General features: G+C 48.1%; 5 protein-coding genes and 1 pseudogene across 14 annotated transcripts; 1 reads left to right on the top strand and 5 right to left on the bottom strand.

The window, feature by feature from the left end:
- Window positions 1-39311: 39311 nt before the first annotated feature.
- On the bottom strand, window positions 39312-58949 carry ZBTB9 (zinc finger and BTB domain containing 9). 3 transcript variants are annotated; one of them, XR_016394650.1, is made up of 3 exons: window positions 58689-58947; window positions 55768-58450; window positions 39312-53002 (listed from the first exon to the last, which is right to left on the bottom strand). XR_016394650.1 is itself a non-coding variant. In XM_022581620.3 (2 exons), the coding sequence occupies exon 2, from the start codon at window positions 58442-58444 to the stop codon at window positions 57038-57040; it is 1407 nt and encodes a 468-aa protein (XP_022437328.1). In that variant the 5' UTR covers window positions 58445-58450; window positions 58706-58949; the 3' UTR covers window positions 39312-57037. The 3 variants fall into 3 exon arrangements, 2 of the variants coding, with proteins under 2 accessions (XP_022437328.1, XP_089775000.1); XM_022581620.3 differs by having other exon boundaries at window positions 39312-58450; window positions 58706-58949; XM_089918874.1 differs by having other exon boundaries at window positions 39312-58450.
- A 141-nt stretch (window positions 58950-59090) lies between these two features.
- On the bottom strand, window positions 59091-60242 carry LOC111178688 (GTP-binding nuclear protein Ran-like; annotated as a pseudogene).
- A 172-nt stretch (window positions 60243-60414) lies between these two features.
- SYNGAP1 (synaptic Ras GTPase activating protein 1) lies at window positions 60415-95110 on the bottom strand. Its single transcript, XM_089918877.1, has 19 exons — window positions 94180-95110; window positions 88844-88965; window positions 86632-86737; window positions 80273-80364; window positions 79721-79842; window positions 77150-77303; window positions 76826-76924; window positions 74813-75439; window positions 74538-74682; window positions 74176-74320; window positions 72402-72638; window positions 72070-72271; window positions 71677-71855; window positions 70983-71024; window positions 69556-70630; window positions 68949-69122; window positions 67612-67823; window positions 66389-66479; window positions 60415-62686 (listed from the first exon to the last, which is right to left on the bottom strand). Exons 1-19 carry the CDS (start codon window positions 94235-94237, stop codon window positions 62540-62542), a joined length of 4029 nt encoding a protein of 1342 aa, XP_089775003.1. The 5' UTR covers window positions 94238-95110; the 3' UTR covers window positions 60415-62539.
- CUTA (cutA divalent cation tolerance homolog) lies at window positions 94460-96080 on the top strand. Of its 3 annotated transcripts, XM_089918875.1 has the most exons (7): window positions 94461-94584; window positions 94671-94719; window positions 94986-95194; window positions 95354-95413; window positions 95523-95568; window positions 95692-95741; window positions 95859-96080. In XM_089918875.1, the coding sequence occupies exons 2-7, from the start codon at window positions 94678-94680 to the stop codon at window positions 95983-95985; spliced, it is 534 nt and encodes a 177-aa protein (XP_089775001.1). In that variant the 5' UTR covers window positions 94461-94584; window positions 94671-94677; the 3' UTR covers window positions 95986-96080. The 3 variants fall into 3 exon arrangements, with proteins under 3 accessions (XP_022437318.1, XP_089775001.1, XP_022437317.1); XM_022581610.3 differs by lacking the exon at window positions 94671-94719 and having other exon boundaries at window positions 94460-94584; XM_022581609.3 differs by lacking the exon at window positions 94461-94584 and having other exon boundaries at window positions 94690-94804.
- Window positions 96081-96193: 113 nt separating this feature from the next.
- Window positions 96194-101378, bottom strand: PHF1 (PHD finger protein 1). 2 transcript variants are annotated; one of them, XM_022581606.3, is made up of 15 exons: window positions 101122-101378; window positions 100214-100392; window positions 100041-100122; window positions 99845-99940; window positions 99306-99406; window positions 99062-99210; window positions 98783-98878; window positions 98532-98600; window positions 98264-98387; window positions 98086-98153; window positions 97814-97918; window positions 97517-97706; window positions 97338-97432; window positions 96985-97065; window positions 96194-96816 (listed from the first exon to the last, which is right to left on the bottom strand). In XM_022581606.3, exons 2-15 carry the CDS (start codon window positions 100370-100372, stop codon window positions 96528-96530), a joined length of 1704 nt encoding a protein of 567 aa, XP_022437314.1. In that variant the 5' UTR covers window positions 100373-100392; window positions 101122-101378; the 3' UTR covers window positions 96194-96527. The 2 variants fall into 2 exon arrangements, with proteins under 2 accessions (XP_022437314.1, XP_022437315.1); XM_022581607.3 differs by lacking the exon at window positions 96985-97065.
- A 459-nt stretch (window positions 101379-101837) lies between these two features.
- On the bottom strand, window positions 101838-117051 carry KIFC1 (kinesin family member C1). Of its 5 annotated transcripts, none has more exons than XM_022581601.3 (11): window positions 116868-117035; window positions 110497-110634; window positions 110286-110379; window positions 109716-109769; window positions 109553-109603; window positions 108945-109345; window positions 107490-108269; window positions 106399-106689; window positions 106224-106297; window positions 106021-106096; window positions 101839-102650 (listed from the first exon to the last, which is right to left on the bottom strand). In XM_022581601.3, the coding sequence occupies exons 1-11, from the start codon at window positions 116877-116879 to the stop codon at window positions 102606-102608; spliced, it is 2016 nt and encodes a 671-aa protein (XP_022437309.2). In that variant the 5' UTR covers window positions 116880-117035; the 3' UTR covers window positions 101839-102605. The 5 variants fall into 5 exon arrangements, 3 of the variants coding, with proteins under 3 accessions (XP_089774998.1, XP_022437309.2, XP_089774999.1); XM_089918873.1 differs by lacking the exon at window positions 116868-117035 and having other exon boundaries at window positions 101839-102217; window positions 102587-102650; window positions 110497-115259; XR_016394649.1 differs by having other exon boundaries at window positions 102576-102650; window positions 104816-106096; window positions 110497-110637; window positions 116868-117051.
- Between the last annotated feature and the right edge of the window lie 24517 nt (window positions 117052-141568).

Consider the following 141568-nt stretch of genomic DNA (forward strand, 5'->3'; position numbering starts at 1 on the left):
ATTACTACAAAGGCCAAAGCAAGTCACATGGCTAAATTCAGATTCTTTAGGAGGGTGAGAAATTAGACTCTGCTTCTGTTATGGAAGGAACTGAAAATTCACAGGACAAAGGGTGTGAATATAGGGAAGGGTGAAGAATTGGAGCCATCAATTAAATCAACCTACCAATCTGTCCTCTGGCCACAATTATTTCTGTTCTCTCTCCATGCAAAATATGCTCATCACCATTTCAGGACCCCCAAAAGACGCATCCATTCACGACATTAGGCTCAAAGTCCAGGATCTTGTGATCTACATCAGGTCTGAATGTGGCTCTTGAATGCAATACCTATGATCTAAAAAGACAAGTTATTTATCCCCCACACACCCAAAATACAATGGTGAGTCAGGGACAGAATAACAATAGACACTCCCCTGAAAAAGAATAAGGAAGAGTAGTTGGCATATGGAAGTCACTGGTCCAGAACACTTCTGAAATCAGCTGGGCAAATCCAGCCAGGTCCCCCTACTCTGGGGATGGGGAATATTCTCTGATGAGACCTCGTTCTCTTCCTTCAGAATGGCTCCCCAATCCACTATTCTCCATGGCTTTTGGCTCACCCAACTCTGAGGGAATCTTTCCTTTCCCATCATGCTCCTTTGATAGAGGTAGAATACGATAGTTATACAGGTAGTTGTAGAAGTCCCAGTAGGCGGCTACAGATAGAGAGGGAAACCTAGGAAACTTTGGGAGACCACTGTACGTTAATGATTGCTCAAGAAAGCTATTGGAACGTTGTGGAACAAAGCAGGCTGGCTTAACTATAAAGCCATAAATAAAAGCACGAGATATGCCCCAGGCCATTAGGTGGAAGAAAAATGTCACCACCCTTCTCTGATTTGAATAAACGCTATGATAATCCTAGTTTGACCTCTGCCACTCTCCTGCCTGATACGAAGCAAGGAGGAACTAGTGATGTAAGCCTCATTCGAAGGAGGTGGTCTTTCCCCCTCCCCCTTTCCTTTGACTATAAAATTGTAGCCCACTTAATCCTCAGGGCAGAGCTCCCTCACCTGCCTGCTTGCATCTCTTACAAGCATCCTATATTAATAAATCTACTTCTTGCCTATCATTTTGCCTCTTGCTGAATTCCTTCTGTGCTGAGACACAAAGAACATGAGCCTCAGTAAGTCCAGATACCATGTGAGTGATTCTAATTAAAAGACTGTGGGTTCAAATCCCAAGCAGGGTTTTGGCCAGGTTCGAGTCCCGAAATGAGTCCCAATCTGAGGTGCACGGTTTCACCTTGGCTTCAACGGAAGAAACAACCACTGATGGTAGCTGAGAAATTTTCTCAGCTTGTTTTCTCCCAGCAGACAGTAGGAAGCCTAGAGGCCTTTGTACAAGTTGAAGAGTCAGTTCTTTGCACAGAGCCTAGACTAGCAGTGATTTTGGGGGTATAAGACCCTTAAAAACTTTGGAGTTTTTCTATGTATCTGATTGACTTTACTTCATTCACCAAGAGCCACACCCAAAATTCTCTTGGGACATGCTTCTCTGTTGACTAAGTCTCCATTGACAAAAGTCTCTGGGCTGTATCAGGATGCTGTGGGAGTAATGCCTTAAAATTCCTAGAAGCCCTTTTGTCCAGCTGAGACTGGACTAGGCATTGCCTTGATTTTTTCAGAGGACTTAACAGTATTCAGCCACACCTTTGAGGCCATTTCTTAACTTTGATCATTTTTTACTGACCTAAGAGGCTGGGAATGAGAAATAACTTTATTTTCCAACCCAGAAAATTCTGCCCCCGCTTCACATTTCCTCCAAATTCTGCTTATAAGTTGACCAGTTCTTCCTTTAGCTCATCTCTTTCTTATAAAATTTTATCAAACACAGTTTAAGAAGGTAGGGTGGGCTTCCCTGGCGGCGCAGTGGTTGAGAATCCACCTGCCAATGCAGGGGACACGGGTTCGAGCCCTGGTCTGGGAAGATCCCACATGCCTTGGATCAACTGGGCCCGTGAGCCACAACTACTGAGCCTGCGCGTCTGGAGCCTGTGCTCCGCAACAAGAGAGGCCACGACAGTGAGACGCCCGCGCACCGCAATGAAGAGTGGCTCCCCCGCTCGCCACAACTAGAGAAAGCCCTCGCACAGAAACGAAGACCCAACACAGCCAAAAATAAATAAATTAATTAATTAAAAAAAAAAAAAAAAGAAGGTAGGGTAGGGGGTCCCCCAGAGGAAGAGAACCAGAGATAACCTTTTTAACATAAGAGAAACTTAAGCCATTCCATTTTGTAATCCAAGCCTGGCCACAATGCTTGCCCTTGCCGAATAGGTCTGGTGGTTAATGATTCTAATGGAACAAAAGAAGGTAAAAACAAACAGCTATTACCAGGCCAGGGAGATAACTTAACAATAGCAAAGATAATAAATCAGTTGTAAAGACTCCCAGTTCTGTTTCAACAGTAAAGGTTAGCCTGAAGCACATTCTTGAGCTGTTTTGCAGAATTCAAACCCCCTGGAGCACTCAACCACCAGATCAACTAAAACCTAAGGAATGATGATGTAGACCTTTTCTGACCTTGGTAACAGTCAATCAACTAGAGCCTGAACTCTGTTGACCTTCGCCCCATTTCTATGCTGAATTCTCTGCCCAAGCCCCTTCATGAATATGCATGCACCCTTAGCTTAAGACTTACCTGATTTTGCTATTTGGTGAGACACTGCTTTGGAAAGGATCCCCAGTGTTCTCCTTACGTGCTGCAAGTGATGAATCCTGCCTTCTCTAGATCTTTGGCTTGGTTGTGTCTTTTGGCTGCGACCCACCAAGAGGCGACCCAGTTTTCAGTTACCAATAGTAAGATCCAGCTGACATTTTCTGCATTCTGCCTGGAAATTTCTTGGCTCAAGTCTACAAGTTCACTAGGTATATTTTCTATCACAGGTGACAGTTTTACTAATTGTTTGCCACTACATATACAGGTCACCATTTCTCCTTCTTTAACACTTTCTTAACTATTTTTCAGCCCCCCTGCCACCCTGTCCCAGAGCAAAAGTCACATATTTTAAGCTTTTGTTAAAAGCTTAACAAAAAATTGGTATTTCTGGTACCAATTTCTGTATCTGTTAGCTATCACTGAGACAGGAGAGGAGGGAAGAGGGTAAGGCACAACCCTTAAAGAATGACACAGCTGTTGAGAAAAACGATACTACAAAAGCTGGTCAGAACCGATTAGGCCCAAGTTGGCAGATGAGTCAACTTCCAGTGGACCTCGAGCCTCATTAAACACTCATTGTAATACATTAGCTAAATGACACACCCTCAGGTGACATGACAGTTCTGAGGCCGACTGTAAAAGGCCAAGAAGTGGGCAATAGTCCAATTCCTGGAAATCCCCGCCCCTTCTCCGAAATAGTTGGAATAATCCTCCCACTCATTAGCCTATGAAATTACCCAGCCCATAAAAACTAACCACCCCATGTTTTGGGTCGCTCTCACCTTCTGAGATGGCCCACACTCTGCTGAGTGTGTATCTCTCTCAATAAACCTGCTTTCATTTTACTACGGCTCACTCTTGAATCCTTTTCTGCGTGAAGTCAAGGACCCTCACTTGGCGGCCCGTCCCAGGGACTCGCCTGAGACCTGGGATGTTACCATCCTCTTGCACCCATTTTCCTGCAACATCTTTACAAAGAAAGAGAAGGAAGGTGGGCTTCTCTCTCTCCCCACTTTGTCTTTGATTGCAAAAATGTAGTCCACTTAGTTTTCAGGGCAAACCCCTCTGACCCACCTGCTTATATCCTTCTCAAGTGTCCTATACTAATAAATGCACTTCTTACCTATCACTTTGTCCCTCACCGAATTCTTTCAGTGCCAAGGCATAAAGAACCTGAGCTTTGTTAAGTCCTGAGATGAGTTGTGTGGTTTCATTACTGCGTAACAACTCCAGACCTTAGTGATTTAAAACAATAATTGTAGGGGCTTCCCTGGTGGCGCAGTGGTTAAGACTCTGCGCTCCCAATGCAGAGGGCCCGGGTTTGATACCTTGTCAAGGAACTAGATCCCACCTGCATGCTGCAACTAAGAGTTCACATGCCACAACTGAGGAGTCCACGTGCCGCAACTAAAGACCCGATGCAACCAAAAAATAAATAAATAAATAAAACGATAATTGTAGATAATTTCTCACAACCAATGGTCAACTGAGCAGTTTTGTTGATTTAGATTGAGCTCACTAATGAATCTTCAGTTAGTCAATGGGTCTAGCTGGTGGCTGGCTGGTCTAGTATGACTTCTAGACAACTGGACTCTCTTCCATGTGTCTTTCTCACATCCCCCCAGCAACCAAGACATGTCCTCAAGCAAGACTGAGCACGTTCTTGAAGCAACTGCAGAAAAGTAAGAGAGGAAATGCCAACACGAAAGCACTTGTTTAATCTTCTGCAGGCCTACAGCCTGCTAACATCCTATTTGCCGACACCAAGTACCTGGCCAAGTCAGATGTAAGGGGTAGGGAAATGGGCTCTACATCTTTTTTTTTTTTTTGGACCGCACTGCGTGGCATGTGGGATCTTAGTTCCCCAATCAGGGATGGAACCCATGCCTCCTGCAGTGGCAGCACAGAGTCTTAACCACTGGACCGCCAGGGAAGTCCCCTCTACGTCTGTTTTGAGAGGCATTATAAAGTCACAGGGCAAAGAATGTGGATACAGATAGAGGCCAAAAATTGGGATCACGAATGCAATCAATCTTATCACAGATTACTGACTGATTGATTGGCGAATTTTTCTTTTCTTTGAGAAACTAGATTGCTCTAAACCGATTTGATTTAAATATCAATCAAATAAGTATATTTTCTTCTTAAAATGTTTTTCTTAGGATCTTAACAATCCTTTAATCCAAAAACACAAGTATACACACTATTTCTATTTTTAAAAGCAGTCAGACTTCCCTGGTGGCACAGTGGTTAGGAATCTGCCTGCCAATGCAGGGGACACATGTTCGATCCCTGGTCCAGGAAGATCCCACATGTTGAGGAGCAACTAAGCCCATGCGCCACAACTACTGAGCCCACACGCCGCACCTACTGAAACTGTGTGCCGCAACAAGAAAAGCCACCGCAACAAGAAGCTGCACACTGCAAGGAAGAGAACACCCCGCTCGCGGCAACTAGAGAAAGCCTGCACGCAGCAATAAAGACCCAATGCAGCCAAAAAATAAATGAAAAATTTAAAAATACATATATTAAAAAAATTTGGCTAAAAAAAGAAAAAGCAGCCAAGGGACTTCCCTGGTGGTCCACTGTGTAAGACTCAGCGCTTCCAAGGCAGAGGGCCTGGGTTCGATCCCTAGTCAGGGAAGTAGATCCCACAGGCATGCCGCAATGAAGATCCATGTGCTACACGTGCCATAATGAAGACGTGCAGAGCCAAAATAAATAAATCTGTTTTAAAAATTAAAAAAAAAAAAAGCAGTCAATCATCTCAAAACCCAACTGTGGGGCTTCCCTGGTGGCTCAGTGGTTTGGAATCTGCCTGCCAATGCAAGGGACACGGGAAGATCCCATATGTTGCAGAGCAACTAAGCCTGTGCGCCATAACTACTGAGCCTGAGCTCTAGAGCCCGCAAGCCACAACTACTGAGCCCACGTGCCACAACTACTGAAGCCTGCGCGCCTAGAGCCCGTGTTCTGCAACAAGAGAAGCCACGACAATGAGAAGCCCGCGCACCGCAATGAAGAGTAGCCCCTGCTCACCGCAACTAGAGAAAGCCCGCACACAGCAACGAAGACCCAACACAGCCAAAAAATTAATTAATTAATTTTTAAAAAACACAACCCAACTGTGGACAGTGGAGGGATCACAGTAAGGAGAGGTGTGCCTCCCTGGAGAAAGACGTTTTTCTTCCCTTTTACAAAACTGCTTCCCAAATATGCACACGCACCCCTGCCTTGCATTTGGAAAAAGAAGAGACCCTGGAACTTCTCAACATTTATCTGAGTTTTGGGGAAAGGTTGTGACACGAGGAAAGGAGAAAGGAAGAGATGAATATGTGTTGAGGTATTATGCTTATGACAGACATTTAAATTTGGCAGTACAGCTAAGATAGAAATCATTATGCCCATTTTATGGACGAAGCAAAAAAAGTATAGGTAAAAGAAAAAAGTATACTAAAGAAGGAGAACATGATAGTATCAAGTAATAGTTGCATCATTCACTCTAAAGTATTCATTTTTTCCTTGTATAGATAAATAATATAAAGTAGTAAATATACTGTATTAGTTTTCTTTAAATCTAAGTTTACAGTTAGAAGGTAATTATCTGACCTTTCTCTAGTTGTAGGGGTAAATCAGGAAGATGGTTGTAGAATTGTGGCAAGAAAAATATGAACAGAAAGTATTTTATTCTATCACCTTGGGAAGAAAAATAGAAATGACTAAATAAAAACAACCCATAATGTTACTTCATTTATGCAATGGTTAGGGAAAAGATTTTGGAAGGTTGAGATAGTCTCTGTGTGTTTTTTTTCTTTTTTTTCCGGTACGCGGGCCTCTCACTGTTGTGGCCTCTCCCGTTGCAGAGCACAGGCTCCGGACGCACAGGCTCAGCGGCCATTGGCTCACGGGCCCAGCCGCTCCGCTGCATGTGGGATCTTCCCAGACCGGGGCACGAACCCGTGTCCCCTGCATCGGCAGGCGGACTCTCAACCACTGCGCCACCAGGGAAGCCCGGTGTGTCTGTTTTTTAATGTGTCTATAATTTTTAAGACAATTTGACATATTAGAGAATCTGACAAATTAATCTTGTGATTTCTTTTTCTTTTTTTTTTTTTGCTTGTCAAAATCCTGACTTTTTTTTTTTTAATATTTATTTATTTATTTGGCTGCGCCGGGTCTTAGTTGCAGCATGCAGGATCTTTTAGTTGTGGCATGTGGGATCTAGTTCCCTGACCAGGGATCGAACCCACACCCCCTGCATTGGGAGTGCAGAGTCTTAACCACTGTACCACCAGGGAAGTCCCTGACTTTTTTTTTTAACATCTTTATTGGAGTATAATTGCTTTACAATGTTGTGCTAGTTTCTGTTGTATAACACAGTGACTCAGCTATATGTATACATATATCCCCATATCCCCTCCCTCTTGCGTCTCCCTCCCACCCTCCCTATCCTACCCCTGTAGGTGGTCACAAAGCACTGAGCTGATCTCCCTGTGTTATGTGGCTGCTTCCCACTAGCTATCTATTTTACATTTGGTAGTGTATATATGTCCATGCCACTCTCTCACTTTGTCCCAGGTTACAGTTCCCCCTCCCTGTATCCTCAAGCCCATTCTTTAGTAGGTCTGCATCTTTATTCCGTCTTGTCCCTAGGTTCTTCTCACCATTTTCTTTTTCTTTTTCTTTTTTTTAGATTCCATATATATGTGTTAGCATACAGTATTTGCTTTTCTCTTTCTGACTTACTTCACTCTGTATGACAGTCTCTAGGTCCGTCTACCTCACTACAAATAACTCAGTTTTGTTCCTTTTTATGGCTGAGTAATATTCCATTGCATATACGTGCCACATCTTCTTTATCCATTCATCTGTTGATGGACACTTAGGTTGCTTCCATGTCCTGGCTGTCTTTTTTTTGTTTGTTTTTGGCTGCATTGGGTATTCGTTGTTGTGCGTGTGCTTTCTCTATTTGTGGCGAGCAGGGGCTACTCTTTGCTGCGGTGTGTGGGCTTCTCATTGAAGTGGTTTCTCTTGTTGCGGAGCACTGGTTCTAGGTGCACGGTCTTCAGTAGTTGTGGCGCATGGGCTCAGTAGCTGTGGTGCGTGGGCTCAGTAGTTGTGACTCACAGGCTTAGCTGCTCCGCAGCATGTGGGATCTTCCCAGACCAGGGCTCGAACCCGTGTCCCCTGCATTGACAGCCAGATTCTTAACCACTGTGCCACCAGAGAAGCCCCATCTTTTTTTTTAATTTTTATTTTATATTGGAATATAGTTGATTAACAAGATTGTGTTAGTTTCAGGTGTACAACAAAGTGATTCAATTATACATATACATGTATCTATTCTTTTTCAAATTCTTTTTCCATTTAAGTTATAACAGAATATTGAGCAGAGTTCCCTGTGCTATACAGTTATTAGTATTAGTTATCTATTTTATTTTAGTTATTAGTTATCTATTTTATTTTATTTTTATCTATTTTATTTTATTTTTTTATTAGTTATCTATTTTATTTTATTTTTTATTTTTTATTTTTTTTGCAGTACGCGGGGCTCTCACTGTTGTGGCCTCTCCTGTTGCGGAGCACAGGCTCCGGATGGGCAGGCCCAGCGGCCATGGCTCATGGGCCCAGCCGCTCCGCAGCATGTGGGATCTTCCCGGACTGGGGCACGAACCCATGTCCCCTGCATCGGCAGGCGGACTCTCAACCACTGCGCCACCAGGGAAGCCCATAATTATCTATTTTAAATATAGCAATGTGTACATGTCAATCCCAAACTCGCAGTCTATCCCTCCGCCCCCCACCCTAATCTTGTGATTTCAAACTGAATTGTGTAATTTATTCTAGACTTGTGATTTGAAGCTTGAAAAGTATAAGATAATTTGATTACATTTGTAAATGGTATGGATATCTTGAAGACAACTTGATATGCCACATTTAGAAGCTTGAATTATTAGGTTTAGGAGAGTTATTTACATGCTTAAGTTTTTTTCTTGTTTGACTTGTAAATCTGTCTATGAGGCATTTGAAGTGCTTGAAAAAAAGCAAGTATATTAAATTTGTAAATGTAGTTTAAGTATTTAAGAGAATTTAATTAACTAACTTTTTAAATGGCATGAGTAATGTTTCAAGCAAATCTAATATGTCAAACCCATGGGCTAACTGAACATTAATCAAGGAACAAGTTATTGCTCTTATTTTTATACAAAAAATACAAGATTTCTAAACAGAACATTAAAGTTAAGTAAGTTAAACTTAAGAAAATTTGTTTGTAAATTTAAAATTTTAATTAAAGTTGAAAATTAAACATAAACAACTGCAAATAGTCCTTTCTCCTCTCAGATGTGTCCCTAGGGTACATGCCTCCTTGGCAGCCGACTACCTTCATCTCACAGTGTTGTCCTTCCCCGATCTCTGACAGCCCTTGTTACTGGGAACTCTTTCACTGGGCCCTGTTTTTTATGGTTATTTAACTTTTATAAGAATGCACGGGGCCTTCCCTGGTGCTGCAGTGGTTAGAAATCCGCCGGCTAATGCAGGGGACACGGGTTCCATCTCTGGTCTGGGAAGATCCCATGTGCCGCGGAGCAACTAAGCCCGCGCGCCACAACTACTGAGCCCGTGTGCCACTACTGAAGGCCGCGGCCTAGAGCCTGTGCTCTGCAACAAGAGAAGCCACTGCAATGAGAAGCCCCCGCACGGCAAAGAAGAGTGGCCCCCGCTCGCCGCAACTAGAAAGAAAGAAAAAAAAAAAAAAAAAGCCCGTGCGCATCAACGAAGACCCAATGCAGCCAACAATACATTTTTTTAATTAAAAAAAAAAAAAGAATTTTGAGAGTAGACTCACGTGAAGGGTTTAGCAAGTACCTGGCATGGAGTAAACCCTCAATATGTTAGCTGTCCCTCCCACCCCCATCATCTCTGTATTCCACAGCATCCACAAGCCTCAAGAAATACTCATTGAATATCCTTTCTCTTGATCCAGTATTTTCTAGGACTTTGGCTTTAAAAAAAAATCTAAATAAAAAAAGCACTTTATGGTCAAAAATGCTCATCTGTGACAAAATTTCAAAGAGCTAAATATTAGGACAGTTTATTTCAACAGTAGGGAAATTGTTGAGCAATTTTATTTATAATTTTATACACCACCTTGTTTCAAAAAAGGATTTAAGATGGCTTACAGAGGCCTAAACCAAAGAACAAGATAAAATACATTTAAAACAAACAAGAAATATAAGGCAAAGGGATGGAAAACAAAGATAGCAAAGTGCGAGGGGGCCAAGAGTAGGGTTAGCAAAAAAAAAAAAAAAAAACAAAAAAAAAAAGAGTAGGGTTAGCAATACAAAAAAATACACATGCTAAAGTCATATATCCTTGACCGGAAAGATTTGCTATAAGCTTTCTAGCAGCCAACACCACTCAAATTCAAAACTCGAAGGGTCCATAGGCCAAAAACTAACAAATTGCTCTAAAAAGTTAAACTCCTCTGGAAAGCGAGATCATATGAAGGTCCTCCTTTGATTAGAGTGGGGTTGTGTAATGAACCAGCACCATCCTCAAGAGCTGTTTGGAGAGAAAACACAAGGACGGGCTTCAGCACTTCCCAGAGGATAGGCAAAGACACAACTCCGCGCCTCCATTCTAAGGAAGGCCGGTATTCCCAGGCACAATCCAGGTGATTTGACATCGAACGAGTAAATAAAGGATGATAATCCAGTTAATGGACTATTACAATGCGCACCACAGTACGGAGGTGGGGAGGGGAGTGCTTCCGTGAAAGAATTAAGTGGAAAAACTGGAGATGACAAAAACACAAAAATATCAAACTATGTGTAGAAAATCATCAGAGTAAAATTCACTAAAATGTTAACTCGTTATTTCCGTATATTAGGAGTACCATTGCTTTTTTTTTCTATTTATTATTAATTTTTAGATGTCCAATGGGAAATACAGTGGGTAAAAGTATCTTGAAAGATGACTCACATAAAATCTGAAGAGTGATTAGGCTAAGCCTCGAAGCAGCGTCCCCGCGCATCCTAATCCCGGGTCGCATGTTTATGGTAAAAGCCCTGTCCCGGGGTACCCAGGCGTCCCAGGGAGCCGCCCACAGAGACGCAGGGTCCTCCGCACAGCCTAGAGAGGACCGGAAGTCGGCTGGGGGCGGGGTCTGTGGCTCCTTCAGACTCCAGGTCCGCTGGTGGCTCGTCGTTTTGCCGCTAGAAGGGATTCGGTCGAAATCGTGCTGTGGAGGGCAGACTAGCTGCACTCTATCCACCTGTGCTCCCCGTGACCTCAACTTGCCATTCCGCCAGCGCCCGAGGTGACAGTGGGTGCGGGTCCTAAGCCCCTGGCGGGGGTGGACGCCGGCCGTGCATCGCCCCGTGCTTTGGGGTCGTCGGGGCTCTGCCCCCCTCGGTGCCCCCCGACCGCCTTTTCTCAGGCCCGTCCATCCCCCACGTCTCTTGGCGAAGCAGGTGATAGGATGACCCCGGGCCATCGTGGACAAACCTTCAGTTCCAAGAGCCGGTGACCTTGGAGGATGTGGACGTGGGCTTTAGATACGAAGAGTGGAAGCGCCTGGACCCTCCTCGGAAGGCTCTCTACGCGGACGGAATGCTAAAGAATTATGGAACCGTTATCGCACTGAGTAAGGGCTTTCCCGCGACCCACAGTCGGTCTGACTGGAAGGCTTAACTGCACTTTGTTTCTAACTGGGTCTTCCTCTGCACTCCCCGTCTCGTGTGTTGTGAAACGTTTCAGGGACTGGAGAGCTTCCCGAATTTGTCCAAGTAGACCTGTGAGTTCAAGTTTCTTTTTTTTTTGGCCGCATATGTACGTAACTTGCGGGATCTTAGTTTCCCGACCAGGGATCGAACCTGTGCCTAAACTCTGTAAGCGCTGAGTCCTAACCCCAGGATCGCCAGGGAAGTCCCCTGAGCTCAAGTTTCTAATTTCTTTGTTTGTATTTGTTTTTGGTTTTGTTTATGGGTTTTTCAGTATTTGTTTTTTTAGTCAGTATTTATTTTTTCTTTGCATTATTTATTTTTGATGTGGACCATTTTTAACATCTTTATTGAATTTGTTACAATATTGCTTCTTTTTTTATGTTTTGATTTTTTGGCCACGAGGCATGTGGGATCTTAGCTCCCCAACCAGGGATCGAACCCTGAGGTTCTGCATTGGAAGGCGAAGTCTTAACCACTGGACCACCAGGGAAGTCCCTGCATTATTTATTTTTATGTCAGGCAAAAGGCTTGGAATTTGCCTCTGTCCCTCATTGGTATGGCACTCTTCTGGTGGGTGTGCTGCTGGGTGGAGCCGTGCAGTTCCTGATCCCCCCACCCCCACCCCCCACCCCTCCCATGGACAGAGAGAGAGCCTAGAGGTGCTCCTGGGCCCTGAGGAAAGATATTTCTACTCATAGACTCATGTTGCCCGATTCTTATCTGTTAAAAGTGGGCAGTTTTTCAGCATTCTCAGTTACTGCCTTTCTCATACCTGGAGTTCTCTATAAGCAGGATCCCAGGCCTGGGACCAACTGGTAGGTTTCTAGGGTGGCTGCCCACTGCTATTGTCTTTCATGTCATCCCAGACACACAAAAAAGATGTGCTCACCAGGACCACACTGCTTTCCAGGCCTCAGAATATTCTGACCCCAGAGACAGCGTATTTCTCCGACTTCCCCAAATATAAGAAATAAGCCTTGGGAATTCCCTGGCGGTCCACTGGTTAGGACTCAGTGCTTCCACTGCAGGAGGCAAGGGATCCCTGGTCCGGGAACTAAGAAACTAAGGTCCTGCATGCTACATGGTGCAGCCAAAAAAAAAAAGAAAAAAGAAATGAGTACTTAGTTCCTTTTGTCACTGTAATCATGTAACAATGATTTAATTAGATTAAACTGGGGGGACATTAAGGTGGAGGACTCCTTTGCCAGCCCCTCATACTTCGTAGAAAAGGAGTCCCCGGGCTTCCCTGGTGGCACAGTGGTTAAGAATCTGCCTGCCAATGCAGGGGACACAGGTTCGAGCCCTGGTCCAGGAAGATCCCACATGCCACGGAGCAACTAAGCCTGTGTGCCACAACTACTGAAGCCCGCGTGCCTAGAGCCCCTGCTCGGCAACAAGAGAAGCCACTGCAATGAGAAGCCTGCGCACCGCAACGAAGAGTAGTCCCCGCTCACCGCAACTAGAGAAAGCCCGCGCATAGCAACAAAGACCCAACACAGCCAAAAAGAAAAAAAAAGAAAAAAAAAAAGAAAAGGGGTCCCCTACCCCAAGTGTTGGAAAAAGTAAAGAATGGATAGAGTTGAACTTTGTCCTTGATATGAAAGTGGGGTGAAAAGAGATTCCCAGGATAGTATCTAAAAAGGAAAACCAGAAATACAGTGGACCCTTGAACAACATGGGTTTGAACAGGTCCACTTACAAACCGATTCTTTCCCTAAATATGTCCTGCAGTACTACTCTATCCTTAGTTGATTGAATACACAGATGCGGAACCGTGGGTATGGCAGCCCCACTGTAAAGTTATAGGTGGATTTTTGACAACTCAGGATTGGCACCCCTAACCCCGTGTTCAAGGGTCAACCGTATAGACGAGGCTTTACCTGCCCATTGTGAGGCTTTACCTGCCCATTGTCTGTATTTCCGTAGTGACCAGCAGAAAACCTTTATCTTAGAAGCTTTTTTAGGTGAGAGTGGACTGCAAGAAAGCAGAAACCTGGGAAGTCTTCAGCTAGTCCTGGGGAGAAAGGAAAGAAGGAAGGAAATGAGTATCTAGAGCCTGAGGGAAGGAGCCAAGGGGCGGGGACCAAGAGGAGGACAGCTTAACTGGGGCCCCCAGCAGAGTTGCCCTGATACCCTGATTTCTTGAAATGCTGACCCTTTTCCTTGCCCATAAATAGGATTTGCAGTTTATAAACCTGAGGTGCTAAGCCATTTGGAAAAAGGGGAGACCTGTGTATCTGGGCTGGACAAAGAACCAGAGTCAGATGGGTAAGTGCAGGAAGGCCTTGGGGCCACCGACCTGCCCTGCCTTCAACTTGTACTGATAATTACTCATAAGTAATTCCAAAGGCTTGTGAATTCCATTGTTAAGAATATAGGCTCTTCCTGGTTGATTTTACTATTGCCAGTGATTATCCAGCCTTTTTCTCTCTGGTCTCATTCTGGTTCAAGGTTCCTGTGAAGGAAGGCTCAAGATGGTTATCTTTCCACCTTCATCAGGGCCCAATGGACTTAGGATTTCTAAATGAGCAGAGTATAGCATTTACAGTTTTTATGTGCTCTATTTTTTTTTTTAATAAATTTATTTTTTGGCTGTGTTGGGTCTTCCTTGCTGTGCACGGGCTTTCTCTAGTTGCAACGAGTGGAGGTTACTCTTTGTTGTGGTGCACGGGCTTCTCATTGCGGTGGCTTCTCTTTGTTCTGGAGCACAGGCTCCAGGCACGCAGGCTGCAGTAGTTGTGGCACGTGGGCTCAGTAGTTGTGGCTCGTGGGCTCTAGAGCGCAGGCTCAGTAGTTGTGGCACACAGGCTTAGTTGCTCCGCAGCATATGGGATCTTCCCAGACCAGGGCTTGAACCTGTGTCCCCTGCATTGGCAGGCGGATTCTTAACCACTGCACCACCAGGGAAGTCCCATGTGCTCTACTTAGAATGTGCATCTTCATCTTCCTTTGGAAATGGAAGCAGAGTAGAGAACGGGACTTGGATCTAGAACCCCCAAATTCTCAGAACCTTCATGTTCAAATAAGCACCTACTCTGAATCCAGTGGCCCCTGTTCTGACATTGGACTGAGAAAAGGTGTCTGGGTGATGGTGCTGAGACCTCCAACCCTCCTCCTCACCTGTGTCCTCTTGGTGAAGCCATAGGTAATTCTCATCCAGGGGAATGGGAAGAGGACTGGAAAGTTCTCTCAACAGGAATGGCTCTTTTGTCCTTTGAAGATGAAGACCTTCCCTGGCTGCTTGGAGGACCAAGAGCCCACACCTGTTCTAGGCTCTCCTGGTTGCTGAGGAATCGGGCCCTGGCCCTAGTGCAGGACTGATGCGCTCCCGACGATCGAGACAGCTTGGTCCTGCCTCTCCACAGGTTTCCTAAAGGCAAAAGGATGACTTCAACCACCAGACATTTAAACAGTTGGAGCTTTATTGCTGATAAGGTTAACCTAAACATTAAACTTAAACTGATTAGACTTCTGTTTAAAAACTAAATCCAATAAAGTCATTGTTTTTATTCATTTTTGCCTTCATGGTCTTATGAGTAGAAGAGGTTGCTAATATATTTAAATAGTGCTACTAGGACTACAAATTATTAGTAACCAATCAGAATTAGAGACTTTAAAAGTTAAAGGTCACTTTCCCAAGATGTAGTAACAATCTCTGAAGTCCAGGAGTCTTGAAAGACTCCTTAACAATAGTCTTAGGACTTCCCTGGCGGTGCAGTAGTTAAGAATCTGCCTGCCAATGCAGGGGACGTGGGTTCGAGCCCTGGTTGGGGAAGATCCCACATGCCGCGGAGCAACTAAGCCCGTGCACCACAACTACTGAAGCCCATGCACCTGGAGCCCATGCTCTGCAACAAGAGAAGACACCGCAATGAGAAGCCCACGCACCACAAGGAAGAGTAGCCCCCGGTCTTTGCTAGAGAAAGCCCATGTGCAGCAACAAAGACCCAACGCAGCCAAAAATAATAAATAAATAAATTTATTTTTTAAAAAAAGGAAAAGGGCTGAATAAGATAATTATCGAACAGAACATGGGGATGTAATGGAATGCCATTTTCCATCTGTCACATCTGGAGGATTCTTGTTAAGTAGAACACACATCAAATTTAAGTCTCAGCTGATCCCAGCCATTCACGTCTTTAGGCCTGCAATCATAACCTCTTCTGTCACTGATGCACCAGTGGCTTTTGAGCCAGTGGCTGACCCATAACCCCTGGTGTCTAGTGAGGAAAGGGGAGCAGAGGGTGGCTGGTGGGATGGCCCCTGACCCTGCTGAGTCCATGTATAGCTTCTGCTCAGATCCCCCTCCCCTTCCCAGGCTGGTATGTTATCAGGAATCTCAGGAGGGACCAGGGGGCTAAGAATCAGAGATCAGCTCGTCTCAGCTGCCTTTTGTTTCGTCCAGGATGTCCAGAGAGGAAGACCCCAAACTCTTGTGTAGTCAGCCCTTGAAATAGGTCTTCTGAATTATTTACTTAGGACACAGTCGTTTTGATCTCAGGTGGCCTCAGCCTGCAGCGGCTTGAAGCAGGATTTCAGTTCCCAGCCAGAGACTGAAGTCAGGCCACGGCAGTGAGAGCGCTGAATCCTACTCACTAAACCAGTGACCAGTGACAAGGCTCTGGCCCTTCGGCTTTGCAGAAATGAATTCCCACAAAGACGGAAAGTAGTGAAACAAGTAAAGTGTTTATTCGGAGGAAAAAGAGTACGTGTGGATCGACACACAGGTGGGCTCAGAGAGTCACGCCCTCGTAGTAGTTTGAATCACTTATATGGGGCATTTCTTACAGATTTCCTTTGGCCATTCATCTTGCTTTGCCTGGTTCTGAGTCCGTATTTGATTTATCTAAGGGTCCTCCCATGTGTGCGCACACACCTCTTAGCCAAGGTGGATTCCAGTGAAGAGGCCTATGGGTAGCTTGACATCACCTACTATGCGGTGGCGCCCCCTCCCTTTTTGACCTTCAAGGAGCCTTTCTGTGCATGTGTAGTCAGGAAGGTCTCCTTGACCTTGAGAATGAGAAATATGTGCCCAGCCCTGGGCAGGGCTTAGCCCCTCCTCCTCTTCATCTTGGAGTATCTGTCCATAGGGTCAGTCTCCAGCTGTTCAGCCTGGGGCCCATTTACCTCCTGCCTCAGTTTGAAGAGATTTCTTCCTGCCACATAAATAGATAATTTTCAGGTGAAGAGCTGGAATTTACCCTAGACCTTAGGGACAACTTCCATTTTAGTAGGTGGCCGTATGTCCCAATTTGCTTGAGGCAATTCCAGTTAAGACTCAATGGCCCGGTGCGATTATTAATAGCATTCTCTTTCACTGTCTGAAGTAAGAAGTATTCCCATTGCAACAATAAATCATATAGTCCATAGAATTCTAGGACAGATCACATTTCTCCAGTATCAGTTCCTACTCTAAATTCCCTCCCCAGTCGTTCTTTCTCACTGGAACCAGTCAGACTAACTTGCTTCCTGGTCCCCTGAACTGTGCAACCCAGGAATCCTTTTTCCCCACAGGTTGGTCATGCAATTGGTTTCTGTTGTTGCTGTGGCCACTGATGTTACGTGAGGATGAAAACTGTTCATTTGCTGTCTGCTTTAACAACAGCTCACTCAAAGGCTGAAAAATATTTGAAACCCAGTTGTAAACACCCTGAAGAAACTGGAGCATTGACTGGCGTGTCCTGTGCAAAAACCTGTAAAGTTCAGACCACTTTAAATTGTTCTTTTTTGTGAATAATGCACAAATTAGGGCAGCTCCAGGGTAGGTGTGGGCTGTTAGGCCAGTGCAGGGTTTTAAAGTAAGTTGAATTATAACACAACATTGTAAATCAATTATATCTGAATTTAAAAATTAAATAAATAAGTTGAATTGAAGTACTTCTGGGGAGTCCCCCCTCTCCAGGGAGCCATAGCCCCCCACTCTTTTGTCCGATTCCAGCTGCTTCTCTCATGTTTACCTTTCCTACCTGGTGCCAGTTTTGCCAGTTCAAAACTCACAAGACTTGTGAGTTTGTAAACTCAGCTCTAAGTTTCCTTTTCTGTCTTTGTTACCTGTTGTTCACATTGTGACAGGAGGGAAAAGCGTGCTGGCCCCTCAGGCTGGCTTGGCAAGTGGGGTCACCACAGGTGAGATAAACCTGGCCCCTTAGGCTCACACCCATGTTTGCAAAACTATGCTATTTTCATTTCCGTGCTAATAGCTGACCTTCACTGAGCAACTCCCACCTGCCTGGGCCTGTTCTGAGGGTTTACCTGTCTTAGTAACCTTAAGGGGGAGGTGCTTTTATCCCTATTTTATAGGTGAAGAAACTGGTACAGAGAGGTTGATTAACTTGCCTAAGGTAATCTGAGTGATAATTTTTTAAAAACTCATTGCTTCTCATTTTCCAATTATAGTAGCAATTATTGTTCATGACAGAAAATGTGGAAAATACAGAAAAATAGAGACGTAAATTTACAAAATTACAAAATAACACAAGTCATCTCCAGTTGCACCCTGAGACATAATCCCATGTTTAGTAAGGTTCTGCCAGGTTTTTTTTTTCCCTGAGTATATATATTTTTAAACATAGCTGGAATCATTTAGTACATCTGTTTTATAACCTGATTTTTAAAATGTCCTCAATTGTGAACATTTTCCCATGGCAGTATCTGCTCTTTTACGTCATGTTTTTTAATGCCTGCATCGTCTTCTACATATGTTCTATAATGAATTTTGTTCTTAACTGATTCCCTATTGTTGGACATTTATGTAACTTCCAAGCTGTTATAGTTAACCAGCATGCAGATTTACAACAAGAAATATATCTGGCAAGCCAACAAGACTATTTCTGCAAGTTGGTCACACATCTTTTCCCTCTAAGAAAGTATGTGGAAAATCAAACTATATCACAGAATTCAAAAAAGGGGCCTTGATCTTAATAAGTGGGGTCCGCAAGCTAGGTGGTAGCCTGTTAAAACCTGTTTGGATAAGAATGTCTGCATTGCAGTCTTCCAAGTTACATCAAAGACCATACATGTCAGGGTCTCCTTATCCACACCTATACTGAGCAGTACATGGGTTTTTCTTCCTGCCACATAAGTAGATCGTTTTCAGGTGAAGAGCTGGCATTTACCCTAGGATTCTGCATTTCTAACAAAGTATCACACTTCAAAGGCTTTACAGAGCTTTCTGCAAGCTCTGTCCAGTGACTCCTGTTTCCATGTCATTGGCCAGAACTGTATCCTGGAACCAGCCCTGGTGCAGAAAAGGCTGCGAGACATGGTCTTTTTAGCTGAGCACTTTGTCACCCTGAATACAATGTGTCTCTGTTAGTAGGAAAGAAGAGAATGGTGTTAGTAGGTGACTCTGATCACATTGGAAACTTTTTAAAAAATCTGTCCCATTAATAGTTACAGTTCATTTTTGGTAGAAGTGTGATTTCCACAGCCTGCCCTGTATAGAAATATTTTCCCAAGGATGTTTTCTGTGAAACCAGAATAACTGTAATATTATGAAGTGATGGACCTTGTCATTCTTCCTGGCTACAAATTCTCTCTCCTATAGTTTCCCATTCTGGTTTGTGAAATAAGTGGTTTTTGGGAAGGGCTGGGATGAGCTCAGAGACACCAGCTCTCCTGCATGCCTTTGCTTATAAAGTACTCACCTTTTGCATTCAGCCTGTGTGCTGTTTTAACTCCAGATACAAAGATCTAACATCCTGTAGATCTATCACTATGTCAAAATAAAGAGCTAAAAAATCTTCAGATCTGGGCTTCCCTGGTGGTGCAGTGGTTGAGAGTCCGCCTGCCGATGCAGGGGACATGGGTTCGTGACCCGGTCCAGGAAGATCCCACATGCCGCGGAGCGGCTGGGCCCGTGAGCCGTGGCCCCTGAGCCTGCGCATCCGGAGCCTGTGCTTCACAACGGAAGAGGCCACAACAGTGAGAGGCCTGCGTAACACACACACACAAAAAAAATCTCCAAGATCCTGATCCAACTGTATGAAATATTTTTGAGATATTCTGGGTCATCAAGATCTAGCAGGTGAAACAAGAATGGCAGAATGTTTATGGCTGCAGTTTACTCTTTCTACTTTCGTGAATCTTAAAATTTTTCCAGGCAAAAAGCTTTCTAAGAAAGTTTTTTTTTTGTTTTGTTTTGCGGTACGCGGGCCTCTCACTGTTGTGGCCTCTCCCGCTGCGGAGCACAGGCTCTGGACGCGCAGGCTCAGCGGCCATGGCTCACAGGCCCGGCCGCTCCGCGGCATGTGGGATCTTCCCGGACCGGGGCACGAACCCGTGTCCCCTGCATCGGCAGGCGGACTCTCAACCACTGTGCCACCAGGGAAGCCCTCTAAGAAAGTTTTTAAAAATTGAAAGATATCCAGAACATATAAAGTACTCCTACAATTCAACAACAGCAAAAACTCCATTAAAAAATGGGCAAAGGACTTGAATAGACATTTCTCTAAAAGAAGTTACGCAAATAACTAATAAGCACATGAAAAGAAGGTCAACATCACTAATCATTAGGGGAATGCAAATCAAAACCACAATGAGATACCGCTTAACATCCATTAGGATGGCTAGTTATGAAAAAAACAGAAAATAACAAGTGTTGGTGAGGCTATGGAGAAATTGGAACCTTGTGCATTGCTGGTGCAGCTGCTATGAAAAATGTTATGGCAGTTCCTCTAAAAAATTAAAGATAGAACTACCATATGATCCAGCAATTCCACTTCTTGGTATATACCCAAAAGAACTGAAAACTTCAGTAGATATTTACACACCCATATTCATAGCAGCATTATTCACAATGGCCAAAAGGTGGAAGCAACCCAGATATTCAGTGGATGACTGGATAAACAGTGTGGTATATATCGATATATGTATATTGTGATATATAGATATAGATATATAGATATCACATTGTGGGTGTGTGTATATATATATATATATATATATATATATATATATATATATACACTGTGAGTATATATATATATACTCTCTATATATATACACACACAATGGAATGTTACTTGGGCTTAAGATGAAGGAAAGTCTGCCACATGCTACAACATGGATGAACTCTGAGGACATTATGCTCATGAAATAAGACAATCACAAAAGGACAAATCCTGTTTGATTCCACTTATATGAGGTACCTAGAGGAATCAAGTTCTTAGAGACAGAAAGTAGAACGGTGGTTGCCAGGGCCTAGGAGGAAAGAGGGATGAGGAGTTAAGTTTAATGAGTATGGAGTTTCAGTTTGGGAAGATGAAGCAAGTTCTACAAGAGATAGATGGTGGTGATGGTTCCCTAGCAGGGTGCATGTACCTAACACCACGGAACTGTACACTTAAAAATTATTAAAGTGATATATTTTATGTTACACACATTTTGCCACAACCTTTTTAAAAAGAGTGATTGCTGGTTGGGTTCAGCCATGAGAAAGTCTTGTTTGGGATTGTTCTTTTGGCCTGGATGCGTTGGAGCAAAGCCATAGCCAATTACAGCCCTCATGTAACATGAGTGACAAATCAATCTCTGCTATTGTTTAAAAAATGAATACACTTTATGTTTATATTTTACCATAATAAAAATTTTTGAAAGAAAACTTTTTTTGATTATGAAAGTAATACAGGTTCTTTATGTTAAAAAAATGTGGAAAGCGAATACCTCTCTCAATTCTTTCCTTCAAGAGTTTAGAATAGATTTGTCCAGATTTTATGTATGAATATATGTTTTAAAAAGGATCAAGCTGAACTTTGTTCCACTTACAGCAACTTCCTGCATCATGAAGACTTCTCCAAGTCTTTCTATATAGATCTACTTTGCAGTGCGTGGTATTTCACTATGTACAATAGATATGCCGTATCTTTTTGGCCAATGGAGATTTATCATTTATGATACTTTTGTTTACTTGTTTAGCAGCCCAAGTTAAGATGGTTAGGGTGGACTTCCCTGGTGGTCCAGTGGTTAAGATGCCACGCTCCCAATGCAGGGGGTCCAGGTTCAATCCCTGGTCAGGGAACTAGATTCCCACATGTCTCAACTAAAGATCCCGTGTGCCGCAACTAAGACCCAGTGCAGCCAAAAAAAAAAAAAAAAAAAAGGTTAGGGTACGTATGGGTAGATTTTAAAATTCTTAAAGTGAAGCCTAGCTGGCTTACTCTCCCACTTGAGAGAGGTGGGATGCATTATTATCCTTAGAGTCTGGTTTCTGAAGTGGATTTGGGTGCAGGTTCAGAACTGCAGGGCTGTGCACACTCCTCCTTTTGTAAATATTCCTGCCTTGTGTGTGTGGTCCCTCCGTGGTCATGGGAGTTGGTCAGGGCACAAAGCAGGGGGACTGCCTTTTTTTTTTTTTTTTTTTGGTCCAAATTCAAACTTTTGCTCTAGCTTCTGCCAGTTGTGACCTCAAAGTATCCACCCTCTGGTCATGGCCACTTCAGCCCTAGCACTTGGGTCTGGTAAGCCTGCTTCCGTTTGCTTCTTTCCCAAGACCTTGCCTTGCCACTCAAACAAGGTTTGCATTCCTTCCTGTGGTATAATAAATATATTTGGTATTTGTCCCCATTTCCTGGCACAGAGTTCCCAAAACCCCTGGAATTCCCTGAATGATAGCAGTGTCTTTTGTTAGCCATAAGGAGCCCCTTTTGAGCACACTGGAGTTTATGCTGATGAGGTGACTTAGGGTGGGGCCCTAGATGGCCTCAGGATGGGGCTGGACACCAGAAAGACCAAGTGATTGGAGGACTGGAATTTTCAGTCCCAGCTTCCGACCTCTGGGAAGGGGGTGGTGCTGGATTTTAGCCTCTATTAAAAAACTCTTGGACAATGAGATTTGATGAGCTCTTCGGGGCTGGTGAACAAGAATGCACCCAGGGCTTCCCTGGTGGCACAGTGGTTAAGAATCCGCCTGCCAGTGCAGGGGACACAGGTTCACGCCCTGGTCTGGGAAGACCCCCACATGCCGCGGAGCAACTAAGCCTGTGTGCCACAACTACTGAGCCTGCACTCTCGAGCCTGCGAGCCACAACTACTGAGCCTGCGTGCCACAACTACTGAAGCCCATGCACCTGGAGCCCATGTTCTGCAACAAGAGAAGCCACTGCAATGAGAAACCCATCGAAGAGTAGCCCCCGCTCGCCGCAACTAGAGAAAGCCCAAGGAACAAAGATCCAAGGCAGCCAAAAATAAATAAATAAATATATTAAAAAAAAAAAAAAAGAACGTGCCCACATGCCAGGAGGGTGGCACAGCCTAGGTCCACAAAGGGCAGAAGCGCTCTTCATCTGGCTGTTTGCTCGTATCCCTTAATATCCTTGTCATAAACTGGCCGGAGTGAGTACACTTTCCTGAGTTCTGAGAACCACCCTAGCAAATTAACCCAACCTGAGAGGGGGTTGTGGGAACCTCTGGTTTAAAGCTGGTCAGTCAGACAACCAGATGACAGACAACCTGGACTTGAGATTGTTGTCAGAAGTGGGGGCGGTCTTCTGGGACCGAGCCCTTGACCTGTGGGGTCCGACACTCCAGGTAGAGAGTGTCTGAAATGAAGTAAATTGTGGGGTGAGAACTGCTTGGTGTAGGAACACCCTACTCCACCCAATCCCCCCCCACGCCCCCTCCCCCACATGCACTTGGTGACTAGAAGTATTGAGAGTAGAGGAGGAAAGTAGAATTTTCCTCTTGCACTTCCTTTGCTCAGACATTTGCTGACCACACAGACATGACCACGCCCTTCCCTGCTGAAGAGTTTCCCTAGACTTGACCCCCGGCCTCTTGTTGGAGAGCTCTTCTGGCTCATCAGACATAAACACAAGACTCAAAGCCTCCCCCTTACCCTGCTGAATCTGTCCGTGCCCCTCAGGGATTATTCTCCTGATGAGGTAGAAATCACGTGCTTCAGGATCATCTTTGAGGATGAGTGAGGCTGTGACCATACCCTTCACCCACGGGGACAGGCGTTGACCCCTCCGAGAGGAATCTCCATTAGGATGTGATGGGGAATTTGGGGAATGTGATCTCAGTTCATTCCTTGCTAACCAAGTCATTGCTGCCACCCATGTGTTAGTGATGTGGTCTGAAGGTTTCCATTTAGTTAGTTTTAGTTTCTGACTCCTTGCAAGCTGTATGGTCCCTTTTGAAGAAAAATGGGCTATTTCTGCTTCTCCTTAATATTCAGTTCTGATGTTTTCCTCATTGGAAATGGGCAGCTTTCCTGTGCTCTGAGTCTACCCTCACCTCCCTGGCACCTGGGTCATCTGCCTGTGTATTGAAGGCCCTGCCTGTGGGAGTTTTACTTCTGTCCTGAGATGGTCGTCCTGCCTGTCTGTGCTTCCCAGCAAGCTCTCCAGTTGTGTCTCCAGCCATATCTGGTTCCCACTGACAGAAGGGCTAAGGCTGGTTTTGGTCTATTATCTCCCCTTTCCTGTTTTTGGTGCTATGAACAGAATTTCACTTTTCCAACCTAATCTGATCATCCTCCTGGAACAAGGGAAGCATCCTGGGTACCACAACTGCAGGCACATGAGGACAGAAGACTCACTCACAGGTGATGGGGGGAAGTCTGCTAGCGCCCCCCCCCCCCCCCCGCCTTGTTACAGCTCCTTCCCTTGTGCCATTTATAATGTTGAAGAATCCGAGGTGGAGTGCTGATTCAGATGAGTCCTCGTCTTCGCTTGGTCCCTAAGTCACTACGTGAGAATCTGATGGACACCTCCACATTAACACCTCGCCGTGCATTCCCCACATCTGGGTGAGCCGCCTGCACAGAGGGGACAGTGGCCCAACGCCTGGTCAGTCTGTGTGTGGTGAAGACGCCAAAGACCTTCGGCCCTCAGCCGTTCCCCTTTACCTGCTGCTTTGTTTTCTCACCCCTTTCCGGCTGGCGCCCTACATCCCTGTTTCTTCTCCAGTGTTTTGTCCTGTCTTCTGTTCCCTCCCTTTGATCCTCCACGTAGCACCAGTACACTCGTTGTCTGCTGGCTCTTGGAGGTTTCTGTTTTGGTCCCCTTCCCGGTCCTTACTGTTCAGGGTTGTGAAGATAAGTGCTGGATGCTGTCATTCTCTCTTTGTTGCACTTGATTATTCTGTTCTTCTCAGGTTAATTTTTTTTTCCCCCTCAGGTTAATTTTTGCTCAGGATGCAGATCAAGTCATGTGTTATTTGTCAGATGGTGAGGGCAGAACCAGGAATCAACTCTATAAGGCAGGGCCTTTCTGAGGACATGAAGTATGGAGGGAAGGCACTGTGAGGACTCCCAAAGGCTAGGCTCCAGAGATCTAATTTTGTAGAATCTCGTGGATCCCAAGAAACCACAAAAGGTCTTAGAAGAAAGGATCCTGCAGGTATAGTGCGTGCAGTAGGGATCCACCAGGAAGTCACAACTTGCCGCCTGGCAGAGAATCCTCACTGGAGAAAGGTTTGCTCTCACCTGTTCCTGCAGCCCGGAGGACTTCCACTGGCAAAGAATGTCGTAGGTGTAAGGTGTGTGAGAAAGCGCTGAGAAACAGACACACGTTCTCATACATAAGGGCGCTCACACCAGAGGGAAACCCCACACTCGCAGCGAGTATGGGGAATTCTTCGAGTCTAGTGCTGTGACCGTCCCCTGTGGAGAGAAGGCCCAACAACGTGAGCAATGTGGCAGAATCGTAGCCCTAGTCCCCAGCTTACACCACGCGGGGAGAAGTCTGAGTGCCGAGGGTGTGAAGAAAGGATCAGAGTCACCGCTCAAGCTCATCACTGCTTCATGATAGAGAAAGCTCCATGGGCGTCACAAGCATGGAAGAACTTTCTGAGATGTGAGGCCCTTTCTTCCCATCAATGAGCATACAGAATGGGAAGGAATACATCTGTAAGGAGTGCAGAGAGGCCTTTTCTCAGGAGGCCACTGTTACTGTCTGTTTGTTTTTTTAAAGATTTTTTTGACTTGGACCATTTTTAAAGTCTTTATCGAATGTGTTACAATATTGCTTCTGTTTTATGTTGTTTCTTTTGGCAGTGAGGCATGTGGAATCTTAGCTCCCCGACCAGGGATCAAACCTGCACCGCCTGCATTGGAAGGCGAAGTCTTAACCACTGGACCGCCAGGGAAGTCCCCAGGAGGCCACTGTTATTGTTGGTCAAACAGTCCACACTAGAGAGAAGCTGTATAGAACGTAAAGAATACAGGACAGATTTCAGAGACGGGTCACACCTCATTACACACCAGAGTTCACATCCCAGGTGGGCCATGTACACACCACAAGTGTGGAAGAGCTGTCGTGTATATCACACTAACCTCTGTTCACTGCAGAGTTCACACCGGAGAGAAGCCCCACGGGTACCAAAGCTCCCAACACTTGGTTCTTCTGAGTAGTCACTCTGGGGAAAGCCTTGCACGCGTGGCGAATGCAGAAAAGCCTTCAGGCATCGGCCCCATGTCACTGTCCATCAGCGTATTTATTCTGTGAAGAAGGCTTAAGAACGGTGTGGAAAAGCCTTCAGCCAAAAGTGGACTCTCAGGGTCCGTCAAGGTGTCCACCCATGGACTTCCCTGGTGGTGCAGTGGTTAAGAATCCTCCTGCCAATGCAGGGGACACAGGTTCAATCCCTGATCTGGGGAGATCCCACATGCCACAGAGCAACTAAGCCCATGTGTCACAACTACTGAGCCCATGCACCGCAACTACTGAAGGCCATGCACCCTAGAGCCCGTGCTCCGCAACAAGAGAAGCCACTGCAATGAGAAGCCTGAGCACCGCAATGAAGAGTAGCCCCCACGAGCCACAACTAGAGAAAGCCCGTACGCAGCAACGAAGACCCAACGCAGCCAAACTTCTTCAATCTGGTGGGGGTTTCAGTATCTGTAAGACAGCTCACAGGATATGGCTCAGAATATTATCTGTAGGCCTTAAGAAGGCACTAAAAGTCCTTGACTATGCTTAATGACTAAACTATTATTATTTGGTCTCCTTTGACAGTTTTCCTTTGTTTCTGCATTGTCTCACTTCTCTGATTAAACTTATTCTTTGGCAAAAGTTTTTCCACGAACAAAAGGCAAGCTGAGGACATGGGGGGCATAGACCATAGGGTCCTGTTCCATTTCAAGAGCGGAACTCGGAATGGGACACTGGGTTTGTCCAAGGGTGGTGTATTAGTCCCCTGGGGCCACCATGACAAATGACAACCAGCTGGTGGCTTGAAACAACAGGAATTTATCCTCACAATTCTGGAGGCCAGATGTCTAAAACCATAGTACCAGCAGGGCTGGGTTCCTTCCAAGGGCTCTAGGGGATCACTCTTTGCCTCCTCCAGCACCTGGAGGCTCCAGATGTTCCTTGGTTTGTGGCTGTAGCACTCCATTCTCTGCCTCCTTCTTCACAAGGCCCTCTATTCTGTCTGTATGTCTCCTTATGTGTCTCTCAGGACACTCACCATTGGATTTAGGGATCGCCCAATAATCCAGGACGATCTCAAGATTCTTAATTACATCTGCAAACACCTTTTTTTCTAAATCAGTTAACTTTCATAGGTTCCTGGGGTTGGGATGTGGACATATCTTTTGCGGGGCACCAATCAACCCACTCACTACAGGTTTAGTCGGTGGAGGGACGGTAAGGAAGCATGTGAGCCCGTTCTGGAGAGAACGGGGGCAGAGGGAGTGCAGACGGCAAGCATGTGTAGAGCTAGAGGGTAAGACTGAGTCACACTTGCCTGATGAAAGCAAGGATCCTGTTATACCCAACTCTCCGTGTCGGATGCAGCGCTCCCACACAACGTTCTCAGGAGGAGGAGGTGGGGAAGGAGTTGTATCACAGCATTCCTGTTACACAGCCATGGCCTTTCTGGAATCAGCCGCTGCAGTGGGCGTCAGGTCTCTAGATGCCTGGAAGCAACACAAGCTTGACTGGGGGTTGGGGGGACAGCATTGCCAAAGCAGGTGGGCAGGAGCTAGAAGAGAACAAATTTATAATGGCCCGAGCTCCTGTGGGCACCTCTGGAAGCCCTGAAGGTTACGCTGAAGGCTTTCAGAGACTGGGCTACCTTTGGTACTGAGGCAGCCATCCATAAAATAAATTGCATGTCCTCCTGCAGCCATGAGAGACTTGTCCTCACAGACTAAATCCAATCCCCCAGCTTCCAGGAGAAAGAAGCGGTCTTACATGCAGGACACCTACATTACGCTTGGCATTAAGGCCAGTGCCCAGATCTCCAATGAATGGCAAAAGTCCGCTCCAGCTCTTTTCCATAGGATTGCTTAGACAGGGACACAAATAGTGGTGTGCTCTGGGGAATGGTAGGGTGAGGCAATCTCAGCCTTGAACAAAAGATAAGGGGCCTTGGCCAGAGTAGGCCAGATTTTTTTTTTTTTAACATCTTTATTGGGGTATAATTGCTTTACAAAGGTGTGTTAGTTTCTGCTTTATAACAAAGTGAATCAGTTATACATATACATATGTTCCCATATCTCTTCCCTCTTGCATCTCCCTCCTTCCCATAGGCCAGATTTTGATGTGCAGACAAAAGATGGTGATGCCAGGATGAAATGACTCACTGGAAAGGGATAGCACCTGGAGGAAGATGGCTTGGGGGGCAGGATGTATTTCAGGTTAGTTGAAACATAACTTTTTCAAAAAGGTTTTCCAAGGCACCCTAAAGAAGTTGGGTGCCCTATTCTTTCAACTCACTTGTTCAGGGTCATCAGCTTACGAAGTTAGCTCCACAATGGCAGGGACTAGCTAGCATCCTGTCTAATGCAGCCGATGGAATGAACTGGAGGAGAAGGGGAGGGAGAAATAATCAGCTGTCTCCTGCATCTTCGTTCTGAGCAGTTGCTAGGTGATGTCTAGGAGGACCACCGCTGCCTGCTACCTGCAGGAGCTGTTCCCTGAGCTCTGGCCCCTGCACAGCACTGGGTCGGGGAGGGGTGCAGAGGGAGGGTGCCTGGCCCTTTCCTGGACTCACTGAGGCTGGACTGCATGCAACCCTCCCTCCATAGGTTTGCCTCGCTGGCCTCTATCGTCACCCCAGCAACTGCTCATCACCTCCCAGCTCTTCCCCTTCTCTGTCCTCATCCCCAGACTGAGGAATGCCAAATCGAAGTGTTTCGAAGTGTTGAGTCACCCCCCCCAACCCCGTTTTCCTTTCTGTCTCTTTCAGCCAACCCTAGCTGAAGAAATGCTGCGGGGGCTGGCAGTGTCACCCCCAACACCAGCAGGAGCCCCGTATCTCCTCCCATCCTCCCATTGTCAGATGTACTTCAAACCATACGATGGAAGCAAACATTTCTACTTGTTTTACATACACTTCTCACTGTGGATAAGATGGGCCGGACACGCAACTGTAATGTTTTCAGGGTTAGGGCTCTGCTCAACTGATCTTCCCATAACATCAATTTCTTTTTTTTTTTTAACATCAATTTCTTTTGGAATTGAATTTGACACACAAAGTCCACATGGTTTGTAAAGCACAGGTTTAAAAAAATTTATAACCTATTTTTGGCTAAAGGAGGGTTGTAGAAAGATAGTTTCTATATAATCAAATAGTCATTTTTAAAAATTAAAGGGACTTCCCTGGTGGCACAGTGGTTAAGAATCCGCCTGCCAATGCAGGGGACACAGCTTCGATCCCTGGGTCAGGAAGATCCCACATGCTGCGGAGCAACTAAGCCCGTGAGCCACAACTACTGAGACTGTGCTCTAGAGCCCACGAGCCACAACTACTGAAGCCCGCACGCCTAGAGCCCGTGCTCCGCAACAAGAGAAGCCACCGCAATGAGAAGCCCGCACTGCAATGAGGAGTAGCCCCTGCTTGATGCAACTAGAGAAAGCTCGCGCACAGTAACAAAGACCCAACGCAGCCAAAAATTAATTAATTAAAAAAAAAAGATTATAGCCTAGTTCTAATGGGATTGCTGAAAAGGGTGTATAACCTTGGAACATTTGAGAAGTATCCATTTCATTGCCTACTTATGTACCAATTGCAAAGTTTTTTCTAAGTGATGTTTCTTTGCTAGTTGTGGAGAGAGGGGAACGTCCCACAGTCACTTAGGGACCTGCCTCCACAAGTGGAGTGGACTTCTTTATAACTCAGGGTTTTGTTGGTGCGATGCTGCATTCAGCACGGCCTCAAAGTGATGTCGTATCCTGCTACCCTCTCGACACATGGCACCAAATATGTAATCTGAAAATAAAAACGAGGATGGTTCCTGTTTTATAGACAATTTAAGAGGAAAATCCTTGAAATGGGAAGTCTTTTTTAAAATCAAACTTTGCTTCATCCCTCAAATTTCCTTGATCCTATTCTGTTCCTTACTTTATAAACTCATTACATATTTGATTTTAAATTTTATTATTAAGATAGGTTAATTTCCCCTGTTAGAACCTTCTTAGAGTTTCTCCCCACCACACCTGCTGCTTGATACAGAATTTTTTGAGGGGTGGCGTTAAAGGCATAGGACTAGACGGAGCTTTTTGAAAGCTGGGACCAATACTTGATCATTTCCGTATCCTCAGCACTTGACGTGAAGGCCTGACGGAATGAGGATCGAATTGAGCCAGGCCTGCCGTGCTTTCACGTGGCCATAAAGCAGCCAACCAGGTGCCTGCTCCTGGGAGGAGGTGGGCTCCGCAGTCTACCCGTCCCGCCCCTTGGACCCGGGCCCAGAGACGGGGTTACCAGCTGGGCGGCCCCCCAGACTCAGGCGGGCAGATGGCCCCAGCACCCTCGGCCCGAGAACGGCGGGGGCGACGCCAGAATGAGGCGGGGCGATGGGTGAGCGCGCCTCGGCCCCCGGCCAAGGAGCCGGGGTGCAAGGAAGAGGAGAATCACCTCGAACCCGGGACGTGAGAAAGCTTACAAGGCTGGGAGGACAGGCAGGGGAAAGGTTTCCTTCCATCAGAGGGAAAGGAAGGAGAGAGCCTGCTTTTGAAAACAAAACCCTCATCCCCACCCCCACCCACGTAACCAAAGGGGCCCGGGAGGCCGATCTTCGACGGCAGAGGGTGGTATGGGGCCAGCAGATCCGCGCACAAACTGCACACGGCGCCGGCCTCGAGCCGCGGGAGAAGCAGGTTTATGAGCCCTGAAACCCTCTGAGATGAGAGAGATAATATCTATAAAATCCAGGATTGCTAGAAAGCCACAGACTTTCTTCTCCAAACTGCCGAAAATAAAAAGTTGGAAGTGAAATTAATAGCGCTGGGGATGAGAGAGGAACGAGGCCATGCACGTGTATCTTTAAAGCATCTTCTGGACACATTATATTCCGGGTGCTGACCTAAGCAATTTGCACTTCTTATGTCATTTAATCCTCACAACAACCCAAGGAGATAGGGGTTACAATCTTGTTTAATCAATGAGGAAATTCTCTTAGGTTAACTTGCCCAAAGTCACATCGCTGACTCAACAGGACCAGTTTAATAACTATGCCAGTAACTTTCAAACTTTTTGGATCCACAGTAAGGGATGTATTTTAGATCCAGAGCATATACATATAATATATAACTGAAAGGAAAATTTCATAAAATGTGTACCCTTCTTTCTATTCTATGCATTCCATTTTATTTAAAAGGAAATGGTGGTCCCGACCTGCTTAATGCATTTCATAATTCACTAAAGGGACAGCCCCCCACCCCCCACCCCCCAACTGGAGAAACACTGTGTTACTACCTCCCAGCAGCAGAGGGGCTGGAGTGGACCCTGAAGAGGGCTTTGCCAGGCTCCCTTGAATTGCTGGCCTGAAGGGTAAATACTCTCCTCAGATAAACAGTGAGGATGTGAGGACTGTAAGGTCGTCTTGAATCTCCTGGCCCTGATGAATTACATCCCAGCAGAATGAGGGAACTTGCCTTGGAGACCTTTGAGGAAGTGCCACAGAGGAAACTGGCAGTGGATTATGAACAAATAATAATCAGTTATAAAGGGGCACTGCATGCATTCACAAGGAACAAGTCTCTGTCCTGGTGGGAATACTTCTACTAGTACTGTATACACCTGAACTTCAGCAAAGCGTTGGACTAATTTCCTAACAGCATTATGGAGAACTTGGGAAATGTAGGATGGTTTTTGGTTAAATAAATTTACTCCCAGTTGGCTGCCTATCCCAAACAGGGCTCAAAGGAGATAGTCCATGAGGGAGTTCTTTCTAAAAACAAAAGCAGTGAACAAGTGTTTTAGAATTTATATCATGTTTTTAATGGTTTTATTTTATTTTTGGCCGCATGGCATGTGGGGATCTTTGTTCCCTAACCACGGATCAAACTGCACCCTCTGCATTGGAAACGCAGAGTCTTAACCACTGGGCCACCAGGGAAGTCCCTATATAATATTTAATTGCATCTGTCTCCTCCACTAGAATGTGAACCCTCTGAGGGTGGAGAACTTACTTCATTTGCCACTTCTGTACTCCCAGCACTTAGCCCAGGCTCAGGCATTTAAATGCTCCTCAGTCACTCTTGGTGGAATGTGATCATTAATTGGTCAATATCTGCCTGAAAGAGACCTCCAGGGACATGTTCCAGGGCTCTGGCCTAAGTCCCCTCATGTTCCACATTCTTACCAGTTACTTGGACATGGGAATGGATGACATATTTATCAAAGTTTCAGGTGGCACAAAACTGGGACAGCCAAAGCACCGGATGACAGAATCAGGCTCCAAAAATAACCTAGCAGCCTGGAATGGTGGGCTGAATCAGGATGAAAAATAATAGAGATCTGTATTCTGCCTGAAGGTCTAAAACTTAACTTCATAAGCGCAGGATGAGGGGGTATCTGGTTTAACAGAAACACATGTGAGGGATTGGGGTTTTTATGGGAAGCTAACAAATGAAGCAGCAATGTGGTGAGGTCGCCGACACTGCAGACTTAGCCTGTGAAAATGCAAGCTTGAGGCAGCGCCCCTCTACTTGGTGCAGGTCAAAAGGAGGCTGGGAGAACTGGCTCTGTCTGAGCAACAGTCATGAAGGATGATAATGACACATTGCAAGCCTTCTAGAGGAGGACAGTACAGTAAATTTGCCCACATCAAAATCCAGGATTTCTGTTAATAAAGGACACCATCAAGGTACTGACAGGATAGAGAGCAGACTAGGAAAAGATATTACATTAAACGAGCACGGAATTAATACCTACAGTGTTTAAGGAACACGTGCAAATCAACAAGAGAAAGGCAGGAGGCCATGAGAAAAGAGGGCATTTCACAGAAAAGGAAACTTGAACTGCTTCCAGTGTCAGAAGAGATACTGGGATTCACAACTAATCAAAGAAATGCAGATGAAAACAACAGGACTTCTCTTTCAGATAATAGCAGGGTAGCTCTCTCCAGCCACCCTCCTGCTGAAAACAACTAAGTAAGCTGGATAAAATGTTGAAAACATCCTCTGTAAAGAACTGACAAGATGGGACAGCATCACTCTGTAGGTCACCAGAACCAAAGAGGGAGGAGCCCAGAGGCTGCTCTCCTGCTAAGGAAGGGCCTTTGCCCACTAGGGGAAGGTTGAACTTTCCTTTTGATGGAAGGACCTTTGCCCACTAGGGGAGGGTTGAACTTTCCTTTTGATGGCATCTAGGGATGAATGGGTCTCCATCACAGCCCAGGACCTGCCCTGGTGGGAAGTCAAACAGGAGACGCCTTCCCCCCAATAAGCCAGGATGAGGGTAAACTAGAAGTGGACCAACCTGCCAGAATGACAGCCTGGTTCTGTTTGCCTGGGTCACCCAGGGTATCCCAAGACTTGACTTTGGGTAGCTCAGTGCCAACAATGTACCCAGGCTCCTGGAAGAAGCAAAACAAATTCTCTATGGAGGAAATTACCTTCATCCTCGCCCTCAAATTATCCCTACAAATGATTTTTCAAATAGAATGACCAGCATATAGTCAAAGATAACTTGGGGCACAAGGAAATTAGGCTCCAGCCCACTGCCCCAGAAGCCCAATTTCTGTGGCTGCTAGACTCCAAATCTGATACCTGGTGGCAAGGGTGGCACAGAGTACGTGGCCATCAGCAGCTGTGTGTCCAGCACCCAGGGACTGTGTGAGGGGGTGACAGTGTGGGTGCATGTGTATGCCTCCAGAGTGCTGGAAAGTTCTTTCCCTGACAGAGCTGGTCAGGTTTTCTGATAATCTTCTAATTTTTCCAAAAATATGCTTGAAGAGGGCCACTTTTTCTAATTTGCTTAAAGGTGTCCTATGGCCTAGGGGCAGCCCCATGTAAAGACTTTAGATATTGAAACTATCTGATACAGACTATAAAATAACGAGGTATATGATCTTAAAGAAATAGGTTGAATATATCTGCAGGAAACAGGAAACTAGAAAAAGTAATATGGCAGGTTTGAAAAAGAACCAAATTGAACTTCTAGAAATGATAAATGCAGTAAGTGATGAGAAACTCATGTCAGTGAGATAACCACTCTACCAATCAGAGAGGGAAAAGTTAGAAGGAGGGAAGTACTCAACATTGGGCAGGATTCAGGGAGCTGGGAATCTTGGGCAATGCTTGCGGGTATGTATAGAGTACTACCTTCTAGAGAGGCACCTATAGTGCTTTTGTGCAGTGGCATGTGTACCCCCTGTCACCTAACAGTCCTGACCTTAGGGTCAGAGCTCAGAGAAACCCTTGCACAGGCCCGTGCAGAGACAATTATGAGGGCCGCCATCCCAGCCTCGCACGGGCTGCAAGCAGCTGGGATGACGGCCCTCATGCAGCTGGCAGTGGCTTTATTAAGGCAGATGTGGAAAGAAGGTTTTCATTTGGGATAATTCACTCTGTAGCCTGTGGAAATTGAAAAAGGAAGAAGGTTTATCTTTAAGAGGCTCTAACTCAGTAGGAAGCCAAGGTGATTTTTTTAGTTGAGACGATTACAAAATTCAGTTTTAAAATATTTTATTTGTATTGCTGTCATAGTATTAAAATCATCTAGGGCTTCCCTGGTGGCGCAATGGTTGAGAGTCCGCCTGCCGATGCAGGGGACACGGGATCGTGCCCCGGTCCGGGAAGATTCCACATGCCGCGGAGCGGCTGGGTCCGTGAGCCATGGCCGCTGAGCCTGCGCGTCCGGAGCCTGTGCTCTGCAGCGGGAGAGGCCACAGCGGTGAGAGGCCCGCGTACCACACACACAAAAAGGCCCCTCCGAGAGAATGCTGAACATTAGGTTGTGTTAAGCAAACAAATAAATTAATTAAAAAAAAATCATCTAATTTGTTTTGTTAAAGTCAGTACACATTTGTCATAGAAGAAATAATCCAGATTATATGGCATGGCTGTTTTAGAAAAATAAAATAGTTTTATAATGTCAGTATTTTTTTGTAATGGTGGTTGGTCTTCTCACAGAGTCTGGTAAAAATAAACAGCCAAAATGCAAATCTGACCAATTAGTTGGAGAGAGTTAATCTCCCAGTGACTTCAGTTATTTGCATCATCTATTTTTGCTAAGTACATTAACAAAATCATCTTTCCATTTTCTGTGGATACATTTGCAAAGTTGATTAACTTCATTTAGTTAATTATTTAACAGCATTAAACTTTTTAAAGTCCGTATAATAAAATGTAACCTACAGCCAAATCTGGGATATGAAGATTATATATTAAATTTATATCAAATGACAAGTACCAACTTTTGGTGGACTGTTGATTAAATCAAGAGACCCAGACCTGTACCTTAAATAAATTCATACCATATATTTTAAATAGTGAATTGAATCTACCTTATCAAAATCAGATTCCCTAACTCCAAATGCTGGGTGCAATTTATGTTGACAATATTTAAAACAGTTGGTAATTCCTGAACATCCCTGGCTCTTCCCTGGAAGATGACCCTCAGAAGAGCTTGACAGGCAGGAGGGGTGGGCCCAGAGCCTAATGTTCCTAGTGGGCCCATCCCATCAGCCTGTCTGGGCCTGGGTAGCAAACACTGAAACTTATTGCTACCAATTGGCTTTAATGCTTCCCGGTTTATTGATGTAAAATTGTCTATGTTGAGGCTACATCTGCAAATTCCTTATTAAGGAATTAAATTTACACTTGTTTGCTTTGTTGGATTTGGAATGCTCAGCTCAGATACATTTTTATTCGATTCTGGGAGCTCCAGGGGTTTCTCATAAGTAAGCTAATTGCCTTTTTTGTACATAAACAAAATCCCAAATTGGAAAAATGAAAACTAAAATTTCTCTACTTAAAATGCAATTCTTTCGTAGTTTTATGCATTCTTTTTCCCTTTTCATTAATTATTTAACACATTTTTATGATCCATGGGGGTAACTGGCCTGAATTAAAATTGAAACTGGGAAAAAATACATATGAAGTCCAAATGCTAATTCTTTTTTTCTAATAATAGTTTTGAGGGATAATGGTGTGAATTTGAAAGAGCATGAACTTTACAATCATCCAGACTTGGGTTTTAACTAGGGTTCCCCAATTAGCTATAAATTAATGACCTTGTTGCAGTTTCTGCTCCATAAAATAGGACTATCACCTTCCTTGCAGTTGTTATGAAGGTTAAAGATAATATGAGTAAAGTGCTTGGCACATGGAAGAGAGTTTTTGATATTATTCCCTTGTGTGATTCTTGCCAGGGTTTGATGGCTTAAGCATGTCACTCTGGTGGGTTTTTTGTTTTGTTTGTTTATTTTTACACGGCATGAGCTGGTGGATCATTCTGGCCCTTTTATGTATTCTTTTCAATGTGATTTTATTCTCACCTGGTCTTGAGACACACCATCATATGAGTTAATTTATCTGATCTTCACAATAGCCTATGAAGGTCTGTCTCAAGGTCATCAACATGAGCTCACAATCCAAAATCAGAAAACCTACAAGGAAATAATCCACAATGAATGAGAGTTTGCCTACATAACAAACAGCAGAATTAGACCCTCAAGCACTTCAGACAATGGAATTACAAGATTCAAGCTATAAGTATGATTAAAAATGATTAGTCATAAAACACAGAATCATGCTTCCCTGGTGGCACAGTGGTTAAGAATCCACCTGCCCATGCAGGGGACACGGGTTCGAGCCCTGGTCCGGGAAGATCCCACATGCCGTGGAGCAACTAAGCCTGCGAGCTACAACTACTGAGCCCACACACCACAGGTACTGAAGCCCATGCACCTAGAGCCTGTGCTCCGCAACAAGCCACCGCAATGAGAAGCCCACACACCACAACAAAGAGTAGCCCCTGCTCACCACAACTAGAGAAAGCCCGCATGCAGCAATGAAGACCCAGTGCAGCCAAAAATAAAATAAATTTAAAATAAATTAAAAAAAAACAGAAACAAAGAATCAAAAGCATGAAATAAACAGAATGCTATAAAAAAGATTAGCCAGGTATCAATGATTACAAATGACGAATATAAACTCAATGGATCGGTTAAACAGAAGATTAGAAGTAGCTGAAGTTAGAATTGGGCATTGAAAGATAAATCTGACAAAAGTATCTAAAATGTAGACCAGAAAGATAAGGAGACGAAAAATGTGTAAAAGAGAGGAAGAGGCATGGTGGATAGAATGAAATGTTCTAACAAATGCCTGAAAAAATTTTGAGCAGGAGAGAATAGAGAGAATGAGGGGGAGTGGAGAAAAAGGCTCATTTATTTACAGATTCATTCAACAACTATTTATAAGCACCTAATGTATGTCAGGCACTATTTTAGGCTCTTAAAACAGATAATGACATGATGAGAACAGATCATGGTTGATCATCATCCAGAACTGATTCTGGACAAGAATTCTCAGTGTCAGGAAATGAGTCCCAAGAGACACTAAATCCTCACCCAGATACATCAGAAAGAAACTGAACTCAACATATGTTTTCCACAAAGCAGTGAAGCCCAGAAAAATAGCAAATTTCTCAACAGCAACTACAGAAACCAAAAGACAGTGCACTACTATCTTCATAGGTCTTGGAGGAAATATCTGGCAACTTAGACCATTAGACTAAGCTAAACCATCATTCGAGAATAAAGGTGACTTGAACAAACCCCCAGTATACAGTCTACTCCTGTTCAGGTTTACCTAAATTCTTATTGATTTTTTAGACAGTTGGAGAAATATAAATACTAATAGACTTAGTATTAGATGGTGTAAGGAATTATTGTGTTATTAGTGATAGTGATATTGTGGTTAAGTAAGAAATGTCCTTATTTTCATAAGATGAATGAATACTCAAGAATTTAGGGGCAAAATGTCATGATGTGTGTAATAACTTTTAAAAAACCACAATGAGATATTATTTCACATAATGATATTGGCAAAAGTAAAAAAAAAAAAATCTGAAAATACCATGCATTGGGAAAAAGAAATATCTACCTGCTGCTGGTGGAGGTGTAAATGGGCAAACTGGAGAGTAATTTGGTATCAAGTAATTTGGAAAAGCTGAAGATGAAATTGCCTCCTACCCAGCAGTGCTACTCTTTAGATTTATATCCTAGAAAAATTCTCCTACCCGTGCAGAGGCATATTCTGTGTGGTCCCAACTCATGCTAGTTAGAAGGGTTTTTATTTATTTATTTATTTAGGCACTGCTGGGTCTTAGTTGCAGCACTTGGGATCTTCATTGTGGCATGTTTTTTCAGTTGCAGCATGCGGATTCTTAGTTGCAGCATGCGGACTTCTTAGTTTGGTATGCATGTGGGATCTAGTTCCCCGACCAGGGATAGAACCCGAGCCCCCTGCATTGGGAGTGTGGAGTCTTACCCACTGGACAACCAGGGAAGTCCCTAGTTAGAAGTTAAATGTATATGTCCACCATCTTCAGCATGCGTTTTTCCCACTCTCTTTTTCATTGCATCCTCACTGGAATCTATCAACAGAAGTTCTGTCTAGAAAAAATCTGAAGCAAACTATTAACAAAGGACACAATCTTAGCACATAACTTTGTACAAGAATACTTATATAACAAGTGGATCAGTAAGATATTACTGTCTTCTGATATGAATATTGCATCACCTGTGATGTGATCTAGCCAATAAAGTTTGATTTAAATCTAACCAAGCCTTTGGATCTAACTTGCAGTTTAAAGGAAATCTAGAGGAAAGAGAAACATGCTAAACACCACTACATGGAAGCAATCAGACCAGAACAGAAGGTGGGCTATTCCACAGGACAACCAGCCTTGTCTATTCAGCTAATCAGTGTCATGAAAAAAACGACTGTTCAAAATTAGAAGGGGCTTAAGGGACACAATAAAGAAACTAATGCAGGGACTTCCCTGGTGGCGCAGTGGTTAGGAATCCGCCTGCCAATGCAGGGGACATGGGTTTGACCCCTGGTCTGGGAAGATCCCACATGCCACGGAGCAGCTAAGCCCGTGCGCTCCAACTACTGAGCCTGCACTCTAGAGCCCGCGAGCCACAACTACTGAGCCCACGTGCCACAACTACTGAAGCCCATGTGCCTAGAGTCCATGTTCAGCAACAAAGAGAAGCCACCGCAATGAGAAGCCCGCGCACCACAACAAAGAGTAGGCCCCGCTCACCGCCACTAGAGAAAGCTCGCACGCAGCAACGAAGACCCAACGCAGCCAGAAATAAATAAATTTATTAAAAATAAATAAATAAACAAATAATAAAGAGACACAGTGGGATTTCCCTGGTGGTCCAGTGGCTAAGACTCCATGCCCCCAATGCAGGGGGCCTGGGTTCAATCCCTGGTCAGGGAACTACATCCCACATGCTGCAACTAAGAGTTCGCACGCCAAAACTAAAGACCCCACATGCCGCAACTAAAGATCCCGTATGCAACAAAGATCTATGCAACAAAGATCTATTCAACAAAGATCCCGCACGTGGCAACGAACACCCCGCATGCCGCAACTAAGACCTGGCACGGCCAAATAAATAAATAAATAAACATTAAAAAAAGAGAGAGAGACACACACACACAGAAACGCTGAAAATAAATTGATGGAAAAAGACATACCAGGCAAAAATTAACCAAAAGAAAAAGCATTATTAGAAATGAAGGGGAGGGACTTCCCTGGTGGCGCAGTGGTTGGGAGTCCGCCTGCCAATGCAGGGGACGCGGGTTCGATCCCTGGTCCGGGAGGATCCCACATGCCGCTGAGTGGCTGAGCCCGTGCGCCACAGCTACTGAGCCCACGTGCCACAACTACTGAGGCCCACGTGCCTAGAGCCCGTGCTCTGCAGTGGGAGGCGCCACCGCGATGAGAGGCCCATGCACATTGCAACAAGGGGTGGCCCCCGCTCGCTGCAGCTGGAGGGAGCCCGCGTGCAGCGGCGAAGACCCAGCGCAGCCAATAAGTAAATTAATTAATTAATTTTTAAAAAAAAGAAATGAAGGGGAATCTCTACATAATCACAGATGATAAAATTCATAAGGAGGAATTAATAATTCTTAATTTGTATGCACAAAATCATATAGTCTATAGATATAAAAAGCAAAAACTGACAGAATTATAAGGAGACGTTTATAATTTCTAACGACAGTGGGAGATTTTTAACATATCTCTCAGAAATTTCTAGATCAAGCAAAGTAAGAAATATATTAGCACACCATAGATTAGCAAACCTGCATACAATTAGAGAATTTACATTCCTATCAAGTACACATGGGACATTTACAAAAATTCACTATGTATTAGGACACAAAATAAGCCTTAACAAATTGCAAGGTTATTATCATATAAGACCATATGCTTAGACCACAAAGCAACTAAGCTAGAAACCTATTTTTTTAGATACTTTTAAAGCTCCATATTTTTATAAATTTGAAATACAGACACACAATTCCTAGATGAGTCACAGGTCCAGTAAAAGATACTACAGTAAAGAGATTATATATGGACAGTAGCTGCAGTCAGAATAACCACCAGATTAAGTTTATGATCGTCCACAATGATTTTTCTAAGATCCACCTGACTTTTGTAGAGGCCAAACTGTGAATTAAGTGGGAAGGGTTAAGAATCACAACCCCTGCTTCTTTCAGGTCTTTAAATGGGAGCATCAATCTCTGCATTTCCCCCAGGGATGCAGTATTGCTTCTGGTTCACTATCTTGGCAAGGGGTGGAAGTTCCAGAGACTTCCACTTAGCCCTCCCTACCACAGTTGACCCCATAATGATCCCATAGGGCAGAGGCAATGTGGGGATTCATCCAGCTGCCAAATATATCTAATCCAATTATACTTCCAGTAACCAGGGAAATAACCACAGGTCTGGATATTTCTTTTTCCCCAGTGTACAGTCATCTAGTAAACGGCTATAGGTCCCTTTGGGAAATGCTTGGAGGAAGATTAAGGTGTTTATTTGTGGCAGCAGTGCAAGGTCCTTCCTCAAGGGAACCTGGCCTTTTCAAAAGGCTCTGGGTCTGTGAACTGACTTAAGCCTCGGACTGGGCAAGAGGGCATCATTCTCCACTATGGTGACTCAAGTTAAGTTTTTGGGCTACCAGACCTAGAGTTTTTCCTGTTATATAGATCAAGCAATATTCTAGTAGGCTGATTATCTATTTTGTTCCTAGGGACACCATGATCAATTAGGTATCACTAAAGATCTTTGCAGACCAGAATGTTCTGATTACTGAAATACCTGTGATGCCCTTTACGGGTGATGGTTTAGTGCTTACACTTGGCCTCTGCTACAATGGAATATCATCATCTTCATTGAAATCAGGCATCTCCTACATGCACAACTGGCCTACAATGGACAGCAACCACAGAACTTTTCAAGGGTGTAGGTGATCCCCCCACTAATACAGGCATACCTCGGAAATATCGCAGGTTTGGTTCCAGACCACCTCAAAAAAGCGGATACTGCAATAGAGCAAGTTACACAAACTTTTTGTTTTTCCAGTGCATATAAAAGTTACGTTTACAGGGACTTCCCTGGTGGTCCAGTTTGACTTCACACTCCCAGTGCAGAGGGCATGGGTTTTTTTTTTTGTTGTTGTTATTTTTGAGGCAAGGAATACGACTTTATTCAGAAAGCCAGCAGACCAAGAAGATGGCAGACTACAGTCTCAAAATAACCATCTTCGAGGGCACGGGTTTGATCCCTGGTTGGGGAACTAAGGGGCTGCCACAGGGTGTGGCCAAAAAAAAAAAAAAAAGGAAAAAAAAGTTATGTTTACACTATACTATCGTCTTTTTTTTTGAACTATATAGTTGATGTTCACTATTACATGTCTTGGGCATACAACATAGTGATTCACAATTTCTTTTAAAAATATTTAATTTATTTATTTACTTATTTGGCTGCTGCCGGGTCTTAGTTGTGGCAGGTGGGATCTTTGTTGCGGGATCCAGGATCTTTTTGTTTTTAGTTGTGGAATGTGGGATCTAGTTCCCTGACCAGGGATGGAACCCAGGCCCCCTGCATTGGGAGCATGGAGTCTTAACCGCTGGACCACCAGGGAAGTCCCTGATTCCCAATTTTTAAAGGTTATATTCCGTTTACAGTTATTATAAAATATTGGCTATATTCCTTGTGTTGTACTATGTACCTTTGTAGCTTATTTATTTTATAAATAGTACTTTGTACCTCTTAATCCCCTACCCCTATCTTGACCCTACCCCCTTCCCTCTCCCCACTGGTAACCACTAGTTTTTTCTCTGTATTTGTGAGTCTGTTTCTTTTTTTTGTTATAATCACTAGTTTATTTCTCAGATTCCACATTTAAGTGATATCATACAGTATTTGTCTTTACCATGTTGTAAACAAAAGTGCTGTCATCCAGGCTTTGTTGTTCCATTTATAGAGCACAGGCAGAGTAGATTTAGCATAATTCTGAAGGGCCCTAGGGCTTTTGGAAGGGCAAATGAGCACTGGCTTCAACTTAAAGTCACCAGCTGCGTCAGCCCCTAACAAGAGAGTCAGCCTGTCCTTTGAAGCCAGACATTGACTTCTGCTCTCTAGCTATGAAAGTCCTAGATGGCATCTTCTTCCAATGTAAGGCTTTTTCATCTGCATTGAAAATGTGTTGTTTGGCACAGCCACTTTTATGAATCAGCTAGATCTTGTGGCTAACTTCCTGCAGCTTCTACATCAGCACTTCCTGCTTCACCTTGCACTTTTGTGTCATGGAGATGGCTTCTTTTCTTAAACTGCATGAACCAACTTCTGCTAGCTTCAAACTTTCTTCTGCAGCTTCCTCATCTCCCTCAGCCTTCACAGAATTGAAGAGAGTTAGGACCTTGCTGTGGATTAGGCTTTGGTTTAAGGGAATGTTATAGCTGGTTTGATCTACTGAGACCACAGAAACTTTATCCACATCAGCAGTAAGGTGCATCATGTCCGAAATCATTGGACTTCTAATTCTGCACCAATATGCGATACCCCTGAATCTGTGTATAGTTTAACTCTTACCTTGTGGTATACCTGTGCCTTATGGGAGCATCCAGGGTACTTGCTACTTCCTGCTCCCTGGTCTAAGATGTTTTCAATATAGTGGATCAGTATAATACTCTGGAGACTATCCAGGTAATCAAGGTCATGTTAGCCTATATTGTGACAGAGAGCAAGAGAGGGTGCAAGGGAGTAGCCCTGGTAAAGACCATGACTGTACACTGGTGTCTATTCCGTGTGAATGTGAACTGTTTCTGAACTTCCTTCCTGATAGAGATAGAAAAGAATACAAGTACCAGATCAAAAGCCATATACCAACAGCCAGAGGCTATGTTGGATTATCAAATAGTCCACCACCATCCACCATAAACAATCTGGTTTTTACAGGAGCCACAGTAGTGAAAAAAAAAAAAAAAAAGGAAATATAACAACTGCATTAAGTATTTGAGGATGATATTAATATCTGCCATTCCATGTAGGATGCAAAACTACTTCTAATTGATCTTGGCTTGGTGGAGGTAGGAGAGACTGTTGTGGGGGCTTTTACTTGTCTTTTCCTACCATTATGGCTCTTACTCCATAGATCAGGGAACTACTAGGAGGGTTCTATCAGAGTCTAAATAGATCTATTCTTACTATGCTTTTGGGAATTAGGGATATTACCAGAGGATTGTTCCACAGACCCATACGACCTACTGTGAAAAAAACTTGGGTCAGAACTCCATTTATCACCCACCTTCCCTATACCATTTAATAGGAGGGCCATGATGTCGCTTTTTGTATCCTGATACCAGTGTCATTCCGGATTCTAAAACCCACATCTCACAAAAGATCTTGTGGTTCCTCTTTTTTCCTGTGTACAGTTCCCTTAGTAAAGTACAACAGGTCCCTTTAGGATTAGAGGAACTTTTACCGTGCTGTCACAGAGTCCTTCGTCAAGATAATTCAGTCTTCTCTGGGTCTGAGAACTGGCTCTGGTCTAGCAATTGAGTGAGGGATATGATTCTTCTTTTCAGTAGCAAACATCAGCCTTTGGCTCATTCACTCTTTTTTTTTTTTTTTTGCGGTGCGCGTGCTTCTCACTGTTGTGGCCTCTCCCGTTGCGGAGCACAAGCTCCGGACGCGCAGGCTCAGCGGCCATGGCTCACGGGCCCAGCCGCTCTGCGGCACGTGGGATCTTCCTGGACCAGGGCACGAAACTGTGTCCCCTGCATCGGCAGGCGGACTCAACCACTGCGCCACCAGGGAAGCCCTGGCTCATTCACTCTTGATCTTTTTTTCTTTTTTGATTATATAGGTTGAGTTAATATCCTACCTGGCTTTCTATCTACCTTGCACTGGGAATACCTTGGCCTACTAGCCATTGCCACAGATCTCCGTCTCTTCCCTCTAGTTGCCATTCTTGCTTTGCTGCCTATTATGGTAATTATGTCTGCCTTGCCCCTGACAAGTAAGTCAGTGCCTCTACTCTTTCAAAATCCTATCATCTCCATTGACACTATGGACTCCAGTTCCATATCAGCCTCCTCTATGATGAATCCTAGCTTTCACAGAACAGCTACTACTGATATTCTCAATAATGTCAGTGCTCATCTCTAGCGGATTTCTTATTGTTTTATTGAGGGGAGTGTCCTCTGGCCTCCCAGGGAACACAGTCAACTGACAAGTTTTTGATTTAAAGGTAAATTTATTCTAGCATGTCTACGTTTTTTTTTAAAGACAATTCCTTTTATTCCTTTTTTTAAAAAAAATATTTATTTATTTATTTGGCTGCATTGGGCCTTAGTTGTGGCACACGGAATCTTCATTGCAGCATGCAGGATCTTTAGTTGCGGCATGAGGTACCTTCACTGTGGCATGTGGAATCTTTAGTTGAGGCATGCAGGATCTTTTAGTTGCAGCATGCAGGCTCTTAGTTGCTGCATGTGGGATCTAGTTCCCTGACCAGGGATTGAACCCAGGCCCCCTGCATTGGAAGTGCAGAGTCTTAACCAGGGAAGTCCCTAGCATGTCTACATTTTAACTTTTCCAAGGCAGTTCCAGCACCTCCACCTCTCTCACTATGGGGTATTGTTTTCCCAAGCTTTAAGGAGCTTTCTCAGTGATGTACTAGGATCAGTTCCAGGTGTCTTTGCTAGGATATTAAGTCCTATATCACAAAAGAGTGTCCTTATATTATTATGTCTTCCTTATCTGGTCTTATATTCCAGTCCCCTTGTTCCAGCACCCTCAAGATCCCCATCCCCTGGTACATTCTCCCAGTTACTACTGGTACATATTAACTGGATTCTGCAACTCTTTTAGTGAATAATTTATTTTCTCCCAAAGTAGAGTCAGTATTTCCCCAGTTGAGCCATAATAAAAGATCCAAATTATTAGCCTAGAAGTCACGGAGGAGTTTGGGGGCAAATCTTGAAGAGGGCAGGTATCACTTACAAGGCATCTGCCGCAGATGTAGGAAGTGCAGGCTAACAAAGAGTTGTAAATGGCCTGGTTAAGCACTGAAGGAGTTTTCCCAACCCAGAGCCAATCTGGAAAGACCTAGAGAGTAATTTTCCTTTCCTTTTCTTTCTTTTGTTTTTCCCCCCATAATATTCAAGATATCCAGTTTTCAACAAAAAATTATGAAGCATGCAAAGAAACAAGAAAGTATGGCCCATTCATGGAGGAAAAAAGAATATCAATAAAGAGATATAAATGATACAACAAACCAAACAGAAATTCTGGAGTTGAAAAGTACAATAACTGAAATGAAAAATTCACCAGAAGGTTTCAATAGGTGATTTGAGCAGAGGAAAGATGAGTGAACTTGAAAATAGGCCAACTGAAAGTATCCAGTCTGAAGAGCAGGAAAAAAAAAAAAAGGATGAAGAAAAATGAACAGAGCCTAAGAGATCTGTGAGACACCATCAGACATACCAACATATGCATAATGTGAGTCCCAAGAAGGAGAGGAGAGAGAGAAAGGGGCAGGAAAAATATTTGAAGAATTAATGGCTAACCCCCACCCCCAAACCGATTTGATAAAAGACATGAATATATACATCCAAGAAGCTCAATGAACTTCCAGTAGGAAAAACTCAAAGAGATCCACATTGAGACATATAATCAAACTGCTGAAAGCCAAAAATAAAGAGAATCTTGAAAGCAGCAAGAGAGAAGTGAATCATAATGTGCAAGAGATTACCAGTAAGTATTAACAACCTATTTTTAATCAGAAACCATGGAGGCCAAAAGGCAGTGGGATGACATAACTAAAGTGCTGGGGTGAAAAAAAAATGGGGGTTCCCTGGTGGTCCAGTGGTTAGGACTCAGTGTTTCAGTGCTGTGGGCCTGGGTTCAATCCCTGGTGGGGGAGCGGTGTGGCCAAATAAATAAATAAAGTGCTGGGGTGGGGGTGGAGGAAACCTGTCAACCAAGAATTCTATATCCAGCAAAACTATCCTTCAAGAATATAGAAGAAATTAAGACATTCCCAGATAAACAAAAGCTGACGGAGTTAATTGCTAGGAGACCTGCTCTATAAGAAGTGCTAAGGGAGCCCTTCAGGCTGAAATGAAAGGACATTAGACAATCTACATGCAAAATGATGATTGTGGAGCCTTACCCCACATAATACACAAAAATTAACTCAAAATGGATCAAAGACCTAAAAGTGAAAGCTAAAACTATAAAACCCTTAGAAGCATGTATATTGGGAGTGATAAAGTATATTAAGAGGTGAAAGCATAAAAGGATATATGGCCATTCATACCTTTCCATTTACTAAGAATACCCTATTTCCTGTGTGTGAGAAAATAAAGACAAATTATTAAAAATGTTGATTTGGAAAACTTTACCATGTTCCTTCCAAGAAACACATTCAATTGGAAGGAATAATGCTGGAAGGAACTAAGTTGGAGGAAGAAGAGTGTTATGGACTGAATTGTGCCCTCCTCTATTCATATGTTGAAACTCTAATGCTCAATGTGACTGTATTTGGAGATAAAGCCTTTAAAGAAGCAATTAATGCTAAATGAGGTCCTAAGGGTGGAGCCCCAATTCAGTATGAGGGGTGTCTTTGCAAGAATAGAGACACCAGGAGTGCATGTACACAGAGAAAGGTCATGTGAGGACCCAGTGAGAAGGCAGCAGTCTGCAAGCTAAGGAGAGAGGCCTCAGGAGAAACCAAACCTGCAGGCATCTTTTCTTTTTTTAAAATAAATGTATTTATTTTGTTTATTTATTATTTTTGGCTGCATTGGGTCTTCGTTGCTGTGCGGGCTTTCTCTAGTTGCGGCGAGCGGGGGCTACTCTTCGTTGTGGTGTGCGGGCTTCTCACTGTGGTGGCTTCTCTTGTTGCAGAGCATGGGCTCTAGGCATGCAGGCTTCAGTAGTTGAGGCACGGGGGCTCAGTAGTTGTGGCTCGCGGGCTCTAGAGCACAGGCTCAGTAGTTGTGGCGCACGGGCTTAGTTGCTCTGCAGCATGTGGGATCTTCGTGGACCAGGGCTCGAACCCGTGTCCCCTGCGTCGGCAGGCAGATTCTTAACCACTGTGCCACCAGGGAAGCCCCCTGCTGGCATCTTAATCTTGAACTTAGTCTCCAGAACTGTGAGAAAATAAACATCTCTTGTTTAAGCCAACAGCCTGTGGTATTTTGTCATGGCAGCCCTAGAAGACTAATACAAAGAGCCACTAATACTTGACAATAAATCTTTAAAGGAAAGTTTATATCATGTAGACAGAATGGCTGCTATTGATTACAAGAGATCATGATCATGACAAGTGTAGAAAAATCACATTCAAAAATGCAATCTCCAGCACAGTCTAGGGTTATGAGAAGCTGCATAACACAAGCAAAGGGAATGTTAACACCTGTACACTTTGAGTTTCTGGTCATGCTTTGTCAATACTTTCAGAAGCTGATTCACAATCATCCACTTCTGATGACTCCATTGCCAAGGAAAGCAGACTATCCACCAGCTTCTTGGATCTGACATGGATGAACCTCAGACATTTACTGTTTCACTCATTTCTTCCGAAGCTTGTTCTTCGTCACCTTCTTCCACCCCTAGACACCAACAGTGACTACAGCCTTCATATCTCCCTTCTCATCTCCAAACCTCACTCAGGAAGCACTGCAATCTTCAGTAATCATGTTTAAAAACTTGCCTTGTTTATTTTATTATTGCTAAGTGTTATCTGCCTTCATTATGTGTCTTTAACATATTATTTCACTGTTCATTTACATTACAGTACACGTTTGTTAGTTAAAAGGAAAACACGATTTGTACCCTATAGGGTTACTGCACAAATAAAGTCATTAGTGAGTTAATTAAGTGTTAAACAATTAGATAGTTGGTGTTTTAAAGGCTTTATCTTAAGCAGAAAAACCTCATTGATTGTTTTATATATATGTGTGTGTATATATATTTTAGAGTGTTTCCAGTACTGAAAGAAATTGCTTGGGGTTTTTAGACGTGCTGGGAATATATATATATATATATATATATTTTTAATATTTATTTATTTATTTGGCTGCCCTGGGTCTTAGTTGTGGCATGCGGGATCTACGTTGCCGCGTGCGAGATCTTCGTTGCGGCATGTAGGATCTTTTCCTTTTTTTAGTTGTGGTATGTGGGATCTAGTTCCCTGACCAGGGATAGAACCCGGAACCCCTGCATTGGGAGCACGGAGTCTTAACCACTGGACCACGAGGGAAGTCCCGGGAATATATATTTTTTTCTACTTAAAATAATGATGCACAGACTCCCACTACCTAAAAATTCACTGCCCAACATGTTTTTAAGAATGGATTAAATCCTCTGAGGGACGTCTGAATTAGAATATGAGGTACTAGAAAGAATAAAGTCATATCATTATTATATTGTTGTGAATATTACATTTCATTAGAGGACACATATAATCAACCACTAGTGATGCTAAAATTGATGACTCAACTTACAGTTAACACTTTCCCTCTTCAGATTGGAAAGTAATCTGTGTGGTGTTACTTTGGCTCTATATGAATGTTTACAACAATCAATCACCTATTGGTTGTTTTTTTTTTTGGCTCTGTTGGGTCTTCGTTGCTGCACGTGGGCTTTCTCTAGTTGTAGCGAGCAGGGGCTAGCCTTTATTGTGATGTGTGGGCTTCTCCTTGCGGAGGCTTCTCTTGTGGAGCACCGGCTCTAGGCCGCCAGCTTCAGTAGTTGTGGCTCGCGGGCTTAGCTGCTCCATGGCATGTGGGATCTTCCCGGACCAGGGATCGAACCCATGTTCCCTGCATTGGCAGGCGGATTCTTATCCACTGTGCCACCAGGGAAGTCCCTCAACTATTGGTTTTAACACCAGTTGATAATCCTTGCCTGAATCAATAATTTCATTGGAGTTTGTGAAACTATGTTTTTCTAATTATTTTGTTTTTTTCACATTGTTTACAAGAATTCTGTGAAGGCTTCTTCATTAACTAGGACTATTTGGTTATCCTAAAATAAATTTTTACCGGAAGAGCAAAATAACGCTTAATATTTTCCCTTTAATTACCAATTTTCAAAGTAAATGTTTTAAAAGTTACCCCAAATGATAACTTTTGGTAACAAAAGTAACCATTGAGACTTTCTTGATTTACTCTCATTTTGAGTATCATCATAGAAAAATGAATTTCACTGAATCAGTGTTAAACTCAATCATTATTCTTTTAGTTGCTAAGATTGTAACAACTTTGTTCAGTGGGGACACTTTCATATGGGCTCCTGTGTCCTTTTGACATGACATTATCTTCTAAAGCTTTCTTGCTTCTTAACATGAAAAGGTATCCCAGGTGCACTTTGAAAAATGTCTGCTTCTAGACATGGAATCAGCAATTTCTCCAAGAAGCCATGCTTAGTTAGTGGAATTACATAATTCCACTACATACATAAAGGAGTCTTAAAGCACACATAGTCTTGTTTGTGTCCTTAGCTCAACTTCTTTTCCCATTTTTATTGGTTTCTTGTTTATCCCAGTAGTGCTTCTTTTTGCAAATATACTTTTCTTATTTCCTCCCTACTCTTACTGTCTCTCATACAAAACAAAGCATGTTATATATATCGTTCTGCACTTTTGCTTTTTTCACTCAACAATATATGCTGGAGGACTTCCCTGGGTGGCACAGTGGTTAAGAATCTGCCTGCCAATGCAGGGGACACGGGTTCGATCCCTGGTCCTGGAAGATCCCACATGCCGCGGAGCAACTAAGCCCGTGAGTCACAACTACTAAGCCTGTGATCTAGAGGCCACGAGCCACACTACTGAAGCTCGCGCACCTAGAGCCCTTGCTCCGCAACGAGAAGCCACTGCAATGAGAAGCCCGCACACCGCAACGAAGAGTAGCCTCCGCTCACCGCAACTAGAGAAAGCCCGCATGCAGCAACGAAGACCCAACGCAGCCAAAAATAAATAAATTTTAAAAATATATATGCTGGAGATCTTTCTAAATCAATACAGAGAGCAACTGATTATTTTGTTTTCAAGATTCAAGTAGAAAGTTTTATTAACTTGGACCAGAACACAAACCAGAATGTTTAATATAAAATTTCTGATTAGATGTTCTTACTGTATATAACTATTTCCAAATTTATTTCTCAATCTTTTAAAAAAGTGACTATATATAAATACTCAAATTATAATTAATACAATTCTCTAGAGCTCATATGTGTATTTGGCATTTTTATTCAGTCCACAACTATGCATAAATATATCTATCCATAAATAACCAATGCCATGAAAACACAAGGGCTCCCCCTCTTTTTAAACTTAACTCACAATACCATTATTATGACAACTAAAATTTTTAACACTATAAAAATAACTCCTGATATCATCAGATGTCCAGTCAGTTGTCTCATAAAGTCATAAAATTAAAAAAAAATCTTTTTAAAAAACTTTATCCAAGTAAGGTCCACGCATTATGATTGGTTAATGTCCTTTAAAATCTTTTAAACTACAGATTACCTTCCATTGCTTTTTTCCCCTTGCAGGTTTTTTTTTGAAGAAAACTGGTTATTTATTCCCCAGAATATCTTACAGTCTCAGTTTTGCTGATTGCCTCACTGTGGTATGTTTTAACATGTTTCCCTGCCTTCTGCATCTTCTGTGAATTGGTAGTTATATCTTGAGGCTTGATCACATTCAAGTTCAGTATTTTTGGCCAGACTAATTCATAGGTGGTGGTGGTGTTTTCCATAAGAAGCACATAAAGTCTGTTTGTTTCTTTTCTGTGCTATTAGCAGCCACTGATGCTCAACGCCTAGATCCATTAGCTCAATAGTGGTTCATTTATTTTTTTATTGTGGTTAAATATACATAACAAAATTTACAATTTAAAGCATGTTTTAAACCATTTTTAAGTGTACAGTTCAGTGGCACTAGTAATTCACGTTGTTGTGCAACCATCACCACCATCCATCTGCAGAACTCTTTTCATCTTTCCACACCGAAACTCTGTACCTATTAAACAATAACTCCCCATTTCCTGCTCTCCCCAGCCCCTAGGCAACCACCATTATACTTTCTGTCTCTATGAACTTGACTGCTCTAAGTCCCTCATATAAGCGGAATCATACAGTACTTTTCCTTTTGTACCTGGATTATTTCACTTAACATGTCTTCAAGGTTCACCTATGTTGGAGCATGTGTCAGAATTTCCTTCCTTTTTAAGGTTGAGTAACACTCCATTGTATATAAATACCACATTTTGTTCATCCATACATTGGCCAGTGGACATGCTACAGACATGGTACCGTTTCTTACAAGTCAAAAAATTACAAAGCAAAACAGAGCTTATATGGAAACATACATCGCAGCAAAATCATTAAAGTTGTTTTAATTGCATGTAGAGTCAAGAACAAGAAGCAAGAGCTCCATTCCCACACAAATTTGCAACAGATACATATTCTGAGCTCAAACTACAGTTCCAGCAATGTTTTTCAGACCTCAGTGCAAGTGCAAAGGAAATTTCTATATTTCATCTAACTGTGCAACTGTGGCACTTCCACCTAACCTTCAATTGGATGTGCTTGATCTACAATGTAATGATGTGATAAGAGGCAAGTATGAAGAGAATATAAATTACAGAATTCTATAAATGCCTTTCAAGTGATGAATGTGCTCAGTTAAAATCATACGCTCTTGGGATTGATACCAGTATTTGGCAGTACTATCTGTGTGAAGACATTTTCAAAGATGAAATACATAACATTCTATTATAGATCAGCACTAACAGATGAACATTTGCAATTGATTTTAATGATAGGAAACACTAAGTCTGAACCCCATTTAAGCAACAGACCTGTACTACAAAAATTTGTGCTCAATTATTATAATTTGAATTTTGTCAATAAATTCAAAGGAATCACGGAAATTTGTTTTCCTTAATTTCTACGTACCTACATAATATCCTTGATTTTGCTTCTTAACATGCAAAGCCTAATATTTACTATCTTATCCTTTATAGAATAAGTTTGCCACCCCCTGGTCTAGAAGAACCCTGGTCAATACATGTGTCTGCCCTTGATCCACTCCCAAGTTCCATTCCTGTCTCCCACTCATTAACTGGCCTCCAATTCAACTGCTCAAGCCAAAACTCTAGAAGTCATCCCTGATTTTTTATTTTCCCACAATCTCTATATTAATCTGTTAAAACGTTCTGTCAGTCCTACCTCAAAATATAATAACAGTTTTAATCCATCTCCTTCTCTGCATGTCTGCTGCATTTACTCACCTCTTATCTGCACTAATGAAACAGTCTAATTTGTTTCCCTGCTCCCACTCTTGGCACCCCCCCCCTTTTTTTTCTTCCAAGAGTGATCCTTTAATGATCCTTCCTTTAATGATCCAATACTTGTTCTATAGCTATAGGAATCTCTTTAAAATGTGAAAAGATCGTTACTCCCCTACTTTAAACTCTTTATCGTCTTCTCATTGCAGTTAGAATAAAATCTGCATTCCTCATCATGATGTGCAAGGCTCTATATAGCCCAGCCCACCTCTTCAATCACATCTGCAATGAACTGAATGTTTATATCCCTCAAAATTATGTTAAAATCCTAATCCCCAATGCGATGTTACTAGGAGGTGGGGCTTTGGGGTGATTAGGTCAGGAAGGTGAAGACCTCATGTATGGGATTAGTGCCCTTATAAAAGAGACTCCAGAGAGCTCCCTTTCTCTTTGCACTATGTGAGGATACAGCAAGATGACTGTCCATGAGCCAGGCAGCAGGTCTTCATGACACTGAATCTTCTGGTGCTTGATCTTGGACTTCCCAGCCTCCAGAACTGTGAGAAATAAACTTCCATTGTTTATAAGCCACCCGGTTTGTGGTATTGTTACAGATGCCAGAATGGACTAAGACAACATCTCATTCCTCTCCAGGTCCACTGGTCTCATCAAATATACCTCCCTTTCTCTTCCTTGGCCTTTACATCTGCTGAACACTTTACTAGAACCACTTTCCTTGCCCTGTTTTGCATGTCTGTCTTTCTTTTCCTTTGGAATACTAGATAAATGTGTACAGTATGTCTTCCTTTTCTGTTACTCTCCACCTTATTGCCTGTTTTATTTCCTTTCCCTTTTGATATATCTATGAAATGCCTACATAACTGGTTTAAACATCTGTCTCTTAAAATGACAATCCAGGGCCCAATCCCTGTGATACCTTCTGCTTTTTTCATCAGTGCCTGGTACACAGCAGACACTTATGGCTGAAGGAAGGCAGGAAAGAGGAAAGAAATCTAAGTGGGTCTGGGGGTCAGGAAAACTGGAGATAAAAAACTAAGGGTCATCAGTATTTAAATGCTTTAACTCAGGGGACTTCCCTGGTGGTGCAGTGGTTAAGAATCCACCTGCCAATGCAGGGGACACGGGTTTAAGCCCTGGTCCGGGAAGATCCCACATGCGGCGGAGCAACTAAGCCTGTGTGCCACAACTACTGAGCCTGCGCTCTAGAGCCCACGAGCCACAATTACTGAGCCTGCATGCCACAACTACTGCAGCCCGCGTGCCTGGAGCCTGTGCTCTGCAACAAAGAGAAGCCACCGCAATGAGAAGCCTGCGCACTGCAACGAAGAGTAGCCCCCGCTCGCCGCAACTAGAGAAAGCCTGTGCACAGCAACGAAGACCCAACACAGCCGCAAGTAAGTAAGTAAATAAATGCATGCTTTAACTCAGGAGAGTGGATAAAAATCACCCAGGAGTGTATCAAGTTAGAAGATGGGGGAAAGGGCTCTGAAAAACTCTAGCATTTATGAGAAAGGTAATAATTAAAACAATAACATCTAATCCTTACTGAGTGCTGTATGCTTCATTTCCCTTTTAGTTGAAAATATTTTCCCTTTATTTATGTGGCCCTTCCCTGAGAGAACCGATCCCTGTAAAGGTGTGGGGAATTACTGTTCTCACTCATAATAACAGTTGACATTTATTGAGTTTACTGAGTGCAAGGCACTGTTCTAAGCATTTTACATGTATTAATTCTCACAACCCTATGATCATAATAAATGCTAATGAGAAACTACAGAGACAGAGAGTGAAGATATAGGACAGAAAGGGTAATTAAAAGAGCAAAGGCTCTGTGAAGGGGGCTAGCCTTGGACAGTAGAAGGGACATCTCTTCCACTATAAGGAGGAAAGGACAAAAGCAGAGAGGTGCACGTTTGTTTAAACCAAAATCTTTCATCGTGGAACTCAATTTCCCTATAATCCTAATAACTTGGAAAGAAAACCCAAACTTCTAACATGGTGTCTTAATTGGCTTTACAGAAGTAGTAAAGTGCTATGGGGATTAAGGAGAGGGAGGAAGCAATTCTGCCCTAAGTTTGGACACCTATTAAGTGCCAGGTATACCTGAGGCTTTACGGATCCCAAGATGGGCAACATATGAAGATTGTATGGGTGGGCCTCTGTTCTTGTGGGCTGGCCAGCACCCATTCCCCACTCTTCTGTCCCAGAACTTCAATTTCCCTTGAGGATTCCAGGATTTGTCACCTCAATGGAACATATGATCAAGGTGCTCTGGTCAGAGGATGGCCCTGAGGCCCAGAGTTCTCTCCTGGAAATTTTATCTTGAGATGAGTGACAGAAGAAATAAGATTAACTGGGTCATCATCCCAAAACATATGACTGGAAAAATTCCCCAGTTCCTGTTCCCTCAACCCCTGGAGCTGACCCAGGTCTTGTCCTTCCAAAGGCTGGTCTTTTAGCCCTTCCTTCCATTCCAGGAGCCACCCCACATCCTTCAGATTCCTGTGTTGATAAGGTTAGTCAGAACCAGTTTCCACCGCTTGAAACCCAAGGATCCTGGCCAACAGATATAGTCAGCTACAGAACATGTGCCAAAAGAATGACAGGTGGATGGGATGGTAGTAGATCCAAGGTTGGCAGCCTCCATCCCTGACCCCTTATCCAATGTGGTCACAGTCCTTACAGTGGGGATGGTATCATGGCAAGGCTCTTTAGAAAGGCTGACAGATCCCAGCTACAACTCACCTTCTCAGCCATAAAGTCATATTTTTTAGCCCCTTTAGGTTCCATACCTATTAACTTTTGAGGAACGTGCTTTGGCAAAGGCTGTCACTCCTGGCTCTATAGTTGTGACTTCAACTCATGTTCACCATTTCCACATCAATTCAGCCGCCCATACCCACTGCCACACTCTGGCAATGGAGTTCTTTGTGAAACCTCTGGTGACCCATCATAGGTCTTTACTCAGCTTCCTTTGTGCCACTACAGTAGCTTGTATTGTCTCCTATCATGGACTTACCATACCACATTGTCATTATGTCTAGCTTCGGCAGTAGCTATGAACTCTCTGAGGGTAGAGTATAAGTCAGGGTCTAGTACAGTGCTTTGCAACAGATGTAGAACAAACCAAACAATAAACATAATACATGAAGTCAGGGAATATTATAGGTAAAAATGTGAACAACCCCTTAAAAAAAAGAAGACAGAGAACCAGTAAGGAGGTACATACCACACCACCAAAAAAAAAATTAATAAAAAAATAAACAAAACAGTTCAGACTCTGAAAAATAAGGCAACTTACCAGAAGTTATTCAGGGGCAGGTCAGGGCTGAGAATCTGGCCCACTGACATCCAGGACAGTGTTCTCTGCAGCAGTGTGAGACTATCCGATTCTTCCCCCATGAACATAACCCAGCCGCATAAGGAATATGTCCAAGTCTTTGCAACTCTGTTCTCACATCGTCTCTCCCATATAAATGACTCAATTCAGTCCACTGTCAGCTTAGCTTTCACGGCAAAGTTTATTTGAAGAAATTAAGAAACTTATGACAATCTCCCCATTCCAACATCTATCCTTCTGTGTGTCGACCAAGGGGCTGTCAAGTGTGGGTAGGGATGGAAAGGGAGGGGGTGTGGTCCCACTGTGCAGTTATTTCTCTAGTTTTCAGCATGTGTCGTCTCAGCCCTGAGTCCCTCTGACCATAGCCACTTCTTCAGAGCGGTGATTCTACCCTGAGAGTATTTTAGGTCAGTGGCCATCTCCTGAGTTCACTGGTCACATTCCAGTCAGTGTGATCAATATGGACGATCAGTGGTGGTCAAAGGTAGACAAGAGGGACTTCCCGGGCAGTCCAGTGGTTAAGACTCCGCGCTTCCACTGCAGGAGGCTTAGGTTGGACCCCTGGTCCGGGAACTAAGATCCTCTATTAAAGAGGGGTCTAAGTGACACATGGAATGCGCAATCTGTTAAAGTGCTCAACTACAACATACAACAAAAAAGGTGTTGCAAAATTACCTACTAGTGAGAAAGCAATTTATAATCTGAAGGGTTTCTGGAAAATTTTAACAGAAGTATAAAAGAAGACCTCTACTCACATAATTTCAGCAATGATGAGGGAGAGTAAAGCTTAGAGCTTAGTCTCCAGATTACCAGAACTCTGAATCAAACATATCTCTAGATGGAGACCAGCTCCCTTAACTACTCACAGAGACTGAATGAAATATTTATCATAATTTTTCTTGCTAACTCCTCTCTCATCAAATAAACTTCTAATCTGAATTCCAGTTTCCTGTATGAAAAGAATATCTATTATGGGCAACTGATCGATTTACATATGGCCTGTGAACCACTTTCCTGTAGGGTAGTTAGCCAAAACCTGGAGTGAGATGAGAAATCAGTTTCCAAATCGGTCAGGTTGAAGCCCACACCCAAAAACAAGAGGTCCATAACATAGCTATCCTCTTGGCATAATTAACAAGATACAGGATTGCGGTGCCATAGTAGTGAGGGGTAAGTATCCAACAGCAGCAGTGGCCCCCTTGTCCTGGAAATTCGTGTATGGCCTCAGTAGTCACTTGTAAGTCCAGTGAGCAGTGGCCCAGCCCTGGCCCTTGCACAGGTCCCGGTGGCGAAGGAAACAGGCATGGACTCGGAACCGGCGGCCACAGTGAGGACAGGCATGCAGGGCTCCAGCGTGGGTCTTCATATGCTCTGTTAGATGGTGCTTCAGCTTGAAGCGCTTGTTACAGATGCCACAGCCAAAGGGCCGAAGGCTGAAGGTCAGCATGATGTGCCGGTCACGCTTTGGCTTCACTGCAAACCGCTTCCCACACAAACAACCAAAGCGTTTTCCATCTGCAGGGGGTGCCCCGCCTAGCTTCACAGGTCCATGCACAGCTTGCCCTACTCCCCCAGGTCCCCCACCCCCTGACAGGATTTCATTCCCATGAAGATCCACTGGTTTCCAGGATGGACCACCTCCTCCAGATGTTTGCCCTGCTCCTGAGGGCAGCAAGAACCCTAGCTCTCCATTCTCTTCAGTGTTCCCTCCTGGAAACACTTTGGTCTCCTCCTTTGTTCCTCCAGACTGAGTTCCACCTCCTGATATCTCCTCCTTGGGCTCAAAGGGTTCCTGCTTAATGTAGAAGATTTTGGGAGGCAGTACAGTATGAGGGGCAGGAGGCTCAGGTGGAGCACTCTCGCTCTCTGGAAGCCTGCAAGGAGTAGTGGATGTGGGCAGGGCGTGGGATGCAGGAGAGCGAGGAAAACCCCCTGACCCTCTCTGAGGCTGAGGAGTCTGAGAGGGTACTGTTGATCCCTGGTCCTCCTCATCTTCTTCTTCCTCCTCCTCCTCCTCTTCTTCAACTTGAAGCTGTAACATATCTCCCAGTTCACTCCCCTCCCCTCCAACGGGGCTCTGGGTAGAAGCAGAAGACTGCGCCACAGTCTGGAAAGGGGAAGAGCGGATGCACCAGTCTCCTGGAGAGGATGTGGTGGAAAGAAGTGTGTGGAAAGGGGTCGCTCCCCGAGTTGAAATCCCACCACCTGAGTTTTCTAGTTCTCTAAGGATCTCTGAGCACTGATCTACCACTTGCCACATCTGGAGACCACTGGCCACAAGGAGGTGGGCAGGGAGAGCATCCAGTGGCAGACGGAGGTGCCCGGAATAAATGAGCTGGAGCAGCCCCTCGAAGGCGTCGGCTTCGATGACGCTGGGCAAGGTGAGACGTGGTGCATCCCCCAGAAGTAGTTTGTCGTGGAAGTAAGGAGAGGCGGCAGCCAACACCGCTTTGTGGGCCCTAAGTTCGCGGCCCTGCACCAGGAGGGACACGTCACAGAACTTTCCCTCCAGCCTGTGGCGGTTCAGGGCCTCCAGGAGTAACGAGCTATGCTGAGGGAACTCGATCTGGATCGTCCGTGGGGCTGGGTTGCAGGCCGGGGAGGGGGCTACGGGAGGCAAAGGCGTCGAGGTATCCATGGCCTCCTGGGGAAGAGAGAAACCCCAGAGGGGTCGAGTACAGGAGGTGAGGGGTGAGGTAGAGCCCGCGCGGGAAGAGGGCTGTGAAGGAAAGGGACGGGGTCACAGAAGCTCTGGATAAGGGGAACCGTGTCTCCTCAAACGCCCGCCTCCCCTGCCCCCCAACGTGTGAAAACTTTTCAGTCGGCGGCTGTTCGGGCAGATCAGTCCCACGCACTCCCCCGCCGAGAAAACGAAAACATACCACAACAAAACACCAACCGAGGTTTGAACTTCCAGGGCCTGTGGAGACTAGGAGGTCCTTCAGCCGCGAGCCGGACCTCGCCGGCCGGGTCGGCTTCTCCCCGCCGCTCCGCTCCCACTCACGTGCCCGCAGAGTCCGGCTCCAGGGGAGGCGCGGCCACCCGGAGACCGCCAGCGCCTGCCGCCCGGCTCTTCCCGCCGCCACGCCCCCGAGAGTACACACGCGGCCCGGCGTCCAAAGCGCCTCTGCAGCAACCGTACCGCCCCGGCCGGAAGCCACCGCCTCCTCGCCGGACGCGGACGCCGGGGCGCTGGGCGGTGCCAGGGAGGCAGCCAATCGGGGGACGCCGGCCTACAAGCCTCATGTTGATTGGTTGCGCGGGTGAGAAGGCGGTGCCCGCGAGAAGCCGCTGGCCCCAGCCGGGCCGCAGAAAGGGTGGGCGTGCGCTCCGGTGATTAAACTTAGCCCCCGCCTCTAGTAGGTGCTGAGAGGGCGAGATTAAGCGGGCACTTACTGTATGGGCTACGTATTGACCGCATCACCTTGTATCCCTCGGGCTTCGCCACCAGCGAGGTAGGTGTTTCCATCCCGTTTCCTCGGGGGAAACTGAGGCTGGCAAGTGGTGGCCCTGGGGCTGGACCGCATATCGCTGAGGCACCATGTTCTTTCCTCCATTCCGCACGGGAGCGTTTAAACTAATTTTTATTTTTCCTCTAGCAATTTAATAAACTTAATTTCTAGGTAATTTTTTTTAGATATTTAAAATACAACTTTATTCTGATTCTAAACGAAAAGGAATGGGAATGACAGTGACAAACAAGATTCCACCACTGAATATTGTGATGTGACTGTAGCACTCTTATATTTGAAACTCAAGGAGGAAACAACTGTGTTCCAAAACACAAATATGCAGGTCCCCAAAAAAATGTTTTTGTTTTTTTTTTAACTGCCACATTCACTCCGAAGCCCATTCATCTCCTTCAGCATCCCAAAGATTAAGCACATGTTCTGCTTAGCTATATAATAAAGTGGCAAACACCCTGCACCACCGACATCACAGGACAGTTGCCTATAAAACTAGACTTCTGACTCTGGGCTCCAGCTTCACTTTCTCACGGGTCATCATGTTCATCCGGGAGGGCAGTTGTCTGAGCAACCTCTAGATCGTGCTCGTACTGCGCTGCCAACGCTGGATCCATGACCACCTCTGGTGGGGCGAGAGCAGGCATGGCGACGAACTCCAAGTTAGGGTCTCCGATCAGTTTTCTAGCAAGCCAGAGGAAGGGCTTTTCAAAGTTGTAGTTACTTTTGGCAGAAATGTCATAGTACTGAAGATTCTTCTTTCGGCTGAAGACAGTTGACTTTGCCTTAACCTTTCTGTCCTTAATAACCACTTTGTTGCCACACAACACGATGGGGATGTTCTCACACACTCGTACCAGATCTGTATGCCAGTTACGCACGTTCTTGTAACTCTCGATATTACATCAAACATTATAATGGCACAGAGCTTGGATATAATAGCCATTTCTCAGTCCACCAAGTTTCTCCTGACCAGCTGTATCCCATACATTGAACTTAATAGGTCCTCTGTTGGTACGGAATACAAGGGGATGGACCTCAACACCCAAGGTAGCTACATACTTCTCAAATTCACCAGTCAGATGATGTTTCACAGATGTAGTTTTACCAATTAGGTAATTCTTTTTAAGGTACACGTAGATGTATACTAGGAATCTTTTATCAGAGAATGCTGCTGTTCTTTTTTTTTTTTTTAATGTTTTATTTATTTATTTAATGCTGCTGTTCCTTGACCTCTTTACTCCTTCGGGTTAAGTGGTGCAGTGGTGAGGGGAGAGATAGACGGAGTAAGTTTGGCCAGTGCAAAACCCCTACTCTAAAACAATAAATCTCGCTGGTCGGGACAGCGATATTCTAGGGTGAAGACTACGGCACCACACAAGGATATACAGTTTCTCCTAGGCTGTCAGCTTCCTCTCAAAAAGCAGCTCGTCACCCTGCTGGTCCTCCTGGAGGTCCCAGCCTAGGAAAGTAAGCACAGTGATAAAAGAACAATCTCCGTTTATTAAACATGATTTTTCTGTTTCACCACACACTCCAGAAAAAAAGGAAATGGGGCTGGGAGTGGAGAAAAAGGGACAGTGGCTGGGGATAGAGTAGGCTGGGAGTGGGGTAGGGTGGGGAGGGAGAACGTGAAAACAAAATAAAACAGGTAGGAAGAACATCTCCCTACCCTTAAGGTGGTGGCCGGGGGAGGGAAGCATGGGGGGGAGGGGGCCAGGAAGCTCTGTACAGAGGGGTTGCCCCCAGCCCCCACACACACACCCTGGATATGTACAGTACAAACCCCAGATAATTACAACAGCCAAAGAAGAGAAGAGGAAAGGGAGTCCAGGGGTAGGGTCTGAGGTTGGGAAAGCAAGGAAAGGGCACAGGGATAAAATTTCACATATTTACAACTTTTATATAAGTATAAATTTGGCCCCGGCTGGGTGTATGTGTGTAGTGGGATGGGACTGAAGGGGAACTGTCCATACAAAAGAAAGAAGGGTGGAGTCTGGGAAGAGTCTCAATACCAAACGCAAGAAGGGATGAGGGGGCAAGGCTGGGTAGGGGACAGCAGTCAGGGAAGAGGGGGTGCCAAGGAGGGGCTTCTCCCCTCCTGTGACCTACCCACACCAAACCCCATCCATCCTACCTCCCCTATCCCGCCAGAGAGCTATGTACAGAGAAACACCGAAAAATTGTGGACCTGGCGGGAGGGAGGAAGGTGGAGGGAGATTGGGGAGGGGGGGGGAGGATGAGAGGGAAGCCCAGCCCTGTCCTACCTCCCCCGGGGGACAGAGTCATGGAAGGGGGCCCTCAACACCCCTCCTCCAACACAGGTCCCCCCACCCTGGGGGAGAGAGACATGGCTTTTCCTAGAGTAAGTTCCCCCCTCCCCCTGGGAGTAGAGACCAAGAAAAGAGAGGGGAGGGGCAGCGGGGCTGTGTGTGTGTCAGGGTAGGGCAGATCAACTAGTCTGTCCTCCCCAACATACACCCGCTCCTAAACCCTAACCCCTCCCCCAAACCTCAATTCCGCCCCACCCAACACACTGGGGGAGGGGGGGGCACAAGCCCCCTCACCCCGCTCTGGGACCAGCCAAGAGCAGATCAGGTATGGGAAGAAGGGGAGACAACTCCCATTCCCCCCTTGCCACCCCCTCCCTGCCCCGGTGGCCCCTCCACCCCATCTGGGTTCTGGGTGGGGAGGGAGTAAATTTAAGAGTGGTAGGAGGAGAAGGAGTTTGTGCGTGCTGAGCCCCCCCAGACGCTCCTGAGAAATCAAGGGGTAATAGGGCCCCCTCACCTGGGGTCCCCTCCCCATAACAAGGGGGACAGGGGAGGCCAAAATGGGGCGGTGGAGGGGAGTTAGATTGTCAGCTCTGGTTACTGCTAAAAAATCACCCTGAAGTTGAAAGTTTGGAGGTGCCGCACCCCCACGGTGGGGTGAGGGTCTGTCCCCCAGTGCTCAGGGGAACGATGAGGCAGAGGATGGGGATAGCACCCCGGAGTGAAGGGGTCTGTGTGGGGTAGGTGGTGTCCTGGGGCAGGGGTTCCTGGGGGTCACAGGGGGAAGCACCCCAACAGGAAGGAAAAGGGAGCAGCTGAGGGTCCCTGCTCTCCCTCCTGGAAATGGTGCAGTGGGGGTGGGGGACTGGTGCCCCCCAGCGAGGCATTCAGGGAGGCAATCCCGCTGTCCCTCGGCGACGTCCAGTCCTGGTGGTTGGTGCCGTTCCAAGGTGGGGTGCACAGGGAGGGAGAAGGAGGTCTGTGATGCAGGGCGGGCTAGTGGTCTGCGGTGTTTCGGAACTCGCCGTTCTCAGTGATCTGCAGCCGGGGTGGGGGAGGTGGGGCTGGGGGGGCCAGGCCGTTCCAAGGTGGGGCCAGCGTCACACGCGGGTTTGTTGGACCCAAGGGGGGAAGCTGCCTCTCCTGCAAGACACCAAAGAGGAGAGCGCGGACTTATTGAGACGCTTCGCGGGGGCCTGGGTGCCAGCTCCCTAGCAGTGGCCTCCCCCAGAACTGGCCCACTCCACAAACCACATCCCACCCCCTTCCCCCAGGACACCCCCACCCGCATCCTCCTCCTTCGTTTCTCACCTGTAGGAGAAGTTACATCTTCTGGGATCAGGGAGAAGAGAATCTCACCCCTGACTCCTAACAGGGGCCTTCAACCCAGGGAGTCAAATCAGGAACCCAGTTCACAAGAAGTAAGTTTCCTATCTCACCCCCAGCCTAACCCTTGCATCTTCCCCTGCCCAGTGCCCCCCCCCCAGGCCACCCCCAATCAGAGGTGGGAACTTTGTGTAGAGGGAACAAGGGGAAGCAGTACAGCAAAACCTCATTAATCCAAACCCCCATGGATTTGGGATTTTTTTTCATAATTTGAACAAAAACTGGGCTTGAGTTTTCCTTTATCTGTGAAGAAAGGGTGTGCTAAACAAAATTAATAGTGGAAACGTGTATGTGGGAGGGAATATTTAACCTATACCAGAAAACAGACTTTTCAATCCTATCTACTCATTAACACATGCTCCCTGAGGGCCTCAAGTGGGAAAGCCTCGTTGAGTTCTACTTACTGTATATAGTATGAAGACATGCATTTCATTAAAGACACTGTCATTCAGTTTTGTCACTTATTCACAGTGGCCAGCTTCTCAAATATAACATTCCAAATTAGAGAGGTTTAACTGTACTGGGGGGAAAGGAAGGGGATTCAGGGAAGTGATGTGGGAAGGAGAAAACACTGTGGGAGGGGCCGCCTCTCGCTCACAATAACGGCAGGAAGGAAAGGACTAGGAGCTTCTGCAGAGACACAGCATGCCCCAAGCTCTGCATCCCCAGGAAACAGCAGGGCTTCATTCCTTTCCACCCCCACGCTCCTTTCATTCCCTCACCCTGGGCTCCCAGTTAGAGGGTAAGGGGTACCAAACCCTACTCCCACCCCTGGTCCTATTCTACCCCTTCCTACCCCTTCCTGGACCAACTCCTGGCTCCTCCCCTCAGCTCTGGCTTCTGTTCCTCTGCTGGGAGAGGAGAAGAAAGCCATGTGTTCTACACTTTGGGTTGCTTGCTTAGGCTTTTAAAAATACAGGCACATAATTAATTTTTATGTTAATGGCTGAGTTGCAGAGGGACCAATACCTGAAAGGGGTTTAGAGAATGTGTCCAAATTATTTCCTGAACCATAGGGCATTGAATCCTGGCAACCTAGCTGTGTCTGACAGAATCTCTAAAAGATATAAAAACACTCCAAGCAGAGGCTCCCAGGTCATCTCTCCTCATCTCTCAGAAGGTCACCCAAACCCAAGATTTAAGCAAAGCCACCCTCTTAGCTTGCCTCTCCCACACTTTCCACAGCCAGCAAGAGAGGAAATCCTGTATGGTAGGGTATCCTGAGTGTGGCAGGACAGCAGGGGAAGGAAACCTCAGATTCCCTTCCCTCTGCTTGTCTGCTGGCAACAGCACACAGGCATGCCCCCAACACCCCCATGGACCCAAATTTAGAAAGGAGATAAATTAGGGTGCCATTATTCATTTTACAAAAGAATTCACCACAGGAGTCCTTTAAATGGTGAGGTCCCCTGGTGCCTTGCAGCATCTGTTTTTAACTCACCAACTACTTTGACAGAGAGGCCGGGCAGGCAGAGAGTTAAAATTACAGTGTGAGGAGACACTGCCCACTGCAGATCAATCCCGCAGAAAATAAAGCATCTCAGAAGTGATGTCAGTGGCTGACTGGTTCCCATTTACTGGCTCTTCAGGTAGGATTCTGTGTCCAGCAAGGCCACTGGGTGGCGGGAGAGGGGGAGTGAGTGGCATTAGCAGCCCAGGGCTGTGAGCACTGACGAGAGGTTATTTAATCTGCTGGTTCTGGCATCTCTGCCTGGAATCAACATGGCTACAGAGCCCACGATCTTATTTAGGAAGACACCTCCCCCCACTTCCAACTCCCAATGCCACATGCACCAGTCCACATCCTAACATCTGTCAAGGTTCCTTTCTCGCTCCTCCTTGCTCCACTCACCCTTACTGTCCCGACATCTGAACAGCATCCTTTCCCAGCACCCCAAAGTCTCCCTTAATTAATTACCCACTCTTAATTCCCACCCAATGGGGCTGAATAGGAACCCCAGATGCCTTCTACCTCACAGATGTAAGAAAGGAGAAAGAGAGAGAATCAGGTGAGGGGTGGGAGGAAGGAGGGCTCTCTACAGAACCAAGGTGTGGGAGAAGGAAGAGGAAACCCCAGCCTACCTGCTGCAGCCAGCACAGCCCCTTTAGCCAGGGGCCCCCAACCCAGCATCACCACCACCCCTTTAACAAACCCTGACCCCAACATCCCAACCCCCAAGGACGCTTTGGTGAAATGGGGGGTGACAGACATACACTGGAGAGGTAGAGGAGGAGGACTGAGAGTCAGGAGGAGGCCGCGGGGAGGTGTGTAGGAAGGGGAGTGTGATCTGGGGGATGTGTGGGCCATCTAGGGTAAGGTGCTTGGTACTGGTCAGGTATCGCTGAACAGTTCTGGGAGGCGGCAGGAAGTGCTCTTGGGACAATGCCTGGGGAGACAGGTCTGTGCAGGAGGTGTCCGGAGGGTCGGGCCTGTAGAGGTCCTCGGGTGTGGGGGGCAGCAGTGAGCAGGGGAGAGGCTCCGGAGAGTCAGAAGGGAGTGGGCTTCACGACCAACCTGCAGTGGTCCGGAGTCACCTCCCCCTGTGTCCTCCGCCCGTGGTCAAAGCGGAACCAGGAGAATTACCTGATGAGGAGCTGCAGGGGGAGAGAGTGGGGTCATGGGGTCAGGAGCCTTGGTGGTGCTGGGGGGGAAGCCTGGAGGTCAGAGCAGAGGAAAGAGGAGCATGGGTGGGAAGTGAGCAGAATTGGGGGAGAACGAGGGGTTAAGGGGGCAGGAGGGAGGTCCTAAAGGTTGGCTGGTGAGAGAGAGGAAGAGCAGCCAGGAGCTGGAGAGGCCAGTCAGGAGTGAGGATCACAGGGAGAGGCAGGCCAAAGAAGGCGGCTAAGCCTTCAACACCGAGGGAAGGAAGGGAGAGCTTACAGGACAGGGGGCTTTCAGGATCTGAGGAGTCGGGAAGAGGAGGCCCAGTGGCGGCTGTCAAGGAGTGATGGGGATTGCGGGGCCCAGAGAACAGCGGTGACGAGTACCCCAAGTCCCCAGGGCACCAGCCGGAGCCTGGGGACACTAGCACTCCTACTGCCCTGGGCTCTGTTCTAGCAAACTGCAGCCTCTGGCCCTCCTGTCCCGAGAGGAGCTCAGAGGAAGCCAAACTCCCTGACTCACACAGGGGTGGGCCCAGCAGGGGCAGGGGTCCAGGAACTTGGTGGGGTCTGAGGTTCTGGTAGAAGGTCCTGAAACGCAAACAGAAGTGGGAAAGGCAGGGTGGGGTGGCACGGCAGGGGAGGGGGGCTGACACTGCTGGGAGTGACAAAGGCACAGACAATGGGATGAAAATGGGGTCGCTTGGGGGCTGCCGGGAGCAGCCAGTGGACAAACGGAGAACAATGGGAGAGACGGATGGCGATGGGGCTGGGGTGGCTGGTGCAGTGACTGCACGAAGGACAGTGGGATGGATGGGGATGGGACACGGAGAAGATAAATGACATTGTAATTTCCACCTGAGCGTCGAGCAGCCTCTTCTTGGGTTCGGGCAGCGGCTCAGCCATGGCGGGGTGCTCCCGGCGCAGCTCCTCCTCCACCAGCATCAGCCTGAAGGGACGGGCTTCAGTGGGGTTAGTGGCGGGCACGGGCGCGGAGCCTGCCTGGGGAGCTCACGATCCCGGGGAACCCCACAGCTCTCTGGAAAAGCCTTGGGCATCCTTCTCCCCCGCGCTCAGAATCCCTCCATTGTTCTGACTCCAAAAGACGCCCTGTCATTCACCTTCCTTTCAGGGACGCTCGCATCTCCCTGCTAAGTACGCGTTTCTGTGCCTCAGAGACCCCCTACCTACCACCAGGCACCCTGGCCCTCTGCGCTCCCACTCAGGACCGTGCCGTCCCTCACACCCTGTGGCTGAAGACCTGGCTTCTCCATCCCCCACCCCATCTCACCGAAACTAGGCCATCTCCAGGGCAGCCCCTAGACACCCCTCGCCCAAGAGGGGTCTCTACAATCATCATTCCCGGACTCTCCTTGCCTTCTGTGAAGATTCTTAAGGTAACTTCTCATAAAGGATATCAAAGCAGTGGTTTTCAAAAAGGTTTCCAGTCAAACCTTTTTCTTCTAATTAATCTTACTCAAAAATACATTTAGAATGCGTGGAAATGGAGCTGGCTCTGGTTGGAGTGGGGGTCCTACCCAGTTCTCAAGCTAACTGATCCCCTTGTTGAGGCACCTCCTTGGAGCCCAGGGCTTGACAGAGCACAGGCTATAACAAGCGTCATTTACTTTCTGATGGAATACCTTTCCACGGCTGCAGAGGAGGGTGGGCCCAGGATGGGACGGTCAGGGGCTACTATGGTCAAGGGACCCCTGCTTAGATTTGGGGTGAACATTACAGGCTGAGTTGAGAATAACCAGTGGGGAGTCCCAGGCTAGGCCAGATCCAGACAGAGAGAGATGGTTGGACAGTAAGAGGTACATTTTCCAAGGGCTTCAGAAGTTACTCTACTAGGAGAGAGATCAGGGTTTAGTAAAGGGACATTTAATGCACTAAGCGGGAGGTTTCTCTCCATCTGGTGATGACGGAGTGGGTGACAACCCTGGGAGGAGGGTAGTGGGCTTTCCTCCTGGTGTCCTGCGTTGGGGGATGGGGGATGGTGGTTGGGGGCTGGGGGGAGCTCGCTGGCCTTCTTCAGCCTCAGGCTCTCCCTTGCCACTCCTCCCCGGGCCGCCCCTCACCTGCCAATGATGCTCTTGATCTGTGAGTCCTTCTCTGCCTGCTGCTGCCTTAGCCTCTTCTCGCTCTGTTCCAGCCGGGCCTGATACTGCATCAGGATTTTGCTGGTCTGTTCTTCCTGGGACAGCAGCCTCCGCTCATACTCTTCCAGCTTCCGGTTGGACATGTGCAGCCGCTCCTTCAGTGAGTGGATCTCCTCCTCATACTCCTTCACCTGCCCGCCGGGCACACGACCCCGCACTGTGAGGGGGGCTGTGCCTGACCCCACCACCCAGCCTGTACCCCTGCCTGCCAAGCACAGCCGCCATGTGGTGAGGGACACCCCACCAGCCTCCTCCAGCCCTTCTCTGCCTGTTGGTCATACACACACACACAACTGGCCTTTAAGAAGGCCCTTCCGTGGGGCTGAGGCTCCCTCAAGATGGAGCAAAATGGTGGACTCTCCCACCCTAGAGGTACACACATGCCCTCACATGTGCATCTGGACACAGGAGGACCCACACAGGAGCCTAGACAGACTCACGGACACACGTGGAATGCATTTTGGCCTCAGCTTGTTAAATGGTGCTGGAAATAATTTATTATAAGGCCTGAAGATATTCTCTTAGCTCAAGTCCATCTACATCAATCCCAACATTTTCCTTTGCTCAAAGACCACTTCTCCCCAAAAGCCTCTCTGCTTCCCCAAGTTGCAGTCATGTATTCTGTATATATAATCTAACCCTGTAGCTACCCTCTTCTTCAGGGTCCTCACAGCAATGGCTCCCAAGGAACTTTCTGCTAAGTGTGTGAAGGCCAGAGCTCCTGCTGACTTTTGCTCGGGACCAACACCAGCTGAGAGTCTGGACAGTCTTTCCACACGTGGGCCAATACACACCACCCTCCCCCTAACCACCAACCCTCTGTCACCGATGCCCACAGAACAGTGACTGGGTAAGCCATGCATGGGTCCTGGTATGACCACTCTGCCCCTCGCCCAATGTACAGCTCCCACTGCTAGTGAAGTACCTTCCCCTTTCCTGAGAAGTCACAGGAGCCAGGGCTTCAACATGTTCTCCCCGGGGAAGAACACAGAGACAGCCTAATATACAGCATGCTTTTCCCCAGACAGTCTATGATGTGTGTAACCCAAAATAACAGAGTTGAAATGGGTTTTTCAATGGACTGTATCTGGCCTCCCCTGACAGACTGAGGGCTTCTCAGGAGAAGACATCGGGTCTTTGTCCTTTCTTTTTCATCGTAACTACCTGACCACAGATGTTGCCCTTGGAAGGGACTAGAAGCCTGCCCTGTGGGTAAAGGGTAAGACGGGGTTTGGGGCAGGGAGGGCCCTGCGTACCCTATCCAGCCGGCTCTCGTCCATGGACTTCGAGTATTCCTTGAGCTTGTACTCTTCCCGCTCGATGTGGGCGCTCTCAATGTCAGCTGACAGATGAGGCATGTTGGAGACCCAGGCCACCGTTCGCTCGGAGGCTGGCATCGTGGGGTTCAGTGTGGATGGCGTCTGAGAATGCTGGGACAGGGCAAGGTGGGGGCAGAAGGAGAGAGGGAAGGTGGGAGGAGGCGGAGTGCTTTTAGAGGGAGGGAGCACTGCCCAAAGAGACGAGAGTCCCCTTCCTTTCCCCCGCACTAGATGAGAGTCCCCAGCCTGTCCCCTGCACTAGCACCCATCACCTCGTGAAAGCTATATTAGTTATTCATCATATCTCCCCTCAGGAGCCCCATGAGGGCAGGGAGTTTTGTCTGTCGTTCACTGCCAAGTGCACAGTGCCTAGAACAGCACGTGGCGCAAAGCAAGCCCTCTATGAACATTTGTTTAATGAATGAAAGGACGTGAGAAAATTGTAACTTCAAACCACAGTCTCTGTTCTACCACCCCCCCCAACCCGTTTCCTTCTTCCCTCCCTGCTCTTCACCCCTCCGGCCTTCCTCCCACCCCCACCTACCTGCTTGGTGATGGAGGGCTTGAGCCCCCCACCCCCTCCGCCGCCGCTGCCCCCGCTGCCCCCAATGCTGCCCTCTTTGCTGAGGCTCTGCTGCCGCGGACGGGCAGGGCCATAACTTGGCTCCGGCGACTGCAACAGGTTCCCGCTGGACGGCCGGGGTTTCTGGGCAGCGCTGACTGTCAACTGCTGAGACTTGCCCCTCTGCAACGGAGGCGGCTGGCCCCCGCCACCCCCGCCGCTGCCCCCACTGCCGCTCCCACCTCCAGGCCCTGGGGGAACGGGCCTCTGGGGACCAATGGTGATCTGGGGTGGAGACAGCATGTGCTGCAGGTTGTCCTGGAGTGAGAGCTGCCGACGGGTGAAGTCAGTGCCAGAGGGTCCAAACTCATCACTGTAGCTGTGGCTGTGGAGGATGGAAGCAGCGGGGGGCTTGGGGACCCCTGAGGAGAGGTCTTCGCTCTTGCTATAGCCATGGAATGGGGCGAAGGTGTCCCCTGGGGGCTCTCCACCTCGGTGGTGGTGATGGTGGTGATGGTGGTGATGGGAGGAGGGTGGACCGTGGCCTCCGCCCCCTCCGTGGCCCCCTGGGGGGCCTGGCCCATCAGCAGCCATGTGGAAGAGAGGATTCTGGAAGGAGAGGGGTATGCGCAGTTGCTGGGCAGGGACACCGTCCGTGGTGACGCCCATCTGGCTGAGACGCATGCCGGCCGCTGTGATGGATGAGCCGCTCCCCTGGGAGAGGCGGCCAGCAGGTGCGGGCCGCAGCCCCAACGCCGCAGTCAGGGAGGCCTGGCTCGAGTGCAGCAGGTCCCCTACGGCTGCCAGGTTGGACACACTGCTGCTGTTGAGGCGGCCACCGGGCCCGTCACCCTGCAGGTCCAGCATGGAGACGCTCTTGTTGACACTCAGCATCTTCTGCTCCGGTTCTGTGATGTCCGAGCTGCTCGTGCAGTACGCAGGTGAGGACCGGGCCAGGGGTGGGCGGCTGACATAGAACAGGTCTTTCCCCCCACCAGGCGGCGGTGGGGGGGGCTTTTCCTTGGTTGGGGAGGGGAGGCGAGCCATGTCCATAGAGCTGCAGGAAGGGAAGCGGGCACACGAGTGGGAGGTAAGACCCAGGCTACTAGCAGTAGAGCCTCTGTGGTCCAGCATAGGCCTGGGGTGAAGAGTGGGACCCGCAAGGAAGGGCTGAGAGCTGACGTTTGCAGCTCGGGAGAGGGCAGGCAGGCTGGGGGGATGGGAGGGAGGCCTGGAGAAGGGGAGATGGGGCAGCAGGAGGAGGCATGAGGGGCAGGTCTGGGCAGATGTGGAGGAGATGAGGGCGCATGGAGGAGAAGAGGAGCGGAGGGAGGTGATGGCCACTGGAGTCGGGGTTGGCGGGGGAGCAGACAGGAGAGGAGAGGGCGGGGGAGGGGAGAGCCCCTCACCTGTTGAGGCCTCGAGCCATGAAGGACTGAAGGTCGATGGAGCTGGAGAGAGATGGGAAGAGGGACGAGCACAGACAGAGAGAAAGAGAGAGGCAGGTGGAAGTTGGGGATGTGTGGAAGGAGAGGCGGGGATGGTGGGATGGGTATGGTATCATGGAGGGAGAGATGCGGGCAGAGGAATGAGCAGGATGGTCATCAAAACAACGAGCGGCAGCTGTGGCTCTGTGCGCCTCCCAGCCTGGAGGCTGTGGTGGGGAGGCTCTGCGGGGTGGGGTCCAGGGGCTACTGCTGTAGTGCTGAATCGGGGCAAGGTCTGAGGGGTCCTGGTGGCGGGGCTGGGGATGGTGCTGCTTTACCAACTAATACAGAGCTATCTGAATGTTCTGACACCAGGTGGCTGGTCCAAGTGTACAGGCTGAACACCAGCTCTGAGCAGGGAGAGGGGCCTCCTAGGCTTATGCCAGGCTGGAGCTGGCGGAATCTCAGCATGTTTTGGGGGGCTCTACATTCCTTGCTCCCTCTGGCTTGCAGCTAACTACTAACTGGACCTGTCTCCTTACCGTTCTCTCTGAGAAAATGCTTCTCTTTCCTTTCTTTCAAGCCCTCGAGAAAGGCACATGGGGCCCAGTGGAGTGTATCCAGGACAGAAGCATAAGGGCGCCTAGGGCACAGGCCTGGGGTCCTGGGTGCTCACCTGTTGAGGTCCCGCATCACGTAGCCCTGCATCTCGGCCGAAGGGCCCCGCAGCACCACAGGCTGAGGCCGGGGCCGCTCGCTCTGACGGCTTGGCTGCCGTTGGATGTTGGGGTTCCTCAGAGCTGTGCTGATGTCGTTGAGGAGCCGGGGCAGTGGGCCCAGCTTCAGGAGGGCTTCCTGGAATGGGGAGGCTATTACCTGCGGGCTAATAGCCCAGCTTTAAGGGAGTCTCAGAGAGTTCAGGTAGAAGGAGTCTGAGCTGAGGAAGTGGCATTGGAAGTGGCAGTGACATGTCTGGGAACAGGAGGGGGGAAGAATCTGCGCAGGGGGTGGTCTCCGGGCCACAGGAGCCTCTGGCGACCTGAGGACGGGCCAAGGGGCCTATGCTCACCTTGCTGAGCTGGGGCAGCACCTCCCAGAGCAGGGCGTGCAGCGTGGAGAGCTCTCGGCCCAGGTCGATGTAACCCTCAAAGCTACTGCTATTAGTCAGTGTGTCCAGGTTGGAGATCTCGTACAGGAACTGCTGCATGGAACCCCACTCCAGCTCCAAAAACTCGTTCATGAAGCCCAGAAAGTCCTCCTTTGAGGTAAACCTGGCCAAAGCATCCAGAAGGTACAGGTCACACCCAGAAGGCCTCCAACCCACGCCTGTCTCTAGGGACTCGGGAGACCCTTCCTGCCCACTCCAGCCCCGTCTGACACCCAGCCTGAGGCTTCCCTCACTTGGAAAAGTTGGCCAGGTTCTGGATGACCTTGGCGATGAGGGTGAGGGTTCGCGAGGTCTGCTCATCTGGGTACTCCTGCATGAGCCCAAAGAGACTGGGTGACATGATGGCCGGGCAGAGGAAGCGCAGGAAGAGCGAGGCGCTGATCAGCCGGTCTGCGATGTCCTCCCGGCCCCTCTCTGCGCAGCGCAGCCGCCAAGACGCAAACACCTCCTTCAGCTCCCTCGGGAACACGCTGAGGGGACGGGGTGGGGAGACAGAGAGAGAGAGAGAGAAAGAGAGAGACCGGGACTGAGCCCCAGAGACCCTCAGCTTCCACGGAACATGCTGAGGGGGGTGGAAGGAGGTGAGGGTGTGGAACCCTCACAGAGGTGAGAGCGACAGGGAGGGAGGAGGGCGGGAGCGCAGGAGAAGGACAGGAGGCTGCTGGAGGAAGAGGGCTATGGCAGAGGGGACAGAGGGGACAGACAGGGTAGGGAGAGAGAATGGAGGGGAGAGGAGGTGAGGGGAGAGGGACACGCGGGAGAGAGACAGGGGCAAGTGTGAGAGAGACAAGGAGAGGAGGAGAAGAAAGACACCAGGGAGAGACAGAGATGGGAGAGAGATGGAGGGTCACTCGAGGTACAGGGAGCTCGGACCCCCCAACTCTTCTGGATTCCAGGGAAATGGGGATGGAGGTGTCCCAAGCATGATCCCCAGTCCCTGGAATGGCTCAGAGCTCACTCTTCCCACCTCCCTGGTCCTCCTCTTCAATGTCCCATTGACACCTTAAACTCTAACTGGTGTAAAGTGAGCTCAGCATCGCCCCCCACATCTCCAACCTCCACTGGGCTCCCCCTCCTGACTCCCCAGTTCTGTCAGTGAGGCCACCAGTCTCCCAACCACCAGCCTCATGGCCTTGGGAGTCGTCCTTGCTCCCCACAGACATGCCCCCTCCTTTCCAATTACCCAGTGACTCCTGGTGATCCTTTCCGCAGAGGGTCCTTACAGTAGCCCCTTTCTACTTTTCCTGCTACCATCCTGATTCAGGCTATGATTTCCATGCCTGAACCATTAACAACAATCCCCAACTAGCCTGGACTTCATTCTCCCTACTCCAGCCACCTGCCACACCCACCTCCATTTAAGAATTAACCTTCTCAATCATGATACTGCTTGGCATCCCACGACCTACCAATGAGCTCCAACTCCTTTACCTGGCAGCGGAGGCCTTCAGATTCTAACTCTCCTCGCCCTGTCCAGACACGTCTCCCATCACTCTCCACTGTGAGCCACACACTCCACTAAACTACCTCTGCCTGCTGTCCCAGGACCTCGCACCTTCACGCGTGGGCCTGTTCCACAGCCTTCTCCCGAAACGTCTTCTCAGCCCACCATATCTATACATCAGAACCTGACCTAGTCTTCCAAGCACAGCCATGGGGGCACCTCCTCCACGAAGCCTTCCCTGCTTATCTCAGTCAAAGATCTGCCTTCTCTGACCTTATGTTGCATTGCGGAGGCGTGGGGAGGGGGTACCTTCACTTGGAACTTAACACATACTGTACCGTTCTGTGGCTTTCTGTGTATCTAATCTGTCCCTACTCATTCTGGTGCAGGTCCTCTGAGGGCAGGGGCCAAGCCTCATGGCTCTCTGTCTGCTCTACAGCACCAAGTACAATGCTTTGCCCATAACTGGTTCTCAGTCCTCTTTGAAGATGGACAGATGGATGAACAGATGAACACACGACTCCCCCAACCCTGTCCCCCCAACCCAGGGTTCCCAGTCTCACCAATGGGAGTTGACCACCTTGCACAGGGCCAACTCACAGCACATCCGCAGGTTGGCCTGGTGCTCTGCCAGACTGGACGCCGTGCACTTGATGGGGTCCACCTCACAGTTCTCCTCAGATTCATACAGAGCACGGATGAATTCCCCTGTGGAGATGGGGGCACAGCGGAGGGCGGTCACACTTTCGAAGGGCAGGGACAGGGGCTGCCAGGGTTTGGGGAATCTTAGAATCAGGTTGGAGGGGGCTCTGGGCCCAGAAGCATCAAGCTGAGGCAGGGTGGACTTGGGGTCTGGAGTAGCTACATTTAGGGCTGGGGTGGGCATCTGGCAGGTTTAGGAAGAACACCTGTGGGTAGGCCATACCGATGGCATCCTTGAGGTATTTCTGACCAATCAGTCTCATGTACTCTTCTATGGCTTTAGTGGCGAGCGTGTTCTCGCGGAATATGAGGTGCTCCCGTTCCATGAACCGGTCCACCTCGGACATGGCCATGTCTGAAAGGAAGTCCTGGGGGCCAGGAAAAGCCAAGGGTCAGCCTCTGTCCAACCCAAGCTGATGAAGACAGATGTACCCTACCCTTACTATCCCCACGAGTGTGCACTCCCAGGTCACCTTGTCCTGAGGGCCCAGTACTCACCTTGGCCTTGCCCGTACTCTGCAGGATGTGAACCAGCGCGCTGGCGACCTCCTCCTTGCCCTTGACATTCAGGGCGGGTTCCAACACCGCACACAGCATCCGATAATGGTTGGTGACATACTCTGCAAACTCCTTATACAGCTCCATGGGCAGGATGCTCATTGTCTGGTAACGCGCTTTCAGCCGCACAGCCGGGCAACCTCCTTTGCCCTTGCCCCCTGAGCCACCCCCTGAGCCCCCTCCCCCTCCCGAGCCCCCCATACCCCCGGAGCCCCCACTGCCTGTCGGCAGGGTCACGGGGTACCACTGCTCTGTGAAGTGGCGCCCAGCCAGGGTGGCCACAGGCACAGTCACCAGGCCGACATAGCCCGCCTTGTCCTTCTTGCGCTTTTTGTCTGAGTCACGGTACAGGTGCAGCCGCAGGGCCCGGACGGCTGGCAGGTTGTTGAACTCGAAGTGCTCGCCCCAGAAGACGGTGTCCCCCGAGGCCGAGCGGGGCTTGGAGGTGGTGCGTGCATACAGCATATCATCCAGGCAGAGCTCGCAATAGTACCGCTTCTTGGGGGGCAGTTCCCGCGCCTCTATGATCCACAGCTTCAACACATTGTCCACCCGGCGGCTGTTGTCCTGCCAGGGTAGGGCAGGCGCGGCAGATGAAGGGGAAGGGACAGAGAGACAGAGACACCAAAAGAGGAGAGACGGTGAAAAAGCCAGATAGTCTCCGACACCAGCAATCACAGGGCTGAGAAGGCGTGTGCGGGATTAAACCGGGTCACCCCAGAATTCATATTTTATAGTCACATTAAGTGACTATAGTCACTTAAGACATGGTCGTACTGGATGAGGGTGGACCCTAAATCCAATGACTGGGGTCTATATGGAGAGGGAGATTTGGAGACCAGAGACACAGGAGGGGAGATGACGATATGAAGATGAAGGCAGAAAGTGCACAGATGCAGCAAGAAGTCAAGGGATGCCTGAGACTGCCGGCAACCACCAGAAGGTACGAAGAGACAAGGGAGGATTCTTCCTAGAGCTTCTGAGGGAGCAAGGCCCTGCTGACACCTTGATTTTTGACTTCCAATCTCCTGAACTGTCAGAGAATAAATTTCTGTTGTGTTAAGCAGTCCAGAGAGTGGTAATTTGTTACAGCAGCCACAGGAAACTGATACAGAGGGAGCTCATACATCAGACGACAGAATTAGTACTGAGAAAAGATTTTGAAAGCTAGAATAATAAACCCAAAATATTAAGGTGGAATTTGAACAGGATAACTGAGGAGTCCTTTAAAGACAATCGGAAAATAATTGCAAAATATGCATAATTGCAGCAGGTGAAACTATACAGTTAGTGTGAAAAGGGCCTGGAGGATGACAATGACCAGTGAGGCTCAGGTGATGCTGCAGTGTGAAAAGAGCCTGGTGTTTGTACTCTGCATGGGGCAGATCACATCCAGCATCTTGGGTCTAGTTTTTAAGAAGAACATTGACAAACAAGGTTCCCACAGAGGAGGCCACGAGGACTGTGAGCTCACTGGAAACTGGGAAACAGAGAACAGCTCACGGAACTGGGAGCATTCCTCCTGGGAAGAACACAAACTCAGAATTTTTGAGCCAAAGGGACCTTATAGATTATGTAGTTCAACCCCATTCCTACCAGTCATACAGAGAGGAAACCAAGGTCTAAAGACTCATCTACCTGACAAATCTATGTGTCCTGCAGAAACACTGCAAGCCGGGGCCGGGCGCCCACCTGTCAGGGTATTAGTGGGACATCCCTGCTTGCAGGGAAGATGCACCAGAGGACTTCCAGAGCCCCATCAGTTCCATAAGTCTATGATTTCTATGGTAGGGAAACATCATAAGGTAGAAAGAAAGGAAAAAGAAATGGGGGACTCAGAGGAAAATGGGGGTCCCCTCCTCCTTGGTCCCCTTCTCCCCTAGGCCCCCAGTTTCCCCTGCAGCTTGACCTTTGCCTTGCCCATGCTGTCTGTGTACCCTGTACTCCCAATACCTTGTTGGGTTTTACTGCCCGCTGTAGATTCTCGATCCATTTGTCCCTTTCGGCCGCAGAACGACAGGCAAAACATTTTGTTCCTGATGATGTTGTTACCTAGAAAGGGGTGTGGAGGTCAGTTGGGGCTCTAGAGGGGTGATGACTCCCAAGGACTGAGAGTCCATCACCATCTCTTCCTCCCCGGCCTATCCTCCTTTCTCTCAGCCCCAGAGGCTTCTGTTTCCTTGATGTCCCCACCTCTGCCGCTTTCTCCAGGACTCTCTGCCCTCCCCCTCCGTGACCCCTGCCCTTTGGCCCTCCCCAGCCCCCTACACCCAGTACCTCAAAACAGAACTCCTGGCCCAGGATGGAGCTGTGCACTGGCTTGATAATGGAATCTTCATCCAGGTTGAGCTCCAAGGCCTCGGCCGCACTGCTAGGACTCAGCAAGGACTCGTGAGAGTGCGACTCCTTAAAGCTCTGCATCAGCCGGGCCCTGGCAGGCGGGGGTCCAGGAGGGAGAATCAGGGCCCCACTCTGCTTACACACTCACAGGCTTGCATCGCCAACCTGGCTCTAGGATGGAGACCTGGGGAAAGGGGCTCCTAAACCCACTTCCCACATGGACACAGACACGGACAGAAAGAAACCCAGCCTATCCCCGGGGAAGGACATGAAGGATGTGAGAGAAATGAGAACCCTTTAAGAAATCCCCTCCCCTCAGCCCACCACCTAAGGGGTTGTGAGGACTGGGGACACCTAGAAATATCTCAACCCAGAAAGGGACCATGGAAGAAAAAAAAAAGAACAGGTGGGCCTTGGACACTTCTAGGTGGGACTTCTATGTGACACCTCCCCTGCCAAAACCACAGCTTCAGTATAAGGGGGAAAAGGTGGGAGTAAAGAACCAGAAGTACAGGGGCTTCCCTGGTGGTGCAGTGGTTAAGAATCCGCCTGCCAATGCAGGGGACACGGGTTCAAGCCCTGGTCCGGGAAGATCCCACATGCTGCGGAGCAACTAAGCCTGTGTGCCACAACTACTGAGCCTGCACTCTACAGCCCGTGAGCCACAACTACTGAGTCCATGTGCCACAACTACTGAGCCTGCGCTCTAGAGCCTGTGCTCCGCAACAAGAGAAGCCACCGCAATGAGAAGCTGGCACACCGCAATGAAGAGCAGCCCCCACTCTCCGCAACTAGAGAAAGCCCGCGCACTGCAACGGGGATCCAATGCAGCCTAAAATAAATAAATTTTAAAAAGAAAGAAGTAGAAGTTCAAAGATGCTGGTCTGGGCCTTGGCACACAGGTAGTGCCTAAAAAGCACTTAATAAATCCAAAAATGAACGAGCTAAGAGGACAAGTTTTAGCAGAATCATGGGAAAGAGTGAGGGAAAATCATAAGAAATAGAAGAAGGATTTTGGGCAGAAGAGTGACAATGGAGATAAGGGACTGAAAATGGGGACTGGGGAAGAACAGATAGGGCGAGAAGGAGAAAAGGAGGAGGGAAAGGTGTGTGCAGAAAGACAGGATGGGAGAAGATGAGGAGAGGCCACTGGAGAGCTGGATGTGGGAACAGAGGTGGGGGATGGGGTGGGGGGTGGGGTGGGGACGAACTTGGGAAAATCAGTGCAGGAGGGCAGAAGGTGAAAGGCACTGCGGGGAGCGGAGGCCGGGACCACAGGGAAGGCAGAAGGTGAAAGGCACTGAGGGGAGTGGAGGCCGGGACCACAGGGAAGGCAGAAGGTGAAAGGCACTGAGGGGAGTGGAGGCCGGGACCACAGGGAAGGCAGAAGGTGAAAGGAACTGAGGGGAGTGGAGGCCGGGACCACAGGGAAGGCAGAAGGTGAAAGGAACTGAGGGGAGTGGAGGCCGGGACCACAGGACAGTTTGCTCGCAGCCGGCTAGGGGATGAAGAGTAGAGAGCAGTAGGGAAGCGGGAGGGGGAGCTCGGGTGTGGGAGCCTCCATGGAGCTATTTATAGCAGCCCCGTCATCTTGGGCTCTGTTGCCGTCAGCACGACGCTCCCCCGGCCCCCCACCCCCGCGGCCAGGAATACCAGGCCCTCACACCCCCCCTCCCCAAATCCAGCTCCGGTGACATGGGAAGGGGGAGGGAAGGTGTGACTCACCTATCCCAACCTCCCCTACCTGCCCCATCCCGGGGGCGGCCAGACATGGGGGGAAAGGAAGGACAGGGTTCTCCCTGGGGCGGGGGGGGGTGGACTGGGTGAGGGGGAAACCCAAAGAGGGACCCCAAAGAGCAGACCACAGGAGCAAACAAGATTTCCTTCAAGCCCAGCCTCGGAGACAGTGCCCTCTGGACTTCTCTGCGGGCTTCTTCCTCAGGCTTCAGTCCATGGATTAACCCTCCAACCTCCCCTCCCCAGTCTTTTGACCTGCATACCCGTGCCACCTCCCCTTCTCTGTCACGCTCTACGCTGCACCTTCTCTCCTCCATAATACCTGCCAGCCCCACCCCACCCTACCACCCTTTTCTCATACCCTCTACCTGGATCACACTCTCCCCTCCTACCAACCAGCCCACCACCCCTTCCCTGGATTCCTTAAATGTTCCTCCCAGGCTCCGTCACTCCTTCTCCGTCCTTCTGTACAGTTCCTTCCATCCTGGGCTGGAGCCCATCCTTCTGACGGTCAGAAGAGTCCACCCCTCCTTGGCTTCACCTTCACCCCCTTTCCTGCCCCGCTGCTCACCCTCTCTGGGCACCCTGCACCAAGCCCCTCTCCTGCTGCTCCTCTGTTTTGACCCCTGTCCCACCACACCTCTCAATCAATCTGAAGCCGTCAAGCTCTACACTCTGAGAACCCCCACCCCTCCAGCCTCACTCTGGAGGCCCCTACACTGCATCCAACTCATCCCACCCCGCTCTAGCCCACCGCTCCAAGCCCTGTACCGGTCATGGTCAGCACTTCGGAAGCGAGGCAGGATCTGGCGAAAGCTGCTGGTCCGGTCAAGTTTGGGTTGTGACTTCGTACGTTTGATGGAGCTTTTTAGCCTCCGGCTCAGAAAGCCTTGCTGGGTGGGGGGGAAATGGGGATAGGTGTGTTTTGGGGTAGGGTCAGTTCTACCTCCTCACCGCTCAGCTGGTAAAGAGTCCCTGGATGAAGGTGGGATGGGGGGAAAAGGGAAATCTCTAGAGGCGAGGAAAGGGGGATAGGAGCCCTGCTGCCAGTTTGTCTTCCTGTGCTCTCATGGATGCGAGTGTACACACACACACACACACACACACACACACACACACACACCCCAGCCTGGAGAAGGTGGGAGGGCTGGTCTGAGAAGCAGGGGGGCAGAGCCAAGAAGGGGGAAACCAAAGAGGTGGGGGCACACACACACATACTCTCTCTCTCCCCTCCTTCCTCCTTTCTCATAATCCTCAGGCTCCAGCTGGGGCTGGAGGGGAGGAGACCCAGCTGAGCCACATCTGGCAGGTGCCTTCACTCACCGAGGGCCGAAAGGGTGCAGCGGGGGCGGCCTCCATGCTGTACTGCTTCCCCCCTGGGACGCTCTTCCTCCTCGAGCGACCCAAGTGGTATTCTGGAGGGGAGAAAAGGGCCGGAACAGAAGTTGGGGAGGGGGTTGCCATTAGCCCAGGTTTCCACCCCTGGCCCCAGCACACTCGCCCACCTCCCTCTGCCCCTTAGCTCCAGCCTCACCTACCCCCCGGAAAGCAGCAGGAAGAGCAGCGGCGGCTGAGAAGCTGGCGGCGGGAAGGAGGGGGCAAGGAACCCGAGCCGGAGCCCCCGGAGGGGGACGGAGTGGGAGGCCTTAGGCCCATGACTGGGGCTGGGCCTGGCAGTCAGCAAAGGGGCATGGCTGAGAGGGTCAGTAAAACTCCAGGAATAAAGGACACCGAAGATCCACAGAACCTAGGTCCTTGGTGCCCACCCCCCCAGGAAGGGGCGAGCTGGTGGGGAAAGTCGGGTTAAAGGTCATTGACCAGAGGCAGGCCTTCCTCCTCCCTCAGCTGGGTACAACTTCCACCTGGCCCCTACTCCTGGAACCCCTGTCTGTCTGGAGGGCCAGAGCTACCTCCCATGACCCCCTCCCTGGACTGGAGGGGGAAGTCTTGGAAGGGACCTGTGAGGAGTGGAAGCGGAAAAAGCCTGGGGACTGAAAATTCAAGGAAGGGGTGGGGGGGAGGGGAGAAGGGGCTGGTTCCACGTGCACTGCAGTGGCAGGGACTCAGAAGTGAAGGGGGAAAGGGGAAAAGAGAAGAATGCAGGGGAACGGGCAGGGAGTGGGGACGATGGGCAATGGGGACTCGGGGGACTCCCAAGTGAGGGCAGGGAGAGGAGGAGGAGGGGAGATGAATGCCGATGAAGCTCAGACTGCTCAGAGTCAAGAAGGGTGGCAGCTGGGAGGAGGGAAGCTGAGGCTCTGCTGCCAGGGAATTTAGAGGGGCCAAGTGGCTAGAGGAGAATGAAAGTGGGGGGATGCCAAGCTCGGGCTCCAGCTCCAGAATGGCTGCCCAGGCCTGGGCTCCCCCCTCAGCCCCACAGTCACCACTGCAGCCAATGGGGGGGCAGGTGCTGCATCAGGGGCGGGGCTACCATCTCCATGGCAACAAGAAGCTACATGCGGGGGGGGGGGGGGGGATGGACCGGAAGAGCTGCCTGTTAACCCTCTAGTTTCCAAAACAAGGGAGGGCCACAGCTACACGTTCACTGTCGGCTTCCTGAATTGCAAATCGCCTGCAAATTGCCCTAGAATCAGTCTCCAGCTTCCCTAGGCCTTTAAAACCTGGATGTTAGGAGATGTGCACACAAAAATGTGGCTCCCATGACACAGGAACCCTTGTTAGTCCCTCAGGAACACATGTGTAATGCACAAAAACATACACCGAGCTGTGGGGGGTACGTGCACATAAGACCCATGATACAAAAAATAAAAAGGGATCTAGGTGCTTATGAGACATACAGGCAACTGTGAGAATGGGGGGGGGGTGCCACGGCTCCACATTCTGAGACCCTGGGGCCCAGATACCCCACAGGATACATGCTTAGACATATGTGAGCACTGCAACAGGGGAGTACATACTTGGACCCAGACACTCACATGAGAGCTGCTAGTGTGGATGTGGGGCCCGAGTCCCTCCGGCAGTCATGTGGGCAGCACGTTACAGAAGGGGACATTTAACCCAGAGACACACACAGGGCCCCCACACAGGGGAAGCCACTTTAACCTCTAAACCACATGTTTGAGTATACCATGATCCTGACCACATCAAGGTATCCCTGTATCCCCAAAGCACAAACATCCTTCATTCACATGAGAAGTACAACCACAACCACTGTCTCAGGACAACCCCTTCTTCTCCCCCAGCCTTTCCCTGACTCCAACACATGAATCCGTGGTTGCTACCAGAATACAGACAGACCAAGGAGCAAACGTGTTAATTACCCTTCTGTAACACACTCAACAATGCATCTAAGGGTTCAGAATATCTCCTTCCTAGTCCTTGCCTTTCTCAGGTCTAGCTGCCTGTCTCATGCCATGGAATGTAGCTCAGCCACTATTTCCATTTGCAAGCTCCTGTAATAAAGGCAGAAAGTCTAACTTCAAATCCACTAAAATTACATTTTGGAACTAAAGAATTAACAGAAGGAGAACGGATTTGCTAATTGGTTTGCTTGGTTCTTGGAAGTAATATAACCTTATACGTACAACCAAGCACTAAGATCCAAGAACTCACATATAAGTCAGAGGTACACGGAGGCCACATACACATACACTTACAAAGACCCTCACTGCCACAGTGAAAAAAAGAGCAGAAACACAGAGGGAAAAGGGGTGGAGTGACAGAATCACAGGACATCCTGTTATTAGTGCTGCATGCAGTGACATGTGCAGAAAACAGGCACACGCCCATGTCCACACACAGAGCAAACCTGATAAGCATACACCACGATCCTGGGTCTCCATGTCCCATCCCTGCACGATGTACACGCATGCACACGCATAACAGCCACCTACACAGACCCGTAACACAGGCATTGTGCACACACCCACACATGTACACACCCTGTATACACACACAGTTGGACTCACACACACACACACACACAGTGAGGGCTTAGACTCCCACCTCTCCAACCTCTCTAATCTTGCCATCATCCACAGAATCTCCCCTTGCCCTCCAATCCCCCAAATCCCTAACCTTCCCTTTGGCCTTTCTTCTCTGTCACACCCAGCTGGCAGCTCTCAAGGGGAGCCACAAAGGGAGGCTGCCAAAGCAGGTGGAGGAACAGAGTTGGACAGAGAGCAGAGAAATGAGGGGCAAACTCTGTGCTGGAAACAGGAACCTCTAACAGCAGTTCCTGCCATGCCAGGCCTCACTGTGAGCCAGCCTCTATGATGGCCTCCCCTGATCCAACCAAGCCTGATCCTACACGGCCTACACAAATCCCAACCCCATCTTGCCCTTTCTCCTCTGAGATCACTTTACCGAAGGCCTGACTCTCTCCGCCCCACAAGCTGCCTCCCCAGCTTCCAGGCCCCTTCTCCACTGTCTCCAACCAGTTCCCCATCTTAAAACCTCTTCTCTCTCTTCTAAATCTGGCTCCACTATCTCCCACCTTCCCAGCTATTCTCCAGCTATTCTCTCTCCTGGGCTCTCTCTCCTCTGCAAGCCTCTCTCATTCCTCCTCTCACCCAACTCCCCACTTTTCCTCTTTACCCCGCTCTTTCCCTTTTCAGCTTTTCTGTCCCCACTCCCTAACCGAGCAGGGGCTCACACCTGCTAGCCCAAAGGTGTTTCATACATGGTAGGATTCCAAGGAACACGCTCACACACTTACTCTCTCCCCCCACTTGCACACCACCCACATCCAGACACGCCCTGGACACCCATGCCGGGATTGACACAGATACCCAGGCCAATGATGGAACACACATGCAAAGACACACACTTGCCACCAGGGACACAGAAAATCCTTCTCATGCAGCCACACATCCCCACACACAGGAGGCTGATAGGAGGTGAGCCCCAGCAAGGAACATGCATTCTCAGGGTCAGAGGTGACAGGTACCAGTAAGGCCAAAAGCTGCCCCACAAGCCAGTGGTCAGCCCAGCAGCCCCCTAGGCAGCAAGCCGGCAGAGGAAAGATACGACAGGACAGACTTGAAAACCGCTGGCTGCACATGTGTGCACGAGCAACTGGGCCCCCGTGTGCACATGGCACCGACACACAGGGGACACGAGCCTGGACAGCGACACACACGCGGACACCCGGGCTGCCACCTCCACCGAGGGTCTCCAAGACCACCCCACACCGGCCGCCCCCGCGCGCTCGAGACCCTGCCCCCACGAGGCCTGTCCCCGACCCCCCGACCTCCGCTGTCCCCCTCCAGTTACCATAACTCCCCCCACTCGGAAGATGCAGCGAGAACATGCGGAGGGAGCAGCTGCCGCCGCCGCCGCCGCCGCCGCCGCGGCCTCCCCACCCCCCTCCCGGCGCCCACGCACACACGCGCCCCCGCCCCCAAGAGCGCGGCGCCCCCCCACGCGCGCGCTCCTCGTCCGCCCGGCCCCGCCCTTACCTCGCACCGCCCCCAGGAGGGGTCGGGGGGGGATGTCCCCGGTGGGGGAGGGGCCCCGCCCCTGCGCGGGGGAGGGGCGGGGTGCAGCGGTAGAGGGGGCGGCGCGGCCCGGCTCGCGCCGCCCGGCGCGGTGGGGGCGGCGGCGGGGCCCGGGACGGCCGGGACGGCCGAGCGGTGACGGCCGCGGGAACGGCTCCCTCCGCCGCCGCTCCCGCCGCTGCCGCCGTTGCCCGGGCCCCGCCGCCGTTGCTAGGCGACCGCTGCTGCCGTGGCCGCCTCTGTCACGAGCCCCGTCGCCCGGAGACAGCGCAAGAGAGACACGGGAGGGGGACGAGGGGACCCCCAAAACCAACCGGGCCTCCCACCATCCTCCTGAGCAGGACCCCCCATCAAAACCTCGGAGGGAACGAGGGGCTGCGGCTCCACCCAGCAGAGGAGGAGCCCTGGATGCCAATGCCCCTCAAAGGTCCGGCGACCTCTCCTGGGCTCGAGAGTCCACAGCCTTTGCACAGACCTTCTCAGACCCAGGTCCCCAGGGCCCCAAAGACTCCTATGTTCCCTGCAGCACATCCTCCATGCCCTTTACACATTCCACGTCCACCTGAGAACCCCAAACGTTCACCAGCTATCAACTCTTTTGCTAAACCCTCCCCCTAAATATATATACCCCCGGACCCCCTCCCGACCCCTATTGAACCTCCAACACAAACACCTCCACATACCGTCCTCCAACTCCAAACACACATGGGTGCCCTTCCCCTAAACACACAGGAGACCCACACCAGAGACCCCAGACCCTGAGGACTGAGGGTAAGGAGAAAGAAGGTGAATATGTGGGCTGAGACGCCAACCACCGGATATATGATAAACATGCTCCACAAGCATGTGACCATTCTGGCCTCGACACACAGGTATGCACACATGTACACAAACCTTTCCCAGACATGGACATGACTGACTCCCTCTCTCTCTCTCTCTCTCTCACACACAGATGTGACAGACATCACACACATTCTCTGTACACACTCCACCACCACCACCTGGCTTTGCCTCACAGAGATGTGCTACCCACACACCCCCATGGTCAGAAGTTTCCATGACAATGACACACACCCCTGGCCACCCATCCGCCCAGGGTCCCAGAGCTGGTCCCCAAGGGCAGTAAGGCCTCGGCCTATGAGAACAGGGCTGAAGGGAGCCAAGGGATGGAGACAGGCCACTGGCTCTCTCCAAGGAAGAGAAACTGGAAGGCTGGATCCCTGAGGGGAGGGGTAGCTGGTGGAAGAAAGGGGTCACAAGGGGTTGAGGGGATGAAGGACCTGGACCCTTGGTCCTGGAAGGGGAACAGAGTGGTAGGGGGCAGTAACAAGGGGGTTTCCGGGGGGCTGAGGGCGTCTCTCTGCACCTTGGCTGCAGATCTCTGTTCTCTGCCTTCATCTCCCCTCACTGTTCCCATGGAAACCTTTTAAGCGAACTTCTCAGGAAGACAAAAATCTTTTTTTAAATGACTAAAGAGGGGGGTGGAGGGGGGGCAGAAAGAGGGAGGGAGGGGAAGAGACAGATGGAGAGAGGGAGAGTTGGAGAGACAGACGGAGCACATAGCTCCACAGACAGGCAGAAAGATGAGATGGGGGTCTGATGGAGATCCACCGGGAGCAGAGGGGAGAGGCAGAGGAATCAAGAGGACAGAGAAAATAAAGAAATCGGGGAGGAAAGAGAAAGAAGGTGATAGAATTGCAGAAAACAGAAACAGCTGATAAGAAGAGGGGAAAAGGGTAAAGAAAATAGGGAGGGTCCACAGGCCATAAGGTCTGGAAGAAGAATCAGGAGCGTGGGGGTGGGGCTGAGGTCTGGGGGCAGGGCAGGAACTAGGTCATTCTTTCCAAGATCCCAGACCTGGGGCTGGGAGGGGCACGGGCAACTACACTCGGACAGGAAGCTAAAGATCTAAGGAGACTATTTTTGCAAGCACCGGGGAAAGAGTCAAACTTCGCTGCTGGAGAGGAAAAAGGGAGCGAAACAGCAAGGACCGCTGGGGCCTCTCACCCACAGCCTCCGTCCCGCTCAGATCCCAGAGGAGGGCGCCTGCTCCGCCCAGGTTCCCACTCGCAGAATTCGAGACTTTGTCTCCGCCTCCTCCCGGCCCCTGACAGCTCCTCGGTTCCCGGACTCCCCCTCCCATGCAACCCTGTCCATCTTCAGCCCTCTCCCCGCAACTGTCCGGGGCACGAGAGCCTGCTCGAGCCTGCTCGGCCGCCGTACCATGCTCGCCGTGGGGCCGCCCCTCCACCGGCACGGAGACTGTGCGTCTCAGCAGTTTGTTGCGACTGGACTCGCTCCTCCGGTCCCGGATCAGAAGGGGGTGTATCTAGGGGATGCGGGGGGGGGGGGGTGTCAGACCTCGCTGGCCCAGGCCGTCCCTTCTCTTTCCCTCCCCCACCAAGGAAGGATGAGCCTGCCTTTCCACCAGGCCTGACCACCTTCTGCTCCCGCCCCTCTATACTCTTTTAAGTGTCTCGGGGTGAGTGGATTTCTCGATTTCTCGTTCCCTTCTCCCTCCGAGTCTGTCTCCCTCATTCCCTTCCGTCCCACCCTCCTCTTTTCTTCCACCATTTCTTTTGAAACACCCTCCAGGGAATTCCCACAACCCCTCTGGCCTTCGCTGCTCCCTGAATCCACTTTCCCCTTGACCTTCAGTTCCTCCATTCTCCCTGTTTTCCTCCCAACCTCCCACCTCCCTCACCCCCTTCCCTCCCTCCGTGGCTGTCACGGGGGTAGCAGAAGCTGCATTTATAATCAGGATCCACAGCTTGTCTCCCTCCCACGGCCAGGCTTGCGGCCAGAATGGGACCCAACCTCCCCACCCCCCAGAGGGCTTGGTCACCTCCCCCCACCCTTCATCTCCTTCCATCGCCCCTCTCACTTCCCTTTAGCCATCACCTCTCCCTAAGCCTCATCCCCAACTCGCCCTTGCCACCTCCTCCTAACCTCCACCCCTCCAAGAACCACCCACCCCACTAGTCCCCAGCCCGGGCTCCACAACTCAGCCAATTCCAGCTCCCTGTGGCCCTACACTCTGTCATTTCCCACTCCCTCCCTCAGCACCCTTCCTATTTCAGTCTCTGGCCACTGGTCCCCTGGACCTGTCTGTCCCCAGCTCTGTCATTCCTTCATCCCCCCACCCACTGTCCTCCCTCTTCATCCTCACACAGTCTCCAGTTTCCCCAATTCATCCTACAGACCTCAAACCCTTGGTCAAGACCAGTGACCACTAGTGAATCACTCAAATGCCCCCCAGTGCCTAAAACTCCCCAAACCACCTCTCCCTTGAGTCACCGTGTCCTCCCCTGGACACTTGGACTTGACTCTGTGCCTTGGAAGCTCTCTACCCAGCCATCTCTCCACACTCACTTGCCCCCCAGGTCCCTTGAAACCCTGGTTAACCTCAACTCCAGTTCTAACCCTGCCTCGCTACACCCTCCCTGACAGCTTTCGGGGCACATCTCTCACCACCCCTCTGGTCTTGCAGGCTGCCCTATCACTCTCTAAAGCTGATCCCCAAATCACCCCCACTCCCAGTCATGCCTCTGGGCGTCCACCCTTCATATTCACATCTTGTTTCCTCTGATGGATCCTCCACTGCTGACCCAGCTCCAAAGTCAGAACCCACACTCTAATCACCCTGCATGGCCGCCACCTCCCACAAGGATGCTCTGTTCATTTCACGTCTTTCACTCTGGCTAGTCCCTGCCCCTATCCCACTCTTACTCCTTTAGACAACTTCCCATACTCCCAGTTCCCCTCACCCCCAGGCATCTCTTCCCTTATATTCCTTCCCCATGTCCCTGGCGAAAGCCCTCCCAGTGTCTCTCTAAACCCTGATCTCAGCCTTCCCCATCTTCACTGCCAACCACACCCAGACCTACTGACCTCTGTCATCTCTCCTGGTACCCTGCAGCCCCTTCCCAGTTTCCCCACTCAGAGACCCCACTCTCTGAGTCCTGTACTCTGCCCCACGCCAGGGAAAGGACAGGGAGTGGTCAGTGATGGGGCTTACTGAGTGGGGGGAGAGGAGAGGGTCCCGACGATTGCTTTGGAGACAATCCCTCCAAAGTGATCCCCATGTCTTTACCCCTCCTCCAAGCTCCTTAGTTTCCCTTCCCTAGCCTAACCTATCCCACAATATAAGCAGGGCGAAAACAGGAGGCACCCACAAATCTTTAGAACCATATCTCCTCCCCATCACTGTACATGGCCCTCAAAGACCCCCTGGCCAAGGGGAGAGAACACCTGCCCCTTCTGACATCCCAACCCCAATCTCAGTGGCCACCCTCCTCCCACCACTTGCCAGTGTTTCTCTCTTTGCCTTCTTTGTGTCTCGCGTCCCTTCGCTAATGAGGATTCTCCCCATCCTTCTCTCCACATTTTCCCACACTACCCAGAGGTCTTTTCCCAGCCTTCCCACTCTGCTCACCTCGTCCTCATCCAGCATGAGAAGCTGGTTCCCCGAGATGATGCAGAACCGAGGGTTCCAACCAGGACGATCATATGGGGAATGAACGTATTGGGTTCGGTGCATAGGGGGTCCCCGTACATCTAGGGGGCAGAGACACACAGAAACGGTAAGGGAGGCTCTATGTATTTGGGAGACAGAGGTGTCTAAAATGGCAAGAAGAGAGTCCATAAAGGGGCAGAAGGGGAACCCACCCGCCTTGAGGAGATCACAGATGGGGGTGAGGGCCCCAGTAACTTTACAGGAACAGAAGATAAGCTGCTCTATCTGGGGAAAAAGAGGTGAGGGGAATCACATCACAGGGGACTCTGGAGACTTGGCAGAAGAAATACAGAGGAGTGGTTCAGAGAGGGGAATTATATCATGACAGAGAAGGTACAAGTTGGAGGCAGAGAAAGGTGAAGGAGCTCTCCAACCACTTCAGAAAAATAAAAAGGTGGAGGGTGCAGCAAAACTGGCAGAAGAAAAACACAGGGAGGTTGGTGGCAAGTGTCTGGGAAGAGGGAGGTCATCCAGATAGCTGCAGAAGACAAGGATTTGGACGTGGCACCACCCATCTGCAAGAGAGTAAGAGGAAGACTACAGAGCTGTGGGAAAGAAGGAAGGGGATGTAGGGACATTTGGGTCATGAGACTCTAAGAGCTAAACATCTGGAAAAGAGAGGGAGTGAGGGAACTTACCTGTTCCCAGAGTCAGAGTCATGAGAGGGCCTCCCCTCCTGCCGCTCCTCTTTCCTCCACTCCCTCCTCCCCTAGCCCAACCCTGCTCATCCTTTGGGGAAAGATCTGGTTCTGCTAGTGGTGGCGGGGAGAATGGGTCTTGTAGGCATCTGGCTGTGGAGGGGATGGGGAGTGAGGAGGTAGGAAATATGCTGTTTGAATGAATACTGAATTGATGTCTTCCCCTACTCCATGCCCGGAGGTCGGAGGTCAAAGATTCAATACTGCCCCCTACACCACCCCCTCCCCGCCCTATCGCGTCTACACAGACAGGATGGGAGCCAACTCTACAAGTCAGGAACCTCCCCAAGGCTCGGTGAGGAGCTTGAGGAAGAAAGAGGGGAGGGAAGAATGGAAGATCCAGGCATGTGACATAGAGCGGGTCTCCCAAGACTAAAGCTGGGATTGGGGACAAAACTTCTAAAAAAGAAGAACAGTAGACTAAGGGTCACCCCTGCTCAGAGACCCACCCCCACCCAGGGTCCTTCTTCCCCAACTTTGCTGTTCTTCTTCCCATGCCCCCATCCTTGCAAACTGCTTCCCCTTTAAACCCCAATGCCACACACCATCACAGGGACGTAGGAGACAGGCCTTATAGAAGACAGAAATCAAATTGGTGACATCAAAGTGATAGAAAATAGGCCTAAGGAATCAGAGTCAGAGTTTAGAGGAAGAAAAATCCTGTTACCTTTATAGGATAATTAATCATGGGTATATTGCAGGAAAAGAACTGGTCTTTGAACTTCATTCCAACTGAAAGCTCTGAATAGGAGTTTTGAAAAATCTAACCCCTTTCTGTCTATAAACATGTTTCAAATTTACCCAATCTGCAGGTCAGAGTCAGAGATGAGCCCCCAGAATACAGGTATCTAGAAACCCCAATACTTTGAAACTCTCACTTATCTCAATGCCACCGCAGAGATTCTAACCAATACCCTCTAGATACAGAGATTACCAAAACCCAGGCTCTGGGACTGCAGACACTGCAGGAAACATGTCCACTGCAATCAGACCCTGAGGACCCCCAGAGGAGACATCTGTTGATACATATCATCATCATGGGAGGGACTGGTTCAGGCTGCAGCCACAGGGGGGCAGGTAAGACTTCAGGGGACACCTTCCGGGAGCGGGGAAGGACATGGGGAACTTAGCTTAGGAGCACCTCTGGAAATATACACATACAAATATTGTCTGGACTTAAGTAAGGATGATTCTGGGAAGCAGATGCAAGAGACAGAGAAACACAGTTGAGAAAAAGGAAAGATTTACTAGGATGAGCAATTCCACAGGGCTCAGATGCGGATCTCTTGTAGGTCCTGTTCCAACCACCAAAACCTATGTCTTTGCTCCCCAAATCTCCAACACCCCAGGAAGTAGAGGGGCCAAGAAAAGAGGAATGGGTGATAAGAGCTGGGGAAAGTGAGTAGGCACAGACTAGTGGTGATAAGATGGGGAATGGGGTGGGGAAGAGAGGATGGGGTGGAGAAGAAATAACAAGGATGGATCTAAGAGAAAAGGAGACAGGAATGATGGTAAATCTTTAGGGACAAGGGAATATACCAGAAGGGCCCAAATGGACATGGGGCAGAGAAAATGAGGTGGACCTCATAGGTACTAGGACAAGGGGGTCAAGAAGGAGGGGGCAAAGAGGTGGTAGAGATATAAGGGAGCTACCAGATAGAAGTGAGGAAGAGAATGGACACCACAGAAGGGACTGATATAGGGGAAGGACAGAAGGGGGACTCATATAAGGAACGGACACCATATGGGGGGAAAGATATAGGTGATGGACACCAGAGGAGGGAGGGGGAATGGAAATAAGGATTGGAGGTGGGGGAGGGGGATAAAAGTGGTGAAGTGAAGGAAGTGGATAAGACCCCAGGGATTACATTTCAATGGTCAAGGGCCTTGATGAGGGTCAGAGTGTGGGGCAGGGTCCTAACCCGCCCCCTACTCCCATCACTCAGTCTTACTTGTATTGCCCCCTCCACCCCCCCAACAAACACACACTGAATTTGGCCCTCCCCCTGCCCTGGTCTCTCCTCCCCCAACCCATTCCCCATTCTCTCTCTCCTCTCTTCCCTCCATCTGGACCCTCCATTCCTCTTCCTCCCTCCCCCCACTGCCTCCCTCTCTCTCCATCTGGCCCCTTCTTCTCTCCCTCCATCTCCTGTCTTTTTCTACCCCCTACCATACTCTGAGCCCCCCACCATATTCTTCCCCCCATCTTCTTGGCTTCTCTTTTCACCCCTATGTTTTCATTTTCTTCATTTTCCCCTCCTAGCCCCTCTCCTAAAACTCTGTCCTTCTATTTCCTTGATATTTTCCTCATCTCTCAGCTCCCACCTCCAAATTATTTCTGCAGCTCTTCCCCCAACCCTGTCCTTCTATCTTCCCACCCTTTCTGGCGATCTCTTTCCCCTTCATCATTTTCCCCTCAGCCCCCCTTCAAGGCCTGTTTCTTGGCTCCTCCGGCCCCTATCTACCCCTATTCTCTGACCTCCAATCCCTCATTCCCCATTGCTCCCATCCCCGCCTTCCCGGTCCTCCTCTCCCCTTCTATTTCAGCTGCTCCCCCCCCTGGCCCCAGCTCTGCCCAGCCCCCCCCGCCCCTCCCCCCTTCTCCCCCCCCAACTGGCCCTCCCCCTCCCCTCACCACCGTACCTCTGAAGGGGGCATAGGACATCGCGGGGATGCTCCCCCGATGGATGGAGGCGCGAGACCTGCTCATCAGGCCTGGGGGGGAGGGGGCGGGGGGGCCGGGGGAGAAAGAGAGGAGAGAAAGAGGGGGAGAGAGAGGGGGAGAAGGAGGAGGAGGTGGAGGAGGAGGAGGAGAGAGGAGCGGAGAGGAGCAGAGAGGAGCAGAGAGGAGGAGAGAGGAGGAGGAGGAGGAGAATAGGAGCCAACGGCAGCAGCGGCAGCAGGGAGAGGGAGAGAGAGAGAGAGAGGGGGGCGGGGGAGCGAGCGCGAGAGGAAAGAGCAGGAGGAGGAGGAGGAGGAGAGAGTCTCTGCAGCCCCCACCCCTACTCAGTGAGAACCAGAGAGGGAGAGACCCCTGACTCAAAAACACACCAGAGAGGGAGCAGTTCTAAAGATGCAGACCCCAGACCCTGAGATGGGGAGACCCCAGACCCACAGAGAAAGATACCTTGCCACCCGGGGTGGTGGGAGGGCGGGGGATAATCTGAGGCACAAACCCAAAGTCTAGAGGAAAAGAGACCCCAGTCTCAGAAAAAAAGACCCCAGACCCCCCCGCCCCCCACTCTGAGAGATGGGTCAAAGGTCAAAACCTGAGCATCCTGTCTCAAAAAGGTTCTCCATAGCCACAGATATCTTAGACTCAAGACTCAGACGTGATCTCAGGGACTGAGACCTAAGAACTAGACTCAAAGAAATAGATGAGACCCAGATTCAGAAAGAACCCAGACCTAGAATTAGGTCTTTGAGAACTCAGACCCAGAGAGAGATATGAGACCCCAGACTTAGATCTCAGAGAAAATAAACTGCAGACTCGGAGACTGACAACTCGAGAGACACAGATACTCCAGACCCTGGGGGCAGTGGGGGCGGGGCCAGGAGACACTCAGCTAGCCCGGAGATGCAGAATTCAAGAGACCCCAGACTCATAAAGAGTTTCTAAGATCTCTGAGAGAGGGTGATCGCGGACCCAGAAACCTCCTAAACAAAAAACAATGAAACTCAATCCTGAGAAAGATGCCAATGCAAATACTGAAAGACCCCACAGAGATCTCAGAGACAAACTCCAAACCCAAAGACAGAGATCTCAGGGAGACCCCAGCCCCAGAGAGGCAGGTATGAAAGAACTCAGCCTGGGAAATGCCCAGTCATACCCACAGAGCAGACCAGAGACCCCAGACCTAGGAGGAAGGGGGAATACTGGGTAGGGGGTGACGCAAGAGCGTTTTTCTCCCTGCCTCCTTCCACCTATTTCTCCTCCCATTGGCCCCTGTCTCCATTTTTGGGTCACAGGATGTGCTTGGGCCCCAGGGAGTTTATGTAGGACAGGTCCTGGCTCCTAGGGGGATGGGTTAAGGGAAGGAGACCCAAGAGTGAGAGGTAGACTTGTCCCGGAGAGTGAAACAGCAAGGGGATAAGGGACAAAAGGACCATCACTACTTCCTGGTGTCCTCTTCATATCCCCAACCTGCAGCCCTTCCCCCACACCCCATACCGATTCACCAGTCTGTCTCCAGCTTTGGGGTTTCAGTTAAGAGGGCTGAGCGCCCTCAGCCCCATTTTAATCATCTTCTATCCCATTTACAGGGTCTCACTCTGTCCTTTTTTAAAAATGCATCTTTCCTCACCTAGGCATGGTCTTGCCATGCCGTGTCTGCCTAATCACTCCCCCCTACCCAGGGACAGCTGGTTCCTCAGGTTATACTTGCGCATCCCCAATTCAGGCATCTGTCACTCCTAACCAAAATGGCAGGGGGCGTTCTCTCCACCTCCTGAGGTTCAATCTCCTAAGACCCTCCCACTCCTTAAGGCCTCGGGAACAGTGTAAGGGCTGTTACTAGGCACATTCTGGGGTTTAAGTATGACTCCCCACTCCACAACCTGACGCATCGACTCTGCGGGGTCTCCAGACCCCCTTTCCTTGCGCCAGGTCTCTCATCACGTGGCCTGCGAGGCTGTCCCGCGATTGGTCTCTTCGCGTAGCTCATTGAGGTACCGCCGCCTGAGGGGACCGGCCCCCTCACGTGACAGTGGAAGGCCGCTGCGGCTCTCCTCAGCCTGCAATAGGCCGTTTCCGGTTTACACGGAAACAGGTGTCCCATTTCCGTGCACGTCTGCAGACCCGGCTGTTGATTGGTTGGATCCCTCTTCGCCCCTCCCTCACTGGGAGGCGGGACAAACTGGGCCACGTGAGGGCAAGGATTGGCTGGCTCTGGGGGTTAGGGTGGTCTGGCTTCTACTGTCACGTGGTCAGCGCTGTTTTCTTATCACGTGGCTGCTGCCCAGGTAAGAAGAGGCCGCTCTTCCTAGCTTTGGGGCCCTTCCTCGGCGTAACGTGTGGCCTTTGATATTCAACTCTCCTCTACCAGCAGAGGCTGCATGAGGGGGGGGCGGGCTCCCGCATTCCTGCTCGGCGGAGGGGTGAGTGACCGGCCCCGCCTCTTCCGGTCCTCGAAGCTTCGACCACCACCCGCACCCCAAATCCCAGAGGTTGGCCCGGGAGGAGGTAGTGAAAACCGAGTCTTTGTCTTAATTTTACAAGTTTCTCTCTCAGCTTCAGGGACCTTTTCCTTCGGGGTGCAGAAGAGGGAAGGCAGAGCCTGAGTGTCTATCCAAGCAAAGGGTTCCCGGGGTGCAATTTCCTGGGGTATTTATGGGGAGACACAGAATTCACTTCCTGCTCTCAGGCCGCTCTGTTCCTGTCGCTTCTTTGGATGCCGGCCCTGCTGCCTGTAGTCTCTCGCCTTCTGTTGCTACCCCGAGCCCTGCTGTCCATGGCTTCAGGAAGCCCCCCGTCCCAGCCCTCGCCAGCCTCGGGCTCCGCCTACGCTGCCGGCTCGGTCTCTGCAGCCTTTGTCACCTGCCCCAACGAGAAGGTCGCCAAGGAGATCGCCAGGTGGGGACCTCAGTGTGGAGCGAGGAAGGATGCTTAGGAAGGGAGAGTTGGAGGTGGGGGAGAAGAGTGCCCTCCCGCTGCTTCCTGCCTGTCTCTGGGCTGCCAGTGCAAAAATCCGGGTCACGGGGTTTCTAAATGGGGCTGTCTTTTCACCTTAAGGGCTGTGGTGGAGAAGCACCTGGCAGCCTGCGTCAACCTCATTCCTCAGATTACATCCATGTGAGTCATAGAAGTTGGGGGGTTAACCTACCTCTCGGGTCTGACTGGCAGTCTTTTTTCCTTGGGGGAAATCTTTGCTGCCACAACGCTCTCTTCCTGACCTTTTCAGCTATGAGTGGAAAGGAAAGATTGAGGAGGACAGTGAAGTGCTGATGGTGAGAAACGTTCCCTCACCCAACAAAAACTTAATTCCCTGACCACTTACTTTGATCCCTGTCCCTCGTCTGAGATCCTGAAATCAATTTCACCTTTTGATTCAATTGTCTTCCCTCCCTTAGATGATAAAAACCCAAAGTTCCTTGGTTCCAGCTTTGACAGATTTTGTTCGGTGAGAACTTTATGGGTAGAGGTGAGGGTGTGTCCTGTGGGGTGAGACTTGCTGGGCAGTCTAAGGGGGTGGGCTCCTTCGGGTAAATCTCTGAGTGATCCCCCATCTTTTTCCCAGTTCTGTGCACCCTTACGAAGTGGCCGAGGTGATTGCATTGCCTGTGGAACAGGGCAACTCCCCGTACCTGCATTGGGTGCGCCAGGTTACAGGGTCAGTTCCTGAGTCCGGCACAGCCCCACCGTGATGAGCCTTTGTTTTTGCCACGTTCCCTTCATATACTTCAATGCCCCCTGCCTTCCAGGTGATGACTGGACCCTTAATAAAGCTTTAGTTCTGTCATTTTCCTTTTTCCTTGTCAAAAAGTGAATTTGGTTGGGAAGATCAGAAGTGCTTCTAGTCCCTTTGTTCTCATCTTTCAGAATGACTCAGAGCTGCTAAGTTTATTTATCTTTATTTCAATGATACAGAGCCCAGGATCCTTTATCATCCTCCCCTCCTCAGTCTCCGTCCCCAGGGGTTAAATAATTTTTAAAAATATTTAAAAAGCTGTAACAAAATAACATCAAAGGAAATGGGAAGAGGAATGGGGGAAGGGTCAGGAATCATGAAGGGAGTAGAGAAGAGAGAGCCTCTTCCCCAACCCCCCACCTGGATTCCAGCCTGGGCAGTAGGGCGAAGTACCCCCTACCGCCGCAGGTACATCCCAGCTGTAGGTGAGGTCAGAGGTCAGGGTATGAAAGTGCCGGTGAATGTGAATGGGGAAGTAAGTGGGCAGAGGCAGGCTGTTCAGAAGATGCCCCCTCCTCCCCACTCAACCAGGTACTGCACAGAGCCATCAGGCCGTACTCTCCGAGCAAGGACCCGGACGGGGTCCCCTCGGGACAGGTAGCCGACCCCACCTCGGACTCCTCCCCCAGTTCCAGGAGACAAACTACGGCACAGGGGAGAAGGGGGTGCTGAGCGTCTAGGAAGACCTGGGGAGGGGGCTGGGACTGAGGAAGATGAGGCAGTCATCGAGTGGGGGGCACTTTTAGGGAGGTCTGTGGGGAAACCAATGTGAAGTTCCAGGGGTGACCTAGGGAGAGAAGGCAATTGTCAGTCCAGATGGAGATTAAGGACTGACCAGAAATGGACGCCATGTGTGGATTAGAGAAACAAAAAAAAAACGGTTAGAGACCAAGGAACTTAAGAGCACAGAGGTGAAGAGGACAGAGGTATCACAGGTAAAGGAGTAGAATCTCACCTGTCTGGGGGTTCACCATCCCCAGAGGTCCCTGCGGTGCTGGCAGAGGGGTGGAAGGAAGCGAACATCCGGATGGGACTGCTGGGGTTGGGGGAGGGGGAAAGTCAGGACCCGAAGCAGGGGAACAGGACCCTCTCCCCTGAGAAGGGCAGAGCTCAAACACTACCCTCAAGGAACCCCTGTCCCCAGAATACTGGGAAGCAGACATTGGCTCTAAGTGTCTCTAGGAAAAGAAGTGGGCAGCCAAGGGAGAGAGGGGAAAGAATTCTGGGTGAGAAAGTCCAGAAAATGTAGACGACTGGAAGAGAGGTTCCAAGGGAGTACACCTGGCTGGAGGCAGGAGGTGCACTGACCTGGGCAGGCAGCGGGCATCTGTGGGCCGGAAGTTGTAGCCGCTGCTGCCCTGGTAACTCTGGTTAGGGCTGGAGGGTGGTGGAGACACTGAGGCCTAGAAGGAGCAAAGGACTGAGAGATAATCCTTGATTTTTTCCCACACCACCATTTGCCCCACGGGGTGCCCCTGCCCTTGTACCTGCAGTGCCCTCTGCAGACGAGCCCGCTCCCTCTGCTCCTGGGGCTCGGGCTGGTTGCGCACTGCTGAGGGTGGCCCCAGCTCCTCCATTTTCCCCTTCTGCCTCCTCCTCAGGGGCTCTGGCTCCGGCCTCCGGCGCTTCCCCAGGGGACGTGAGACCCCTCCCCCAGGGCCCTGCCCTGAAGGGAAGCTGTAAGAGGCCTCCTTATCCCCCCAGCCCCCTCCCGGACACCCCAAGACCTCCCCGACTCCATACATACACCCTGAGAACTTCCCCATCCCCCCTGGACCAGTGACCTGGTGGGGGCTCCATCTCCAGTAGGGGCCTCCACAGGGGGAGGGATCCGAGCATGGAGACCAAACAAGCATTTTCTCTTCTTAATCTCCCTCCCTGAAATGAAACTGGGGTAAGGGGAGAAATAATATAAGGTCAGTGCCGTAGAAAAGGGACCCTCCTATGCCATTACTCAGTCCTTTTCAGAGGTGATCTTCCAGGTGGGCTGCAGCCCCTCCCCTCCCAGGCTGCCATACCATATCTCCATCTCTTTCTGAGCCTCCCTCCAACTCACCGGTCCTTGTGGCTATTGAGAGCAGAGAGGAGCCTGGAAGAACGTTCTCCCTTGGGGGTGTCTGAGAGCTGGGGGAGGGGAAGGAAAATGGGGTCAGGGGAGCAGTGATTCCCTCCCTCCCCCTTTTCTCCACATCTCCCTGGTCCACCCTGACCCCCAGAGCTGCACTACCCCTTACCTCCCCAAGGAGCAAACTGTCCCAATTCTCAGAGGTGAAGGGGAGGATCTCACGGTCAAAATCAAAGTATTTTTTCTTACAGCAAACGCTGAGGTGGTAGAGGACAAGATGAGCCACGTCCACCCTGGAGAAACATTAACTTGTCAAGGTGGTAGAAGGGTTACAAAACCCAGGGGGTGTCCCAAGGCGGGGGGCTGGGGCCTGTAAGGTGAAAAACTGGGGGTGTTGAGGGAGGAGTTATGCTGAGTTCGTGCCCCATCCAGCTCACCAGCGAAGCTGTAGCCTCCGGACCTTCTCAGGGCCCCCCCGACACACACAGCATTCAAACTCATAGAACCTGGACATGGGCAAGAGGGAGAAAAATACTTTTTACAGGAAAACTACACCATGCTGTGGTGGGGGGGGACTCCCAAGCAAGGACCGGGCCAACAGGTAAGCAAAGCTGCAGAGGTTGGGAAGAGACCAGGTCTGGGATGGAGGTGATGGAGCAGAGCTCTTGGAGAGCCCAGCCAGGCTCACCTGTCCCCGTAGAGGAGGGGCTTGCTCAGACACTGGGTGCAGGCCTCATGGAACCACTGTAGGCAGCTCCTGCACTGCAGCATCTTCAGGTTCCACCTGAGGGGAAACACAGGACCAGTGACCCCCAAATACCCCTCCTTAACTGCCCCAAACCCAGCTCACCACCTTCTCCCACACCTTCAACACTCCAGCCAGCCACCCGGTTCTTTCTCCTTCGTTCCCTGCATCCACCACCGCCCCCCACAACTTATTCCCTAACCCCCGCCCCTCACTACTCACTCCCCAGGGCCACCACAGTAACAGTAGCTCTGCTGCCGGTTGCTCAGATGCCCGGCGTCCCAGTCCAACCCCTTTAGTCCGTACGGCAGGGACAGCTTCATGCCCAGCATGGCCCGGGCATAGGGGCCCTTCTTCAGCGCACCTCCCCTCTGCAGGTGGAACAGGCAAGCGGCCTCAGGGGTGGGGGAAGAAAGGACTCGGGAGAGGCTGGGGGTGGGAGGCTCCCACAGGAAGGTGCCTTTACCTTGGTAGCGATGGCAAAGACGCACTGGCGGCAGACCCAGGATGTGCCCTCTCCCTCTCCGGGGGCTGGGGCCCTTGGAACGTGGCAGTCCTGGTGATAAGCTGAATAACGATAATATTGATAGACCACTCATTGCGTTGCATACCTGTCTGCACTAGGTGTTGGGACAGGAGGAGTCTTACCCATCTCATTTCATTCTTGACCGTGGTCCTGCTGGGGTGGGCGTGTTACCTTTATTTTAATAGCAGGTGAGGCAGCTGTGGCTCTTAAAAGTTTAGGGACTTGCCCAAGGTCACATGGGTAGAAAAGGGTGTATTTGAACTACTTTCTGCCTGCAGAGCTCACATGTCCCGTCCCATGTTTGCCACTCCCTGTGCTGGAAGGGAGTGAGGTTACAGGGTTGAGGAGATGGGCCAGAGCAGTGACTTGGGGACTCAGGCCAGGACAGGTGGTATAAGGACCAGTGCTAGAGGGAAGGGTGAGAGGCAGCCTGGAAGGCCCAGGGCAAGCTGGACCATTCAGGTGTCCCGCTCTCTCACCATGGCGACACTTCTCACAGCTGACCAGCCGGTTCCCAGGGACCACAGTCTCAGAGCGACATACACAGCAGAGGAGTTCCTCCCCAGGGAGGGCAGCTGTGAAGAATACAGTGTCAGAAGGCCTGTCCTTAAGCCCTTTCTGCCCCCCACACCAGGTTTCTGTTTTCCACGGGATGCACACCCTCAGGCCTCTCACCAGGGCTGATGTCTTTCCATAGAACCAGAAACTGGGAATCATCCTCAAACTGGACCAGACACACCTCCCGAGCACTGTCCACCTGGAATGGGTGGGCACAGAAGATCAAATGGAAGTCAGAACTAGATAAGGGAAATGAGAAAAGGTGACAAGTCAGAGATCAAAGGTCTTACCTTTTTGATGGTCCCCAAGTATAGCAGCCCATCTGTCCATCTGGCCAGCACATCTTGACCCTCCCAAAGTCGAGGCCTGGAGCCTGAGGTGGGAGCAGGGGAAGCTGGGTCCCAAAGTGGGGGGGCACCAGAGCGGCTCAGCCGGGGGGGCTGTGCCATTGCATCCTGGGGGGGCCTAGCTAGAAGTGGGATGGGAGGAGAAAGTTATGAATATTGAGGAACTGGTCCCCATTTTCTTTGCCTATTTTTCTGTCAAGGACTCAAGCAGGTGTGCCCCCAGTCTCCATTTCCCTGAGACACCTGGATGGGAAACCACTGGGCCCCCCTCCCGAGCTTCTTGACTCCAACTCTCCCAACACAGTCACCACTGGCTCTCTTCTCCCTACCCCCCCTACCAACCTAGTTCTCTAGTTTCCCAGCTTCCAGAGCTCCCCTGGGATGTTATATGCTGGCCTTGAGATTTTAGCAGAAACGATGGTTGCAGAGGCAAAGGTTACCACTCAATTTCTACTACCACCTTCTATTGCTGTTTAGAGGGATCATAATTGGGGTACTGTTTCCCAGAGATGTGTTTTAGGAGCTTTTTCTGGAGATGTTTTCCAGAGTGGAAACGGTTGCCTCCCGGGCCCGCGTGTCTCATTCAGAACAATCATCTTGATGCCAGGTTATGTCAGGTTACCCTTAAATTCGGGGCTCCCGCCCCCGGGTTAGATAACTTCCCTGAGTGCCCCGGGAGGGGGGCGTGTCCCAGTCTCGGTCTCTACTCCCCATGACGGCGAGTCCGAGAGGGGACTTGAGTCGGCCCGACCCGACCCGATGCCCGGGCGACGCGGCTCTCCCGCCCGCGCCCTGCGCGCCGACCCCCGGCTCCCTGCCCCCCCCACGGGCGCCTCCCGCCGCCTCCTTACCAGTGACAGCTGGGGCCGCCGGGAGCCGGGCAGAGGCAGACGTGGGAGACCGAGGCGAACCCCCCGCGCGGGGAGGGCACGTCTGGGCGTCGGGGGGCGTGCAGGCAGAGACCGGGGGGTCCCCAGGCCCAGCCCCTCCGTCCCGGCGGCTCTGGGGCGTATGACGCAGCAGCCAAAGCAGCGGCAGCGGCAGGAGGAGGAGGCGGCGGGGGGAAGGAGGAGAGGGGAGGAGAGGGGAGGAAAAGGAAGGGAAGGGGAGGGGAGGGACAAACCGGCTCGGGGGGAGGATGGTGGGAGGGGAGGACTGGGGGGAAGGAGGAGCCGGGGGTAGGGGGGCGGGCCCCACCTCACCCCACCTCCCTCACCTCCAACAGGCCTGGAGTGTGCAGAGCAAGCGGCGCCTTCTCCGCGGATGGGGTGTGCGGACTGTCGGACCCGGCGAGAGAGGGAATCCCCGCAGCCCCATCCTCCAAAGGGAGACCTGCCCTCGGGGCAGGAGGAAATACCCTCTCCCGGCCGCCGGCCGGGCCCTCACCCCATGCCACATCCGTTAACTGCCCCCCCAACCTTCAGTGTCATTCCAAGTCCCACCCCCCAGCCCCAGTTCACGACCCCGCCCTCCACCCACCCTCTCACTGCCCCCGCCACGCCCTCCTCCCTCGAGTGCCCCGCCCTCCCCCCGCCTTTGCCCCGGCCCCGCCCTCGCTGTGCCTAGCTGCCCCCCCGCCCACCGTCGCCGTGCTTCTGCGCACGCGTGACCCCTCCCGCGCGCGCGGCACCTGGGAGGACCCAGCCCCTCCTTTACGGGGCGGGGGCCCCCGGCAGTTGGCGCGAGGGAGTCGGGGCTTGCGTCCCGCCCCGCACTTCTAAGGCGGGTCCACGGACCGGGAGGGCTAGTACCGAGGCGGTGACGCCGCCGAGAGCCAGCCAATGGGCAGCGGGCGGGGCCAGCCCCGGCGGTTCGAACGGGAAGGCAGGGAAAGAGCGGGAGGAAAGAGCCAGCAGTTTGTGGGAGGGAGCGCCAGCCGCGCCCCTGGGCTCGGGTTCCTACCTTCCCACACTCGCCAGAGGAGTTCCTGCCCCGGGCTGGGGTGGCCTGTGGCAAAGGGGAAACAGAACTAGTGACTGTGGACACCTAGTGGGCAACTCCTAGACGCGGACGACGGGGGCAGGGTATGGGAGCTAGAGGCCACCCAACTCCGGGGATGGTCTGTTACGGAGAAAAGCCGAAGCCCTAACCCCGTGAAACACACACAAATGCTTGGCAGAATGGAAGATCCACAGTTCCCATCTTTACAGGCATGAAAAATATCTCCCTTATTGAGCAACCGCTAATAAAACCTTTATTTAAAAAAAAAACAACAAAAAACCCTCTTCTTTATTTGATAGGCCCAGGTATCACAGTGCCCCCCTCCCAGTAAAGCACCCCCCATCGCCCCCCCTTCCCCGTCTGTCTCACACACACACAAAATCTAGATCCGTCTTCATTTCCTATTGGCCTGGGCAGTACCAATAACACACTGGTTCACCTGCGGGCAGGGGGTTTAGACAAACAAAATAAAAAACGTTTTCAGAGTAACCAAAAGAACAGTTTTCTCCAAATCACCTCCCAACCCCCAATATTTGGGCTGCCCTCAGAGAATCCTAAAATAAGGGCTCTGAAAGGAAGTTCAGGCTGTTCTCAGTTCTCCCATGCCCACTAGGTATTCTAGGTCTGGAAGAGGAGGAAAGGCCTGAGAAGGAACAAAAGCCCCACAAAGGAGCAGAGAGAGGAGCTTCTGTTTCTAGCAGTACCTCGGACTAGACACCCCCAAAGCCCTCCCAACACTAATGCTTAATAAGCTAGATAAAACAAGAACAACACAAATTTAGGAACCAAGGCTATTTGGAAAATTAATGATTCCAAGCCTAGGGGAGGAAATGTACAAGATGGATCTGGAGTAAAGACTACTGGGGACCTATCTAAAGGACACAGGAGCCAAGCTGGAGCTTCTACTGGCCAAAGATGGGCGATTTGAGCATCAGAACGAATAATGACCGCAAAGGATATATACCAAAAGTACAAGTAAGTATCTGTAAGATGTTACCTCCTGGATAAAAACTCACTGTTCACCTTTGAAAGTTGCCAGGATACCAACTTATAATACTGAAAATTGATAAAGAATCTAGAATTTATCCCATCTTACCTATATGGACTGAATTTCAGAATAACCAAATAGATGGTAAAGGGGAGTTATTTATAGAAGAATTGTGATTAATAAATGTAGAACTGAGAAAATCACCATTAAAAAAAATTACCATTTAAAAACTCCCTAATAATAGATCTAGATAGTATTACTGATAAAATCACTAGGGGAAAAAGCTGATAGGGAGTTTTTAAATGGATAGATCAGGCTGACAATACCCAAATCCAATGATTTTTTTTTTTTTTTGCGTTACACGGGCCTCTCACTGTTGTGGCCTCTCCCGCTGCAGAGCACAGGCTCCGCATGCGCAGGCTCAGCGGCCATGGCTCACGGGCCCAGCCGCTCCGCGGCATGTTGGATCCTCCCAGACCGGGGCACGAACCCGCATCCCCTGCATCGGCAGGCGGACTCTCAACCACTGTGCCACCAGGGAAGCCCCCAATGATCAATTTTTATATCATTAAAAGTGGAACAATTAGGGGGAGGGGGAAAAAAAGTGGAACAACTAGATACTAGGTGCCTCCTGATATGATGCAATAGGAAGTGTATCACACCATCGAAGTTTTTTTCCCAAGAAATTTAAACCTGATTCAAATCAAGCCTCTAAATCTACAAAAATTGTGAAGGAAAGAGGAAGCAACCAGCCAAAATCTAGAATATGGTATATTCTATAGGACAAGTGACCCTACTTCTTCAACAAATAAATGCTATAAAAGGGGATGAGATTATTATAGATTAAAAGAAACTCGGACTTCCCTGGTGGCGCAGTGGTTAAGAATCCGCCTACCAACGCAGGGCACACGGGTTCAAGCCCTACTCCCCAGGAAGATCCCACGTGCTATGGAGCAACTAAGCCCATGTGCCACAACTACTGAAGCCCGCGCACCTAGATCCCATGCTCCGCAACAAGAGAAGCCACCACAGTGAGAAGCCCACACACCAGAATGAAGAGTAGCCCCGGCTCGCCACAGCTAGAGAAAGCCCGCGCACAGCAACGAAGACCTAATGCAGCCATAAATAAATAAATAAAAATTTAAAAAGAAACTCGAGACAATTTCAACCATATGAAATGGGCGGCCCTTGCTTTGATCCTGAACAGAGCAAACCTAATGTATAAAAAGCATTTCTGAGACAATAGGGAAATTCAACATCTACTGGGTATTAGAGGATATTAAAGAGTTCATGTTGTTGGGTGTTAATGATGTTGCTAGAACTTTACTTGGGGACTTCCCTGGTGGCGCAGAGATTAAGAATCCGCCTGCCAACGCAGGGGACACGGGTTTGAGGCCTGGTCGGGGCAGATCCCACTTGCCGCAAAACAACTAAGCCCCTACACCACAACTACTGAAGCCTGTGTGCCTAGAGCCCATGCTCCCACAACAAGAAGCCGCCGCAGTAAGAAACCTGAGCAGCCCCCGCTCGCCGCAACCAGAAAAAGCCCACGTGCAGCAATGAAGACCCAAAGCAGCCAAAAATAAATAAACTAAAAAAAAAAAAAAAAACTTTACCTGAACTTGCAAGATTGCAAGGGAAATCCTGATTAAAGTAGACCAGGGCAGGGTGCTAAGGTGGCTGACTACTACCATGGCAGCAAGAGTGCAGAAGGGCACACAAGATCAGAGACCCTGAATAAAGCCAGAACACATCGTAGGACTATACCCTCAGGAAAACAAGTAACCAGAGGAAAAAATTGCCCTCTGGAGGCAGACAGTAAAGAAACATCCTGATTTAACTCTAGTAGAGGGAGCTTAAATCTCCTAGAGAATTCATGGCCATGGACACAGCTGATCTTCGTGGGGATTGGAGCCTGAATTCACACTATTTGGAACAGTCTGAAAAACCTGTACGTCTTTGATCCAGGAATTCCATTTCAAGGAATCTCTCCCTAGATAGTTAGATGTAACTAAACAAATATAAAATGATAATGTACAAGGTTAGCCAACATGGCTTTGTATATAATAGTAAAAGGGTGGAAATAATCCAAGTGTCCAGTAGAGGGAACTGGTGGATAAACTTTGGTGCATCTACACAGTGGAGTCCTAGGCAGATGTAAAAATAAAGCGGGCGCTCCCCTGGTGGTGCAGTGGTTGAGAGTCCGCCTGCCAATGCAGGGGGCGCAGGTTCGTGCCCCGGTCCGGGAGGATCCCACATGCTGCGGAGCGGCTGGGCCCGTGAGCCATGGCTGCTGGGCCTGCGCGTCCAGAGCCTGTGCTCCGCAGCAGGAGAGGCCACAGCAGTGAGAGGCCTGTGGACCGCAAAAAAAAAAAAAAAAAGCACGGGACAACATAATATATGAGAGGGGGAGAAGAGACGTCTTATATAAGGAGGGAAATCCCATGCATGTTGCTTGTATTTGCAAAAAGAAACATTGGAAGGATAAGTAAAATGATAAATGATGAAAATGATTACTAGGGCAAGTGGGGAGAATGGGGACAGGGGCAGTGGTTAAATCTCACTTGTCGTATATAGCTTTCTGTTGATATAGTTTTGACCTTTCAACTACCTATTTTTAAAAACTTAATTAAAAACCCCCAAACGTCAATAGTTTTTTTTTAAAAAAAAGGATCCAGGTAGGTAGTGCCCCAGATGCCTGGCAAATGTACATCCATTCTGGATGAACCATGCCCCCTGGCCTGAAGGACAGTAGGGTAGGGGTGGAGAAGCCTATAATCCCCAGGAGGTCTGACAGGGATGGGACTGGTAGTGACCGCACCTTGGAGGCAAAACGGAGGGAGTTGAGGGACTCGGAGACATTCTCTTCTAGGGGAGAAATGTTCACAAACATGAGCCTGTGGAGAGAGAGGGGGCCAAGCCCCAGCATCAGTGGCTGGGCGGAGCCTGGGCCAGGTCTTCACGGTGTTGCCTCCCCCACCCTGACCCCAACGTTGTGGTTCCCAGCCCACCCCTTCCCCTCACATCTTAGCGCTGCCGCCCAGAGAGTTCTGCAGCAGGTAGGTCAGCTTGCTGTTCCGGTAAGGCACGTGGGACTCCTAGAGGGTTGCGGGGGACAGGCGGTTAGGACAGGGCTGGGTTCAGCATGGTCAGCCCCAACCTCTCCCTGGGGTCCGCCTGCCCCCACCCCCATTACTACCTTGTTGCTCAAGGCCATGATGACCAGCCCCAGCGTGGACAGGCTGCTGTTAATGGCCTGCGTTTCCCGAAGGCGTTCCCGCTCTCCAGGGCCGAGGGCCAAGCCGGGGTCTAGCCGCTCACTCCCAGCCAGGTCCACAAGGCTGAGGGGGGCCGCACACTGCAGGCCTCGGCCAGCATGCTCCCCAGAGATCTGCAGCTGGAACACACTGTGACTTCGTGACGATCGCTCATTCTGGGCTGTGCGGGCCACAGCCCGGTTCTGGCGGGCCAGATGGAGCAGGGCCTCCACCTGGGGATGGACAGCAGCAAGAGGCAAAGGCAGGTAGAAGTCAGTACATAGCTAGGTCAGGTAAGGCGATGAGTAAGACTCAGCACCTGCCCTCCTGATGCTTTCTTTCTAGCCATCAAAAGAGTAAGTAAAATACACAGTGTGTCTGAGAGTACTAAGGAGTAAAATAAAACAGAAAAGTAGTACGTGAGGGTGAGGGTTGCAATTTTAGAAAGGATGGCCAGCAGGAATTCCCTGGTGGTCTAGTGCTTAGGACTCTGTGCTTTCACTGCCGGGGTCCGGGTTCAATCCCTGGTTGGGGAACTAAGATCTCACAAGCTGTGCAGTGCGGCCAAAAGTTAGGGAAAGAAAAAAAAAGGATGGTCAGGGATGGCCTCAATGTCTTAAAATCTTAAGCGAGGGAGCAAGCCCTTCCAGGAGAGGAGCAGGAATGTTCAGGCAAAGGAGACAGCACGTGCAAAGGCCCTGATCTGAGGGTGTGACGAGCAGGCTGAGGAACAGGCGGGAGGCCAGCATGGATGTCATGAACTGAGCAAGAAGAGTGGGCAGAGGTGAGACCTGAGATTGACGGGCAGGGCCCAGTGGCACCCGCTTCAGCAGGCCCATCACTTCTCTCCACTCCTTGGTTCCACAAAGGCGGATGCACCTCATAGCCCACCAGCCAAAACTGAATATGCAATCTACCCCTCACCACTCACCCTTCCTCATCCTCAGCATTCTCCTCCCCCTGCTCGTCCACCTCCATCCTTGTCACCCTGCCCATGCCTCCCGTGTCCAGGCTAGTGGCCCTCAGCACTTACCTCTCTCTCACAGGAGACAGGAACATATCGGGCGTTGGTGACAGTAAGCTCCTCGCTCCCCGGCCCTGCCCGGCGAATCTCACACTCACCCCCATGGCCCTTCCGGGTCCCAGTGGCCAGCAGGTCTCGAACAGTCTCGTTGTAGATCTCTACGTAACTTGCCACAAAGCTGTAGGTCCAGCCCTGGCCACTTAGCTCCTGGGCCACAGAAAAGAGGTGCCGCAGGGCCCGAGGGATCAGCCCCTCCACCTGGGGGTCTCCCCCAGGCCCACCCTCCATGGTGAAGGTCTTGCCACTGCCTGTCTGGCCGTAGGCAAAGATGCATACTGGGTAGCCATCCAGGGCTGACTGGACAAGCATGGAAATCTCTTCAAACACTTCGTCCTGTCCACTCCCTGGTGGGAATACCCGGTCAAAGGAGAAGTCATGGCGGGTGGGGGCAGCTGGCGCCCCACTCAGGGTCCCACGCCGCTCGTCAGACCGGGAGAGGCTGAGTCGGGTTGGAGGGTCGGAGGGCCCACTGGGGCCGGAGGGAAATAGCAGGAAGCCAGGGGGTGGGGTGGACTCCCCTGGAAGGACGGGGCGGACCCGGCAGAAGACACGGACATTGCCTTTGAGTTCCTGCAGCTGGTTGTGTAGCCGCCGGCGCTCCATCTCGAGCCCATGGAGACGTTCTTCCCGCTTAGCCAGTAAGTCCGCCTGGGCTGCAGCCTCCTGGCGCAGGGATGCCAGCTCTGCCTGGCTGCCCGACAGAGCAGCTTCTGATGCCTGTAGCCTCCTCTGTCCAGAACAGAGCAGACACAGAGGGTGAGATGCAACCAAGAACAAGAACAAGTCATGATGGGATGCGGGGGTGGGAGGTGGGCTGGGCCCTGCCCCCAAGGACTTCACAGACTGGTAAAGAAAGAGATAAGGAAATAGGAATCATAGTACTAGAATAGGGAGTGCTATGGGAGCATCCAGAAGGGGCACAAGGAGAATGATATCTAGGCTGACACCCAAAAAGTATGGGAGTGGACCAAGGGAAGGATGGAGTGCAGAAAGAATATTCCACAAAGAGGGACGTGTATATGCAAAATGCCCTGAATTGAGAATCGAGTCATTTGAGAGACTACAAGTAATGCAATCTAGTTGGTGCTCACCAAGGAGTCAAATGGATAAGAAGGAGAGAGAATGCGTGGGAATTTTTATCAGGAAAACAGAGAAAGAAGAAAGGGGGCGGAGAAGTAGAGGCAATACAGACCCGGGGAAGATACGGAAACAGAGTCAGGATAGGGTGAAGTGGGGCAGAAAGCAAGACAGAGTCAGGAGTGGGCGGGGGTGGGGGCAACGGGGGAGCAGGGTAGGGGACGGAGGTGTACTGCCAGAGAGAGGTGGTCAGGGATTCGAAGCCCAAAGTGACTTCCGGGCAACCTAGAAAGAAGGGTCAGCATTTGGCGAGAAGCTGGCCCTTACCTCCTGTTCCTCCAGCTGGGCAGCCAGCCCCCTCCGCTCCTCCTGCAGTTCCAGCTGTTCTTTCTGGAGCTCTTGCACTAAGCCCTCCTGCGTGCCCAGCCGCTCTTCCAGCTCTAGGACCCGAGTGCTCAGGTTCCCCAGCTCCTGTTGGCCCTGCTCAGCCTGGGCCCGCATCCTGGCCAACTCCTCTTCCAGTGTCCTGCGCTCTGTCCCCAGGGCCGTGGCCTGTTGCTGGGCCTCCCTGAGCTGGTTCCGCAGCTGTTGGTTTTCCTGGTCCAACATCTGGGTCCTCTCACGGCAGCATTTCAGCTCTGCGTTTAGGTCACATAACTGACCCTTTAAGTCCCAGGCTGGACGTTTGCTGGGTTTCTTCCTTCCCACCACAGGAGGAGCAGCTGTTGCTAAGATGGGCACAGAAAAGACAAAGGTCAGGGAACTCTTGGCTCTGTCTGGCTCTCTCCTCCCTCCTAGCCTTTAGGGCCTCCACACCTGACCCTCCATCTCCTTCTTCTTCAGACAGGGAAGAGACCGAAAGGATTTTTCTAGGTACTCACCACCTCCTCTTCCCTATCCCAGCCTCTCACCCAAGGATTATATTTGTCACCTACTGCCAGGCTTCTGGGCAGGAACAGCAGGGCCTGGCTTCTGATTCTTCAGCACTAGAGAATTGGGGAGGTGACATAAGGAATTATAGCATCAGGGTCCCTCCACCTCCATCCTTCTCCCTTTACCCCCAATCCCTTCTTGGCCCCAGGTCTTAAGCACTGTTACCTGTGGCGATAGCTGCGGAACATCGGGGTCCTGTCTTCCTGGGAACTTTCGGCACTGTCGGGAGATTGGACAGAAGAAAAGCAGAGTCATGATTCTCAGGGTGGCATGTACTCTGGCTGGGCCGAAGGCAGAGGGGCTGCTTTTTCAGAGGATTAGAAGAAATAAGATAACTTCCTTCTTCCCTTAAATCTGACCAACTCCTAGAGATATCCTTCCTAGGACCAACAAGCCAAGAAACAAGTTGGACCAAGACAAGCAAAAAGAGCAAGGGGGCAGAACCAGGTGTAAAGTACGCTAGCATGTGTGTAAAACATGTTGGGGAACATGCCCATATTTGCTTGCAAACCCACAGAACATCCCTGGAAGGACTCACAGTTGCCCCTGGTGGGGGGACTGGGTGCCTGGGGAACATGGGCAGGAGGGAGATTTTTCACTGTATAACAACTTTCGTGCCTTCGGAATTTTGAAACAAGTGAAACATATTACCTATTCAAAATAAGCTAAGATTGAAAGAAAAGAAAAAGAAAGAAGTGAGTTGAAGAGAACTGGACTTTGTGCCCTGGAGCCCACCTGCGGTCTGGCCTTGTGTCTGTGGCACAGTGGTGAGGGCCGTTGCTCTGGGGTGGGATGTGGCCACTTTGGTGCCCAGGCCTCGTGTCCTTTTCTGGGGAAAGACAAGGATGGGGGGTGGAGTCCATGGTTACCCTCTGATGGTTTTATACACACACACACACACACACACACACACACACACGTACATGGATTTCCAAACCCAGCTCACCTTCTCAGGCTCCAAGTCCTCCTCCATCTGGTCGGGACCCCTCTTCAGCCTGCTTCCCGGGAGAGGGAGCCGGGAAGGGGCCTTGGCCAGGGCTCTCTTCAGCTCTATGTTCCCCTTCACTTCCAACAAGGGGGACCTCTGCTGGGTAGAGAGAGACCCTTCAGACAATACCCTGTGGCCCAAATGTCCCAAGAACTCCCGTTTATGGCCCCCCAGGCTAATCCTCATCACCACCAACAAGCATTATATGAGTACCCCTTGTGCCACAAACTGCGGCTCACAGATGTTGTGCCGTCTAAAACCATGGAGAGAGGTGGGACGTAACACAAACCCTAAGGGAACAGCTGGACAGATGCTGAATTTCAGCTAAGTTTAAGGGCAGTACTTAAAAAAGCAGGGAAAAGGAACACTCCTTTCGGAAGGCAAAACCTTAAGCTTGCACATGGTACAGCTGGGAAACCACTATGCCCTTTTAGGGAAAGCTGAGATCATAAACAAGGGAGAGAGTTGGAAGAATAAGTTTGAAGACTGGGTAGGAGGAGCAGGTAACATTTATTGGGAACTGTTTCAAATGCTTTATCTGTATCAACTGACTTAAACCTCCCAGCCCACTGAGGAGGAGCTATTATTAGCCTCATTTTGCAGATGAGGGAAGGAAGGCTGAGAGGTAAACTAGCTGGTCTAAAGTCATCAGTGAATAAAAAGCAAAGCCAGGGTTAGAATCTAGACAGTCTGGTTCTGGAGGCCATGTTTGTAACCACTTGATCACACTGTCTCATACGGCATTGATGCTAAGCTAAGGAATTTAGGCTTTAGCCCTGCATATATGGAGAGCCAGATACAGTTTCTGATCAGGCATGTGAAAAACATACAAAAGAGCCTATTATAAATAATAATAGGGACTTCCCTGGTGGCACACTGGTTAAGAATCCATCTGCCAATGCAGGGGACACGGGTTCGAGCCCTGGTCCAGGAAGACCCCACATGCAGCGGAACAACTAAGTCCATGAGCCACAACTACTGAGCCTGTGCTCTAGAGCCCACGAGCCACAACTACTGAAGCCTGCGCACCTAGAGACTGTGCTCTGCAACAAGAGAAACCACCGCAATGAGAAGCCTGCACACAGCAACGAAGAGTAGCCCCCGGTCACTACAACTAGAGAAAGCCCATGTGCTACAAAGAAGACCCAATGCAGCCAAAAATAAATAAATAAACAAACAAACAAATAAATAAATAAATAATAATGAGGTGTAAGTAGGCTGACTTGCATGGGGAAGACGAGGAAGCAGGGGCATGACCAGTCTGGAGACCACCGAAGTACAGGTATGAGGTAGGGGCGTGGGAAAGAAAGATCCTCTCCTCTAAGCAGCCCAGTTCAGTACCTGGGGATCATGCCCACCCTATGGTTACTCCTACATAGGATGACCAACTATTCTGGTTTGCCAAGAACTGAGAGGTTTCTTGGGACACAGCATTTCAGTGCTAAAACCAGGTAATTCCTATGCAAACCGGGACAAGTGGTCACCCTACTCCTATCCCACCATCAGGAAAGCACCATGTATAGATCAACTTCTGATTTTCACTATAGGTAACTATTAATTCCAAGGCCAATCTCTCTCTGCCCTTCAGTTTACTTCATTCATTCAATATTTACAAAGTGCCTATTACATGCCAGGAAATGATCTGGATTCTGGAGTAACAGACGTGGTCCCTGCCCTCAAGATTGTGACAGGACAGTAGGCAAGCGAAGCATTTAAAGAGATGATTAAATCTTTACCAAGTGCTATCATAAAAGGATCCCAAAGGAGGGTGTGGGCATCCAGTTTAGATGGGGAGAGTGTCAGACACAATTCTACAAAGTATTTTCAGGCCAAGCCTTGAAGATGAGGAAGAGTTGGCTTGATGGGCTTGGGCCAAGGAGGAACATTCCAAGCAGAAAGCAAGGAGAGGGACTTGTAAGGAATGACAAATTATTCTGTTCAAGTGAACACAGGGATGTGCATAGAAAGTGGGGAGAGGAAAAGAGAGGTAGAAGGAAAGACCGTGGTATGCCGTGATAAGGAATCCGGGGTCTACTGAAGACAAGAGGGACACTGATGATTTTTAAACATAAGAATAGTATGACTCGATCTTTACTGAAAAAGTGAACTGTGCGCAATGCAAAGAATGAACGGAAATAGAAGACAAGGGTTATCACAGCAGAGGGATGGCGTCATTCCTTCATTCATCCATTCAACAAGGATTTGTTGCACTAGATTTGTTGAATGACTGCTCTTCTAGGCTCTGGTGTGAGAGTAATGAATGTAAAGTCCCTGCCTGCCCAGAGCTTACTTTCTAGGGCAGCCTTTCCAAACTGGGGTACAAGAGAATTAAGCTCTACAGAAAATGATCTGTTTTCTCAATTCTCCCAAGAATATGAAAAACAGCTCTTACCATTCTAGGTGCCTCAGAGAGAAGTTAATGCATTAGATACAAAGGATGCCTTAGGGCATTAGATCTTAATTCTCATGGAACTCAGTTGAGAGGGGATGTTCTAAGGGTTTGATTGGCTAAGCAGAGCCATCTGCTTAGTGGGGGTGGGGGGGAGTAGCTAGAGGTCAGGCAGTGAAGGAGATGGAGTCCAGGCTGACTCCAAGAAGCCTGCCCTGGTTCCCAAGATCACAGAAGGAAAATCTGGGTTTGTTTGTTTTTTAATTAAACTTCTCATTTTAAAACCACTGTAGATACACATGCAGTTGTAAGAAATAATATGGAGAGATCTGAGAGTGCCTGAAGGGCTAATTTTTAAGAGATGCTAAGTTCAGCTTTGGGAAAGTGAGGTTAAGGATGTTCACAGAACATCACTAAAGAGAAAACTCTGAAACAATTTGATATCCTGGTTTTTAAATTTTTAGTTTATTGGTTTATTGTCTTTCCTAACATTAGACTGTGAGCATCACAAGAACATGCCTGTTTTGTTCACAACTATAGAACCAGAGTGCCCAGTACAATGTCTGCTACATGGTAGGACTCAATACTTCTTTTTTTTAATTTTTGGCAGCACCGAACAGTCTGTGGGATCTTAGTTCCCCGACCAGGGATCAAACCTGTGCCCTTGGCAGTGAAAGCACGGAGTCCTAACCATCGGACTGCCAGGGAATTCCCTCAATACATTTTTCAAGGAATGAAATTAGATGTCCACCAGCAGGGAAATGCTCAAATAAACTGCAATGCATCCAAACCATTGGCTCCTATACAAATAAAAAGGGGAAAAAAAGGAGGTGGTGTTCTCTTTTCCTGCCACCTGCAGAAACGTGCACAAAGAACGCTGATTTTAATTCACTTTAATCAAATGTAGTATGAAAACTAAATTTTTCTTTTAAGTATTTCAAGGTCAAACACTGAATTTTTTAAATTACCTGTGCCTTCGTTCTCCCTACACTACGATAGTGGATCAACTAAAGGCCTACCTCCCAGGAATTTGTGTGGGTTCAGAAAATGTGTTCAAAGGTTTGTTTATACAGGACAACTCCTAAGAGTACAGTATTTATTTTTCTCCCATCTATAAAGCTAGACAGGATGACTCCCAACTTTCCACAATAAGCATATGCACTTAACCTTCTATAAAAACAGATTTTCATGGAACCCCTCCTATACCCACTTCCCAGGATCACAGATGGATGCCCTGCTGCTAAGGAATCTCCTGCACGTGAGCATCTGCTCCCACCCTCACCCACACAGGAATAGTGCTCCAGCAAGCCTTCCTTCTCTCCTCTGCACCATCATTTTCACTCTCTCCTGGATCATTCCAATCAGTATATAATACATGTTATTATTACTTTCAACCAAAAAGAGTTTTTCTCTCCTAACCCTGTCCCAGTCAGGCTTTCACTCCCACCATTCCACCAAAACTGCCCTCAAGGTCACAAGTCTGCTTGTGTTGCTAAACCAATTCTTCATCTTTTTGTTTCTTGACCCATCAGCAGCGTGTAATACAACTGATCACTCTCTTCCTTAATACACTCGCTTCATTTAGCTCCTGGGAGACCATCCTCTCCTGGTTTTCCTACCTCGCTGGTAGATCCTCTTCATATACCCAAACTTTAACAGTGGTCTTTCTATTCTCTATCTACACTCTAGGCCACTCCTATGGCTTTAAACACCATTCATATGCTGACAACTCCCAAACTATTGTCTCCAGCCCAGACTTTGAAATCTTAACCTCCTGACGTCTAACCCTCCTTCAACCTTGCTCTCTTGCAGCTTCCTCCATCTCAGTTGATATAAATCCATCTTTCAGCTGCTCAAGCAAATACACCCAAAGTCCTCTCATTCTCTTACGTACCACGAAGTCTAACATCAGCAAACGTGGCCAACTCTATCTTCCAAATAGATCCGGAATCGGACCACTTGTAACCACCTCCCCTGTTACTACCATGATCCAAGTTACCATCATCTGTCACCTGGATTATCACACTCTACTGGTTCTCAACTAGGGATGACTTTACTCCCCAGGGGACGTTTGACAATGTCTGGAGACACTTTGTCATGATTAGGTGGGGGTTGCTACTGTCATCTAGTGGGTAGAAGCCAGGAATGCTGCTAAACAACAGACAACTTATAGGACAATCCCCCCGGCCCCCCATAAGAAGTCAATAATGTGAAAGCTGAGAAAACCTGCCCCATTCCTAAAAGCTCTACTTGTTTCTATCCTTTCTTCCTTACAGTCTAATCTCAATGCAGCTGCTAGAGTGGTCCTCTCCTTTTTTTTTTTTTTTTTTTTTTTTTTTTTTTGCGGTACGCATGCCCCTCTTCCCACCAGGGAAGCCCCTAGAGTGGTCCTCTTAAACTGTAGGACAGATCTTGTCTCTCTTTGCTTAAAACCATCCAGTGGGGCTTCCCTGGTGGCGCAGTGGTTGAGAGTCCGCCTGCCGATGCAGGGGATTACGGGTTCGTACCCCGGTCTGGGAAGATCCCACATGGAGCAGCTGGGCCCATGAGCCTGTGCTCCGCAACGGGAGAGGCCACAACAGTGAGAGGCCCGCGTATGGCAAAAAAAAAAAAAAAAACAAAACACCATCCAGTGATTCCCCATCTCACTCAGAGAAAAAAAATCAAATCAAAGTCTTCAAAACGGCCCCTGCGAGGAGCAATGCATTCAACAGCCCCTTCTGTTACCTGACATCCCTTCCCACAAACTTCCCCGTTGCTCATTCCATTTCGGGTTTGCTACACAACTCTAGTGGCTTTGCTCTAGCGGATTCCCTCTGCCTGGAATGATCTTAATAACTACTTGCCTGTTTCCCTCACCTCTTTCAAGTCTTTATTCAACTCTCACCTTCTTAACGGAGCTTACTAAGACAACCCAATTTAACAGTCTATCTTGTCAGCTGGCCTCCCCTCCCTCTCTTAATCTGCTCAAAATTTTCCTTTTCTCCATAGCCCTTATCACCTTCTTAACAGCATTATATAATTTACTTATCACATATTGCCTGTCTCCCATGGAATGGCAGCTCCATGATGACAGGGATCTCTGCTTGCTCACTGCCGCATCCCAAGCACATAATAGGTGCTCAGTAAATATGTGATGAATAAATATGAGAAGCCTTCTAATTTTTTCACTGTCACATCACACTGCTCTGCTCTCTGGCTGGCAGGATACAAAGAGTATCTCTTCAAGTTGAAACCTGACTTTGGGTAAATCTGAATGTGAAATACTAGTAAACAGAGGATTCAGGCAGGAGGCCTTTTCTGGCACCAGAAGTCAACCCACTCTCACTGTCACAAACGCACCTCTCTCCACTGGAGAGGGGAGGTTGCAGGTGGTTGTGAGGTGCAGCAGGGCACTGATGAGAGAAGAAATTAAGTTAACCAGTCCCACTGAGCAGAGATCTCTGCAAAACCTGGGGAAGGAGAGATAATGAGGAGTCCTTCAGTTCACAGTACTCCATTCCCCTTCTCCCCTTCCTACACCCCGAAGAGGCCGCAAAGAGGAGAGGGGACACGAAAGGACATCAGCAGGGATTTGGCCTCAGACACCACTTCCCTAGAGCTAGTGGTCATCTCAGAGCCCACACTGCAATAGTGAGTAGGAATGGACAGGTGGGAACGTGTTCAGACAAGCCTGAGAATTCGAAATGGGAAATCCTGGAAACATGAAAGTGAGCAAGGCCGTGGGGGACTCCCTGAAGCTGCGGGAAGGCAGGCAGACTCCCCCCACCCCCACTCCTGGGGCTGCTCCCTGCCTTCTCCACTCTCCACCCCTCATCCCTTTCCACTGTGCGGGGGCGCACGACCTTGGCCCGGCAGGCAGGCAGAACTGAGGCCGCCGGCACGTCAGCACTGCGGGGTGGGGCGACCAGCTGTCGTCCCCGCGCCGACCCCTACTCACCTGCGGCTCCATGTCCAGCTCCGTGCCACACACGGCAGGGAAGCGCAGTGGAAGAGGACAGGGCGCCGGGCCTCCCGGGACCCGCGTTCTCTCGCGCGCTCGCGACACAGAACACGCGCGTCCCGGGCTCCGGCGCTGCCAGCGCGGCGCCACACCCGCCACTTTTGAATTTCAACGGCCGCCACCCTGCTCACCTCGCTCCGCACTCAGGGGCCAATCATCGCCGCCGCCACAGCCGAGGGCCAATCGCAGCGTCGTCCACCTCCCGAGGCCACACCTCACTAGGCCTCCGCCTTCCCGTTCCTGCTTCCCTTGCCCTGGGAGGCTGGCGTGTTAGTCACACTTCCGGCCTCACTATTTCTTTTCTCACCCCACCCCTCCTCCAGCGGGAGTCGCGCTGGACTTCCGCTCGGCTCCCGGCCTGCGCTCGCTGCGTCAGAAATTGCAGGGAACACGCCGCCCTAACGTAACTCGTGTGGGGGCGGGGACGCTGGAGGAAAGGAACCACGCGTGCGCAAACAGAACCCTTGCGGGGCGCGACCAGTGCCCCCTAGCGGCGGCAGTAGGAAGTGCACTCGTTAGCCCCGACTGGATCGATGTGATTGCGAATGGTGCGCGACGTCTCCCAGATGCTTAGAACTGATCCCGGAAGTTGATGCTGGATCCCTTATGCGGATGTCAGAGTGGCTGAGTCTGCCCATTCCCTGGTCTCTTTGGCATTTATCACCAAACTTAATGACCTTGAGTACAGCTTGGCGCTCCATGGAAGCCCGACGGTGGGAATTCGAGGCCCAGGAGAGGAGGATTTTTCTCTCCAGTCAGCCTCCTCGCCTTACCTCCTACGTACCTGGGCGCTGTTACCGGTGCTAGAGAACTGGCTTGAGTCTTTCCGAGCCTAGAGCCCATGGAGGCCTTACTGCTTACGTTTATGGAATATTTTTTATGCTTTTCAGACTAACTGTACCCGTGCATTATCCCTTTTAATGATCCCTCAATTCTCTGGGCTCTTACTCTGTGTCAAGTGCTTTGCATTTCTTATTTGCAAGCTAGATGAAGGAGCCAGATTCAGAAAGGTGAAGTAACAAGTACAAAGTCACACTGCTGATTGGGAGTGGATCTAGATTCCACTAGTTTCGAAATACAAGCTATGGGCCTTCCCTGGCGGCCCAGTGGTTAGGACTCTGAGCTTCCACTGTAGGGGGAACGGGTTCGATTCCTGGTTGGGGAACAAAGATCCTACATGCTGCAAGGCGTGGCCAAACAAAACAAAACAAAAGACCCCACCAAGCTATATTGGTTATCTCACACTACTTCTAATAACCTTAGTAACAAAAACAACAACCTCTTACCTGTGAATAATTTGCAGAGTTGTTCTGCTACTCTTAGTTACCAACCATCCTGGAGGTAGGCAGGGCAGGGATTTTATTTATGAGACTGAAAGGCAGGGGACTTAAGGGATTTGTCTTGGTGCATAATTGGAGATTGACCGAACTGGAACTCAAGCCACATACCTTCTAATCCAGTGCTTTGACTTGAATTCAAACGTGCTTGTGGTGGGGAGCAGACTGTGGGGAGACACAGTGTCTAAAAACCCTGCCATCATCCCCCAACCTTTGAAATCCTAGGAAAGTACACGGAGCAGGAGCTTGAAGAGTGAGTAGTGATGGAGGAAACTGGAAAAGACCAACCCTGGATGGGTAAAGAGAACTGAGAAGGGAAACAGAAGAAATGTATATCAAAAGACATTTATCTGGGGCTTCTCTGGTGGCGCAGCGGTTGAGAGTCCGCTTGCCGATGCAGGGGACACGGATTTGTGCCCCGGTCCGGGAGGATTCCACATGCCCGTGAGCCATGGCCGCTGAGCCTGCGCGTCCGGAGCCTGTGCTCTGCAACGGGAGAGGCCGCAGCAGTGAGAGGCCCGCGTACTGCAAAAGAAAAAAAAAAAAAAAGACATTTATCAAAGTTGAAAAACAGATGTTAGACTAGGAGAAATATGGACATTAAAGAGGAAAAAGTTTATTCATCTTAATCGATGCAGAAAAACTACTCAAAATATTCAACATCCATTGATATTGAAGAAAAATGAACATAACCTGTTAAAGGACATATTCAAAAATCCAACAGCACACCTCACAATAATGGTGAAGTGTTGAAAGCCTTCCTCTTTTTATTTATTGCGGTGCGTGGGCTTTTCATTGCGGTGGCTTCTCTTGTCACGGAGCACAGGCTGTAGGTGCACGGGCTTCAGTAGTTGTGGCTCGCCGGCTCTAGAGTGCAGGCTCAGTAGTTGTGGCACACGGGCTTAATTGCTCCGTGGCATGTGGGATCTTCCTGGACCAGGGCTGGAACCTGTGTCCCCTGCACTGGCAGGCAGATTCTCAGCCACTGCACCACCAGGGAAGCCCAAAAGCCTTCTTCTTAAGATGAGAGACAAGGCAAGGAAACCTGCTCTCAGTAATCCTAGTCAATACAATAATGGAAGTTTTAGCCAGTCCAATAAACAACAACAGCAAATATATAGACGTTGGAAAGAAACAAGAATTTCAGTATTTACAGATGAAATGTACAGTATTTGCATGTGTAGCAACCCTAAAAGAAAATTCAGGTGGAATTAATAAGTGAGTTTAGTAAAGTTGCTAGGTGGGAAATCAATATAGAAAAACAATCAATATATAAAATCTATTGCATTTCTATCATCAGCAACCATCAGTCAGAAAGTGTAACTTTTAAAATGTACCATTTGGTTACATAACTATATACGTATATAAAAGTCAAGCTATGCACTTGATTTTTGCACCTTATGTTATACTGCAATAAAAATTTTAATTAAAAAATACCATTTGCAATAGCAATAAAAATACAAATTACTTAGGAATAAATTTAACAACTGGAATGTAAACACTTTGTGGAGAAAATGATAAAACTTATTGGAAGATGTTCAAGAAAATCTAAATTAATGAAAAGATATACTATGTACTTGCAGAGAAAGACTTGATGTTGTAAAGATGTCAGTTCTCTCCAAGGCCTTGGTGTCGGGCTAAGGGGGATGATAGAGTCCATGATGCCTGGTCCTGCTAGAGTCTCTTTCATCTGCCTATCTCAGGAGCAGGATGAGTGAGACTGCCCTTGGTGGTCCTTTCCCCCTCGCCAGAGATCCCTCCTGCAAGCTGAGGAGGATTTCTTACCTTGGAAATCACATTCCTGAACCCCATGTCCCCTCTTCCACTGCTTCTCTTCCTTGTTTCTCTGGCGGATTCCCTCCTCCCTGCCCAGCCCTTTGTAGACCTCTCCACAGACGGCAAAGTGTGCAGTAAAGTTACCTTATGATTACCAAAGGGGAAAGGTCGGGGGGGAAGGGTAAGTTAGGAATTTGGGAGTAATATATACACACTACTATATATAAAATAGCTAAACAACAAGGTCCTACTGTATAGCCTAGGCAACTATATATTCAATATCCTATGATAAACCATAATGGAAAAGAATATATAAAAAAATGTATACATATGTATAACTGAATCACTTTGCTGTATAGCAGTAATTAAAACATTGTAAATCAACTATACTTAAGTAAAAAAAATTTTTAAAGAAAAATGAAAATATTTAGAGGAAAACAAATCCATCATTCTGCTAGCCACAGAAACCACTGTTCGTATTGTTGTACCGCCTTGCAGCCTTTTTTCCATACATGTTGTTGCCTAGTTGAAATTCCAAAGATAAAAACCAAACAGAGAAACAAACCAAAAAATGTGAAAGACTCTTTAGATAAACAAAATTTAGTATATCCATAAAATGGACTATTATTCAACCATAAAAAGAAAGTACTCATACATGCTACAACATGGATGAACCTTGAAAACATTGTGCTGAATGAAAGAAGCCAGACACAAAAGGCCACATATTGTGTGATTCCATTTATCTGAAATGTCCAGAATAGGCAACTCCATAGAGACAGAAAGTAAATTAATGGTTCCAGGGACCAGGGGAGGGAGGAATGGTGATTGGCTAATGGGTACGGGTTTCTTTTTGGATTGATAAAAAGTGTTCCAAAATTAGATAGTGGTGATGGTTGACCAGCTCTGTGAATATACTAAAAGCCAATGAATTGTACATTTTAAAAGAATGAATTGTATTTCTCAAACTTGTTATAAAAATGTCACTCAGTTTTCAAGTACAATTCATCATTTCTTAAGTGCCCACTCTGTCATGTATTGTGCTAGGCTCTTGGGCTACACTGATGAAGGAGATAAACATCTCTTTCCTCCCAGAGCTTCCAGTTTGGGAGTGAAGGGGACACAGACAATAGAATGTTACCATATGGCAGAAGGAAGACAGGTGCTAGAGTCAGATCACCTTGCTCAGAGGTGAGGAGTGGGAGAAATATTTCCAGAGGAAGTTCTCGTCTCAGCTGGGAGCAGCAAGATAAGTAAAAGTAAAGAGAAAAAGCAGCTTCCATTTCACAGGGGTGGAGACATGTGGGTGCAGGACAGGAGCTGAGGTCCCCAGCCAGAGGTGGTTGATTTCCCCCAAGTTGTTCTCCCTGTATCCCAGAGTTCCATTTGAAAACACAACCAAGGCATAGGTAGATACCACTCCTGTGAGGGAGAGACCCACTCGTTTCCATAGACAGTCCCGGGGAGGAGTGGGCCTTGTGATTTATTCTGGAGAGGAAGGCTTCCAGCTCATCCCGGAATATTCCAATGCTGCAGTGACCCCCTGGTCTTTGTCTGCAGGCTCTAGGGAAAAAGGCACAGAGGGGCTCTCCAGGGACCCTCACACACTCACCTTCTGGAAACACAGTGAGCAGAGGAGGAGCCCTACTCCAGACCATTTGCCCCAAATCCACAAGTGACCATTATGGAGATCTCTCCAGGCACCAGATTTGAGTAGCTCATGGCAGAAGAACATGACTACCATTAGGCCTGAGGTGCACCATCAGCCTTTCATCCCCCAAGGAAAGAAGCGTTTGGGGCGAGAAAAAAGCCCCCATATTTCCTAGGCTGAGTAGGAAGTGAAGACCAAGATGACATGATGACCAGGCAACTCAAAGTGTGCCTGGGCAGGGGGCAGTACTTTTGCATTTTGAAATATATGAATATATTACACAATAAGATAAATAGAATGAAAAAAAAATGAGAATAATGAAATATGTTTTCCTGTCAAGTCGATAATCCCATACATTATTGCTGGGAGTATAAATTGGTACTTCTTTCCGACAAGTTCGGGAAACTTGATGGTACCAAAACCTCTTAATGTAGCATTCCAATTTAAGAGTTTACTTTAAGGAAATAATCGGAAATATGCACAAAAATTTACAAAAGCATATATATATATATATATATATATACCTGAATCACTTTGTTGTACACCTAAAACTAACACAACATTGTAAATCAACTATACTTCAAGGAAAAAAATTTACAAAAGCAAAGTACTAAAAACAACCAAATATTTTACCAATGGACAATTTTTAAATAGAAGATGATAAAACTATATTGCATAATACAAATTCAATCTATACACACACTAGGGACAACACATCTTCTGTGTGGGCTGCTGTTGGTTGATTCAACCCAGAGCTAAAACTGACAGAGCCCTATGAGATCCAGCATTCATACTGCTGGGCATATATCTGGGGAAAACTCTAATTTGAAAAGATACAGGCACCCCAGTGTTCATTGCAGCACTGTTTACAACAGCCAAGACATGGAAGCAACCTAAATGCCTGTCGACAGATGAATGGATAAAGAAGATATATTGCATATATATATATAGAATACTACTCAGCCATAAAAAAGAATGAAATAATGCCATGTGCAGCAACAAGGATGGATCTAGAGATTATCAAACTAAGTGAAGTAAGTAAGAAGAGAAAGACAAATACCATGTGATATCACTTATATGTAGAATCTAAAATGTGACAAAAATGAACTTATTTACAAAACAGAAACAGACTTATAGACATAGAAAACAAACTTATGGTTACTGAAGGGGAAAGGGGGTGGGGAGGGATAAATTAGGAGTTTGGGATTAACAAATACACACTACCATATATAAAATAGATAAACAACAAGATCCCACTGTATAGCATAGGGAACTATATTCAATATCCTGTAATAAACCATATAGAAGAAATATATATATATATAAAACTGAATCACTTTGCTGTACACTGGAAACTAACACAACATTGTAAATCAACCATGCTTCAATAAAAAATAAAAAACCCAGAAAGTGACACAGCGCTGCCCTTAGAGAACTTAGTCAAATGAAAGGACAGACATGAAACACAGAGCCATATCATTCAGTGTACGATTGTAAAGCGAGATGGATCAATGAAAGAAAGGCGTTTGAGAGCACGTGGCACATGACGTAGTCACTGAAAATTGTGATTTTGAAGACTCGACAGTAACAGGTGTGGCATAAAAATTTTTACAAATTTAAAAAGACTGTAACTCATTCAATCTTGGTTCAAACCAGTAACACAAGTCACGGTGATATCTAATGGGAAACATTGCAAGAAAAGAACTTGTTGACATGAGGTTTTTCAGTGCAGGATTGGTACAGGTACAGGAGTAAGTAGTATCCTGTCAGACTCCAGGTCACAATCAACCAACAGTTGGCAAGGGGAAGAAGGCTTTTTAAGATTTTTATCTATGCTCTGTCTCTAGTAAAGGTAGCTACCATTCCATTTTAAAAAGTGGGATAAAGTCTGGTAGCCCTGTGTTAAGCTACTAACTCCAGAAATTATAACCTAAAATTGAAAGCTCCAATTATATGTTACAGAAAATTGCATTTGTCAGAATGTTTGTTATAGCAAATTATGTTTGTTCATTTCGAGCTAAGGTTATATTTATTATATGAAGTTACATTTGTATAGCGACCTTATATTGATAACCCATTGTCTATCCCATTGTTAACCCAGCCAGGAACTTGCTGATTTTGCTATAATTAATCATATCTGTGTATTATCTTGCCAAGTTAGATTCCAAATGTCGAGTTGCTCTCCTTGTGGGCTGTATAAGTTAAAAAAAAAAATCTCATAACACATTTGCTTTCAAAACACACATCACTATATTTTTTTAATATCTTTATTGGAGTATAATTGCTTTACAATGGTGTGTTAGTTTCTGCTGTATAACAAAGTGAATCAGCTATACATGTACATACATCCCCATATCTCCTCCCTCTTGTGTCTCCCTCCCACCCTCCCTATTCCACCCCTCTAGGTGGACACAAAGCACCGAGCTGATCTCCCTGTGCTCTGCGGCTGCTTCCCACTAGCTATCTATTTTACATTTGGTGGTGTATATATGTCCATGCCATGTCACTCTTTCACTTTGTCCCAGCTACACTTCCCCCTCCCTGTGTCCTCAAGTCCATTCTCTATGTCTGCGTCTTTATTCCTGTCCTGCCCCTAGGTTCTTCAGAACCTTTTTTTTTTTTTTTAGATTCCATATATATGTGTTAGCATACAGTATTTGTTTTTCTCCTTCTGACTTACTTCACTCTGTATGACAGTCTCTAGGTCCATCCACCTCCTTACAAATAACTCAATTTCGTTTCTTTTTATGGCTGAGTGATATTCCATTATTTATATGTTCCACATCTTCTTTATCCATTCGTCTGTCAATGGACACTTAGGTTGCTTCCATGTCCTGGCTATTGTAAATAGAGCTGCAATGAACATTGTGGTACATGACTCTTTTTGTGGTACGTGGGTGTCTCACTGCTGTGGCCTCTCCCGTTGCGGAGCACAGGCTCCGGACGCGCAGGCTCAGCGGCCATGGCTCACGGGCCCAGCCGCTCCGCGGCATGTGGGATCTTCCCGGACCGGGGCACGAACCCGTGTCCCCTGCATTGGCAGGCGGACTCTCAACCACTGCGCCACCAGGGAAGCCCTGTTTCTAGATTTTTTGATGATGGCCATTCTGACTGGTGTGAGACGATACCTCATTGTAGTTTTGATTTGCATTTCTCTAATGATTAGTGATGTTGAGCATCCTTTCATGTGTTTACTGGCAATCTGTATATCTTCTTTGGAGAAATGTCTATTTAGGTCTTTTGCCCATTTTTGGATTGGGTTGTTTGTTTTTTTGATATTGAGCTGCGTGAGCTGCTTGTATATCTCGGAGATTAATCCATTGTCAGTTGCTTCGTTTGCAAATACTTTCTCCCATTCTGAGGGTTGTCTTTTCGTCTTGTTTATGGTTTCCTTTGCTGTGCAAAAGCTTTGAAGTTTCATTAGGTCCCATTTGTCTATTTTTGTTTTTATTCCCATTTCTCTGGGAGGTGGGTCAAAAAGGATCTTGCTGTGATTTACGTCATGGAGTGTTTTGCTTATGTTTTCCTCTAAGAGTTTTATAGACATCACTATATCTTGATCTTCCACAAAGGAAAACATTTATAATGTAAGGTAAGTGAAAAAGACCACCATCTTGTATATACACTACAACTAAAATTATATTTAGCAAAAAAAAAAAAAGGATGCATGTTTACATATGTCATGTAACATGGTTATCATACCTAGATATGAAAAAATTACTTTAAAAAAGCTTCCCTTGAGACTGACGATACCTCTCCCAAATGATATCAATTGACGTTTTTGAGGACACAAAAGTCAGACGGGGGACGCTGGAAAATTTCAGTTTGCATTTTTCTACCCAAAGACTAATAGAGATATTTAGTCCATAGGTAATTTCCCCAGTGGCTTTCCAGTTTTCAGAAAGATAAGAGAGCTCCTGACATTAACTCCAAACAGATGGCTGCGGTTGCTTTTGCCATCTCTTCCTTCCTCTCCCTGCTCTCCCAAACTACCCAAATCCAGCGAAAGGCACAGATCTAGAATAGGAGGGGAAGCAAGACTGTGGCTGAGAACGGCTGTGTGGCACTGGGCTCGAGGGCATCTTCAGAGCCAGGTGTCATCTGTGCTTCATCTCAAGCTGCACGGGAATCTTATTTCTAACCATGTGTCACAAAATTCCACTATGACAAACCGTAATGAATGAAGGTCCTAGAGAGTTTCTCGTGCTGGAAATGTTCATATCTGGACTTAGAAATAAGTGGTCATTTAAGTGGGCTAGAAGTTTGGTTAGAAGAAAGAAATGTGGTTTTCTATATCATACTGTCATGTCTTTAATGGGAAATGGAAGGTATTGAATAAACCAAGGAGTCTCTGCACACACTCTCCTGCCTCGAGATCCCTGCCTTAGACATGAAGACCTCCACCTCCAGTCTCCAGAAACAGTTGCCAAGGAGGCATCACTCACTACTGCCATACCCTTCATCTGCATGGACAGGCATCCCAGAAGACAGCCACTCCAAAAAGCAGTGTCAAAGGTCCAGGCAAGATACGCCCTTTAAAGTAAGTCTAGGGAATCATCTTCCTTTGTTTGGTCACTGCTCCTCAGAAAAACTGAGTTATTAAAGAAAACCAGTGTTAACATCTTGCTTCATGTTTTGCAAGACTCAAATTCAGTGTAAAAAACTCTTGATCCTGGGCCAGTTGTAGCATGGAGCCTGGGGCTCCTCCAACATGCCACACTGTGCTGGGTGCTAGGAATACAGCAGTGAATGGGACAGACATGGTCCCTGACTTTTCTGAAGTTCTTGCCAGTGAGGAGTACAAACAGATGAGCAGATAGGCAATCACAAAAAACTAAGAGATCATGAATGTGACATACTTAGCACAGCATGTACAACACTATGAGTTACTGCATCACTGGGCACGGAAGGCCAGAGCCAGGCTCTTCAAGTGCGCAGAACTGAACAGGGCTGGAGCACAGAACAATCTGGGGAGATGAGGCTGGAAAAGGTGCAAGGTGGTCAAAGGTGTCCTTCACCTCGTGTGTGTCCCTGGCTGTTGGCACCGCTCCACCGGCTCCATTGGCCCCCAGGATAGTCAGCCACTTGCTCTACAGTCTGCACCTTACTCCAGGTTGTCCCCTGGGCGTGGCTCTGCCTACCTCCTCCTCAGACTTTCAAGACCTCAGCTCCACAAGCAGGCCGGCCCTTCTCATCAGCTGATGTGGCGGCGTCCGAGGTTAGTCTCTAGTAATGCAGCTCAAAGGGATGGACGGACCTCATATAAATGAGACTGCTCTTCTTGCTGCCCCCTGCTGGTGGCTATGTGTAAAAGGCAGAGGTGCCACATCCTTGAAAACCATCACATTCCAGGAAGGCAGCGATTATGTCCTGGAGAGGCAGAGATAATATATGGTTGAAACACGGGTTGATGTATGTGTGGATTAACAAATTCCAAACTATCAGTTTAACATGACCAGAAAACAAATGATCCTTTACTTTTTCCTGCGTACTCTAAGTCTTGCGTTTGTGGTCATCATCAGTGAAGCTACGTAACAACCGTTGAGAGAGTTGTCGGAAGCCAGGATTCATACGTGACACAGCATCCCAGGTAATGATGTACCAGTATTAAGTAAAAAGTATGAGGGAACCTCAAAGGCGAGAGATCTATGTTGTTCCAATACAAACATATTCCAAAGAGCCATGACATGGTATTTCCTCAAGGCGTGAGGTATGAAATTATCCAGGGACGGTACATTGAACAATAAAGAACAAGAAACAATGTTTCCTGGACCTGAATGGGAAGAGATGATGCCTGGAAACCACAAAAAATCTTCATATGTACAGATCAAACAGTTAAAAAAATATGTAAGTACATATTTTACCCATTAATATAAATTTTCACCAGTATATCACTATACTTCACTTGGGCCTATGTATTTTGTAGTATTTTTATTTATTTATTTTTTATAAGTTTATTTATTTATTTATTTTTGGCTGTGTTGGGTCTTCGTTGTTGCGCGTGGGCTTCTCATTGCAGTGGCTTCTCTTGTTGTGGAGCATGGGCTCTAGGCACGTGAGCTTCAGTAGTTGTGGCACGTGGGCTCAGTAGTTGTGGCTTGCAGGCTCTAGAGCGCAGGCTCAGTAGTGTGGCGCACGGATTTAGTTGCTCCGCAGCATGTGGGATCTTCCCGGACCAGGGCTTGAACCCGTGTCCCCTGCATTGACAGGAGGATTCTTAACCACTGTGCCACCAGGGAAGCCCTTTATTTTTATTTTTTTAAATGTATTTTGTAGTATATATATATATTTAAGATGTTGGGGGTAGGAGTTTATTAATTAATTAATTTATTTTTGCTGTGTTGGGTCTTCGTTTCTGTGCGAGGGCTATCTCTAGTTGTGGCAAGCGGGGTCACTCTTCATCGCGGTGCGTGGGCCTCTTACTATTGCGGCCTCTCTTGTTGCGGAGCACAGGCTCCTGACGCGCAGGCTCAGTAGTTGTGGCTCACGGGCCTAGTTGCTCCACGGCATGTGGAATCCTCCCAGACCAGGGCTCGAACCCGTGTCCCTTGCATTAGCAGGCAGATTCTCAACCACTGCGCCACCAGGGAAGCCCTGTAGTATATTTTACAATCAATTTGTTTATAGACTTTGCCCACACACCGTAGGTGCGACCCTGCCTCGACATGTCCAAACACAGCTTCCCCAGCAACTGCTCCTCATTTTGTGCCTATCTCCCATTTTCTGACCACTTTTGCCAGAAATCTAACATTCTCCCTCCAACTACCCTCTCTCCACAATTACTGCGAGCCTCCTATCTCACCCACCTCCGAGTCCTGCAGATTCTACCTGCTGCGCATCCTTCCATATCTCCAACCTCTCACCTCTCACTTGGACTACTACAGCTGCATACAACTGCCTCTCCCATCCTCTCCTAATTCCTGCTCTTTCTCCATTTTGCAGTCAGGGTGATCTTTCAAAAGTGCAAATACCATCACATCACTCCCTGGATTAAGAAGCATTGCCTCTCATTGCTGAAGTCTAAAGTGCAAACTCCTGGAGACTTCCCTGGTGGCACAGTGGTTGAGAATCCGCCTGCCAATGCAGGGGACACGGGTTCGATCCCTGGTCCGGGAAGATCCCACATGCCGTGGAGCAACTAAGCCCGTGCGCCACAACTACTGAGCCTGTGCTCTAGAGCCCATGAACCACAACTACTGAGCCCGCGTGCTGCAACTACTGAAGCCCACACACCTAGAGCCCATGCTCCACAGCGAGAGAAGCCACCGCCATGAGAAGCCCGCGCACTGCAACGAAGAGCAGCCCCCGCTCGCTGCAACTAGAGAAAGCCCACGCGCAGCAATGAAGACCCAACACAGCCAAAAGTAAATAAATAAAATAAATAAATTTAAAATAAAATAAAAAATGAGATGTCTTTTAACACCATAATCACAGATTGATATTTTATCTTTTTTAAAAAAAAATTTAGTTGACACCATCGTTATATTAAGTCTTTTTATCCGTTAACATGTATGTCTATTTATTTAGGTCTTCTTTAGCATCTTTCAATAAAATACGGTAATTTTTCTCAGAAATTTCTTGAACATTTTTTTGATTTATTCCTAGTTATCTTAAAATGCTTATTGTATTGTAAAGGGCTTTTTATTAAATTATGTTTTCTTATTATCTGCTACTGCTATAAAGGAAACTAATTGTTTTACTTATTAATCTCTATTCAATAATGTTTCTAAGCTTCCCTATAAATTTTAATAATGTGTTGGGTTTTCTTTTCTTTCTTTCTTTATTTTTGGCTGCGTTGGGTCTTCGTTGCTGTGCGCGGGCTTTCTCTAGTTGCCGCGAGCCGGGGGGTGGTAAAAGCACCGAGTCCTAACCAATGGACTGCCAGGGAATTCCCCTAGAATTACTTTTAATTAATTTAAATTTAAGTTTAAATAGGCACATGTGGCTGATGGCTACCATATTGGAGAGCACAGCTCTGTAACATGCAATTATATAAAAAGACCACAAATAATTTTTCCATTCTTTTATTTACAGATATTGAAGTTATTTCCAAATTATTGCTATATAAGAAAATGCTTCAATGAACATATTTCTCTATGCCTCCTCATGCAAATATGGGAGAATTTGGATATTAGTTTATAAGTGGAATTATATTGTCAACTCTACTAAATATTGCCAAATGGTCTCCACAGTGGTTTTTCCAGTTTACACTCTTACACAATGTAAGAGGGTCCCTATCTCCCCATAACCTCAGCAACACTTGGTATTACCAGACTTATCTTTGCCAATATGATTGATGTCAAATGTTATCTCATTGTTATTTTATTTTATTTTAAATATTTATTTATTTAGGCTGCGCTGGGTCTTTGTTGTGGCATGCAGGATCTTCTTTAGTTGCAGCATGCGGACTTCTTAGTTGTGGCGTGCAGACTCTTAGTTGCGGCATGTGAACTCTTAGTTGCAGCATGCATGCAGGATCCAGCTCCCCCTGCATTGGGAGCTCAGAGTCTTACCCACTGGGCCACCAGGGAAGTCCCTCACTGTTATTTTAAATTGCATTTTCTGTTTCTTCTTTGAGGAATTGTCTTTCATACTGTCTTCATTTTTCTCTTGGGCTGATTGTTTTTTCATACTGATTTGTGGAAGTTCTCCATAAATTCTAGGTGGTAATTCTTTCTTCGTTATATGCCTATATATGATGACTACTATAATGTTCTTTTTATTATTCATTTAATTTTTGGAATAGCAATAATTCACATGTATTCCAAAAGGTACACAAAGATAACTAGGGTTGACTGAAAAATATTCTCTCCTTGACCAAACTCTAGCCACGCTCCTCTAAGCTCTTTTTCTACTTTGGCCTGCAAAGACTTAAACAGAGGACTTCCCTGGTGGCGCAGTGGATAAGACTCTGTGCTCCCAATGCAGGGGGCCTGGGCTCGATCCCTGGTCAGGGAACTAGATCCCACATGCATGCCACAACTAAGGAGCCCTGAAGGTGCAACTAAGGAGCCTGCCTGCCGCAAATAAGACCCAGCACAACCACATAAATAAATATTTTTTTAAAAAAGACTTAAACACGAACGTAATTTCTAACAGCTCAAGGCCACATCCCCAGGATGACTTTTGCCCCCCTTAAAGTGTCTGCCTGAGAAAACACAAAGCTGCCAAAATAATTTTTTGTTTGTTCCAGTCAACACCTGAAGATAGGGCCTTTGTCTCCTGGCCTCTCTGGGAGGGTAGGAGTCTAAATTGGATAAGTACCAGTTAACAAACCCAAATGGATTTCACACGGACCAAACCCCCACTTCCTGCTTTTTGTAATTTTTCACTTCCCTGACTCTACTGAGCTCCCACTCACCCCCCTCTCTATTCCCTCATTCTCCTTTTAAAATGCCCAGTTACCTCTGTACAAATCCAAGTTGAGTTCTGTTCATGGTGGACTCTTTTCCCTAATGCATTAGTATACTACTGACTACAATCTGTCCTTACCATATTAACTAGTGTCCAACTTTTTTATCTTTGAATAACCCAGCAATTCTACTCCTAGGCATATACCCAAGAGAATGAAAACATATGTCCACACAGAAACTCGTACAAGAATGTTTACAGCAGCACCGTTTAATGATAGCCAAAAGGTGGAAAAAGCCCAAATGTCCATCAGCTGTTTAAGTGGATAAACAAATTGTGATTTATACATAGAATGGACTATTATTCAGCCATAAAAAGGAATGTAATACTGATATGTGCTACAACTTTGATGAACCTCAAAAACATTATGGTAAGTGTAAGAAGCCAGACACAAACGGTCACATATTGTATCATTACTTTAATATAGTATATACAGAATAGGCAAATCCATACATATAGATCAGATTAGAGGTTGGGGTCAAGGGAATATATGGTAAGACAAACCCTCAAACTTGTTTTCTTGGTTATTCTTGGCCCTTTGTTCATCCATATAAATATTGGAATCAGCTCATGAAGTCCAGAAAAAATATTACTGAGAATTTTTATTAGAATTGCTTTAGATTTATCAATTAATTTGGGAAGAGTTGACGTCATTGTTATATTATGTCTTTTTATCCATTAACACGTACGTCTATTTATTTAGGTCTTCAATAAAATACGGTGATTTTTCTCAGAAATTTCTTGAAAATTTTTTGATTTATTCCTGCTTATCTTAAAATGTTTATTGTATTGTAAAGGGCTTTAATTAAATTATGTTTTCTTTCTATCTGCTACTGCTATAAAGGAAACTAATTGTTTTACTTACTAATCTCTATTCAGTAATGTTTCTAAGCCTCCCTATAAATTCTAATAATGTGTTGGGTTTTCTTTTATTTATTTATTTATTTGTTGGGTTTTATTTTATTTAGTTATTTATTTTTGGCTGCGTTGGGTCTTCATTGCTGCGCGCAGGCTTTCTCTAGTTGCGGTGAGTGCGGGGGTGCTCTTCTTTGCGGTACGCTGGCTTCTCACTGCGGTGGCTTCTTTTGCTGCGGAGCATGGGCTCTAGGGTGCGTGGGCTTCAGTAGTTGTGGCTCGCGGGCTCTAGAGCACAGGCTCAGTAGTTGTGGCGCAGGGACTTAGTTGCTCTGCCGCACATGGGATCTTCCCGGACCAGGGCTTGAACCCATGTCCCCTGCACTGGCAGGCAGATTCTTAACCAGTGTGCCACCAGGGAAGTCCATGTGTTGGGTTTTCTATGTAGATAATCAAATCCTTATAAACAACATAATCATTATTTATGTTTTTTTTAAAGTGTCAAGTTAGTATTGATAATACACACACACACACACACACAAACAAACACTGCTTGGTTTGATTTGCAAAACTTTTGTTTAGGATTTTTCTCACTATGTTTGTCAGTGAGTTTCATGAAATAGTTTATTTTATTTTATTTTTTTGGCTGTGCCGCACAGCTTGTGCGATCTCAGTTCCCCAACCGGGGATTGAACCCAGGCCCTTTGCAGTGAAAGCGCTGAGTCCTAACCACTGGACCACAGGGGAATTCCCCCAAATAGTTTTAAAGTATATACTCTTTTATCTCTTCTCTGGAAAGGTGTATGTTGTTTTTGTTAATGTTGCTTGTAACTCTGTATGCAGGTAATAGTAATCTGATGAAGTGTTCTTCTACCATCAGAAACAACTTGTACAAAACAGTGAGCCCGGGCTTCCCTGGTGGCGCAGTGGTTGAGAATCTGCCTGCCAATGCAGGGGACACGGGTTCGATCCCTGGTCCGGGAAGATCTCACATGCTGCTGAGCAACTAGATATGTAAGCCACAACTACTGAGCCTGCGCGTCTGGAGCCTGTGCTCTGCAACAAGAGAAGCTGTGACAGTGACAGTGAGAGGCCCGTGCACCGCGATGAAGAGTGGCCCCCGCTCGCTGCAACTAGAGAAAGCCCTCGCACAGAAACGAAGACCCAACACACCCCAAAATAAATAAATAAATAAAAAGCCATGCTTATAAAATCTTTAAAAAAAAAAAACAGTGAGCCCCTCAGCCTCCCACCTTTTTACTGGGTTCACTCCTACTCACCCTTCAGTTCTCATTGTGAACTTCACATCCTTAGAAAGCTCTTTGCTGCCTCCCACACTAGGTTAGATGTCTGTGTTCCACGCCTCTCATAGCACACTTTATTTCCTCTATCATAACTCTCTTCACATTTCACTGTAATGTCTCACTGAATGTTGGTATTCTCAGCTGGACCACAAGCTGCAACTTCATTTTTTTTTTTTTTTTGGCCGCACCACATGGCTTATGGGATCTTAGTTCCCTGACCAGGGATTGAACCCAAGCCCTTGGCAGTGACAGTGCGGAGTCCTAACTGAACTGCCAGGGAATTCCCTGCGACCTCATTTTTGTTCACCACTACTCCAGTGTTTGGCACGTGGATGGCACAACATTACCCATCAATAAATGTATGTTGACTGTTTGATTAAATGAATGAGTGAAGGAAACAGCCGCAAAATGGGACATGAATCAAGTTATCCCTGTATATGGAAAAATTTGAGCTGCCTGTGAAGACCTTCTGCTTTAGAACAAGGGAGAAGATAAGAACCAAGAAAGACTGCAGCCCCAGCTGTGGGAGCAGAGAAATATGGAAGGAGGTGGAGGCACCATCCAGGTCCTTCTGTGCAGAAGCTCAGTATGAAAAGACAGCGATGGGGGGCAGAGACATGGCAGCACCAGGGATCCCACCATTATTGGAGGCCTGCTAGAACCCCAGGGTTCCACCAAAGATGGCTCTGGACACTTAGATGTTCTGGGAGGGTCATTATGCCACCTGAGAGCCAAATGCTATGCAGGATCATGGGGAAGACAGCAGAGATTCCTCAAGATTCTCTCACAGACAGAGGGAGGGGCTTGGACAGGGTTAGATTTCTCTTATTACTGCAGGCAGAGTCCCCCGAAATATCAGTTAAAGTTTCTTGTTTTTTTTAACCCAATAAAAAATGGGCAGATGATCTAAAGAGACATTTCTCCAAAGAAGACATACAGATGACCAAAAGCCATTTGAAAAGATGCTCAACATCGCTAATTATTAGAAAAATGCAGATCAAAACTACAGTGAGGTATCACCTCACACCAGTCAGAATGGCCATCATCAAAAAGTCTACAAATAATAAATGCTGGAGAGTGTGTGGAGAAGACGGAACCCTCCTACACTGTTGGTGGGAATGTAAATTGGTACAGCCACTATGGAGAACAGTATGGAGGCTCCTTAAAAAACTAAAAATGATTCTGCAATCCCACTCCTGGGCATATGTCCAGAGAATACCATAATTAGAAAAGATACATGCACCACAGTGTTCATAGCAGCACTATTTACAATAGCCAAGACGTGGAAACAACCTAAATGTCCATCAGCAGATGAATGGATAAAGAAGATGTGGTACATATACACAATGGAATACTACTCAGCCGTAAAAAAGGATGAAATAATGCCATTTGCAGCAATGTGGGTGGACCTAAAGATTATCATACCAAATGAAGTAAGTCAGACAAAGACAAATACCATATGATATCACTTATATGTGGAATTTAAAAAAAAAAGATACAAATGAACTTATTTACAAAACAGAAACACTCACAGACAAAGAAAACAAACTTATGGTTACCAAAGGGGAAAGGTGGGGGGAAGGGATAAATTAGGAATTTGGGAGTAACATATAACGCTACTATATATAAAATAGATAAGCAACAAAGTCCTATTATATAGCACAGGGAACTATACTCAGTATTTTGTAATAACCTATATGGGAAAAGAATCTGAAAAATATATAACTGAATCACTTTGCTGTATACCTGAAACTAACACAACATTGTAAATCAACTATACTTCAATAAAAAATACATTTTTTAAAAGTTTCTTTTTTTTAAAATATTTTTGTACTGTATGACCAAATTATATCCAAACCTCAGAAATTAGGTTATATTTTTTAAATTCCCAAGTCCATGGTGGTGAACACACTTTAGTGTAAACAGAAGTAGAAATATAATGTTGTACACATGAAACTTACCTCTATTAAAAAAAAATATCTAAAATAAAATTTTAAAAAATCCCCAAGTCTACTCAAGGCAGAGATAGCTCAATGGCTTCTGCGGGCCACTAGAGAAACCTCCCTCACCATATCCTGACCCCACTGACTCATGCTCAGTAACTATTATGTTTATTCTACACCTGGCCCTCAGTACCATAAGTGCCTTGTACAGAGGTACAAGAAATTCAGTCAGTGGAGAGACATGATAGCCAGGTATCCTAGCTTATCTGTCTCGTGTGACTTTGACTAGCATCCGTTAGCCCCTTGAGCTTCAATAACTGAGTACACTGGCAAATGGACCTTTAGACTTGCCATAAGGCTCATTAGGCCCTGCTCCTAGACCGTTTGTTCATTCATCCAATTAACCCTGCCTGAACACCTCCTGTATGGGAGACCATGGTTGGGTCAGTCTCTGGTATCTACCTAGAGAGCTATTTCCATGTGACTCAGAAATGTTGATCTGTAGAGTAGACTTGAAGGCCTCACACAAGATTTGGAAGGCAGGATATCATACTAGGTAAAAGTATGTGCATTGGAGACAAATCCTGCGTTCAAATCCAACCTCTAGCACTTACTTCTCTGGACCTCATGGAAAAATAGGGCTAATAAGAGTTTTGTCTCAGTTAGGATGTATTCAGCTGTAAGCAACAGAAAACTCAGCTAATAATGAGGACATTAAATTGTTTCATTTTGCAAAAAGGTCTGGAGGTAGGCAGCTGGTAAAGCCACTCACATATATCATCGAACAAGACCTAGGCTCTCCTCATCCTGCTCCATCACCCTTGGTGTGCTGGCTTTTGGGACCCCTGTGATACTCCATGATTCTCTTGGCACATGGGAAACTTTGCCCCTGGATTTCCCAGATCAATTTGGGAGTATTACTTCTTGGCGGGTGGGGAGGGGACAATGGCCTTGTGGTGATTTGGATTATTATTCCCAGTTATCTGCTCCCTTACAATTTAAGTATACATCCCCATCCTTTGCTGCATGACTTGCTTGGGCCAACAGGATGTCAGAAGACATGATATAGGCAGATGCGTTTTTGTAATTTGACTTGGCCTCTTACACTCCTGTGATGTGACAAGAGAAAAGTAAAATCCAGACCTCTACTGTCCCTTCAGCTTGGGCCCCAGAATAAAGACCCTGGACCAGAACTAAACACAACCAGAAGCCTGGAGCCTTATCTATCCTGATCAAGCCCAACTTGGATCAACCAAACCACAGCCAACTTCCAGCACTATGAACATAAAAATAATCGTTGTTATGGTAAGCCATTGATATCTTGGAGATGTTTGTTTACGCAGCAAAAACTAACTATTGCAGGACATTTTGGGGGCCCTACCAATGTCTAAGCTCTTTATCAGGATCAATTATCTAACACCAAAACTCAGAGGTGTGAGGAAATGAAGTTTATCTATAAGCAGTGTGGACTTTCTTACAACCCTCATCTACTGGGTAGCAGTAAAAGCTGGAGCTGTTTCAGTACAATGCCATAGAATAAACATGCTGTTCAGATACTTCTTAGTCTCTCTAGGTAAAAATGCTGAGAATCTCAGATTTCTCAGAAGTCTTCCCTCCTCCCAGGCTTCTTGCCAAGTAGCTGTTGGGAGTGCATGAAGAGAGAGAAGAGGCTTAAATTCTCTTGTGGGGGACAGGTGTAGGAGGAGAATCAGGGTCCTCATGATCTCACTGCGTCCTTTGGCTCCTCTGGTGTATGGGTCAATATGTACTTGGTCATGTTCACCCTGTTGTTCTTTGGCTAATGTCACCACTTAGAGTATCTCAAGGGTCTCTCATGGCTGGGTCTGATCTCACTGGTACTCCCTGGCTGACTCAACCTCCCTGTGGCTCTGGAGAGCCCAGTGGACCCCCTGAATATCTACCATGTCCCCAATCTAGCCCCTGACCCAAGCTGTCCAAACTGCACACCTCTGTTGTTCATTCACCACCTTCCTTCCACACCACGCCCATATAGATCAGATTAGAGGTTGGGGTCAAGGGAATATATGGTAAGACAAACCCTCAAACTTGCACCACAGTGTTCATAGCTCAATACCCACCTGGGGAAGAACTAAAAGTGAAAACTAGACCCTCTCTCCCTCTCGTTCACCCTGGTTTGCCCATATATCTATATTGGACACAACTTTGTACCAACTTCAGTGATTTCTTCTATTTTCTAGCTGTTTTTGAAGTCATTTCCCCGTTTCCAAGGTAAGCCTCTTTGATGTCTATCACATTGTCACCTCCGGCTTTCTTCTTCAGTCCCCAAGACAAGAAGGGGCAGGCTTCTCTTTTATTCCTTTCATACCATATCCTTGGTTTCCCGGCTCTAGTCACCACTTCAGAGGACAGGAATTCCTTTTGGAAGCAATCCTTTGAGGTAGATGTTATGATTGTCATTATGGACAGATGAGGCAATCAGAGATGAGAGATAAAATTAACTCTTCCTTTGGTAGAAACTTGGATCTAGATCTGGATCTTGATTATGTTAAATGGGAGCTAAATGAATAAAGAAAATGATTTCTCTCTGAGTCCAATTTCAAGCCTATTGTCTTTCTGAACAATCCTATTCTGAGTTTCAATAGATGCATATTAGCTCTTTTCTTCTCTTTATATTCCTTCTGAAACAATCCTAATCTTGTCACGAGCAGATTGATGCCACTACCAAATAAGAAGGAGGTCATTCAGTTGCTAAGGGCAAAGAGAAAAGCACATGTATAGTTTCTCCATACATTACTCATTCCAGCTCCCTGTTTCTACCTGACTTCCCTTCTCCAAAGTCTAGTGAATTTTTATCTAGTCCTCTGATTGTGTGCATGCACATGTGTGTCAATATGTGCATATGTATGTGTGTGAATGTATCAAATGTGTGACAGTGTTGAGAAAAATGAACTCTTTATTCTTTTAAAACTGCTTCTTTTTTTAAATAAATGTATTTATTTTATTTATTTATTTTTGGCTGCATTGGGTCTTTGTTGCGCGTGGGCTTTCTCTAGTGGCGGTGCGCATGGGCTACTCTTCGTTGTGGTACGTGGTCTTCTCATTGCCGTGGCTTCTCTTGTTGTGGAGCACGGGCTCTAGGTGTGCGGGCTTCAGTAGTTGTGGCTCATGGGCTGTAGAGCGCAGGCTCAGTAGTTGCGGCGCACGGGCTTAGTTGCTCCTCGGCATGTGGGATCTTCCAACCGTCTCTGTGCTGGTGGTCAGAATACAGTTAACGTCTTCCACCTGGTGGGGGTTTTAGTATCTGCAAAACAACTCAAGGATATGGCTCAGGATATGATCTGTAGCCCCTGAGGAGGAACTAAATGTCCTTGAGTTTGTTTTATGGCTAAAGTATTATCACTTTGTCTTGCTTGACTGTTTTCCTTTGTTTCTGCATTTCTTTTTACTTCTCTGATGAAATTTGCTCTTTGAAACTTGGGGAAGGCCTAGGAGGCTAAGGCTATTTTTTACAAACAAGAGGCAGGGGACACAGTGGGTGGTGGGGGGAAGGTCTATCCCCAGGAAGGCCCTGCAGGGTCCTGCTTGGTTTCAGTAGGTATTATCATTCTTACTTTTTAATGGTGAGGGAGCACAGCCTGAAAGAGGTTGAATAACTTCTCCAAAACCTCACAGCTAAAACGTGAAATAGGTGGGATTCAAACCCTATCCACTGTGACTACTAACCTCACCATCCTTTCCCTATGTTAAGGTGCCTCTTGAGAGAATGTGCTGGCACTACATGGGGAGGACTCTATAAAGATGAGTATTTTCAGGACTTCCCTGTTGACACAGTGTATAAGACTCCATGCTCCCAATGCAGGGGGCCCAGTTTCGATCCCTGGTCAGGGAACCAGATCCCATATGCATGCCGCAACTAAGAGTTCACATGCCACAACTAAGGAGCCCGCCTGCCACAACTAACACCCAGTGCGACCAAATAAATAAATTAAAAAAAAAAATAGGTGAGTATTTTCTTCCTTGTAGAAGTTTATTTTTAAAACAAGCATAAAAGTAAGTATACCTAATCTTGTTTTAAACTAAAGGGATCGGATTTAAACTGCTGCTGCTGCTGCAAAAAGAAAAATCACAAGTGGAGAGGGAGGTCCCAGCTCCCTTGCCATGTGTTAGAAGGAGCTCATGCTAGGATGGGTCCAAAAGTCACCCTGTCTGGAGGTACTTTTGAGAGCATTTCCTATTCTTCTCTTTAAACTTAGGCTTTTGAAGCATATAACCGTGGGTGAAGAAAACAATACCCATGGTTCATTCTTCTTAAAGATTTTTAAAAATTCTAAAATGTATGTTTTCTTCCAGACCAGCATATGCTTTTAGCTGCCTTGTATGTTTGGCTCTTTTCAAGTACAGTCTAAATGTTGTCAGACCTTGGTCTGTAGAGGAAGTCCCTCAAACACTGAGAACTCAAAGTTCCTCTTCTGGTTCAGTTTTGGTTATCTGTTGATATATAACAAACTGCCCCAAAACATGGTGTCTTAAAACAGTAACCATTTTATTGTTTCTCACAATTCAGTGGGTCAGGAATTCTGGCAGGTCACAGCTCGCCTCTGAACCCTGTAGTGTCCACTGGGGCTGGAAGATCCATGAGGATGTCTTCACTCATGTGTCTAGAGCCTCAGCTCAGAGGGCTCCCAGTGGCCAGGGGATGACTAGAACTGCTCAACTGTGGTTACACTTCTGAGGCCTCAGTTCTCAGTGCTTTGTCATGAAATCTCAGGGTCTCTCCCTCTCCGCGTGGCCTCTCCGTGCAGTCACTCCAACAGGGTAGACAGACTTCTTACCTGGAGATTCAGAGTTCCCAGAGAGGAAAAATAGAAACTATCAGGTTTCTGAAGGCTTAGGCTCACTGGCATATAGTCACGCCCACTGTGCTCTATTAAATCAGGTCACAGGGCCAGCATAGATTCAAGGAGAGGGGACTACACGAGGTTGTGAATATTGGGAGGTATCCATTGGGGATCACCTATGTCACAGACCACCACAGGTCTTAACCTGCTCGGCCAGTCCTGCAAACAATTCCCTCTCCTGGTATTTCTAGATGAGCCCACAAGAGGCCTTACATGTGTTCATAAACATCAGCTGTGGCCACCTTGAAGCATCTGCCAATGCTCTTCCTCTTCTATTCTGCTTCAATGCCCACAGTTCTCAAAATCACTCAAGGAAGTTTTGCTTTCTAACCCTCATATCTCACTAACATCCATTCCCACTGGAAGTAAATTCTTTACTATAATTGGTTTATGCAATGCATTCCTGATGAACTAGCCAATGTCTTTTTGCCTTCACTTCGGAAGAAAAACAATTCACCTGGACAGTAATGCCTCAGGGTTTCACTGAGAGTCCTTCTTATTTATCACAAATCCTGAAGGCTTATCTGGATGACAGAAAGTTCCCTAGAGGTTCTACTTTGCTGCAATACGTAGACGGTTTGCTTCTTTGCTCTCTTTCTCGAGGCTCCTCCCAGGGAGACAGCATCCAGTTTGCTAAAGCTTTCAGCCTTAAAGGGACATGAGGTTGCCAAAGAGAAAATGCAGTTTGTCCAAACCTGGATTTGATATCCGGGCATCTGCTATCAGAACAAGGGCTACACCTAGATCCAGTTAGACTTCATGGTATCCTAAGTTTCCCAAAACCCCAAACTAAGTGCCAACTGTGAGGTTTTCTCTGGATAATTGGTTATTGCCAAAATTGGATTCCAAATTTCTCTCTTACGGCCAAACCTCAGTATGTTTTACTCAACAATAACAACCCCAACCCAATTTTATGGAAAGAACTGGAGGACTTAGATTTAAGGCTTTAAAGGAGAGTGTAAGGAACCCACACACCGTTAGGCATCCCAATTATCAGATTCCCTTTTTCCTTTTTGTACATGAAAACTAAGGGAATGTCCTTGGGGTATTCACCCAAAAATACGGGGATCACCATCGACCCATCATGCCCCTTGCCTTAGAGCCATTATGGTCACTGCCCTTTAGGTTGAAGCCACTGAGAAAATTGTTGTGGATCCCCTTTAGCCATTTGTACCTCAGGCAGTAGAAGCGCCCCTGAATTCTCATGACACTGAACATTTCTCAGCCAGATGCCTCACCTCCTATGAAGTGCTTTTGTTAAATGGTCTCATGTAACTCATTTATGTTCTAGTAATCTTAACCCTGCTACTCTTCTCCCCTTTTCACCAATGAAATCCCTCACAACTGCTTAACGCTGATGGACCACCTTGTGATTCCTCTTGATGATCTTGAGGAAATTCCTCCGGGTAATTCTGATTTCTTATGGTTTACTGATGGTTCTTATTTAAAAGGTGACAACAGTAAATATTGTGCTGGGTATGCTA

This window comes from Delphinapterus leucas, chromosome 10 (genome assembly GCF_059928025.1).
Source record: "Delphinapterus leucas isolate spDelLeu-1000000601 "Yukka" chromosome 10, BTC_Dleu_Yukka2, whole genome shotgun sequence".
Taxonomy (NCBI): domain Eukaryota; kingdom Metazoa; phylum Chordata; class Mammalia; order Artiodactyla; family Monodontidae; genus Delphinapterus; species Delphinapterus leucas.

Bases quoted from the DNA above. Each gene is read 5' to 3' on its own strand.
- ZBTB9 (XM_022581620.3), bottom strand. From the start codon at position 58,444: ATGGATACCTCGACGCCTTTGCCTCCCGTAGCCCCCTCCCCGGCCTGC.
- SYNGAP1 (XM_089918877.1), bottom strand. From the start codon at position 94,237: ATGAGAGACCTGGCGCAAGGAAAGGGGGTCTGGAGACCCCGCAGAGTC. The intron at 80,365-86,631 runs GTACGGCGGCCG...TCTCCCCTCCAG, and splicing joins GCGGCCCCACGGCGAGCATG to AATACCACTTGGGTCGCTCG. The intron at 75,440-76,825 runs GTATTGGGAGTA...CTACCCTGGCAG, and splicing joins GGGCAGTAAAACCCAACAAG to GACAACAGCCGCCGGGTGGA.
- CUTA (XM_089918875.1), top strand. From the start codon at position 94,678: ATGAGGGGGGGGCGGGCTCCCGCATTCCTGCTCGGCGGAGGG. The intron at 95,414-95,522 runs GTGAGTCATAGA...TGACCTTTTCAG, and splicing joins ATTCCTCAGATTACATCCAT to CTATGAGTGGAAAGGAAAGA. The intron at 95,742-95,858 runs GTGAGAACTTTA...TCTTTTTCCCAG, and splicing joins GCTTTGACAGATTTTGTTCG to TTCTGTGCACCCTTACGAAG.
- PHF1 (XM_022581606.3), bottom strand. From the start codon at position 100,372: ATGGCACAGCCCCCCCGGCTGAGCCGCTCTGGTGCCCCCCCACTTTGG. The intron at 99,407-99,844 runs GTGAGAGAGCGG...ATCGTTATTCAG, and splicing joins CTGTGAGAAGTGTCGCCATG to CTTATCACCAGGACTGCCAC. The intron at 98,154-98,263 runs GTAAGGGGTAGT...CCCCTCCCCCAG, and splicing joins ACAGTTTGCTCCTTGGGGAG to CTCTCAGACACCCCCAAGGG.
- KIFC1 (XM_089918872.1), bottom strand. From the start codon at position 110,724: ATGAGGATTAGCCTGGGGGGCCATAAACGGGAGTTCTTGGGACATTTG. The intron at 108,270-108,944 runs GTAAGGGCCAGC...TGTTCTGGACAG, and splicing joins CCCAGCTGGAGGAACAGGAG to AGGAGGCTACAGGCATCAGA. The intron at 106,298-106,398 runs GTAGTAATGGGG...GCAACCCTCTAG, and splicing joins TCATGGCCTTGAGCAACAAG to GAGTCCCACGTGCCTTACCG.